The sequence below is a fragment of the Malania oleifera genome, chromosome 13 (assembly GCF_029873635.1).
Source record: "Malania oleifera isolate guangnan ecotype guangnan chromosome 13, ASM2987363v1, whole genome shotgun sequence".
In the NCBI taxonomy this organism is placed as follows: domain Eukaryota; kingdom Viridiplantae; phylum Streptophyta; class Magnoliopsida; order Santalales; family Ximeniaceae; genus Malania; species Malania oleifera.
In genome coordinates, this window is record NC_080429.1 from 629,884 (window position 1) to 774,062 (window position 144,179).

Below are 144,179 nucleotides of genomic sequence, written 5' to 3' on the forward strand. Positions count from 1 at the left end.
CCTCATCCGATTTGAAACCCACTAGCAGTGGAGTTGACCACAGAGACTCTTTTGTGAGGCTCGGCTTTGGCTTGGGGAGCACGGAAGTGCGTATAACTGGATGAGGCCCAAATGATCTGGGCCTACGGCCTGTGGGTCCGTTGTCGTTTTGTCCATTTCTCACCGTCCATTAGTACACTGGTAAAATTTTTATTTACCCGTTTGCTCAAAAACGGGTAGGCCCATTAGCAAGCTTCCTCCCTCTTTCCTCTGCGGGCCCACTTACGACCATCATTCGATCACTCCGCATTTCAACCCACGCGCTCCCACACCACGTCATGCTGGGATTTGGTCCCACTGGGGCAGCAGTGAGGCCATCTTTCCTACGTGGCCACGACCCATTGGCCCAGATACTCCGTCTCCACTACTGTCAATACCCTCCATGTCTAATGTTTTTTATCCCAAATGTACCCCTTCCATGTAGAACTATTTGCGGTACAGGTCTCCATCAAACGTGGGTAAAAATGTGAACAAGGGCCGCGGCTAAGCATTACGCGGTATATACGATGGGACTTTTCTCTCTCGCTCCCCAACTTTAATTTTCTCAGTGACTGCCTTCTCATTCTTCTTCTTCATCTTAACTTCGCTTTCTCTGCAATTTCCTAGAGCCACATCTCGAAATCCTGCTGAGAAGAGATCATCTCTGTTCCTTTCTAAAACAGATTTTAAATTGTTTTAGAGTCTCCTTCTTTGTCATTTTATTTGAGAGAGAGAGAGAGAGAGAGCTGAGATGGGAGTCTTGTCTTTGACGTCTCTGCCGTTGGGCTTCAGATTTCGCCCCACCGACGAAGAACTCATCGACTACTATCTCCGCCTCAAGATCAATGGTAAACATAGGGAAGTCAGAGTCATTGAAGAGGTCGATGTCTGTAAATGTGAACCCTGGGATTTGCCCGGTATGTCATCATAACTAATCACCAATCTTTTTTAGGGCGTTCTCTTACTGCTGCTGTTATGGAATAATTTGCATTTTTATTTTTCTTTAGTTCGGCAAAAAATTGCTTTCTTCTTGGTGGGTGGGTGGGTGGGGGAGGGAGAAATTTGATATGCTATTTTGTTTTTCTTTATTATATGTTCTTTTACCGTTTATTTTTGTCGGATTGGATTTTGTGTCTTTTTGAGACCGAGAAAATAAACTGCTGGATGAACCAGCTGCCATAGGGCTTCTCTTAGCCATCGATCGATTGCCATTGTTACCTAAGGATTTTCATTTTATATTTCTCTTATTTGACCAATTGCTTTGTTTTTCGGGTATGTTCCACTGTAATTTTGTTTTGGTTGAGGAAAAATAAATTAATGAGTGGAAGGACACAAATGGACCGACTGAGGGGTTTCTTTGCTTGCAGGTAAATCAGTGATACAGTCTAATGATCCAGAGTGGTTCTTCTTCTGCCCGCAAGATCGAAAGTACCCGAATGGTCACCGGCTAAACAGAGCAACGGCAGCAGGGTACTGGAAAGCCACTGGCAAGGATCGTAAAATAAAGTCTGGAGTCAATTTGATTGGCATGAAGAAGACTTTGGTCTTCTATACAGGGCGGGCTCCTAGGGGCCAGAGGACTCACTGGGTTATGCATGAGTACCGTGCCACCCTGAAGGAGCTGGATGGCACCAAACCTGGCCAGGTTCAACTCCTGTGCCCTCCCCTTTTTTTAATTATTCATTTTGTTGCTCATGAATTACTCTTGCTCCTTGTAACCTTTCTTTCAAATTTTTTTGGTTAACTCCTCTTTCAAAAGTTGAAATCATCGATCTTCTAGATATCCTTGTATATTAATGTCTCTCAGATTCCTTTGTAAGGTTTATGATTTCAGTGGGAGTAGGTACCACAAGGAGGTTTATGATTTCACTCTGCTTGCCCGTGCATTGAAACACACAAATTGTGTTTGATATGGAGCTAGATTAGTGAAACACCCTAATCACCAAAATTATATGGAGCTATGATTATTTTTAGATAATGAAAAAATCATTTATCACAGAAATGATTATGGAGTAAGGAGGATGAGGCAATCTTCTGAAAAAAAAAAAAATCAGAAAATGTAAGAAAACAGAAATAGAAAAGTAAAAAGGTCGCATCAATGATGCTCTGGTCCCTGTGGATATTAGACAGTGAGACCCTAAAAACCCCGAAAGACTGGGGCCAAAGGGAAGCAAAAAAATGTAACTTTCTCCGCATTAAGTTCAGAGGAGTCTTCTAGTCTTTAAAAATTCTAGCATTCCTTTCAAGTCAATGTTTACACTTGGTAGCAAAATCTGCAATTCAGAAAGTTCTCCTTATTCTATTCTTTCCAAAACCCAAAATTTCACTGCTAAGAACCTCATGAACAGCCTCCAAAGTAGAAGAATAGGTCACCACACAATTTGGAAATAAATGATGATTAATCTTGTTCTTCTCGTGACAGATCACACATACATCTTGCCTAAGAACCTTCTTAGGCCTCCTAGCCTAAAGCAAGGCATTTTTATTAATCCTAGGACCAAAGTCCAAATGAAAGCTTGAATATTAGGAGGAACTTTAGCCTTATGCAACTTTATTCATATGGAATGACTGGGATTTAGAGATTTTGTTAGATGAACCAAAAAAGACTTTGAAGAAAGGACCCTAAAGATTCCCCAATCCAAAGCCTAGCATCTCCCCTCCCATTAGGATCTAAAAGAGTTGAGAACACTCAAAGTGCACGTGAGCTCATCCGCCTCTCTCATTGAGACTTGTGAAGAAATAGAAGCCCCATGACACAAAGCCCCCTCACAAGAATAAAATTATAAAATTGGTGCATTATAGATGGAAGGCATTCTATATAGACATGGCACTAAAAATTCTAATGAAGTCTCACCCATCAAATATCCTCCTAAAAACGAAACCAATTACCAATGCCCACATTCAAATGAATGAGGGGAAAAAATAACCGCTTGGGAAACAAATTTCCTGGGGCTTCCATGGGTAGTGCCACTCCCCTTGGTATTCCGCCCATTCTTGTGAATACCGTACTTGCTCTTAATTTTTGCCGTAAGAAGTTAGACTCTAGGAGTAGCCCCAATAACCATTCGTTTGTTAAGGAGATGTTTTTTAAAAACCACATTACTAAGACCTAGTTCCCCTCTAATTTAGGTCTACTAACCATCCCCCAGCCAGCAAGGTTATCCCTCTTGTCCTCCCTATAATTAGATCACTAGAAATCTCACGTTAACTTCTCCATATATCTCTTATTAACATTTGTCGAAGTTCCCATCCACTTTCTTGTCAATTTTAAAAAAGGAATAAAAACATATATGGGAATATTAGAAAGAGAAGTGCTAATGGGAGTAATCCTACTTCCCTGACAGAGGTAAGTTGTCTTTCACCTCTCTAATATTTTCGCAACCCTTTTTATCTTTGGGTCTTAGAAGGCAATTGACAAAGGCTTACTGCCCAAAGTGAGACCAAGATATGAGATAGGCCAGGCCAAAATAGCACACATGGGTAGAGATCTAAAGCACTCTAGCTTCCTATTACTTAGATTAATACTTGCTAATCCACTTTTGGACAATTTTATCTTCAACCCTGAAATCTTCTCAAAAATGTTGAGCAAGGTAAGAACCTTATGAAATTTCTTAACACTATTCTCTAAGGAAAAAAAAAAGTATTATCATTTGCAAATTGCGAATGAGACACCTCCTCCTTCGTACTGAGCACCACACCCTTGATCACTAAATCCTGGGCACAAAGCACAAGCCTACTCAACTAATGTTGGACAAGAAGCTGGATCATGGGTAATCCCCTCTTTGGAGACTAATTATGAAATCGGTCAAGGAATTGTTGGGTTTAGTTAATAGTTTGTTGTGTTTAGTTCAATTAGAATAGGATTATGTGTATTTGGGGGCTTGTTTGTTATATTTGTGTTCTTTTAGGGTTTTGTTTGTAATTTCTATGTAGTTTTAAGGGTATATGTGTAATTTATTGTGTTATCGGCTTTCTCATAAATAGTGTGTGAATGCCATGTTAGTTATTGTTTAATTTGAATTAAGAATGGATGTGTGTTTCACCCCAAAGTGTATATCCTTCCTCCCCCTCTCTTCCTATTATTCTTCTTCTTTCCCTTCCCTTCTCTCTACAATTTTTTCTAATTTTTTCCTTGGTGATCCTTGATGCTATCCTGCACCATTTGGTATCAGAGCTCAATATCGATCTCCGTTTTTCCTTTTCGATGGAAAGGAAGGGAACTGTTCCTTTCAAATACTCCATTCTATTTTCAGGTCATAAGTGGACAGAAACAAATGCAACCTGACCAAATAAGATAATGATGTGGAGTACACTAATGAGGATAAAATAGGAAACTTTCATATGCCATCTCTCCAAACATCACATGCTCATTTCACCTCATTCCAACATATACTCATTCATTGTCCATTCTTTGTCATTCATTTCCTTTCCATTCCATTCCGTCATTAGCAAGTGATCCAAACATAGTTTCTATGCAAAAGAATCATGTGCTTTCCCCCCCCTCTTTAGATGTTTCTGAACAGCTAGGGGCGGTCATTAATGTTGGCAAGTTACGATAACTGAATGTATGATCCTTCTGTTTTTTTTTTTTTTTTCTATAATTGTCAGAATGAACTTTTATCATCAATTACTCATATTCTGTTTAGTTTCACAATAGATCCATGCATGATGCTTCTATGCTTGTTGCAATTGAGAAATATGATGATTTACAAGAAAATTTTTAGCTGTCAGTGGATAAGAAGCCCCTGTTAAGGATTCTGAATTGTCTTATTTTTTATTTTTATTTAATAAAAAATATTATATGAATATTTATTTTTCTAAGATGGTATGATGTCCATCTCAAATTCGTGTAATTTATTAGTTAATCATGTGCAGGGAGCATTTGTTCTTTGCCGTTTATTTAATAAGCAAAATGAGAGAAATGCAGTTTCAAACTGTGATGAAAATGAAATTGAACCTACCGTTTCGTCTCCTACTACAACAACCAATTCTTTTCCTGAAGAGGAGCAGTCAGAACAGGCATTGGCCGAAGTGACTCCAGTTTTGGAGAGTTTTCTTGAGAAGGACTCCACAAAGGCTGAAGTTTGTGTACCTGAGAATTCTGACAGAATGATACCCGACATTCGGATGCCAGTTCAGTGTCACGGCAGCACCTGTGGTGCTTATGAAGATCTTTTGGTGCAAGCAGTAGTCCCTGTGGTGAGAAAATTAACCTCATTTCAGTTTTAAATATTCTATTTCTGTTTCACTCGTAGAACACTCATTTCATTTCCGATTTTAAGTTTTCCAAATAACTAAATGACTAGATCACCTTGCTTTGCAACTTCCAAAAGTTCTACAGAATTTATAGAAAAATTTAAAAGCCTCAAAAAGTTATTTCCTAGTTTTCAACACAAATATTTGAAAACTTGATAACAAGGTGGTATTGCTGTAAATATTTGTATAAATATTGAAAATATAAAGGCTTGTTCACTTGTGGGAAACAGTTTTATTTTCTGTTTATAATTTTTCTAATAATTACAAACTGTGACCTAGTTTTCCTGTTTTTCAAATTTTTATAAAGAAGTTGGAAAACATCCTTTAATTGTTTTCTAGATTTCCTATATAAATCTTGGAAACAAGGTGACATTTTTGTAGATATTTGAAAATTTTGGGAATGGAAAATGGAAACTGTTTTCCACAACTAATCAGGCCCCAAGGGCCTCATAAGAGTTGGGAAACATTTTTTTTTTAACCATTTGTAGTTTGCTAAAGAATTACAAAAATGCCTTCTTATTTGCTTGTTTTCTGACATCTGTATAAAAAAAGTTAGAAAAATATATATATTTTTTTAAAAAAATTTCTCAAGCTGTCCTAGATAAGTGTTGGAAAAATGGAAAGTAAGGGGCATTTTTGTAATTATATGAACTGGAAACAAAAAATGTAAATGGTTTTCCACAATTGAAAACCCTAAAGTGTGTTCCACAAGGTCAACAGGCCTCGCATGTGTGTGTATGGGGTGGATGGTAAGCATTTTCATTGAACCTTTTTATTTCAGGAGGATCCACAGCTCGAAGAAGACTTGAACATGTTTTTTGCCCCGTTTGAGCCAGAAGATCAAAAAATTTTCTCTCCATTACATTCTCAGATGCATGCAGAACTTGCCTGTTCTTACTTGAATTACCCTGTGATCAGCGACTTCAGCAACTGCCATAATGGGGTGCAGTTTCAGTATGGCACGAATGAGGAGGATGCTTTCCTGGATTCTGTCCTTAATAATGCAGATGAAAACTCTTGTGAAGAGTTTGACAGTGATAAAAATTTGACTGCTGGAAGCAAGACCCCAATGATTTGTTGTATTTCAAAAGAGAGTGGATCATGCAGCGAGTCAGATCCCGAGGTGGTCCAAACGCAGGTAAAATGAAGATCCCATTATACTTGGCAATTGTTGTATGGCGATCTAGGTTCAGTATTTTTTGTTATCGTGGAGCTCAACTGCACTAAATAGTCACATTCCCTTATTTTATCGTATTTTTTATTTTTATTTTGGTTGATTGGGATCATTCACTGTCAATTTTGAGAATTCTCAGCAGCAGAAACTGAACCTGGTGTTACTCTTCTATATTTCAGTTTGAGCTGGACCTTGAAGTTCATGGATTAGCTGAGTTGAATCCTGGCAGAAAGGCTCCTGTACTAATGGAAGCAACTCCAAGGGCCGTTAGTGGGACTCGAGCTTCCGCACAAAGGATCTATGAACTGCAGAGTAATAGTTATTTTTTACACAATTCCCCTGCTGGGTCTGCTGTGGAACAATCCTGTTGTTTGTCTGGTGTTGAAGAATCAAGCAGTCATTCAAATACCGTTCAAAGGGGAACTCATTTTGAAACTGGGATCAGGATAAGGAGTCGCCAACTACAGAATCAGCCATATCCCGAAAATTTTTTAGCTCATGGAACTGCACCAAGAAGATTACATTTACAAAAACAACTTGATTTTGGGTCCCTGTCAGGGGACCTGAGCCACGTATCAGACGATTGTGAATCAAAACAGACCTTAGCTGAGGTGAGCAGTTTGTGGAGCAAACCCAATGTAATATGTACGCCGCGTAAGTTATAATGATTTTGTGATTTATTAATTGCCCTTTGCAGGCAGGAAAAGCTACAGAAAATAGTGACCCAGCCAACAATAGCAAAGAGGAGGTTCCATCTGTGCTCCCGAAGCCGAAGCCGCCTCCTGCGCGCCTTACAACTTTGTTGCCTCATTACATATCTAGGATGATCGTAGTTTTAGTTTTGTTGATAGCTGTTTTAGGCATGTGGAAATTTTGAAGCAGCTAGGGAGCACTTCTTGTTTATATCACTGACCCCTTTCTTTTGGGTTTTGTGGGGGCGGGAGGAAGATGTCTGTGTGCGTGTGTATGTTGGTAATAGGGAATTAGGGATTTTTATTTTTATTTTTATTTTTATTTTTTATGTTTGTTATATATTATTGTGCTGTTATTCTGTGTACCTATGTAGTGGTAAAAATAGTTTAGGTGAAAACTCTGTTAAAATATAGCTTTCGCGTTGGGGCCGTAGTGTTGAGGTATCATATTTTTGCACTGCTTTGACATATGAAAGCTGTGAACTAGACAGAGAGGTGTCTCTGCATCGCGCTTATATAACTATGAGGATGTGTTAGATATGTAATAATATTTTATATGTATATATATATTAACAGAGTTTTCACTGATTAACATCTTTTGTATGGTTGGGGGCTCTGGCCTAAACAGTGAATCGGTAATTATTATCTAACATCTCCTAAGGCGAGTTTGCTAAATAAAATACAAATGTTAATCCCTAAAAATAGGATGATTATAAAATAAGAATTTAATTATTAATGAAAAATATGCTGTCATTGCAAACAAATGAGAATGAATTTTATTATACAATGAGATTGCTCATAACTGTCATGTTGGATGAAATAATGTAATTTTTAAATGCATAATTATTCTATAGTTATTATACTAATATTTTTATTATTTTTTCATCTTAATTTATTTTTTGAGAAGATATTTTATTTTTAAATAGGGCTATTAAGTTATGTTTGGTTCACTAAAATTTCTTTTTGAATAGAGCAACATAATATAAGCCCTCTAAATTATATCTTCTATTATAAATTGACACTTGCATCACTTAAACTATTTTTTATAATTGTGAATTGTGTTTTGTTAACCAAAAAAAAAAAAAAAAAAAAGTTAAATTTGATAGATTATACCATCCATTACAAAAAATGCTTAACACTTCCATCACCTAAATTATTATTTTTTTTATTACAAAAGTATTGTTCTGTTAATAAAAAAAAGTTACATTTGAAAGATTATTATAATGTAAATGATACATGAATTATTAATAATTTGTTAGACAAAATTTTTTTTTTTTTTTTTCCGTTTTTTGTCTTCTGTTTCTCTCCTCCCACACAAGTATGCTATGGGGACATGAAATTACCTACCTTCAAAAATACAAATATAAACCAACCAAACAATATAATGCTAATAGTATTGTTAATATTAACCCTTTAAATCTTGCTATAATTATTAATTATATGTACACATAACAATATATTCATCGTTCTTATCACATAACTTTGAATTAATATTTTTTTTTGAAAATATAGATTCATCGAAAATCCAATTAAAAATGTTAATATTATTGACAAACCAAAAAAAATAAAAAATAAAATGTCCAATAAATACCAACCAATAATTTTCCATCAACACAATTAACAAAAACATAAATTTATATAAAAATATATAAAATATAACTAAAGTTTACAAATGAAAAGTCTCTATGTCACGTACGTCTTTTTAAGTTGTTTAATTTATATCCTGCCTCTTAATTAGACTTGAGTTTTAGATGTGTGTATCTCTCATAATTATTTGATTATTACCGCTAAAGAGTGTCCGTACGATAAAATAGATTGAAATTAAAGTAAAAATCTAACATTATGTTAACATAGTAGAATTAACAAAATAGGAAAGGGTATCAAAATATTTTTATTATTCTAGTTAATAGCCATTAATTCCATTACTCTCTTTTATAATGCAAATGCTTCAAGTGTTATTTTAAAAGGTTGAAGGAGATATTTGTAGTGAATAATATGATTTAAAAGAGGTAAGCTTATATTTTCTCATAAAAGTGTTATCATCTTAAAACAAATAATAAACTATAAATTTTTTTTTTTTTAAAGTTCATAAAAAAGATAGATGAGGAACAATTTTTAAAATTGTTATATTCGTATATAATTTGTAAATTAAAAAATAATTTCATTAAAACAGACATTAGAAAAGGCAAAAATTGGGGTGAGAGAGGCTCGAACTCTCGACCTCAGGATAACTCCATTGCTATGAGACCTACGCGCTAGCCAACTGCGCCACCACCCCGATGGTTCCGTCACATGTAAAACTTTTTAATGAAGCAAATTCTTTTCGAATACGGCAGTTAACTTGGTTTCATTTCGTGCTCAGCACGTGGAGGTGGAGGGAGACTGACTGTTCTACTCTCCTTCGTTCTTGGTCAATGAGCTCCGGACCGTGGTCCATTATCTCCTTCTCCGTCTCCTCCTTCTTCTCCGGCCACTCTTAAATACCTGGCCCCTGCAATCTCGTCGCTGTCGTCGATTGCTCATAAAAATCGTTGAGCAATTTTCTGAGCTATGAAGATGTGTGGTCGTTTCAATATCGATCTTCTGCCCGCACTGCTGCTCTTGGCGACTGCCCTCCCTGCGATAAACAGCAACGGCGACCAAAAAATCTCGGCAATTAGGCCCATTCTAAGCTTGGCCAACAAGGATAAAGATTGGTTGATCTCGATAAGAAGGAAAATTCATGTAAACCCTGAACTCCGATTCCAAGAACACAACACCAGCGCTCTCATTCGCCGAGAACTCGATAGACTCGGCATCTTTTATTCTTTCCCAGTTGCAAAGACTGGCATCGTTGCGCAAATTGGCTCCGGTTCTCCACCTGTCATCGCTCTTCGAGCGGACATGGATGGCCTCCCTCTGCAGGTACATAGCATTCCCGTTAATCCCTTTGCTAGCTGTGTTTGACTGCATCTAATTGGAGGCTTGAATTTGAATTTGTGCGAGTGCTACCAAATCATTCTGCAGTTTGATTATGGATTTTAGGCCTTCAAAATAACGAATTTAGAGGAAACTTAATTTTGTTCATGTCTAAAGTTTAAGACTTAAATTCCCAAACACAGAATTTGTATAGCTGTGCATTGTATTTTGTCAAAATACAACAGCTGTAAATCCAAGTGTCATGGTCTTGCTCTTGTTATCTTGTTTTGCTGTGGAAGTAACTAACGTGCCTTACTTTGGACTTAAAACGGGACTGCTGTACACAAGCACAACCCCAGCTATCTGAGGTTAAGAGCTAAGGCTAACTCAATCCATCAAGGTTTCTCAAACCATTCAACAATTGTGAACTATCAAATGGATGGGATCATAGTACATATTATAGGCCCATTGTGAATCCAGCACATAGTTGTTGCAATGGAAGTAATCCGCAGGGCTGACCTAAGGGGGTCTGTCCATTCATAACACCATCCACAAAGCTTCTTGCATTCATGGGTAGGCTCACTTTAGTTGAGCATGCACCAAGGGATTGTTACCACCAAGTGAACATTTGGTTATACAATTCTTTGGGCTTCAATGCTTCTGAAAGCACGGGCCTGAGGAGAGTCTCACCCAATCAATCGACAAACTCCCACTCTAAGATGCTCATGGCTATTGTGAGACAGACCCAAGGATTATATGCACACACACAACAAATCAAGTAAAACAAGGAAGACATAAGAATTTATGTGGTTTGGTAGTATGCTCACGTCGATGGAGCTTTTGTGAAATCTCCACTATAGTATCAATGGAAACTACCTTAGTGTTTCAACCCCTTCAAGTATATATATGACCCAAATGTGAAAACCCCAAAGATACCCACATATCACAATATAATCACCCCATGCCCTAACTTAAAATATTGTAGCATACCGTACCCCGGGGTTAGCCGGGGGGTGGGGGATGCACCACTAGGCACTAGGTCCTTCCTATTAGGGAGGTTTTGCATGGTCCCCTTGCCCTTTAAGCTAAACCTCCCACTTATTACAAGCTTCAAGTGGATACTCTTTTGGATATGAGTTACAACTCAACATTTACATTGCTTCCTATGCTACATGTAATATCTTCAATGACACTGCCCACTTGTCTGTTGTCTAGTATTCATGCTCCCTTGGGATGGCTCACACATGTCTAGTCTATCACATACTGGAAGTCCATTTGACTTGCCCAATGACAAACAAGCAACATTCATGTGTTTCATGTGAGCTGTTCCATCTCCTGTTGTACCAATCCACACTTGTGATATTTTGTCACTTCACAAACAAAAAGGCAAGTAAACATTCAAGTTGCAAGATGCGGCTCTCAAGTCTAGCATTGTCTAATGGTCCTTGAATAAAATATAATCCTTGTTTGTTGTCCTTGAATTTTCTTTGTGGCTAGGAATTACAAATGTTGCACTAGTAACTCGGATCCATGCCTTCACCCCAGGACAAGTGACACTTCATGACGTAGATCAAGAAGCAAGACCTTGGGAAGATCCTTCTTGGACTTGGAGAATAATTAAGAAGAATTGGATCAAGGGATTGTTGATTTTAGTTTGTAGTTAATTGTTTATTTAGTTTGATTAGTATAGATATGTATTTGGGGGCTTTTTTATAATATTTGTGTATTTTAGGGGTGTGTTTGTAATTGTTGTTTTAGGAGTATGTGTGAATCATAATGTATTAGACTGCTACTTACTTGATAATCGTTTACCTTCTCAAGTCCTACTCATGGAATCTCCTTATTTCCGCTTATTTGCTAAGCAACCTAGTTACAATAACCTCCATACCTTTGGTTGTGTATGTTTTGTTAATTTACCTTCTCATGAGTGACATAAATTATCTACTCAATCTGTTCGATGTGCATTCTTGGGATATAATGTGTGTCAAAAGGGATTGGTTTGCTATAATCCTACATTACATCGTACACGCATTTCTGGGAATGTTATTTCCTTTGAAAATCAACATTTCTTTCTTGTGTCCTCAGATCCTCATCAAGTCAGTTCTCGTTTTAAACCAGGTATTGTGTATACGCGATGCTCCCGCCCACAGTCTCTTCCGATGGCTCATTCGATATTTGATCCTACCACGCTCCAGATTCAGTCAGTTGTAGTACATCCAGAGCCTTTGGTACATCGCTCTTCTCGAGTGTCTGTACCCCCGGATAGGTATGGGTTTCCCTCTTCCAGTTCTGGCAATTCTGTTTCAACTTTCACTGCTGCATTGTTAAATTTGGATATCCCTGCATCCTACTCACACATTGCCACGCATGATTGTTGGCGACAAGCTATGTAGGAAGAAATTGCTTCTCTAGAGGCTAATCACACATGGGACATTGAGCCTTGTCCTCCCGCCATTCTTTTGGGTTGTAAATGGGTTTACTCAGTCAAGGTCTGATCTGATGGAAGTTTGGATCGTTACAAAGCTCACCTTGTTGCACTTGGGAATAATTAGGAATATGGTGTCAATTATGAAGTGACCTTTGCTCCTGTGGCTAAGATAACTACTGTTCGTATGATTCTGGCTATTGCTGCTTCCAGTGATTGATCACTACATCAAATGGATGTCAAGAATGCTTTTCTTCACAGGGATCTTAAAGAGTGTATTTATATGAAGCCACCCTCGGGTTTGTTTCCCTCTCCGACTTCACATGTGTGTAAGGTTCGTCGTTCTCTTTATGATCTCAAACAAGCTTTGAGGGCGTGGTTTGATAAATTCCGCACCACTTTATTACAATTTTCATTCAAGCAGAGCAAGTATGACACTTCATTGTTTCTTCGAAAATCACACATGGGTATTGTTGTTCTTTTTGGTTTATGTTGATGATATTGTGATTACTAGATCTGATTCTGTTTTATTTGCTCAGCTCAAGACTCATCTCTCAGAGTCCTTTCATATGAAAAATCTTGGGTCTCTCATATATTTTCTTGGTCTTGAGGTGAATCGTAGTCCCTCTGGTATTTCACTCAATCAACATAAGTATGCTAGTGACTTGGTGGCTACAACTGGCCTTCAGGAGGGTAGTTTTGTTGATACTCTCATGGAATTAAATGTCAAGCTTCGCAAACAGGAGGGTGACTTACTTGTTGATCCCAGTTTATACCGAAAGTTGGTGGGTAGTCTTGTCTGTCTCACCATTACTAGACTGGACATTTCTTTTGCTGTACAGCAAGTCAGTCAGTTTCTTTAGAGTCCTCGTCATCTTCTTTTGGCTGCAGTTTGTAGGATCATACACTATGTTCAGGGCACTTCTGCCCGTGGTTTATTCTTCCCTGCAGGCAATTCTACTCGCCTTGCTGCTTATATCGTTGCTGATTGGGCTAGTTGTGCGGATACACATTGCTCCATCATTGGTTGATGTGTGTTCTTAGGTGATGCATTGATCTCTTGGAAGAGTAAGAAGCAAGACGGAGTTTCTAAGTCATCGACAAAATCTGAATACCGGGCGATGTGTCTTGCTTGTTTTGAAATTATTTGGCTTTGAGGTTTGCTTGCTGAGTTAGATTTTTCTGAGACCGATCCTACAACTCTACATGCCGATAATACGAGTTCTATCCAAATCACAGCCAATCCTATCTATCATGAGCACACAAAGCATATTGAAGTCGATTGTCACTCTATCCTTGAAGCATTTGAAGCTCGTGTTATCACTCTTCCACATACTTCCACTGAATTACAAATTGCTGATATCTTCACCAAGGCTCTCACTCATCATCGACATTGCTTCCTAAGTAGCAAATTGATGCTTGTTGATCAACCTGCATCAATTTGAGGGGGGCTGTCAACGGAACAGCAAACAGCAAAAGATTTCTTTCCTTATTTAAGCCCACAATTATTTCCTTATTTCTCCATTCATTATTTTGTACCGCTAGCATATATTTAGTTTACATGTATAGGGCTAGAATTATGCTAGAACTTATTTAGTTTCCATATATAGCATTCTTGTAAAGTTTATATATAGTATACAAAACTCAGGGCCAAACCATTCGGCCATTCACACAATACTTTGACAAAAAAACCAGATCCATTATTAGAAGATATTTCAAAAAGACTAAAATAGTTACAATAAGTAATAGTCCCAATCATTCAAACCCCTTCTACATAAAAAATCAATGTACTTTCCAAACCAACAATTTGACAAGAAATAGAAGAGCTTCAAGCCCAATTTGAAGAAAAGGACAATGATGAACAACTAAATATCAATAAAATGTGTAGGCATTATAAGACAAAAAATTATTATCCAAGACCTACTCCACCAGATCTACAACTTGAGAAAAGACATTTAATTAGTCAAGCAAAATATGATGGTGAAAGTAGTTATGAATGGAACATAGATGGGCAAACTGAGCATCAAATTCTCAATAGGCGTCAAGAAATGATTATGGCAGGTACAACATTCAAAGCAAAAAGTAATAATAACCATGCAGTCGCAGTAAGCCTAATTGTAGGATTTACTGGTGAGTTAAAGGGATGGTGGGATAATTATCTCATAGATGACGAAAGAGTATTTATCCTAACAACCGGAGTCAAAACAGATTAAAAAATTCAAAAAAAAAAAAAACAAAAAATATCAACCTCATCAACCTCTCAAGCATATCAAATAATATGTTATAAATGCGGAAGATATGGACACTATAAATCTCAATGTAAAATGAAGAACAGATTCAAGGATTCTATTTAGAAGAAAACTTAAGAAAACAGTCAAGTATACCAATCTAATTCATCGGATGAAGAAGAGTCAAGTGAAGATAAGAAAATTCTCCAAATCAATGAGGATTTTGACAGTTCAAATTATTCATCAGAGTCTAGTCAATCTAGCCAAGATTATGAGTGTCTTGGTCCTTGCATTTGCAATATCAAAACAATAAATGTTATATCAAAAGATAAGAAAAATATGTTAGAACTTATCGATGAAGTAGAAGATTCAAACCTTAAAAGAAAATATTTGGAAAAATTAAAAGATGCAATTATTCAAGAAGAAAATTGAAAACCTTTTGACCCGTATAGTCTCAAAGAGATATTATGTCGAGAAGAAGAAAGACCAGACAACATTCAAGATCTTCAAAAGGAAATTAAAGAAATAAAAATCCAGATAAAAAATGTTCAACTACAAAATAACTTTATTCAATCAAAAGGTCTAGAAATTGATGATGAAATATTAGCAATAAAGGAAAAGTTAAATACCAAACCTAAAGAAGTAGGTAAAGATGATCAAGAAAATAGCCTTAATAAAATTGAAAAAAGTAATATTCGTAAATGGCATACTCAAGTTTGAATTTCCATTAATCAAGAATTTATACTAAAAGCAATTGCTCTTATAGATTCCAAAGCAAATCTCAATTGCATTCAAGAAGGCCTAGTTCCAACTCATTACTTTGAAAAACCCACAGAACAACTTTATTCTTCCAATCACTCAAAATTAGGAGTAAAATATAAACTATCAAGAGCTCATTTCTGTAATAATGATGTATGCATTGAAACTTCTTTTATAATAGTCAAAAATCTTAGTCAAGCCATAATATTAGGAACCCCATTTTTAACTTGAAGCTCAAGGGAGTATATCACCGATTAATTTTTTCAATGATTGAAAGATTTAGAATTTGATTGCTCAATTCCGGTGGAAGAAGATCAGCAAAAAATCAGTTAGAAATTCGTGCACAATATGTGAGCTTGAGTGCCTTTGAATGATGAGAACAGTTGAGTGAGTATTGAGTGCTGAATTTGATTCTTGGTAATTAATTCAATGATCTTGAGGCTTATTTATAGACTTGAAAAAGTATGTAACTTGATCTCCAAGTGACTTGGAGTATTCCTCACGTTTTCATAAAGTTTGAGCCCCAAGCAATCTCATTTAAAAAATTTATCCGTTATAAAAATTTAAAATCTGCCGCGTGGCAGTAGACTGGCACTTTTGGTCAGTCGCTTGTCTAGTTATTTTAAAGGGGCAGTAAGGTGGCAGTCGCCTGGTGGAGCACTGGCAGTCTACTGGTGGGACACAGTAGAGTCAGTCTATTGGTGGAACACAGTCAGGTTGCTATCAGGTTGTTGTCAGCTTCGAGTACCCTTAGGTTTTTTTTGTCATAATTTTTTCTATGTAACTCCAAATTTGACGAGCTTCGTGTCAAAAGAAAGTTAAGAGAAAATCCTACAACTTTCATGTTGAACATTTTTTAAAATAAGGAGTTTTTGATAGAGAAAAATGCACCTCAATGCAGATGTAAAAAAATTAACAGCATTTGGAAAATCCTCTTTTTGGTGTTTTTCATTCCAAAAATGATTCTAACCTTTTTGAAATAATGTTTGACCTTATAAAAATATTTTCCAAGTATGTTAAAAGGTATGTAGGTGCAAGAAATTAACCTAAGAGTTTCATGCATCCATATTGAAATTATTTAAAGTACTTATATGAAATTTCCTATAGACTCTTTCAAATTTTCAATTCTTGAATTCCTTGAGGTCTTTATACTTGCTTCATTTTTCTTTGAGCTTTTATCAAGTTCTCTTTAATCCTCATGCTCTCATGATCTTCAAATTTTATCTTTGAATCCATGCTTTAAGCTTCATATTGATCATCCTTCTTTGAAATATAAGCTTTTATGAATCCTTCTGAACACTTGACCTTGCATTCATCATTGAATCCTGAAATGACATCACTTAACCAAATATGTTAAGTTTCACTTGTTTGTTAGCATCAAAACAGGATGTTAAGCCTTGTAAGGCTAACAATAGTAGGTTTTTCCTAAGGCATTTAGAGAATTTATTATGTGAGTGAACCTAGTGTACATATTAGTTATGGATTCATCCGGGTTCATCCTAAAAGCTTCATATTCGTTTGTAAGCATATCAATCCTATTATCCCTAACATCTATAGTGCCTTTGTAAGTTACTTCTAGCTTGTTCCATATTTCCTTGGCCGATTTGCATGCCATTACTCTATTAAATTCATTCATATCAAAGGCACAATATAAAACATTCATAGCACTAGAATTAACTTGCAGTATTTTGTGATCTACGTCAGCCATATCCTTTTTCTCTTTAGGAACTTGTTTTCCATCTACTAGTTTAAGGAGAATTAGGTCACCGTCCGTGACAAACTCTCAAGCTTTCCAATCCATAGTTTGAAGGTAAATTCTTATACGCTGTTTCCAAAAAGTATAGTTCAAACCACAAAAGATAGGAGACCTAATTGAGGATTATCCCTCTCCAAAGGGAGCTATGCCTATGTGAGCCATTAATATTTTTTTATAGCTACTAATTAAGATTTGCTATAACCTTGCTTTGATACCAATTAAAAATTAAGGTGTAGCCTCAAGAGAGGGGTGAATTGGGTTTAAAAATTTTCTTTTAAATCTTTTTAGGAATTCTTAACTTGTTGATTTTTCAAACTTTCAGCAAAAGCTTATTTCTTATTCAATCCGCAACCACACAATCATTCAATCAAACAAATTAACCAAGCCCATCAATCATAAAACATTCAATCAAGATATACTTTGCAACTTAATGGAAATTCTAAGCTTTTTCAACTTGTGCGCAGTCTTGTTTATATAAATTTGAATCAAGCCCTGTATATATGAAATTTGTCTCTCAATTTGATATCTAATACAACATCCAATCATCCTTTTCAAATACTTAGACCTTAAATAAACTTTAAGTTAAAGAGTCTTGGGGTGTTGAATCAATCAACGCACTACTTTACAGTTTCCACAAAGGATTGATAAACTAATGTACTCCCTTTTGGTTTCCGCAATCCCAAAAACAAATTAATCTTAAGTTTATTTAATATCTAATCCACGTGGTGTATATGATTTAGATATTTAAAAAATTCACGCAGTTTTATATGTGCTGAAAATAAAGAGAGTAAGGGAAAGAGAGAGTGAGACTGAAATTTTTACGAGGTTCGGCTTATACCCAGCCTACGTCCTTGCCTTTGGCAAACCACCAAAGGATTCACTAAACCAGTTCCTTTGTCGGGCGGAACAACACTGTTACACACTCCTTCAGTAGGTTAGAGCCCGCCTCTCTAAGCGATACCTTACGCTTAGCCAACGATCCAAACACCTTAGAACGTCCAAGAACTACAAAAAAACACAAGATACAGGCTGCGTACAATAGCACTCTCAAAATAGAGTAGATTAGTACACTTTCAGCACAATATACTTCAAAATGAATAACAATATGGAATTTTAACTTGAAGCTCAAGGGAGTATATCACCGATTAATTCTTTCAATGATTGAAAGATTTAGAATTTGATTGTTCAATTCCGGTGAAAGAAGATCAGCAAAAACTCAGTTAGAAATTCGTGCACAATATGTGAGCATGAGGGCCTTTGAATGATGAGAACAGTTGAGTGAGTACTGAGTGCTGAATTTGATTCTTGGTAATTAATTCAATGATCTCAAGGCTTATTTATAGACTTGAAAAAATATGTAACTTGATCCCCAAGTGACTTGGAGTATTCCCCAAGTTTTCACAAAGTTTGAGCCCCAAGCAATCTCATTTAAAAAATTTGTCCGTTATAAAAATTTAAAATTTGCCGCGTGGCAGTAGATTGACACTTTTGGTCAATCGCCTGTCCAGTTATTTTAAAGGGGCAGTAGGGTGGCAGTCACCTGGTGGAGCATTGGCAGTCTACTGGTGGGACATAGTCAGTCTATTGGTGGAACACCATTAGGCTGCTATCAGGTTGCTGTCAGCTTCGAGTACCCGTAGGTTTTTTTTGTCATAACTTTTTCTATGTAACTCCAAATTTGATGAGCTTGGTGTCAAAAGAAAGCTAAGAAAAAATCCTACAACTTTCATGTTGAACAAATTTTAAAATAAGGAGTTTTTGATAGAGAAAAATACACCTCAATGCGGATGTAGAAAAATTAACAGCATTTGGAAAATCCTTTTTTTGGTGCTTTTCATTCCAAAAATGATTCTAACCTTTTTGAAATAATTTTTGACCTTATAAAAATATTTTCCAAGTATGTTAAAAGGTATCTAGGCTTAAGAAATTAACCTAAGAGTTTCATGCATCCATATTGAAATTATTTGAAGTACTTACATGAAATTTCTTATAGACTCTTTCAAATTTTTAATTCTTGAATTCCTTGAGGTCTTTATACTTGCTTCATTTTTCTTTGAGCTTTTATCAAGCTCTCTTTAATCCTCATGCTCTTATGATAATTGAGCTTTATCTTTGAATCCATTTTTGAATCTATGTTTTAAGCTTCGTATTGATCATCCTTCTTTGAAATATAAGCTTTCATGAATCCTTCTGAACACTTGACCTTGCATTCATCATTGAATCATGAAATGACATCACTTATTTGATACTAAGTGAGCCATTCGATCTTTAACTTATCTTTCACATACTAAAGCCCAAGATTCTATAGCCTTCAAAGCTTCAAACTATAGTAGTGAAGAAGAAATGGATGAAGATAAATTAGCCTACATATCCAAAAAGTTAGCAAGAATACTAAAAAGGAAAAATAAATTCAAAAGAAAATCCAAATCTGAATCAGATGAAGAAGAAGAAGAAGAAATTAGTAAAAATAAATCAAAAAATAAAACTCCTACATGTTATAATTGCATCAAAGTTGGACATATAAAACCGGAATGTCCACTACTTAAGAAAGAGTCTAAGAAGAAAAAAAAAAGGCCATGAAAACCACTACTTGGGATAATTTGAGCACAAGTAGTTCGGAATGTGAATCAAGTAACCAAGAGGTTGCTTATACTTGCTTTATGACATGGGATGATGATAAAGAACAATGTTCCTCATCCAAATCGGATAATGAATATGATAGTGATTCATCTAATGAATCTGATAATGAGAGCGTGCCATCTTATGAAGAATTTCAAAATGATTTATTCAAGGTGCATAAGATGTTAATTAATGTGACTAAACGATATACTTCATTGAAGAATAAGAATGAAGGTATAATGAAAGAGTTAGAATCCCTTAAAACTGCTGAAAGAAAAAAAGATTCAAGAATCAAGAAAATAGAAAGTAAGAATGAAGTTATGACAAAGGAGTTAGAATCTAAAAATCTTGCTAAAAATGAAAGAGAATTGAAAGTCAAGGAATTAGAAAATAAGAATGAAAAGATGATGAATGAAATAAAAGACCTTCAATCCCTATCCTCTATGGAATATGAGAAAGACATATATTTCTGAATTAAAGGATAAGATCAGAAAAATGTCTCAAGAATTAGAGAAATCTCAAGAGAATGTCGATGACAAAAAATATATTGAGATAAATGATCTCAAAAATCAAATTAAAGATAAATAAAAGATCATTTACAACTTCACAAAAGGAAAGGAAAACTTTGACAAAATGATAGGCTTACAAAGAATGTCGTTGAACAAAGAAGGCATTGGTTTTAATGGAATTGAAAATATAAGGAAAAAGAGTCTTTACATGGGATATTTTTCAAAAGCATCCAAAGATTATGCTAGCACATCTTCTAATGCCTACACTAACACCATATGCTATAAATGTAAGAAAAATGGACATATAAAGTTTGAATGTCCATTTAAAAGAAAGGTTGTGAAGAATAAACAAATATGGAGAGTAAAAGAAACATCCCTTGTGAAACCTACAGGACCCAAAAAGGTATGGGTACCTAGATAAAAAGCCTTGAAAATCTCAAAGTGTTTATTGAAACACATAAAAACACAAATAACATTGTTGACCAAAATCAAAGGATGAGTCTTACAAGCTTAAATAAGAAAGTTTTAAAATCAAAAGAAAATCTGAGCTTACTGCATAAGTTTTTTTTAAGAAAAGATATTTGATAATAAGAAACAACTTGAGCAAAATTGTAGTACAAAGCAAATGATAATGATATGCTCCTGCTTATGTGATGTGCTGATATGCTATATGCTACATGTGTATGACTTGACTTGACTTGACTTATATTGATAATTTATGGCTCACTGTGTTGAAAATTTGAGCTTGAGATTATTAAGCATAAACATGAATTTTGATATGAGATTAATTTTTGACCATGCATGCTATTGATGAATCATATGGATAAACTTACTGCTCTTTATATTGATATCTATAAGTTATGAAAGATATAATAGTTATATTGGTATCCATGAGCTATGCATGATGTGATAATGACTTTGGTATCTATAAAGTACTTTGGTATCCATGAATATTTTAATTGATATCAAAATTTAAAAGCTCACTTGGTATCACAATCTAAAAGTTCAATTTGTTTTTGAACATGACAAGTATGATTATATCTATGAGCATGGTATGACATTGATGATATTGACATGATATTGATATTTGATACATGATCAATGTTTTGAAAGATGGGATGATAAAAGCATAATTGGTAACAAAACTGAATGTATTGAATTCAGGGGGAGTGTTATGACTTATTACTTATATTATGATCGTTTCCCTATTAATCAATTAGTATCATGAATTAATAAAATTTTAAATTGATATCATGAATTAAATTTTAAATTGGTATCACAAAATCAACAATTGGTATCAGAGCGGGGTTATAGCAAATCTTAATTAGTAGCTATAAAAAGATCTTAATGGCTCACATAGGCGTAACTCCCTTTGGAGAGGGACAATCCTCAACTAGGCCTCCTATCTTTTGTGGTTTGAACTATACTTTTTGGAAACAACGTATGAGAATTTACCTTCAAACTATGAATTGGAAAGCTTTGGAGTTTGTCACGGATGGTGACCTAATTCCCCTTAAACTAGTAGATGGAAAACAAATTCCTAATTAGAAAAAGGATATGACTGACTTAGATCACAAAATACTGCAAGTTAATTCTAGTGCTATGAATGCTTTATATTGTGCCCTTGATATGAATGAATTTAATAGAGTAATGACTTGCAAATCGGCCAAGGAAATATGGAACTATGTCCTATTTTCAAGTAATTAACTATAAACCTCTTAATAAGGTTCTTCAATGGATTAGATATACTATTCCTAAAAAAAGGGATTTATTAGGAAGACTCCATAGTGCTTCAATATTTTCCAAATTCGGTATGAAATCGGGATTTTGGCAGATTCAAATAGCAGAAGAAGATAGGTATAAAACAACTTTCAATATCCCCTTCGGGCAATACAAATGGAAAATGTCATGCCCTTTTGATTAAAAAATGCTCCATCATATTTGCAAAACATTATGAATGAAATATTCAATCCATACACCCAATTCACAAGATGATGTCCTAGTTTTCACAGAATCAATAGATCAGCATTTCAAACATTTAAATAAGTTTTTAAAAATTATTTAAAACAATAGACTAGTTGTCATGCCCCGAACCCGGAAATGGAACCCGAGGGTGAATTTAAGTAACCTAACCTGTCTCTGTATCAATTAAAACATACCTGATACAACATACAAAGAAGGTCCGACCCCGTGGGGTGAATGGATGCCCTACATACATACATACAAACGTCCATACTATCCAAAATACGCAGCGAAATACGGTCTTTTATACACAACCAGTATCATACCAGAGTCTATACTATACAAGTTATGATATACATTCCCATATTACAAAACATACCCCAGGTGTCTACAAAGCTATCCTGACAATTTGAATATCAAAACTCGTAACTAGAAGGTACTAGCAGTAGCTACGACACCCTTGCTTCCAGACGTTAGGATGTTACTTACCGCTACCTGAAGGCCCTGAAAAATATTGTACGTACATTCGGGGTGAGACACCTCTCAATAAGAAAGAAAACAGTTTATATCAGTGTGTGACATCCCAGTGTCATTTAACATACTTCATAACACTATACATACGATACAGTTTGAAACAATTCGTATAGTTTCATATAAATACATACAGTTCCAGTATTTTCAGAAAACCATTCCAGTTCATACGATACCCAACATACATACATACATACATACGGTCAGTGTCGTCACACTAGTTCGCAACTACACTAGGTCACCTCGTCTCACAGCGATTACATTGCTACATACGCAACTACGCTGCGACAATTAAGGCCCAATGGTGAATCCATTGCCTTATACGCAACTACACAAGGTCACCTAGTCTCACAGTGATTACATTTTTACACATGCAACTACGAAGATCTACGACTTAGGCCCAATAGTGAATCCATTGCTACAAACGGTGTAGATCACACCCATCGGTGACCAGCCGGAACATACTGGTGATATTTCACACCCCGGATATAGAGCCGGCCACTCTCACCACAGTAACTACCCGATACTTGGCTGTTTTACAAATTCCTGGAATCATTTTGGAATTCACGTTCCTATACATTTCAACGTACGGTAATTAGCCGCCACATAGTTGTTTTACAAATACCTGGAACAATTTCATACAACCATACATACCACACTTATTTGGATTACGGCAAATCATATTATTCACAATTTCAAGTATACAGTTTATGCAAATGTGGATTACGGTCACCTCAATAATACAGTTTAAACAAGAAAAACGGTTTTCCAAACAAAATAGAGATGATACCTGAAATCCCCAATTTTCCCGAAAACTGTAACCCGAAAATCTCGTGTTTTTACCCGATAGATTTCCCCAAATAAGTAGCCAAAACGTACATACGATCGTAGCCTATAGGCTTACCGATCCTGATTTCGAAAATGGACTGATATAAACAGAATCCCCTTACCTTAACCCGAATTCTAATTACGAACTTTACGGTCCTCAAAACTACGAACCGAGACTCCAAAACCTACAAATCATAGTACAAAACATACTTACAATCCGTACTACTATACATATACCGAATTAGAAATGAAAACTGAGCCTTACCTCGATTTTTGGCCCAAAACCCGAAATCCGTCGAAACGAAATTCCGATCCGCTAGAAACGTAGAGAATCTTTCACTGATCCTCGCAACAAATTTGGATTTGTGAATCCGGCGACAAACGGCGAAGGAATCGAAGAGAGAGAGAGAGAGCTTCGAAATCTAGAGAGAGAGAGAGAGATAATCCATAACTTAGCAATGAAGAAACCCAAAATATCCTTTTATAGACCTTTAACCCGAGGGATTTCGTTGACGAAAAGGTGCCTTCGTCGACGAAAAGTCAGGGATTTCGTCGAGCAATCGGAGATTTCGTCGACGAAGCCTGATGTTTCCAATTTCCGTTTCTCAGCTTTTCTTCGTCGACGAACCTCTGAATTTCGTTGACGAAAAACCTTCTACCTTCGTCGACAAATTATGGCTTCGTCGACGAAGCCTGCAAAATTTTCATCTTTACCCCTCTTTTACATAATCAACCCCACATCCCACGGTTCGGGTTCTTACACTAGTTGTTTCTCAAGCTAAAATAAAGCTATTCCAAATTGGAATAAGATTCTTACGACACGAAATTAATCAAGGAATGAATAAACCAATTCAAAGATCTTTAAGCTTCATTAGTAAATTTCCAATTGAAATAAAGAACAAGAATCAACTCCAAAGATTTTTGGGTTGTCTCAACTATGTCTTAGACTTTTATCCAAATCCGAGAAATTTAATTAAGCCACTACTTCAACGTATTAGGAAGGATCCCCCAGCTTGGTCCTCAATACACACAGATACCTTTGATACAAGATATAGAGGAATTCTAAAGCCAATGTGATTGTTGAAACAGATACTTCTGATACAGGATATGGAGGAATTCTCTAACATAATCTAGAATGTCGAGAACGATTAGTTAGATTTCATTTAGTGACATGGTCTGGACCTCAATTAAATTATTCTACTATAAAAAGGAAATTTTGTCAATAGTTTTGTGGGTTCAAAAGTTTTAAGATGATATTTTTAATAGCGAATTTTTACTTCATATTGATTGCAAGTCACCAAAAGAGATTTTACAAAAGAATGTTCAAAATCTGGTTTCAAAACAAATTTTTGCTAGATAGCAGACTATTTTATCAAGTTCTGATTTTCAAATAGAATTTATAAGAAGAGAATCAAACTTTCTTCCATACTTTTTTACGAGGGAAAACCTGTAGGGCAAAGCCTCTGCATCTAGTTTCAAAGAGTGATGAGTGCTAAAGGGAAGGGCCTTGCAAAGGGTCAAGCCTCCCCAAATTCAAGCAACTTTAAAGTTCAATCAGCAGACGATTATGCTATTTAAACACCTTCTTGATCAAAGCCTTTGATTCGATCAAACCCACTTATTGTTTCTAAATCTTGTTTCGAAATCCTCAATAACAAGACAACTACCACGACCACAAGCTCCCCTTCAAACTTTTCCTAGGCAATTCGTATGTCCCAATCTCCAATGAAAGTATCCTCCAATTTTTTTACCACAATATTTTAGCAAAGAATCAATAATTGTCCTATCAGTTGTCGAGCCAAAATTTTCCATTGGTTCAAACTATAAAATTGCTAAAAAAATCTTTCCACCTGATTTCCATTTTTTCCTCGAGTCCTCTCCAAAACTCAACAATTCTATGAGTTTATACTTGTAAACACAGGTTCCATATTGTTGAAAAAAACATTTTGACAAAAATAATGGTAAATGGGTAGCTTATTGCACTGTTGAGATCCAAAAGGTCTTGACTTTGCAAAATTGGAATCAATCTATCCACACAGGAAAAAACTTTTCAAAACCTTATCAACCTTAGGAATACACGTATTTGAATTATAAAAATGCTTGGTATAACACATTTTATCTCCGAAACTTCAACTATTCCTGGTTTTTCAATTTTAAAAAGGATTTTCAAAAGACAGGTCCAAAATGGTTCTATTAAGTGGTGGGTCTACTTTGGTGTAACCGAGCAGATCTTCCCAGATTATGTCAAAGATAGTCTACAGATTTTTCAATAGAAAATGATGATCAAGGATTCAGGTGTGACTCTCTACAAATTTGTCGTTCAATTCAAGGTTCCTTAGATCTTATGCTGGGATTACATTCAAGTGAAAGAATTCAATTTTGCATTTTCCCTCACCAGACAATTCAGAATCAAATGGTGGGCTAATATGCCAAATCCATTTTGCCTTGGTTCAAGCAATATTCAAAAATGGTTTTTGGAAGCAGGAAGTTCTTCAAGTCTTTCGAAGCCGGCCTCTGATGATCATTCAAACTTCCTAAATTCAAAAAGTTTTCTCCAAGCCAAATTAGCAGCAGTATCATCAAAATAAGAATACAAAAGGATTCTCAAAGAGTCTTTTTCCTCCTTTGGAAGTGATGAAGAGATTTTTTCATTTGAAGACAATCTTTAGGACACTCAAAACCTATATGATATCTCCATAGAAGATTTCTTCGGAGTACAATAATTCAAAAGTTTAGATTCCATTCTCCATTATTCAAAAGGAAAAGCTGAAGATTCCAAAGTGAAAGCAAAAGCTGAAGATTCCACTGACATCTCTCCACTCAAGCACTATTCAAGCACGTGTTCCTCTCCACCATTCAAAGAGAAAAAAAACTGAAGATTCCCTTTTCTCAGGGACATTTGTCCATCCGGCACACGTTTCAAGCCCCAACTCAAAAGAAAACTTGTAATAATTTAGATTCTTTCAATTTTTGTAAGACTTTTGTTTCTATAAATAGTCCGGGAGTTCCACTGAGGAGGGCATCTTGTGAAATCTAGTTAAGGGTTAGAGAGTGTTTTGAGAGTTTCCCTCAGAACAATCTTGAAGAAGCAAGTTCTTCTCCTTTTGTAAGTTAATTGTATTTCAATATTTTTATTTAATTTCTTCATTTGTATTTCAACATTTCTATTCTATAATCAATTATCTTTCTCTAGTATTTCGACTTATGATTGAATGGAGTATAGATTCATTCATACCATGTAAAGAAATCAATATTTTGTTGGACCTTATTCATATATGAATTACAAGAAATATGGTATCAATATATGGTATCTTCAATTACCATAGGTTCTTTGTTTTGAATAGGTCTAGGTATATGGAGATGACTCCAATCCCAAGTAGTGGCTTGAGTTAATTGATCCCACTGAAGAAGTTTGGGTACCATAACCGTGGGATGCTCATTATTAGCTTGATATATAACAGTATTTTCTTTTGGATATTGAAGGAGACATCCTATATCTATTGAAGTTGTCATGGCTTTATAATAGAACTTATTTATTATAAGTAATATTTTGGGTCCTTGACTTACATGATAATTTTTGGTTTGGATGTTTAGGATTAAGGACTTGTGAATTGAATCATCAGTATAATCTAACATGTTATCAGGACAACAGTTGAAATAAACTGGACCATTTGCCATGTTGGTCTCTACTAGTCCAAGTAGAGAGGATTGAAAATTATCATGCCTACATCTCGAAGGCAAAGACAGATTGGCCCATCGAGACCTCTTCTATGGAGTGGTTTAACTCCTATTTGGACAGCTCCTACATGGACAAATTTGAAATTCTTTCTTAGATATTGAATATTGGTTTTTGAAAATAGTTCTATGCTTTCTCTATTGTTGACAACTAAGTGAGATCCTTCCACTATTTTTATAATTGATATTGCTTCTGGTTCAAATGAACCTTCTTGGTATATTTTATTGATTTGTATCATGGGGACATTCCAATTTTGAAGATATCTTTCAGGATTATCAACTGATAATGAAAGTTGATTGTTTTGATTTTGAACTTCAAAATTTTCTAATCTTTCTTCTATTTGATCAATGAATTCTCTAGATTGTTGATTATTCATTTGACCCTTACTGTTATTGTTACTACTAGATTTCTTTAATAAAGTCTTGAATAACTTGTTCATCTTATCAAAGGTGTATAACAAACTAATTGGGCTAACATCTTATGAACCTAATGCATCTAATGGGACCACCACGGAGACCACCCTAATACAGTCACTGGGCTCCAACGGATTTCCAAGGTTGACCAAACGTTAGACCCCAACAAAAGATTTAATGCATTAACTCCAATAGTTTGGATACCTCTTTAATTTGATAAATAAATTGTCAACTCTTTATTAAATTCAAAAAGTAGCAACAAAATAAGTGAGTTTTGGCTTTGATACCAAATTAACAAAATATATGAAGAAGGTTCAATTTTCAATTTCAATTTCAATTTGATAACACTAATAAACAAAATTTCAATTTGAATAAAACTAATAAACATGAGGATTTTTATAGGCTTACAAGTTATAGGGGTTGGAGAATTAGAAACTAATTTGAAAAACCTAAGTAAACAAAAGCATTAGTTTTCCTAAAATACCCTATTCCAATTTGATAAAACTAATAAACACAATTCTAATTTGAATAAAACTAATAGACACAAGACTTTTTATAGGCTTACAAGTTATAGGGCTTGGAGAATAAGAAGCTAATTTAAGAAACCTAAATAAAAAAAAAAAACATTAGTTTCCTAAAATACCCTAGAATCTTGCTTCCTAAATAGTAAAAACGAAAATGCAATAACATTAGGAAAGTAAAATAGCTCTTGCTTTCACTCATTCTTGTCATGCAATGGAAGTGACTAGCAAGGCGTTGGAGGGAGAAACTGTGATGCCTCTCATTTTTCTTATAATGGGACTAACCATGCGATATGCCAACTATCTGAGTTGGAGCTAAGCCTAACTCATTCTATAAGAGTAGGGGTGAGCATTTGGCCGGAATTAACCGAATTCACCAAAAAATTTCGGTTAAAAAATCTCATTAACCGAACCGATCGAAATTCCATATTTAACCGAACTCAAAACCGACCGAACTAAATTTCGGTTAAATCAGTTAACTGATTTTAATCGATTTAATATTTTAATATATATAAAATATAGATATTTTAATATATATATATATATAAATAATATATATGAAATTTTAATATATAAAAAATAAATAAAATTTTAGTATGTATATAATATATAATATATATAATTATTTATTATTAATTTATACTATTCGGTCAACTGAATTAATCAAACCCAAAAATTGAACCGAAAACCGAAAATCGAAATTCAACGAAAATGAAAATTGAATCAAACCGAAGAAATTTTTGACCAAATCGAACCGACCGAATTTGCTTGGTTAATTCGGTTTTAACCGAATTATGATCACCCCTATATTTGAGTTTCTCAGATCTTTCGACAATTGTGAACCACTCAAATGAATGGGACAACATACTGTGGGGCCATAATGAATCCAATAGGTTATTTCTACAGTCGAAGTAGCATACGATACTGGCCTAAGGGAGCCTTTCCATTTATAGCATCATCCATGCAGCTTTCGGCATCCATTGAAACTTAGGACTAGAAAGCACTTCATGGGCAATCCGAGCCTTGCCCCCAGGAGATATATATATTTTTATGTATATTTACAACAATGCCACCATGTTTCGTGATATTAGGCAGGCTAGTGTGCACAACATGTGAGCTTGTGACACCAAGTTCCAAACCGCATGCTCCCAGAACACAATGTTAATCTATCCCTCTTTTTTTGTTGTTTTTTTTATTTTACCCATTGTCATCTGCCCCTTTGGCCTTCTTTAGACCTTGCATATGTGGGAGCTTTATGCACCGCGCTGCCCTTTTTATGGGATATATAGCATAATAATTCTTCTTTAAGATATCTAATAGTAGATGATTCTGAATACTCTTTCTTCTTCCCTTTTTATGGGGGGCTGCGGGGGTGGGGGGTGTGGGGTGGGGATTTGATAATATGCAGGAGCTTGTGGAGTGGGAGCACAAGAGCAAAGTTGATGGTAAAATGCATGCCTGCGGACATGATGCTCACACGACGATGCTGCTTGGTGCTGCTAAGCTTCTTAAGGAACGAAAAGAGAATCTCAAGGTCGGTATTCTTCGTTTGCTATCAGCTTTATTAACAATAGACAGTCAGGTCCTGCGGACTAATTTTTGTTTGTAACTGTGTTCTGGAGAGTGATGCCTTGTATTTGTTGAGTAAATTAGCAGCTGAAAACCCCTGAGAGAAAATTCATATACGGATTCAACAAAAAATGAACTTTCCTTAGAAAGTAAGGTTATGTTTTCATGGAATGGAATATGTGAGAATGGAGTGGAAACTGTGTAGGGACATAATAATTTTCAAAAAAAAGTTGTTCATGCAAATTGTGCTATTCCATCCACATTGGAATATGATAGGAATTGTCATTCTTATGGTGAAATCTGGGAATAATATTCCTTCTCTATACCATGGGTTAATAAAAAATTCTGCATTATCATTTGTTTTATGATGACAACACATTTTCATCAGTCTGTTCCTAGGAGTAGACATTTTATGGACTAAGTGTAACAGATGGTTCAAATGATTGCTTTCCAGCCTATTTGGATTAATTTTAGATTCAATTGGAAAAACACTAAGAAAATGCAATTTTACTCTCTGTAAAACAACTTATACTTTCCGACTAGTAGGTTTATAAATGTCTTGTAGCGAAGTTGGAGATGCTGTGTCCCAATTCCTAATGGACTGGTAGGAAGTTATTAGCCCCTTGATATTTTTCTTTAATACATGACAGCCCCTTGATATTTGTTCTTTAATACATGGATGTTGGTTTTTTTGTTGTTGTTATTTTTATATTTCATGAGGAATACAATTGGAAAAGAGACCTCTAAATTTCCTTCTTATTGAACCATCTTTGATTTGGTCAAATGAATTTTAAGAAAATTTAGAGCAGCCACCAAACGGTCTGATGTCTGATTGGTTCACTTATTTAGTGGACCAGTTCAAACATAAGCTCTATTAAGGGGTAATTCGGATTAAACAAATGCCTCTTTATCTTGTAACCATCAATTGACATATTTTAAATTGTGGATGGCCCATAACAAAATGGATAAATCTCATTGGATGACACAATAAAATAGATGACCAGACCATGAGAAAGGAATTGCATGCTAGTGCGATTGTGGCCCAAAATAACATGAGCCCAACCATTGCACATTGCAAATGTGCAAGGTGCTAAGTGCATCACTAAAGCACATAATGCATGACTAGGGCCCTACAACCCTGACCAAGTTGTGGGTGCACGTGAAGTGGTGCTTGCACCACCTTATGGGGGCATAAGTGGACTATCTCAAATTGTGAGAAACATATACTTATAAACACATTTTATTTTTCCTAATTTTCCTATCTGCGACAACTTTCCATATATATATAAATTGTGGTGTGTTGTGTGATTTTGAAAAATCCAATGAAAATACTTGATAATTTTGAAAATTTCTCAACATTTCTCCTTTGATTTTCAAAATGCATCAAAAGAATCTTGTAAAGGCTTAGAAAATTTTATGCATAGGTAATGGTGTCTAATGCGTTGCACTTGTACCACCTGCGTGTAGCAAAAAGTGGGTGAGGGTGGGCTAGGTCATCGCCTCGAAGCGACGCGCCTTGTTAGCGCCCGGGTATGGTGTCAAATATGTGAGGGTTCCTGCATCATTCTAGATGTGGGCAGGTAAAGACGTTAGTCCAGGAAACTAGGATTAGATTAGCAACTTGGAATATAGGGACACTTACAGGTAAAAGCATGAAAATTGTGGATACAATGATTAGAAGAAGAATTAATGTAATTTGCCTTCAAGAAACTAAGTGGGTGGGGGAGAAAGCTAGAGAAATTGATAAATCAAGATTTAAACTTTGGTACACTCGAAAAGAAAAGCATAAGAATGGAGTAGGAATTATTATAGACAAAAACTTAAAAGATAGCGTTTTTGATGTAAAGAGAGTAGGGGATAGAATTATAAAAATCAAGATGGTATTAGGACAAGAGATAATAAATATCATTAGTGCTTATGTTCCTTAAGTCGGCTTAGCAGAAAATCTTAAGTGACAATTTTGGGAAGATATGGATAGTATTATACAAGGCATACCAGGGATTGAGAAAATATTTATAAGAGGAGATCTAAATGTACACGTTAGAAGGGATAATAAAAATTATGAGATGATTCATAGAGGATATGGATATGGAGACAAAAATGAACTAGGGTGATGATTTTAGACTTTGCTATGTCATATGATTTTAGTATAATGAATACTTGATTTAAGAAGAGAGAAGAACACTTAATAACCTTTAAAAGTGGACAAAATAGAAGTCAAATAGTTTTTTTTTATCGTTTATCATGCAAGGATTATGAAGTTATTCTAGGTGAAAGTCTAACCACATAACATAGAGTCTTAGTGTTAGATGTATGTATTAAAAAAATGGAAGAAGGAGGATAAAATAAACTAGTATAAGAGAACTAGGTGGTGGAACCTAAAGAAGAAAATATAATAAAATTTAAAGATAAAATGATCAAACATGGGGATTGGACTATAGAGGATGGGATAGATACAAATACTCCTTGGAGTTGATTAGTTAGCTTTATTAAAAAGATAGCAAAAGAGATTTTAGGTGAATCAAGGGAAAGATTCTCAAATAGCAAAGAAAGTTGGTGGTGAGATAAAGATGTACAAAAAGCCATAAAGACAAAAATAATTTGGTATAAAACGTGGCAAAAATGTAGAAACAGGGATAACTTTGAAAAGTATAAGGAGACAAGAAAAATGCAAAAAAGGCTGTTAGTGAAGCTAAATTCAGATCATTTAATAATTTGTATTATTGATTAGATACAAAAGAAGGGGAAAGAGATATATTTAAATTTGCTAAAGTTAGAGAAAGGAAGAGTAAGGACTTAGGAAATGTAAAATGCATAAAAAGTGAGGATGATATTGTCTTGGTTAAGGACGAAGACATTAAAGAAAGATGGCGAAGTTACTTTAGTAAGTTGTTTAATGAAAACCAAATAGAAGGCTTAAACTTAGAATTGTTAAATGAGGAAAAGACTAAAAATGTGAGATTTATTTGCAAAATTAGAGTTAATGAAGTTAAGCTTGCACTAAAAAAGATGAAAAATGAGGAAGCTATGGGACTAGATAACATCCCAATTGAAGTTTGGAAATGCTTAGGTGATAAAGGAATTATATGGTTAACTAATTTATATAATATAATTATAAAAACTAAGAAAATAGCAGATCAATGGAGGAAAAACACTTTAATACCTATATACAAAAGTAAAGGATATATTCAAAATTATAATAACTATCGTGGAATTAAACTTATGAGTCATACGATGAAACTATGGGAAAGGGTAGTTGAATAAAAAATTAAGTTTAGAAACGAAAGTCTCAGAAAATCAATTTGGTTTTATGCCTGGGAGATCTACCACATAAGCTATATATCTTTTAAGAAAATTAATGGAAAATTTTAGGGAAAAGGAGAGGGACTTGCATATGATATTTATTGACCTTGAGAAAGCTTATGATAGGATACCTAGGGAAGTTCTATGATGGGTTTTAGAAAAAAAGGGTTTATGTAGTACGTATACTGATGTCATTAAGGATATGTATGATTTAGTAATGACTAGTGTAAGGACTATAAAGGGAGAAACTAGAGAATTTCCAATCACCATAGGTGTACATCAAGGATCTTCTTTGAGTCCTTATCTTTTTGCTTTAGTGATGGACCAATTGACTAAGTGTATTTAAAAGGAAGTTCCATGGTGTATGTTGTTTGCAGATGATATTGTATTAATTGATGAAATTAGGGATGAAGTAGAGACTGAGTTAGAACTATGGAGAGAAGCTTTGGAATCTAGAGGCTTTAGGATAAGTAGAAATAAGACAGAATATATGAAATGTAATTTTAGTAATGATAGGAGGAATAGTGTAGACAAAGTTAAACTTGATGATGAAGAAATAAATAGCACTTGTAGATTTCGATACATTGGATCTATTATGCAAGCTAAAGGAGAAATTGAAGATGATGTAATGCATAGAGTTAAAGAAGATTGGGTAAAATGGAGAAGTGCTTCAAGTGTGCTCTGTGATCATCGAATACCCTTAAAATTGAAAGGGAAGTTTTATAGGATAGCTATAAGACCAACTATGCTATATGAATTGGAATGTTGGGCAATGAAGAAACATAATATCCAAAAAGTAAAAGTTGTCGAGATGAGAATGCTCAGATGGATGAGTGGTATAACATTGAAAGATAAATTAAGGAATGAACATATTCGTGGTAAGTTAGGTGTAGCTCTTGTAAAAGATAAGATAAGGGAGGAACGACTCAGATGGTATGGACACTTGCAACGTAGGCCGCATAGTGCACCAGTGAGGAAGAGTAAATTAGTTACTGTTGGGGGTAGTAGAAGGGGTAGGGGTAAACCTAAAATAACTTGGTAGGAGATAGTGAGTAAGGATTTAATATCCCTGAATCTGTCAAAAGAAATGGTCTATGATTGCATAAATTGGCGGAAAATAATTCATATAGTAAACCCCACCTAGTGGGATTTAAGGCTTGGTTTTGTTGTTGTTGTAATGGTGTTTAATGACTTGAATTGCTACTTTTTGAAATCCCATCATATACTTGGTAGATATGTCTTTGAAATAGAGGCTAAATGACATCAAATTATATGCTTCTTTTACTAGGCTTCCATTGTGACCTCCTTGAAATACAATTAGAAAGTGTGGCATGTCTGATTTTGAAGGAGTAATGTCACGCCCCGAACCCGCAAATGGGTCTCAAGTGTGAATTTTGTAACCTAACCTGTCTCTGTATCAAATTGAACATACATGATACTATATTGAATGAGGGTCCAACCCCGTGGGGTACATGTAAACCCTATACACCTTCACATACACATACATAGCGGAAATATCCCTTCTAATACATACAACGTACCATACCAGAGTTTATACATGACTAGAGTCTATGCTCCAAAATATAGTACATACCCCGGGTGTCTACAAAACCCAACAATGACAACCTAGTTACGAAAATCAGTACTTACTCAAGTACTATACGTAGCTAACCGACACTCACGCTCCCGAATGCTAGGATGCTAGTTTTGGCTACTCGAAGGACCTGAAAAACATTTGTATAATCGGGGTGAGACACCTCTCAGTAAGGAAGAAAACATGTTATATCAGTGTGTGGCATACAAGTATTATTTTGACATAAAACATAACACGATACAGTTCCAGTATTTTCACAATCCAGTTCCAGTACATATGATACTAAACATACGGTTAGTGTCGTCACACTCAAGCACCTGATACCCTGCAATAACCAAAACCCCACAGCGATATCGTTGCTAATACGATGTCCACTCACACCCATCGGTGACCAGTTGGAACAAACTGGCGATATTTCACACCCTCGGATATAGAGCCGGAAACTCTCGCCCACGGTATTTAGCCGAGACATGGCGTTTGCCTACGGTAATTAGTCGAGACGTGGCAAATTTCACAAAACCTGGAACAATTTTGGAACTCATGTTCCTATACCCCTCAGCTTACAGTAATTAGCCGTCACAGCTGTTTTACAAAACGTGAAACATTTTACATACAACAGTTCATTCCACACTTATTTGAGTATACAACAAATCATATCGTTTTCAATTCAAGAATACAGTTTAATAGAAATACAGGTACGGTCATCTCAATACTACAGTTTTATACAACATACGATCTTCCAACAGAAATAGAGATGATACCCGAAACCCCCAATTTTCCCCAAAACTGTAATCCGAAAATCCCGTATATTCACCCAATAGATTTTCCCAAATAAGTAGCCAAAACATACATACAATCGTAAACTACATGTTTACCGATTTCGATTTAAAAAATAACTGATATAAATAGAATCCTCTTACCTTAACTCGAAAACCAAAATACGAATTCTACGACTCCAAAACTACAAACCGAGTTCTCAAAATCTAAACAATGAAGAACAATACTTCCTTACAATACTATTCTCTATAGATCTACCGAAACAAAAATGGATTCAGAGCCTTACCTTGGTTTTGGGTCAAAACTCGAAAATCCTTGAAACGAAATTCTGATCCGCTATAAACGTAAACATTCTCCTCCTGATCCACGTGGTAACGTCGGATCGTTGATTTTGACAATTGACGGCCCGAAATCCTAGAGAGAGAGAAAGAGTATTCGAGTTCTAGAGAGAGAGAGAGAGAGATAGATTTTTGGTTTCTTGACCATTAAGCAAAGCCAAGAATATTTATAAACAAGTTGACCCGACCAGACTCGTTGACAAGACGACGTCCTCGTCGACTGGCCGCAGAAGGAAAGTTGTCGACGTCATGTTGAACTCGTTGATGAGCCTGAGATTCCAAGATTTCCCAAAATCCCTCGGCATCTCCTTGTCGACGAACCACTAGGACTCATCGCCGAGCTGTACAAAAGGCTTCGTCGACACCAAGGTGGACTCATTGACAAGCCCGAGATTTCAGGATTTCCTAAAATCTCTCAGTATGTCCTCGTCAACGAACCACTGATCCTTGTCGACGAGCTACACAAGGGACTTCGTCGTCGAGAAGAGAAGCGCCGTTGACGAGCCCTACTGATTTTACCCTTTTTAATTTTCCTTCTCTTTCCTTATTTTAATACACTTATCTCAGGTCGGGTTCTTACAAGTAAATGCCTAAGTTTTAGTTTATTTATGTTATAGCTTGATATACATTGTTAGCCCACAACATACTAGCTTGGTAATCTAACAAGGTATTGGAGCTGGTTACCAGGAGGTGTTTAAAAACTATTGTGTTCCCATTAATGCGTGTTATCTATTGTGTGTGTATCTCTCCACGTGCTGTCTGGCTGCCCATGCGGGGGAGTGTTAATACTTGATATACATTGTTGGCCCACAACCTAATAGCTTAAGCTTTTAGGTAAAATGGTAATCTAACAATTTAATTAAACAAGTATAAATTTATAAAGAATTTCAATAGCGAGCTTCACTTTACATTCATTTGAGTACTCGTTGAATTCAAAACCCTCTTAACAGTTTGAAGCCATTCAATGGGCTCATCAAGTTACATTCTTCAAATTCTAGAATATCCACTTTCACATCGTCAAGATATCTAAGAAATTTTCGATTTCTTTGTCTGCAGTGATGAGAAGAAGATCCATCACTTGAATAATAAATCATAATCTAGAACATGATAGAAAGGACTAAAATTACCGTCATCATTGCTGAATCATTTTCGTAGCTGACATGATTCCCATAATGTTCAAATCGCTGCTAGAGTTTCTAGATTTGCCTTCCCATCTCATCCATTTCAAAATCATGAACAACTCTCTTATGTTCTTGCACATGACGACACGAATAGCCATGAGAACCTTGGCTTTGATGGCGACTGATACTGGGTTGCAAGAAGTTAGGAACTAGCTAATCACGCAAGCACATGCACACACAGCTCACACAAAGTAGGTAGCTTTGTCCACACTTGATGGAATTCACCAAAGCAAGGAAAATTCACCTCTCAAATGATACATGTAGCTCACCACTTTAGAGATATAGAGTTTAAAGGACAAAGTTCACCACTTTAGAGATATAGAGTTTAAAGGACAAAGTTCACCACTCACAAAGGTGATACAAAACTAAAAAGAAGCAGGCAAAGGGCCAAAGTCTTAAATTTTCATCCAAAAATACTCTTTTTCCTTATACGTGGTTGGAGATGCTTCTATACACTTGGAACAGCCCTCCAAGCATAGGAAAATTCTACCTTATGTTTTCCAGGTAGATATATCTTACATTGACTGGAAAGGACTCAAAAGACTCCGTACCACATTTTATTACAAGGGGAATACAAACAGAAGGAAACTTAAACTGGCACAGTGGAGATTTATATTCAAGTGACTATAACTTCTAGTAGATGACTCTGATTAACGCATAATTTAATCTGATGGAAAGATCATTTTTTAAAATTGAAATCCATAGGTGACATATTTTCTAATTCTAGAACCTTCACTAAAGCAGGCTCAAAATTGGGCCAAAAACCTGCTGGTCCACGATTTCAAGAATTGAATCCATTTGCTCCTTCAAAACAAATTCCAGGCTTCCAGAAGACCGGATTCACTAGAACTCTTTGTGAACACTCTTGTGCCACTCCCTTCCAGGTCTTTGTTACATCCAATTTTCATGTTTTTCTTTTGAAGTGCAAGTTTCGGGATGTCATGTTGCAAGTACTTCCTTACCTCTTGTCAACAACGGCAAGTTTAAAATTGAGCCTGTTGCTTTATTGGCATGCAACCCGGTAAAACGTTAGAACTGGATAATAGCTTATGACATTGTTCAACGGTCCAACCTTGGCTATGAAGATGTTACCTTGGAGGGCTGGTCCTCTTTGCGTTCGTAGTTTCCTTCTCACCTTAGGACAAGGTGCGTCAAACAAGTGTAGTAATGCAGAGGAAGGAATGTACTGCACATTGATGAATGTTATTTGAGATATTCCTCTCTGTTTCTTCTTCTTATTATTTAGTAACACGGATTAGTAGAGAAACTAGTTGAGGATTAGTTTGGGAATTGGTTGATCAGGTGGTTAATCTGTTGAACACAATACGTATAAATACAAAGGAGAAGGAATGAGCTGTGCATTGATGGAGTGAGTTGATAAATTTCTATCTGTTTCCTCTTCCTCTCTTGATACTAGCTATGTCAATTATTGCATCTATGGTTTTAAAAACCGGGTCGGATCAGCCAGAGCCTGCCACCTGTCTCATCCAGGTGAAGCTGGAAAACCAGAAATGCAGCAGCCTGGTCCAGAACCGCTGACCCAGACCAAACCGGTTAGAACCGGCCAAACTGGTCAGAACCAGGTTTGCAGCTGGATCAATCCAGTTTAATTTATTTTATTTTTAAAAATATTTATATTTAAAACATTAATGTTAAAAGAGTAAATACAAAAAATACTAAAGGTTAGACTTTGAATTCTAAGGCATCTTCTATTTTCTATTATTTATAATTATGAATTTGCAATAGGGAAATGGTTTTACACTTATATATATACATAATATAAGTACATAATTATATATATGACATCATGCTGCTGTCATCAGATCAACCACCTGTCCAATTGGTTTGACTTACCCAGTGGCCTTACTAGGTTGGTCACCAGTCAGATTTTTAAATCCATGATTGCATCTGTTATGTCTTGAGTCTCCAAAATGGGGTTCGATGTAACATATGAAATATGTTGTGTGTGTTAGATTGCCACTTTACCTAAAAGCTTAAGCTCTTAGGTTGTGTGCTAACATTGTATATCAAGCTTTAACACTCCCTCACACGTGCAGCTTGACAGCACATGGAAAGATAAGGACACAATAATATCACCCATTATAGGGAGTACAATAATTTTTAAATACCACACAATAAATGTGGGCAATAATATTAGAACCCAGGACCTCTTGGTAGCCAGCTTTGATATCATGTTAGATTATCACCTAAAAGCTTAAGCTATTAGGTTGTGGGCCAACAATGTATATCAAGCTTTAACAATGTGTATAGCACTATAGCTAGCCTTTGAGAAAGTTGGGGATGCGATCATGTGTTGCAGCTATTTGCATCTATGCTGTGTAGCCAGGGGAATAGAGGACTGATTAGAGTTTGGAATTTATGATAGGGGTTTAGAATTTATTAGATTTATTGTTATTTTATTATTATGGATTTATAAATTATGATTATAGTTGGGCAAGTCCTTACTTTTTGGTTCTTCATAGTTATTAGGCTTATTGTTACATTTACTTTTGGTTGTTAATAGAAAATTTTCAAACCCTAAATCTTCCCCTTTGTAATGAGCTATCTATTCATAAATTTCTCTCTCCACCCGCAGTCTATTAGTTCTTTCTGTCCTTGTTCTCTCTTTCTTCTCTTCTATCGATTTTTCTTTTTCCCTTCCTCTTTTTTCTCCATTTCCTTTATTTATCATGAAGAAGCAATAAAGATTTTATGGGTTGAGAAATCTTGTTTCTTCAATATTCTTAGATTTTGAATCTTGAATTTAGATTGAAGAATTCTTGCAACCCCTTGTTGTTTAAATATTCTTCAATTGATTTTTGTTAGCAACATCAAATTCCCGCAATGCATACGTACTGTAGTATTTTTCAAGCGGTTGTCATTTCCTTTTTAGTTTTAGTCACCGGTGAGATCTTCTCCTCTCTTGTTATTTCTTTTCTTATTAGTTATTACTATTATTAAAAAATTTTCTAATAGTTGGTTAGTAGTGGAGATTTTGTGTTTATGATTTGTAGGCTTAGTATATGCATTTTTATGTTTTTGTGTTTTTCATTTGCAAGTTTTGGAATATACAAAATTTTGAAAAAGTACCATTGCATGGTTTTTTAATTGTAGTCTAGCTTGATTCACACTCCAAATTGTATGCTTTAAATTTCCTTTAATGCATTTGTATTAAAAATTGTGTGTGGTTTCTACTAGTTGTAGGGTATGATATAGAAAACGTGTACTTCGCTTGAGTAACACATTGTACACACAGCTGGTCCCAAGCCCGGATAAAGGAGTGGGGTCGTGTTAGGTAGCTGACAGTATGTATAAAACTTTGTTAGATCTTATTATCATGAATACTTACCAAATTCACCTAGGTCAAGGGAATAGATCGGGTCAATATAAAAGGGAGAGGATAAATAAGTTAGCACAAGAAACTAAGATTAGATTAGAAACTTAAAATACAGAACTCTTACGGAAAACAGTATGAAAATTATGGAAACAATGTTTCAGAGGAAAATTAACTTAATTTGCGTTCAAGAGACGAAATGGGTAGGAGAGAAAGCTAGAGAAATTGAAAAATCATGATTTAAACTTTGGCACACTGGTATAGAGAAACATAAAAACAGGATGGGTATTATTGTAGACAAAAACCTAAAACATAACGTAATAGATGTTAAAAGAATAGGGGATAGGATCATTAAAATCAGGATAGCTTTAGATTTGGATAATATTTTACAAGGTATACCTATGTCTGAGAAGACATTCATAGGAGCTAATTTGAATGGTTGCATTGGAAAGGATAATATAGGATATGGGAGGTTACTTGGAGGCCACGGATATGGAGATAAAATTAAGGCCAAAGTGACACAATCTTAGATTTTGCCATGTCTTACGATTTGGTTATATTGAATTTTTGCTTTATAAAAAGAATACTTAATAACCTTCAAGAGTGGGTATAATAGAAGCTAACTAGATTTCTTCTTTACTAAGAATGGGGATCGTCTATCTTGTAAGGATTGTAAAGTTATTCTAGGTAAAAGTTTAGCTACACAACATAGAGTCTTTGTAGTAGATATACATATTAAAAAATGGATGAGGAGTAGCATAGATCAACACAAGAGAACTAGATGGTGGAAGTTAAAGGGAGATAATATAGTAAAATTTAAAGATAAATGAACAAAGAGTTTGATTGAACAATAGGGGATAAGGTTGTTGCAAATACTGTTTGGAATAGAATGTCAAATTCTATTGTAAGGATAGTAAAAGAGGTTTTAGGTGAGCCCAAGGGAAGATACTTGGATAGTAAAGAAAGTTGGTGGTGGGATTAAGAAGTTTAGAGCTTATGATACTTTATATACTAAACTAGATATGAAAGAAGGAGAAAAAGATATTTATAAACTTGCTAGAGCTAGAGAAAGAAACGCAAAGAGTTAGGTAATGTTAAATGTATAAAGGACAAGAATGATAATGTCTTAATGAGAGAAGAAGACTTAAAAGAGAGGTGCCGAAGATACTTTGATAAGTTGTCTAATGAAAATCAAAATGAAATACTGAACTTGGAAGTGACAAATGAGGAGAAAACTAAAATAGAAGATTTATCTGCAAAATTAGAGTCTTTGAAGTTGAGATGACATTAAAAAAATGAAAAGTGGGAAATCTTTAGGACTAGATAAAATACCAATTGAAGTTTAGAAATGTTTAGTAGATAAAGGAATTGTTTGGTTAACTAATCTATTCCACACTATTATAAAAACGAATGTTTTAAAAGGCGTTCGTGAGTTGTGCCTTGAGACATTTTGAGCATAAAACGCCCTAAGGAATAATTGGAAAGACGTAAATCCTCAAATGCGTACACCTCAAGGGAGAAGTTGTACGCCTCAGGATAAAAATCACGCCTTTTACACCTCATATGGGAAGGCGTATGCCTTCTGGGAGCACCTGATTTAAAATATATAAAAAAAACAAAAAAAACAAAAAATTAGCTTGATAGGAGCGTCAAAACCCCCTCTCTCAACAAAGCTTCTTTCCTCCAAGATTTTGTATCTTTCTGACGATTCCTCCACCTTCTCATCTCTCTCTGACGAGTCGACGGCTCCTTCCGATGTATCGTCTCTCTCTGACGACCCCTTCGGAGCTCTTGTCTCTTTCCAAGCTTGTGTTTGGATTCGAAGACTCCTCCAGCTTCTTGTCTCTCTCCGACAAGTCGACGACTCCTTTCGACGTATCGTCTCTCTTTGACGACTCCTTTGGAGCTCTTGTCTCTTTCAAAGCTTGCGTCTGGCTTCGAAGACTCTTCCAGCGTCTCGTATCTCTCCGATGAGTTGACGACCCCTTCCAACCTCTGATCTGCCTCTGACGTCCCCTTCCTACATCTCATCTCTTTCCGATGACCCATTCGGACCTCTCGTCTCTCTCTAGCGACCCTACAACATCTTCGCTTCAAGATTTCTTCCTAGTCTAAGGTCTTTGCTTAGACTAATTCGAGTTTTCAGCTCTCGCTCCCTCCGGTGTTGTTTGTAGCCGACTCCCACTAGACTCTCTGCCACTGTCTCTAAAACTCGAGGTAACTGCAATTGCTTTTGATTTGTTTCAATTTTCAATTTTCAATTTTCAATTTTAGTTTCCTACTGGAGCTGCTAATTGTTCCTGTTCAATAAACAAAAACATGTCTAGAGGTGAGTCAAAGGGGTAAAAAAAAGATTTTGTTTGGAAATACATAAAAGAAGTTGATAGAGAGAAGTATTTTAAATGCAAATTTTGACTGTCACAAGATTCAAACATCATTTAGTAGGTACAAGGAAGGGAATGAAACCTTGCCCAAAAGCTCCTCAAAATGTGAGAGATGAGTGCAAGATTGCTCTTGAAAAATTCCAAGAAGAGAAGTGTAAAAGAAATGAACTTCTTGAAGAGATTGGGATGGGTCCAGGAGGAGGGACTCTGAGTGCTATGTCTCCATTAGTTGGAGATATTGAGTAGCAGAATAGTGGGACTAGCCTTAATCCTAGGGCTAGAGGTCCAATGGATAAGTTTTCATCTTCACAGACCAAACAATCCACTCTAAACTCAAAATGGAAGGAGGAAGAAAGAAATAAAGTGTGTAGGAAAGTAGGTCGTTGTGTGTTCAACAATGCTCTGCCATTTAATTTTATGGATGACGTATATGTAGAAATCCCGAGGATTATTAGAAATCCCGAGAATAATGGGTCAATGATACTAGAGATTGTATAGGGATTTCTAGCCTGATAATTCGGAAGTTTTCATGCTCATATTTTAGGCAATTCTTTCCTTGTTAATATACAGTTTGTATTATTTATAGAGAGTTGTGATTGTATAGAATTAATTCAAGAAATACAGAAATCATTCATTCTGATTTCATGGTATCAGAGCTAGGAGATTGAACCTAGCTCTCATCCTTCCAGCTCACGGTGGAGAAGATGAATGGCAAGAATTTCTGAGAATGGGCACAATCGATCAAATATGTGATCGATGGCAAGGGAAAGTTGGGATTTCTTACCAGCGAGACACAGAGACCTGCCCCTTCCGAAGCTGCCACCTTTCATAAATGGAAATCGGAGAACTCTATAGTCACGGCGTGGCTGGTGAACTCCATGAAATCGTCGATCGGGAGGACTTAACTCTTCTTGCCGTCGGCGAAGGAAGTCTTTGATGCCATCCATGAGACCTACTCCAACGCCGAGAACTCCTCCAAAATCTTCGAGCTTAAGACGCGACTATGGCAGATGAAGTAGGGAGAAAGGGATGTTATGGATTACTATATCGAGATGACTACTCTTTGGTAGGAACTCAATCTGAGTTTCGAAGAAGAGTGGGAGTGCTCAAGAGATAGTGTCTAATATAAAAAACGCCTCGAAAATGACCGGGTGTTTTGAGTTTCTTGTTGGTTTAAATCGGGCTCTTGATGATGTCCATGGAAGAATTCTGGGTCGTTGTCCCTTACCATCAACACGCGAAATTTTCTTAGAAGTGAGAGACGAGAAGACGAGAAGAAAGTAGGTGTAAGGTGATGCTGAAGGAGACAGTCTCTACTGATCATACTGGACCAGAAATGTCTGCCTTGGTGTCTCGAGGGACTCTTCTAGGATCTAGTTCAAGACAATAGAAGGGACGCCCCTAGTGTGAACACTGTCGAAAAACTGGCCACACTAAGGAGACGTGTTGGGAGATACACGAGAAACCAGCTGACTGGAAGCCACGACAAGGCAACAAAAATCGGGGCTACCAAGCCATTGTTGATAATCAAGCCAGGAGACCTCAAGGGGAGTAAAGCAGTATTAGTTCCATTTCAAGTGGTGCATTTAACTCGGAGCAGTTGGAACAACTCTACAAGATGTTCTCTACCTTTCAGACTTTGGGTCAGTCTTCCACAAATATTTCTTCGGGTTCTTTAGCCCAAAGAGGTAATTTTTTGCAAGCCTTGAGTAAAACCTCTAGATCCAAAACTCCTTGGATTATTGATTCTGGTGCCTCTGACCACATGACTGATGCCTATCATCTTTTCTCATCATATTCACCTTGTGCTTGAAATTTGAAAGTTAAAATTGCAGATGGATCGCTCTCGTCTGTTGCAGGCAAAGGGAATATCCGAGTCTTTGACTCCATCATGCTGGAGTTCATTCTTCATGTTCCTAATTTATCCTGCAACTTACTATCCATTAGCCAATTAACTAAGAATTCCAATTGTTCTGTTAAATTTCTTCCCTCTCATTGTGTTTTTAGGACCTATCATCGGGGAAGACGATTGGCAGTGCGAAGGAGTGTGAGAGACTCTACTACTTTGAGGAGGCAAATGTGAGTGAACAATGTCAAATTGCTATATGTGATTCTACATCTGTTCCTAAGGATAGTGATATTTTGTTATGGCATTTTAGAATAGGTTATCCCAATTTCCAGTATTTGAGACAGTTATTTCCTTCCATTTGTTCGAATGAAACATCATTTGATTTTCAATGTGAGATTTGTGAAATTGCAAAACACCAACGTACTTCTTTCCCAAAATCCAAATACAAACCAACCTCACCGTTTACTATGATTCATAGTGATGTATGGGGCTTGTCTAGCACTCTCAATCGTACCCACATAAAATGGTTTGTTACTTTTATTGATGACCACACTCGTATTTGTTGGGTATACTTGTTGGAAGAAAAAACTGAAGTGCGTTTTGTGTTTTTCAATTTTCATTCCATGATTCAAACACAATTTCATACGAAAATTCAAATTATGCGTACAGATAATGGCACAAAATATTTTAATCGTATTCTGGGAAATTATCTCAAGGACATGGAATAATTCATCAAAGTTCCTGTGTTGACACCCCCCAACAAAATGGGGTTGCCGAACGAAAAAACAGACATATCCTTGAAGTAGCTCGTGCATTGTTGTTTACTACCAATATGCCAAAAATGTTTTGGGGTGATGCCATTCTCACAGCTACATATCTCATTAATAGAATGCCTAGTCAAGTTCTCTCTTTTGCCTCACCTCTTCAAAAATTCTAGGCATTTTTTCCAAACTCTCGTCTCGGCTCAAATCTCTCTCTCAAAGTGTTTGGTTGTACTGGTTTTGTCCATATACATCATCAACATAAACTGGATCCACGTGCCTTCAAATGTGTCTTTCTTGGCTATTCTCTTACCCAAAAAGGGTACAAATGTTATAATCCTGCAACAAAAAGGGTATTTGTTGGTCTTGATGTTACTTTTTTTGAAACTAGTCCTTACTTCCAAAAGCCCTTGCTTCAGGGGAAGACTTTGAGTAGTCAAGAAGCTCAAGTTTGGGACTTCAATACCTTTATTACTGAACCTGAGCATGTCCCAAACATTGAAGTTGTCCTAGACACTGAGCCTGTCTTGAAAAGTGCTCCTAATCTACCAAATACAGAAAAAAACTTGAATTCAGGGGGAGATGTAGGAAAACAATATAACAAGGAGATACTTGTCTACTCAAGAAAGCCAAAATTAAAGGACATAAAGAATCTCATACCTGAGGCACCAAAAAAGTCAGAACAGGTGATAGATCCAAGCAACCATGAGTTTTTATCCACTCCTGATCAGGTAATGTCTTCAAGTAATCTTGAGTCCTTTGATAAACTTGCACAGGTTGATCTCAATTTACCCATTGCTCTCAGAAAACAAACTCGGTCATGTACTCTCCATCCCATTTCCAAATTCATGTCTTACAATACTTTGTTTATAGGGTGTCGTGCTTTTACCTCTAATCTTGACAGGATAAAAATTCCAAAGAATATTTAGAAAGCCTTTGAGATCCTTGAATGGAGAGAGGCAGTTATGGAGGAAATGCAGGCTTTGGAAAAAAAATGGAACGTGGGATGAGATGAATCTACCACGAGGGAAGAAACCAGTGGGCTGCAAATGGGTGTTTACTGTGAAATACAAAGCTGATGGGACAGTGGAATGGTACAAAGCCCGCCTTGTTGCAAAAGGGTTTACTCAAAACTATGGCATTGACTACACAGAGACTTTTGCACCCGTGGAAAAACTGAATACCGTCCAAGTTCTCCTAGCCTTGTCAGCCAACCTGGATTGGCCACTCCAGCAACTTGACATCAAGAATGCTTTTCTAAATTGCGAACTAGAAGAAGAAGTCTTCATGACGATACCACTAGACTTTTGTAAAAGGGGTGAAAAAAACAAAGTATGCAAACTCAAAAAGTCCCTGTATGGACTCAAACAGTCTCCAAGAGCCTAGTTAGATAGATTTACAAAGGTGATTAGGAGCTAAGGATATCAGCAAGGACAATCAGACCATACCATGTTCTTCGGACAGTATAAAGATGGGATGAATACAATTCTGATTGTATATGTTGATGACATCATCCTAATTGGAGACAACATAGCAGAGATGGACATGTTGAAGAAAGTCTTGGCCACTGAGTTTGAGGTAAAAGATTTGGGTCAAATGCGGTATGTTTTGGGGATGGAAATTGCTAGATCAAAGAAGGGAATCAGTGTTTCTCAGAGGAAGTATGTCCTAGACCTCCTAACTAAAACTGGCATGCTTGGGTGCAAACCAAGCGATAACCCCATTGAAGTAGGAAAAAGAAGAGAAGACATCGAAAAACTTGTTGAATCAGAAAGGTATCAGAGATTAGTTGGCAAACTAATTTACTTATCACACACTAGACCCAACATCGCATTTGCAGTTAGTGTGGTGAGTCAACACATGCATTCACCAAGGGAAAGTCACCTAGAAGCAGTGTACAAGGTTCTTAGATATCTCAAGGGATCTCTTGGCAAAGGACTATTCTTCAAAAAATGTGAAAGCAAAGAAATAGAAGTCTTCACAGATTCTGATTGGGCAGGATCGGTAGAAGATAGAAAGTCCACTTCCGGGTACTGCACCTTTGTATGGGGAAACTTGGTGACTTGGAGAAGCAAAAAACAAAATGTTGTGGCCAGAAGTAGTGCTGAAGTAGAGTTTAGAGCAATGGCGCAAGGGATATGTGAAGGACTGTGGTTACGAAAACTCTTGGAGGAGTTGCAGGTCACGGTAAAGTTCCCTATCAAACTTTACAGTGATAACAAAACAACCATTAACATCTCTCTCAATCCAGTTCGACACAACAGGACCAAACATGTAGAATTGGACAGACACTTTATCAAGGAAAAGGTTGAAGAAGGAACCATTTGCATGACTTATGTTCCTACCAAAGAACAAACAACCAACATCTTCACCAAAGGACTACCTCGACAAAATTTTGATGATTTCACATACAAGTTGGATATGGTCAACATTTATGATCCAACTTGAGGGGGAGTGTAGAAATCCTAAGGATTATTAGAAATCCCGAGAATAATGGGTCAATGATACTAGAGATTGTATAGGGATTTCTAGCCTAATACTTGGGCATATTTCATGCTCCTATTTTAGGCAATTCTTTCCTTGTTGATATACAGTTTGTATTATTTATAGAGAGTTGTTATTGTACATAATTGATTCAAGAAATGTAGAAATCATTCATTCTAATTTTAGTATATTGGCGTGTTATGTTGGATGGTATTGCTAATTATGGGCCAGGTTTCAAGCCTCCATCTATGCAATAGATGAGGGCATGGATCCTTAAAGATGAAGTGAAAGACATCGATGGCATGCTGAAAGAGCATAAAAAATGTTGGAAGGAATATGGATGTCCTATCATGGTTGATGGATGGACTGATGGGTGTTCAAGGGTTTTGGTTAATTCCCTTGTGAATAGTCCTATTGGTACATGGTTTTTAAAATCCATTGATGCTTCTGATTCTATAAAAAATGGTGATTTGATGTTTAAGTATATGGATGAGGTGGTTGAGGAAGTTGGTGAGGAGAATGTTGTGCAGGTGATAACTGATAATGCAAAGAACATGATAAATGGTGGAAAGAAGCTTATGGAAAAGAGGGAGAAACTCTATTGGGCTCCATGTGCTGCACATTGTTTGGATCTCATGTTGGAGAATATTGCAAAATTGAAGATCCATGCAACCACAATTCTAAAGGCTAAGCAAGTTGTGAAATTTATTTATAATCATCCTATGTACTTGCAATGTTGAGAAAGCATTTCACCAACAATAAAGAACTCATCCGCCCTGTAGTGATGCGTTTTTCTATCGCATTTTTGTCACTTCATAGCACTTACAAACAAAAGCAAGGCCTTCAATCTATGTTCTTTTTAGAGATGTGGTGCACTTCTACATATGAAAAAATGCATGAAGGTATAAGGACTCGCTCAATAGTTTTATTTGACCAACATTTTTGGCCTCACGTGGCTTATGTTATCAAGAGTGTTGTTCCTCTTGTGTGTGTTCTAATGGAAGTTGATTATGAGAAAAGACCAACCATGGGGTTTCTCTATGAGTTGATGGATTCGACAAAGGAAAAATTTGCTGCAATTTTTTCTAGAAATGCCAAGAAGTATGGACCATTTGGAGAAAAATAGATGATAGATGGACTCCACAACTTCATCACCCTTTACATGTTGCAAGATATTATCTAAATCCCCAATTGTGTTATAAGGAGAACTTCTTTGATTGTGAAGAAGTGAAGAAAGAACTATTTGAATGCATGGATAGAATGTTGAGATATGAGGAGAGGCTAGCTGCAGACATCCAATTGGATTTGTTTGATAATGCATGAGGGGATTTTGGGACTCGAGTGGCTATTGACTCTTGAATGTTGAGAAATCTAGGTCAAAATAATACTTCAGTAAAATTTAGTTAATTAGTAGTACTCTATCCTTATTTCTTCTTATAACTTGGAACCTAAACATATATCTATATATATTTGGTAGCTGATTGGTGGAAGCATTTTGGGACGAAGACCCCAAAATTGACGAAGTTTGCTATTTGTGCTCTTAGCCTGACATGTAGTGCTAGTAGATGTGAGAGGAATTGGAGCACATTTGAGCAAGTTCTTAGTTTTTACAAATGCCATGTTATTATCGTTTCACTCAAATATGAAAATATCTTCTAATATCTAAAAATTTAAATGGCTTAAACTCAATTGTAGATTCATACGAAAAATAGGAATAGATTAAAGCACAAGAGATTGAATGCTCTAGTTTACGTGAAGTACAACACCAAACTGAGAGAGAGAGCTCTAAGAAGAAGACAATTATGATCCAATATTGGCGGCGGAAGTAGTTTCAGATGATGAATGGATCACTGAGAAGGAAGAACCTATCCTCTCAAAAGGTACTTCTTGGTTTGATGATGAAAATCTCCTAGAAGTTGATGCTATTAGAGCTTTGCCCATGGTAGCTTTTGAAGGAGATGATGCTTAAGCAACATAAGCTTCTGGTAGCTCATATTCTATACTTCCTAGCAAAAAGAAGGTTAGTGATTATTGTGAGAACTTGAGTACATACATATCAATAGTCATTTTTGTATGTACTAATTTATAATTCTCCATTTGTCCTAAATCCTAACCTATAGCTTTATTGAATATCTAGGCACTCGGGACAAAGGCAAGAGGCCAACATTGGTCACAATTGAGGAAGACGATGATGTTGAAGAGGGAGAGGGGGAATTTATAAGTGGAAGAACTCCTATTATAGATGAGTTTGATGAAGATGAGGACTTTGATGAAGATCTTGATAGTTCCCTCTAAACTTTGTTGATTTAGATTAGATTCTTAGAAATTAGAATCTTGGATGATGAGACATTGTGATGCTTTAATTTGGCTTTTTCTCTTCTTTTTGTAATGTTATGGTTCATGCTTATTTTTTAACATGTATTTTTTTTTTTTTTTGTGTTTGTTAGCTAAAATTGGCCTATATGATATTTACAAATTATGTTTTTATTTTTTTCTCCACAACAACTACAACAAAACCTAGCCTTAGTCCCACTAAGTGGGGTTGGCTATATGAATCCTTTTCTGCCAATTTATGCGATCATGGACCATTTCTTTTGATAGATTCAAGGATATTAAATCTTTACTCACTATCTCCTCCCAAGTTATTTTAGGTCTACCCCTACCCTTTCTACTACCCCCCACAGTAATTAAGTCACTCTTCCTTAGAGGTGTACTATGTGGCCTACGTTGCAAGTGTCTATACCATTTGAGTCGTCTCTCCCTTATCTTATCTTCTATAGGAGTTACACCTAACTTACCACGAATATGTTCATTTCTTAATTTATCTTTCAATGTTATACCACTCATCCATCTAAGCATTCTCATCTCGATAACTTTTACTTTTTGGATATTATGTTTCTTCGTCGCCCAACATTCCGATCCATATAGCATAGTTGGTCTTATAGCTGTCCTATAAAACTTCCCTTTCAATTTTAAGGGTATTCTACGATCACATAGCACACTTGAAGTACTTCTCCATTTTACATAATTTTTTACTATATATAAATTAATTAATTAATTAATTATTTTAAAAAATACAGTCCCAAAATGCTTACGCCTTAAGGCTGATGCCTTGTCTCGCCTCGCCTCGCCTCGCCTTGCCTTACGCCTTTGCCTTTTAATAATTGATAAAAACTAAGAAAATACCAGAAGAATGATGGAAAAGTACATTAGTACCTGTGTACAAAAACAAAGACGATATTCAAGACTGTAATAATTATCGTGGAATTAAGATTATGAGTCATATGATGAAATTATAGGAAAGGGTAATTGAAAAATAGAATAAGATTAGAAACGAAGATTTCAGAAAATCAATTTGATTTTATTCCTGGGAGATCAACAGTAGAAGCTATTTATCTTTTAAGAAGTTTAATGGACAAGTTTAGGAAAAAGAAGAGGGACTCGCATATGGTTTTTATTGACCTAGAGAAAGCTTATGGTGGAGTACCTAGGGAAGTTCTTCGGTAGGTCTTATAAAAGAAGGGAGTTTGTAGTAGATATACAAAGGTCATTAAAGATATGTATGATAGAGTAGTGACTAGCGCTAGGATTGTTAAAGGTGAATCTAGAGATTTTCCAATCATAATAGGTGTACATCAAGGTTCTACTTTGAGTTCTTATTTTTATTTTAGTAATTGTTGAATTAATTAATAATATCCAAAATGTGATCCCTTGGCATATGTTGTTTGCAGATGATATCGTGTTGATTGATATTAGTAGGAGTGGAGTGGAATCTAAGTTAGAAGTTTGGAGAGCTACATTAGAGTCTAAAGGGTTTAGGATAAGTAGGAATAAGACAGAATATATGAAATGTAATTTCAATAATGTAAGGAGTAGCAATAGAGAGAAGATTGAACTTGATAATCAAGAGATTAATAGCACTAATAGATTTAGATATCTTGGATCTATTTTGCAACTTGAAGGGGAAATTGAAGAAGATGCAGTACATACAATTAAAACAGGCTAGGTAAAATGGAGGAGTGCGTCATGTGTGTTGCGTGCTTGCAGAATACTCTTAAAATTAGAAGGAAAGTTTTATAAGACGACTATTAGTCCAGCTATGTTTTATGGTTTAGAATGTTGGGCAACTAAGAAACATGTACAAAAAATAAAAGTTGATAAGATGTGAATGTTAAGGTGGATGAGTGGTTTAATATTAAAAGATAAAATAAGAAATGAACATATACGTAATAATTTAGGCATAACACCGGTTGAAAACACGATAGGAGAGGGGCAGTTTGGATGGTTTGGGCATTTGAAACGCAGGCCTGGTAGACCACTTGTAAGGAGGAGTTAGTTATTGTGTCTAGCATGAAAATGGATAGGGGTAGATCCAAAATAACTTGGAATGAGGTAGTGAGGAAAGATTTATTAGTGCCCTTTATCTAATAAAGGAAAACGCTCTTGATTGGGTAAATTGGCGAAAAAGGATTCATGTAGTCGAACCGCCTAATGGGACTTGAGGCTTGTTGTTGTTGTCTTATATCACTGAAGTTGCAAAAAGTGAATAAAATAAATATATGAAGGATGTCATATCTCTCCATCAAATCTATTAACTAGCAAGTAAATTGTTTACTACTATAGCGCTAGTTATATTTAGTGGGTGTAAGGCCTAGTGCAACTTCGCCTGTGATGCACCTAATATCCTAATTTTTTCACACATAGCCGGTCCCAAGCCCGAGTAAAAGTGGGTTATGTGAGATAACTGATAGCCAATGTAAAATTTGTCAGATCACACTATGATATGAATCCTTACTGAATATTTACTGGGGCGTCCCCTATGATCGTCGCATTGCACTTGTGTCACCCGGTTGTAGTAAAAATGGAGTAGGAATTATTGTAGATAAAAACTTAAAAGATAGCGTTATTGATGTAAACAAAATAAGGGATAAAATTATAAAAATCAAGATGGTATTGGGCCAAGAGATAATAAATAACATTAGTACTTATGCTCTTCAAGTATGCTAAGCAGAAAATCTTCAAAGATTATTTTGGGAAGATATGGATAGTATACATGGCATGCCGGGCATAGAAAATATTCATAGGAGGAGATCTAAATGGACACGTTGGAAGGGATAATAAAGGTTATGTGAGGATACATAGAGGAAATGGATATGGAGACAAAAATAAGCTTGGGGAGATGATCTTAGACTTTGCTATGTCATATGATTTTATTACAATGAATACTTGCTTTAAGAAGAGAGAAGAACGCTTAATAACTTTTAAAAGTGGACAAAATAGAAGTCAAATAAATTTTTTTTTAACTAGGAGGGTAGATTGTTTATCATGCAAGGATTATATAATTATTCCAGATGAAAGCCTAACCACACAACATAGAGTCTTAGTGTTAGATATATGTATTAAAAAATAGAAGAAAAATGATAAAATAAACTAGTGTAATAGAACTAGGTGGTGGAACCTAAAGGGAGAAAATATAATAAAATTTAAAGATAAAATGATCAAAGATAGGGATTGGATTATAGAGGATGTGAGAGATACAAATACTCTTTGGAATAGATTAGCTAGTTCTATTAAAAAATAGCAAAAGAGATTTTAAGTGAATCAAGGGAAAGATTCTCGAATAGCAAAAAAAGTTGATGGTGGAATAAAGATGTCCAAGACTCCAAAAAGCCGTAAAGACAAAAAGAATTTGATATAAAATGTGGCAAAAATGTAGAAACATGGATACCTTTGAAAGTATAAAAAAGCGAGAAAAATGTAAAAAAGGCCGTTAGTGAAGCTAAACATAAATCATTTAATAGTTTGTATGATAGATTAGGTACAAAAGAAGAGGTAAAAGATATATTTAAACTTGCTAAAGCTAGAGAAAGGAAGAGTAAGGACATAAGAAATGTAATATGTATAAAAAGTGAGGATGATATTGTCTTGGTTAAGGACGAAGACATAAAAGAAAGACTAAAAAGGCTAAAAATATGAGATCTATTCGCAAAATTAGAGTTAACGAAGATAAGTTTGCACTAAAAAAGATGAAAAATGGAAAAACTATAGGACCGGATAACATCCCAATTGTAGTTTGGAAATGCTTTGGTGATAACAAAATTATATGGTTGACTAATTTATTTAACACAATATAAAAACTTAGAAAATGCCAAATGAATGGAGGAAAAACACTTCAATGCTTATACACAAAAATAAAGGAGATATTCAAAATTGTAACAACTATCGTGGAATTAAACTTATGAGTCATATGATGAAACTGTGGGAAAGGGTAGTTGAACAAAGATTAAGGCTAGAAACAAAGGTCTCAAAATATCATTTTAATTTTATGCTTAGGAGATCTACAACATAAGCTATATACCTTTTAAGAAGATTAATGGAAAAGTTTAAGGAAAAGAGGAGTGTCTTGCATATGGTATTTTTTAACTTAGAGAAAGCATATGATAGGGTACCAAGGGAAGTTTTATGGCGGGTTTTAGGAAAAAAAAGGTGTATTTAGTAGGTATACTGATGTCATTAAGGATATGTACGATGAAGTAATGACTAGTGTAAGGACTATAGATGGAGAAACTAGAGAATTTCCAATCATCGTACGTGTACATCAAGGATCTGCTTTGAGTCCTTATTGTTTTGCTTTAGTGATGGACTAACTGACTAAAAGTATTCAAAATAAGGTTCCATGGTGTATGTTGTTCGTGGATGATATTGTATTGATTGATGAAATGAGGGGTGGAGTAAATGATAAGTTAGAATTATGGAGAGAAGTTTTGGAATTTAGAGACTTTAGGATAAGTAGAAATAAGATAGAATATATGAAATGTAATTTTAGTAACGGTAGGAGGAATATTTGGAGACAAAGTTAAACTTGATGAAGAAATAAATAATTGTAATGCCCCGAACCCTTATACCCGGTCAGGTGTGTTATACCTAATTAATTCCTGATATCCATAAATAAATACATACATACGCAGCGGAAAACATAACTATGATCCTCAATCATATAAATAAATACCAGAGTTTACTAATTCTATCCATATTCCATAGCCAATCATAACCTGTATCCCCATCTATACACACATCTCCAACAATATTCAGTATGTTCCACGACCATCCATAAAATCCAGAAAACTTAAGACGTAAAACATAAAACATAACTTATTTACATCCCAAATATCATTAAAAATATTTATACCCTTTTCTTTATCTAGGACTCCAAAAATGTTATCAACCTCGAGCTTCTCTAAGCTCGTTTACGTGGTGGTCCTGAAAAAATAAATTCATATTCGGGTAAGACACATCTTAGTAAGGAAAATAAATAATATATATTAAAACAGCGTGTGATCCACATGAGATTCATGAACAACATTTTAATAACATTTGCAAGCCATTAACATAAATTCTGAAAACATTTTGTGATCCTATTCAAACACATGCAGAATATTTACCCACGAGACTACCCAAGGATATGGGTGATTACCCGCCCATACATGTAGCACCTCTCTGCCCTGATATATTAGGCAACCCAAAGGTCACAACTGAAGCATACTAGGACACTCACTTTACTTAGTAAGCCCTCAAGTGATAAATTAATCTCGTACTCGCACAATTCATACAAAGTTTATCAGCGAAGACTCCCAAGAATAAGGAAATCTACCCGCCCATACAGGTAGTTTTCCTCTGTCCTAGTGCGTTATGCAGCCTACTGCTACATCTGATACTACTAGTGCACTCGTCTTTCTCAGCAAGCCTTCAGGCGAAGAGTTTGCCTTGCCCTAGCATAACATGTTCTACTAACATAAATACTTGATAATACCATAATATTCTGTCTGTCGTTATTTAATCATCCATATCTGTTCATGTTCATAACTTTAGCATTTCTTCGCATTTCACTTTACGTAACCTTTAACATTTTACATCGTTCACATTTCACGTTTCATATTCATATCATTCACGTTTCCATTTCATTCATTTTTATTTTATTCATTAGTACTAGAGCTCCTTTTAGATGTACATCAGTTAGTCCACATAGATATGGGCTAGAATCTGCTAACACAACTCCTTTTAGCTGTCATCAATTAGTCTACAGGTCCTTTTAGCTGTCATTGTACACATGGTTGCATTATCAAACACAAACAACGTAGTCCTTATACATTTCATTATCATTGCATTTCTTACATAACCTGCATCTCATACATATGGCATATGTTCAAATAGCATTATTATCCACTTATGCCACACATTTTAGCAGAAAAGTTCATACATTGCCTGTAAAATAAGCCAACCAACAATTAACGTTTATATACTAAAAATCTACCTTCATTTCTTACATAATTATCCTGAAAATGTTTTCCACTTTTCTTAGTTCATTTTCACATATACGTAACTAAATAAGCAGCCCTAAGCTCAGAAAAACATTATTTACATGGTTGGTATTTTATACTCACTTGAACACATATACATATATAACATAATCCATTTTCATTTCATATATGAAAACCTTATTTAACATATAAAATTTCCTCCTTACCTGAATCCTTGAACTACACCAATAGGTATCCCAATCTGATGCCTGTGATGCTCATCCGAATTCTGGTTCAAAAACCTTAGTTTAATGAGATAAACTCCAAATAACCTACTATTTCAGCAATTTCTCAATTTATAAACCTTAAATAAACTTATAAAAATCCAAAACTAAGAATCTAGGCCCTTACCTCAACTTAGGAGCATTTCCTGAAATGCCCATTTTAAAAAACTGATCCGCTAGATGTGTAGAGAATCTTCCCTAGAACACTGTAGTAACTTCCGTTTAGCGATTCGGGCTGAATCCGGGCCGGATTCTTAGAGAGAAGGGAGAGGAATCGTTTAGAGAGAGAAAAACTGAAGGAAAATAAGTTTCCTTCGCAGAGAAGCTTCCCCAAACCTTCTTATACTCGACTTTGCCACGTGGACTTGTCGACGAGAAGATAAAACTCGTCGACGAACCACTGAAGAATACTCGTCGACAAGACCATGAGCTCGTTTGATGAGTTTCAGAACAGCCAAAACCCTCTCGATTAATCCTCGTTGACGAGACATACTTACTCGGCGACGAGGCACACAACATCACTCGTCGACGAGAAAATCCTGCTCGTCGACGTGCACCTGCTTATTATCCCTTTTTAAATTTCTTTTCCCTTTCTTCTTTTTTCCTCTTTTCCTTTATTCCTTATTTATTATTTTCATCTATTATTTTTCCTAATTATTTTATCATTAAAATTTTTCGGGTCATTACAATAGTACTTGTAGATTTTGATACCTTGGATCTATTATGCAAGTTAAAGGAGAAATCGAAGATGATGTAATGCATAGAGTTAAATCAGGTTGGGTAAAATGGATAAGTGCTTCAAGTGTGTTTTGTGATCGTAGAATACCCTTAAAATTAAAAGGGAAGTTTTATAGGATAGCTATAAGACCAATTATGCTATATGGATCGGAATGTTAGGCGAAGAAGAAACAAAATATCCAAAAAGTAAAAGTTATCGAAATGAGAATGCTTAGATGGATGAGTGGTATAACACTAAAAGATAAATTAAGGAATGAATATATTTGCAGTAAGTTAGATGTAGCTCTTATAAAAGATAAGATAAGGGAGGGACGACTCAGATGGTTTGGGCACTTGCAACGTAAGCCACATAGTGCACTAGTGAGGCAGAGTGAGTTAGTTGTTGTGGGGGATAGTAGAAGGAGTAGGGGGTAGACCTAAAATAACTTGGAATGAGATAGTAAGGATTTAATAGTCCTAAATTTGTAAAAAAAAAAGGGTTCATGATTGCATAAATTGGCGGAAAAGGATTCATATAGCCGATCCCACCTAGTGGGACTTAAGATTTGGTTTTGTTGTTGTTGTTGTGTTGTAAGGCCACGTGTCTGCTGCTGATGGCGAGAGTGAAGGTGCTACTCAAATCCCTTATGCTGTCCCACTCCCAACTGTCGTAATTCGATTGTGACTTGACCCATACCCTAGAATTTTGCTATGCATGCAGATTGTTACGACAACCCAGCCAACAATCCCCACCCCTCCGTCAATAGCCATGGGGAATCACACCAGTGAACTTGGCTTAGATACTACCATTTGTAAGAATGAGCGTCTCTGGTTCCACCAAAATGTAAAGCTGTTTGTGAGAGTACTAATCAAATCCTTACCTTACAGTCCATATGCAACAGTTCAGCTGTGCCTTGACCCACAGTCCAGTCCTTCACTCCACAAGAAGATTGGTCCCACAGCCTTGTTTGGGCGGGGGGGGGGGGGGGTGGGTGGGTTTCTTGGAAATCATATCTCTAAACCATATTTGGCAATTGAGATGCTGTTTCTTTGCTAGACTGATCTTGACACTATGAGGCAAAGTTGCTCAGAGAATAAGTAAAATGAAAGATTGGTTAGTTAATGAGTTACACCAAAAAGATTTAAAGATGTGCTTCCAATACTAATCAGATCTAATATGAAATAGATTATAAATCACTATGATTGTTAGTGATGATCCCGCTTTTGAACATCGCATGAGTCCATTTTTTTCGGTCGTAACATTCGCATGAGTCTGCTTTTCTATATATTTGTTTTCAGTCTTTATGTGAATCTCTGTGGTCCTGGTAACATTTGTTATCAATGTGGTTATTTTGGTAACACAAAAAGTTACATTAAGTGACTGATCTTGATACAATGAGGCAAAGTTGCTCAGAGAATAAGTAAAATGAAAGATTGGTTAGTTAATGAGTTAAACCAAAAAGATTTAAAGATGTGCTTCCAATACTAATCAAATCTAATATGAAATAGATTATAAATCACTATGATTGTTAGTGATGATCCCGCTTTTGAACATCGCATGAGTCCATTTTTTTCGGTCGTAACATTCGCATGAGTCTGCTTTTCTATATATTTGTTTTCAGTCTTTATGTGAATCTCTGTGGTCCTGGTAACATTTGTTATCAATGTGGTTATTTTGGTAACACAAAAAGTTACATTAAGTGAATCCATTCTTGATTTGATGATTTTATTTCATATGACCTACTTGTGGTTTCAAATGACATATGTCAATCCAAATTGAATGGTGGCTTATTGGATTCTTTGGACCAGCAATTTTATTTGCTATTTGGTTCTCTAGTGGTAATCGAACATCTGTTTGCCTTTCTGTTTGTCTCTCACCCTCTCTCTGTCTCTCTTAAACATTGTTCAGGCACTTTTTATATTTAAGGTTGGATTCTTCTATCCTTTTTGCTTTGTTTTTAAATGCCTCAATGCTTGTTCATATAGGCTTTTAATCTTGAAGTGTTCTAGTCTGAACTTGCAGATATTCCTTATCATTTAACATTCTTAACTTGGCTCAATTTGTTATCGAAGGGAACTGTGAGACTTCTTTTCCAACCTGCTGAAGAGGGAGGTGCAGGTGCATCCCACATGATAAAAGAAGGGGCTCTTGGTGATGCTGGAGCGATATTTGGAATGCACATTGATTATAAAAACCCCACAGGAAGCATATCATCTAGTTCAGGACCAACCTTAGCTGCTGTGTGCTTCTTTGAAGCAAAAATTGAAGGAAAAGGAGGGCATGCTGCAGAACCGCACAAAAATGTGGATCCGATACTGGCTGCATCGTTCATCATTTTGGGATTGCAACAGCTTATCTCCAGAGAAGTAGATCCCCTCCAGAGTCAAGTATTTCCCTTTTAATGATTTTTTCTAGTTAGTGCACTGGCTTTCATATTGTTTTATTGTTTTTGAACTTCTGTGCCAGTGCCTGTGAGTATAGCTGATGAGTTTTTGATCAATTTCAAAGAATCCATGCACAATGACCTCTTACAAGGGTAATAACACACCTGTTTGATTCTTTTGCCCATGTGTAATGACACGCAGCATGTGCACACATACCATGCATTGCCCCTTCATGACTGCCTCAGTTTGAAATGTCACCAGACTCATGAGATTACTAATTTTATCTGAACCAACAACTTCAAAGGGAATTTTTCATGCTTACGCATCAATCCAATATCTTTTAGCAGTTATAAATGCTGTAGAGACTTCTTAGCATATAGAATACTGAAACTTGGTCTTAATATAGGTAGTTTTTTTTTTTTCATGAAGGTCTTATCTGTTACCTATGTAAGAGGTGGAATGGCATTAAATTTAACTCCCTTATGTGTTGAACTTGGGGGTACTTTAAGGAGTCTGACTACTGAAGGATTGCATCAACTCCGGCGAAGGGTCAAAGAGGTATTTAGCAATGCTGGCTTTTATTGAAAGAATTGCAGAAAAAAAAAAATCATATCTATTGTCATTAAATGGTTCAAGCACCTGTTTGAACTATTGCCAACTCAAGAGATTGAACTTTGAAGCATCAATACACTTATTCAATGTATGGCTAGTTTTATTTGTATATATTTCCATGTTCTTTGCCACAGTTTATTGGTATTTGTGTCTTTCTGATCTTTGTCTGGTGATGTCCATATGATTGAATTTAGATGGGTTTTACAAGCATTTAGAGGATCTTTTGCTGTTTTTCGTTCATTTGGTGCACTCTTCTATGGTTTTTGGCTGTTGTAACTATCGAAAGTCTTTTGCCATCAATTTCCACTAAATGAATTGAAAACACCTTTCTGTTGATTGAGGAAAGAACATTTAAGCATATTTTTTAGCTAGTTGCTAGTAAAATCTGTTTCTATTGAATCATATGTACACAACCTTTAGAAACTGCTATGCATGGTGGTAGAATGCACTATTAGGAGTTCATGATGAAGTGTGGGTTTGTTAGACGTCGGTGGAGGAGCTCTCAACTATTTCTTCTGTTGGTTATGGGAAGGCTAAGGATGTTAGGAGACTGTAGAGCATGCCCTTTGTGCTATATTATGGAGAATTTGATTGGAAACAAATTCTGGAATTTTTCTGGAAAGAGATTGTCGATGGATCTTTGTTTACTTCTCTTTGGGCTTATAGTGCAATCTGCTTTATGGGCTGCTGACTGTCAACCAAGACTGGGAGGCATTATTAAGTTGATGCTAGTTTTTCTTTTCTCGTTTTTTCACAGTTGACTTCTTGTTCTCCCTATTGTATCTGATTCTCATTGCTAGTTTCAATAAAGCTTCTTTAAAAAAAAAATTGTTTCGTTGAGTTTTTTTTTTTTTTGGTAAAAGAGGGCGGCACCTCCTAAATTTTATTAGAAAACTTCTCATTTATGGCGGAAGAAAACCATTGTTACAATTTTGAGACTTTGGGACAACAAAAGCAAATTCCAAGACCCTAAAACTGACTTAATCAACATAAACCAAACCAAAAAACCAAACACCAGCAACCAAAAAAACAAAAAATTGTTTCGTTGAGTTGTTTTCCTACTTTGTAGAATTTATTTATATTATTAGTGACCCCTTAATTATCTTCGATATTATTGAATAGAGGAAATAGAACCTAGAAAATACCATATACACTTTCTTCATCTGTTTGATTTTCAAATGAAGCTTCATCCTTTTGTTACTTAAGTAGCCCATAGTCATTTCTCTTGACTTGAAGCCATTGGATGGAATAATTGAGCAATTATGTGATCTTGGGGGACTATGTTCCACACTTTCTCCTGCATGCTCGACTACTTTGTTCTCGAGCAAACGCTACCAGCCACATGCTTCTCTGTTGGTACGTTGTTGGCCTCAGAGAGGCTTTAACATGTTTCAGCATGATTTTTGACTGTTCCATACAGAACAGATTGTGCAAGCATTTTCTCATAACCAAATTCTTCAAGTTTTCAGTGAATTGCTAAATTGTTTCTAGCAGTTAATGAAGTAGCTGGTTCATGTAATAATTGCTGGTGTGGAGCTTGTTGTAGGTTATTGAAGGCCTGGCAGTCGTACACAGATGCAATGCGTATATTGACATGAGAGAAGAAGATTACCCTGCATATCCAGCAGTTGTGAATGATGAAAGATTGCACCAGCATGTGCAGAGGGTTGGCAGATTTCTGCTCGGTCCTGAGAATGTTAAGGCAGGTACAAAGGTGATGGCTGGTGAGGACTTTGCTTTCTATCAGGAAGTGATTCCTGGAGTCATGTTTAGCATTGGCATTAGAAATGAGGAACTGGGCTCGGTTCACTCCCCGCATTCCCCTCACTTTTTTCTGGACGAGGATGTGCTTCCAATTGGGGCATCACTGCACACTGCTCTTGCAGAGACATATCTGAATGAGCACCAACATTCTGGTGTACTTTAACTCTTATGTTTAATATGTAGGAATAAAATGGGATTGGTCATTTTAAAATTTGCGTTTCATTAAATTATTTTAATCCCTATTTTATTGTGTATGACGAGGTCTTTAGATAGGATCCCCTGCAGTTGCAAAGAGAGAGAGAGAGCTGTGCAAGAGGGGGGGAGGCTAGTGGGACTCATGAACTGACGAGGGACGGCCCCTAGCTTGATATTAACGTGAGGTGGATGGCATGCACCAGGGGGCGCCGCCCTATCTTCGCGACTCTCACTTGCACAAATGTACGTTGTGGAGAATTAATTCAGAAAGTGCTGGCCCCACCGTTTGTTTTTGAGCCTTAGGTATGTGCATATATATTATACATAAAACCGAAAAAAAAATGACTAGTTGTTGTAATTAAACAAGTCTTTTGAGTTACTCTTGTTTAATGACATTATAATATATCTGATCGATCAATGATCTCCAGCTGAATTGAATTTGTTTTGGCAATATTAAATGTTGTTACAGTAGTGTGTATATATAATTTGATATGGAGTTGATATTCCATGCATGAACATATAATAGAAGTATGTTTGAAAGAGTTTGATGAAGAAAGTGCAGGCCGAGACAGCAAGGCCTCTGGCTGCCATGAGACGATCATTAATTTATTATGTAAGCTATGGCTAGGGTGGGTGGGTGCCCCACCTCAACCTCCTATCCCAACCTGCTGTGATAATAAAGATGAATTGAAGAGAACACAAAGGGATGGGGGCGTTGGTTGCATGTTTGTTTTCGAGTGGGAAGTATGCGTGGGGCAACTCAATCCCTTGTGGCTGAATGCCTAAGTCTCTCTCTCTCTCTCTCTCTCTCAGCAGCAGCGCCATAACTGATGATTTAACGCGCACACAAAAGCAGAGCATCACACATGCTGGGGGAGAGGGTCATATATAGTATGTGTGGAAGTGATGAATGGCACGCCAGTACCTCCCTTGTTTTAATCAGCTATCCCAATTCAAGAACAAAAGGAAGGGGGCCACCCCACAGGATGGATGTTCGTTGGGGTGTGGAGACCCACTCATCACAAATTATAACTAATTATATATATATATACATACACTGCACCTGCATATGTAACTGATAAATCCACCAGTGAGTGAGTGAGTCAGCATTCCTTAGGAGGTAGACGAATGCGATGGATCCGGTTATATCTCTTCCATACCTAGGCCCTTTAATTGTCATGTTGAAGATTCCTCAGGACCATGCATGCATAAATTTATAAGGAGAGAGATCTCACCTTAATACCTCAGTGCTGTGTTGTTTTGGTGTCAAGGAGATTTATGGATAGCCAGTAAATCCTTTGTAAACACTCTATAAACCGACTTTCCATAAGTGACGGTATTACACTTTTAGTGACGGTCAGTCTCCGTCACTAATAGTACGTTGAGACGGCCGTTATAGTCATCCATCTGTAAGTGATACTAAACCGTCATTAATAATTAATATCGACGATTTTCTACTATTAGTGACTGTTTAAAACTGTAAAGTCATCATCTATTTTTTAGTGATTCTCTTCTCATATTTTGCTTCCTTAGCTTTCTAACTTTAAAAAACACCTACACCCACTCTCTCTCTCTCTCAAACACACACAGACACAAAATAAAATAAAATAAAATAACATGCACATACACACCGACACATACATTGCTAGCCTCTTTCTCAAAGCTTACGATCATTTCATAATAAAGAATATTCTATATGTACCGATGGATCGCAAACTAAATAAAGAATGTATGATTGATAACTAAGCAAGTGAAATTCAGATTTTAAATTTAGATTTGTGTGATTTTGAATAAATACAGTCTAAATTTGTATCAAGCTTCTTCTAAATGTACATAAATTCATATTAACATCTCAAAATTCATATTTTCAAGTACAGTCTTAACAATGATGATTATGTGTTTATGCATGATTCTTTTATTTCCTTATTTGAAATATAGGATTCTTTTATTTATGCCTAAAACATGAATGCATGCTATGTTATCTAAGCAATTTCTTTTTTTAAAAAAAAGGCATTCTCATGTTACGAGTTCCCTTAAACTCAAACTCATTAACAACAATTGTATGGTCACCGGCCGGCCCAGCTTTTCTAAAAGCAAAAATAAAAGTGTAGGACTGATTAAGAATTAATGTTTACAATATATGATATATGTGTGCAAATGGAATTTTATTGACGCCCACCGCATTAATAATTAATTAAAGACTCCTACCTTAGTGGTTTTTCCCATTAAAAAAAACTGAGAAGAAGACACCTGCCACAGGGGAGAAGAATATACCAACACACAATATGAACTGCGCGCAGTCTCTCTCTCTCTCTCTCTGCCCTAAATGTATGTGTACGTAGTGTGCTCTGTGCATGTGTTTGTGTGAGTGTGTGTCTATACATATTTGTTTGCAAACCAATGCAATAATTTATTAATGTAGATGATGACCTGGAAGCTAAGAGTAGAAATATATAAGATATTATGTAAATGATGAAGCCATTATTTTTGTTTCATAACGTATTATATATAATTTTTTTCTTGGAACAAGGATTAAAAAAATGAAAATTTATTGGTAAACGCTCAAAAAAAGAATAATTTTAAAAATTTATTTAGACAAATAATTGTTAAAAATATGACTTAGCCATGTCATATTTTGAACAATCAATTAAAACTTTCGATTTTGAATGATGTATAATCATTATTATCTTTTAAGAAACTCTACATGAAAAAAATATTCTATGCAAAAAAAATGACGGCCAAAGTGACATACAGAGTTATATATACGAACTTTAATTATATATTAAATTCAAGAATTTTAATATATTATGGTTCATTTGGATCAAAGATTTTAATTGAAAAAAATGAAAGAAAAGAAAAATAAGAAAGAAACTCAATTTCCCATATATTTTCCTTTTCCATTTAATAATGTAAAAAATAAAAAATTATATTGACATGACTAAAATTTAAGAAAATATTAATGATGTATAATATTAAAATATTCCTCATAAATTTGATATATATATATATATATATATATATATATATTCGATAATCAAATATAAAAATGTAAATTTTTTGATATTTTTTTTCGTTAATATTTTCCTAGTTCAAAAGTCTGTGATGAGGAAATGGAAAGAGATGAAGGGCCATCAACTAACTTACTGCGCAAGTCTAGGAGTGGAGAGGTGTGTGAAGATGAGTCAGCAAATTAAAAGATGGCATGTATCCCAACTGCATCCACCACCTTCCTACTTTCCACTTACTCCATATATATATATAGAGGGCCGGCTTGGGCCATAAGCGAATGATTTAATTGGGAATCTTTAATATTTTGTTTAACTTTTATTTTTATTTAAAATTAATTTTTTAAACTTTTTGAGATGCAAAATCACTAATTAAAGTTTTATATTCAAGATTTTCAAATATTTCTTTTTCTATTGATAACATAGTCAATCCATTTAATATTTCTTGTGATATAATTGATCGCAAATAATTTTTTATAAGTTTAAGTTTTGAAAAAAATTTCTTTCCATAAAAGCTATTGTTTCAAGTATTGTTAATAAAATTCTATAAACAATAAATGCATTTAGAAAATAATCTATCTTTTTTATAAAATTCAATGTTTCAATTAGTTTACTCGTTCCTTCCAAACTTTCTTTTAAAATTTTCAATTTTGAAAATAAATCAAATTCATTAATATTTGAATGTGTTCCACACTTTAAAATATTCTCAAGTTTCAAATATTTTTGAAACCAAAAAATATTCTCATATGTTTGAAATTGTTCAAATCTACTCTCAAGTGAAATAATAGTTTGATCTATTATATATAATAAAAAATTAATCTTAAAAGATTCCGCAGTTGAGTGAGTTGTATCATCATTAACATTTTCATCAAATTATTTTTTCCTACTAATTACACGTTTTTTTTTTATACAAAATACAGGTTCAATATTCATTTCAAGTGCAATCTCTTTTGTTGAAATCATAGAAGATATAAATTCATTTTTCCTAAAATTTTTTAGAAAAATAATAAGACCTTTTAATTGATTAATGACGACATTAATACACATCTTTTGATTGTAAATTTTTACTAACACAATTAACAGCAAATAGTATGTCATACCAAATAATCATTCATAGTAAGAATTAAAAATTTTCCATCTCATAAGTTGCTATACAATAAGATTCACTCTTTGTTTTTGGATCATCGTTAGTTTTTTCTAATTGAAGTCAAGCATCTCTAATTTGAGAAGCTTGAAACCATATTACCTTAACACCCTCTATTCGACTTTCCTAATGTGTTTGTGATAATGATCATAGTTAAATTTGGTACATATTCGGTTAAAATTTTTCATCGTTTCGTAGAAGAAGAAAATAATGTATATATTCGTTGTACTACTCCAAAAAAAAGTTATAACTTTATAAAAATGATTAGTCATATCACAAAGTACTAGATTAAGACTATGACAACCACACGGAGTGTAAAATGCTCTAAGATTTATATCTAATAGTTTCTTTTGTACAAGTTGTTTTTCTTTCATCTTAGATCCATTATCATATCCTTACCCTCTTAAATTCTCAATACCAAGTTCAAATTTTTGTATGACATTTATTATTCATTAAAAAGTCCTTCTCTTGACGTACCATCTACTTTTAGAAATTCTATAAAATATTCTTCTATTTTAATTGGAATTGCAGAAAAATTCAAATATCGTATTATTAAAGACATTTGTTTTTGATGACAGACATCCGAAGTACAATCGAGTATGATTGAATAATATTTTACTTCATTGATTTGCTTCATAATTTTCTTTTTAATATTAAGAGTTAACAAATTTATCAATTCATTTTACATATTATGACCAAGATAATGATTATAAATTTCACTATGTTGAAAACATCGAATATGTTATTTCATTATTTGATCAAATTCTACTATCATTTCAATCAAACTTTAAAAAATCTCATTATTTTCTTGATAAATTCGTTCATTTTTCCCACAAAATGCCAAATTATTTTTAACAAGAGTTTTCACAACAGAAATAATTCTCAATAATATTTTTTTCCAATGTTTTTTTCTTTGTTAATTTATTCTTCCATATTTTTATCAATTGTTGTATTTTTTAATAATCTTAACTCTAAATCAACCCATTTACTCATATTGAAAATATGTTCTTCACTAATTTCGTGACTTTTAAGCTTAGTACCAAGATTTTCCAATCTTTACACTCTTTATTAGTTAGTTGTTGGTTATTTAATTTTTGGCCAAATAAGTTACAACAAAAACAAAATACTCTATCTAAATCTTTAGAATATATAAGCCATTTTTTATTATGTTTCTCTCCATTTGATAATTTTTGAATATAGTATATGTTTGAAAAATGTCTTGAATTTTTATCTTTTGGAAAAATTAAATCATTATCTATAATAGGACCTTTTTCAACTAGTAAATTTCGTAATTTGGTATCTATATTTTCCCAATAGTTTGGATCATAAATATTATCATAAATATTATCATCATTATTTATTGTTTTTCTTCTATATTTTTAAAATGTCTTTCAAAATAAACATCATTAGTTTACATTTCTTGTATATTATTATTATTATTATTATTATTATTATTATTATATTAGATTCTAATTCCATCTCCGGAATTGATTGCTTGTCTCCTGGAGGATTCTCATCTTACTCATTTATATTTTATTTAGAACTAGTAATAAATTTATCAAGAGCTCTCTTTTGAGATGACACTAATTCTTCTATTTTCTTTTTCTTTCCTTGTTTTTCATATCCGGATTCATATTTTCTCTTTGAAATAATTAAATTTCAAAGTTAACACTAACTATAAATTGACAAATTATGTAAACAAATAAAAATAAATTTAATAAATTTATAAAAATAATAGATTGAAATAATATAACCCGATTATTATTATTATTATTATTATTATTATTATTATTATTATTATTTCAAATCGATCAGTGAGTGAGACATTAGAGATATCAGATTCTTGTCAGATACAATGCTATAGCCTCAAAACTTCCAAAATCTAAGAAAAAATAGAAAAAAATTCAAAGTGAAAACAATAGAAAAATAATACACAAATATTCAAATCAAAATTAGGGTTGATGAAAATTATAGAGAGTCAGAGGCCCGGAGACAATGAACACAAGAGTCAGAGTAAAAATCACAGAGAGACCGAGAGATGAGAGTGAGAGAGAGCGTGAGAGATGGAGAGATTTTTTGAGAGATGGAAAGGCAGAGAAAGTGAGATGCAGTGGGAATTATTGAGATTTTTATTTCATTTGAGAGAGAGAGAGAGAGAGAGAGAGAGAGAGAGAGAGAGAGAGGTGAGAAATGCCGTTATATAATTGGAAATTGTGGAAATTAATGAGAAAGAGTCAAAGAGAGAATAGAGAAAATGCATGGGGAATAGGAGAGAATAAAGAGGGCATGGGTTGGGTGCGTTGGGAATTAAATGTAAGAGAGAAAATTGTTGTGAAGTTTTTGTGGGATGTTTTTGAAAATTAAATAACTAAGAGATTTGGTATCATTTAAGATTTACAAAATATATTAAATAATCCAAACCTACTTAATATAAACTATATATAATTATGGGGCCCCCAAAATTTTGGGACCCTAGGTAAGATATTCAATGGCTTATACAGTGAGCCGACCCTATATATATTAAAAATAGTAGATTTTTTAATTAATATTTTTTAATGTAATATATATATATATATATAGATGGTTGTCCAAAGGCCAAACAATTACTACTGTTATGCAAAGTCCAATTGGTATTTAAAAATAGATGGAGAGAAATTAATTAACTACAAAATTTGAAACATTTTTCTAATTTTAATTTAAAAATGATCTTGCAATATATATGAATTATTTGTATCACTTATCACTCATGGTTGAATTTTCAATTTTTTTTTATTTTAAAATTAAGTGATTTTTTTACCATATGTTGTATAAAGGAATGCCTACAATTATTTGAGCCAAGGAGAAATGTTTTTTTTTTTTTTTTTGGTTTTTTCAATAGTCAGCTGACAGTCATTAATTGATTGTTTAATATCTAAGAGTAGACTAAATATTAATTTGCTATCTTGAATGGTTAGAAATAAATAAATGTGAACATGATTTTGTTATTGCCATTTTTTATTTCTTAATTTTTTTTAAAGAATTTTAAAACTTTCAGCTTATTTTTTGGCTTTCTAAGATTCATAATTAATACATAGAAAATAAATAATTTATTTAGTCATGCAAAATAATTTTCATTTTTTATTTTTAGAATCCAAGGAAATTATGAAAATGATAAATTATTAGTTTAGAATCCGAGGAAATACTTTTTTTTATTTTCGCTTAAATATTTGTCTTATAATAATATGACATTAACTCATTTTGTTTAACAATTTAATTTTTCAAGCTGAGTAGAGACCAAACTTCGTTCATCAAATAAGTTTAAATTTCAAGTGTGAATCTACACTTTTCTTCCTTATGATTAAATTCAAATAGGTTTTCATGTGAATTAGTTAATCTTATTAAGTTATTTTTAAACCTTCAAAAACTTATTAGTGATGGTTGAAGAGATATAAAAACAATGAATATAAATAATGTGATGGAAAGAGAAAAAAAGCTAGTGCAGATGATTGGTATGTGAGAGCTCAATTAATTATTTAAAATTAAACCAGTATTAAAATTTTAATTTCAATGATCTCGGTACACCAAAAATAAAATAAAATGTTTATGACCCTAATATGTTTTACAAAGATTTTATAATCTATGATAGAAAATTTTAATAAACCATAATTAAGTAAAAATAAAGAAATAAATTTCAAATATATCTTACGATTTTTCATTAATGCAATGCAATTAGTTTTGTTTTTTAGTTTTTCTTCTATTGCTATTGATGAAATCTATATTATGCGGAAAACTAGTGAATTTGGGGTATATAATTGAATGGCAAAACCAAAGAAAGAGGGAATATGCAGAGGAGCCGGTGCACAGCGCATCCTCAGAGAAAATCAAAAGGTCGGTGGGATTAAAGAAAAGGATCTCTCTTTTTCTTTCTCTGCTTTCTAAACTTTCTTGGCTTCTTTCTTACCACCCTCACCACCACCCCTCTCTTCTCTCTATAAAAGTGCTTCTCCTCCTCCCTTGAATTTCCCCCCTCTCCTCTCTTCTCTCATCTCTCTTCATTTCTTCATTAGGCAGCTCCATGAATCGTAATTGATTGATTAGTTAATTAATCAAAGAAAGAGAAGCAGGATGCAGAGTTAGTGGGTGTGTGACATGTGCTCTGCAATTCCCGCAGAGGTTGCTTTATTCGATGCTAGTTTCCAACACTCCCCCACCATCCTCCCATTTCACTCTCATCTCACATGTTTCTGACTACTGTGTATATAAACAACCTCCTTTTCATCTGGTGTTGTGAAATTATCAAGCTAGCTACCTAGCTGTGAAATCATCTAGCGAATTCCTGGTGGTTGATACATAGATATAGCAGAGCAAATGGCCGAAGAAGCTAAACAGGTGACTATATTTACGCACGCACGCACACCCACATGTTTTGTTTTTTTGTTTTGGTTGCTAATTTCAGATTTCTATTTGTTTGTTTATGTTAATTATGATTTCAAATTAAAGAATTTCTGGTTAACTAATTTAGTTGGGTACTCTGGATTTCTTTGCGAAAATTAAGAATATATATATATATATATCTAATGGTTAACTTTAATTGTGGGGATGGGAGGACAGCAGGAACAAGGTCCTCCGGCGGAGGAGAAGAAAGAAGAGAAGGGAGAGGAGAAGAAAGAAGAAAAAGCAGAGGAGAAGAAAGAAGAGGGTGGTGAGAAGAAACAAGAGGAAGAGGCAAAGCCGCCATCTCCATTCGTACTGTACGTGGACTTGCATTGTGTGGGGTGCGCTAAGAAGATCGAGAGGTCCATCATGAAGCTCAGAGGTACTGCACCACTGCGTCTGCATCCTCCCCTATAGTCTCTCATCTCATCTCTATTTCGTCGCCTGATTAAATTTCTCCATCTCTGGATGCAGAAATTTCTTAATTTTAACTTCGGTTCCGTTGTTAATTAATTGTTAATGGACATATAGAATTAATTAGTTAGTTAGTTAATTAAATGATGAGAATGGGATTGCGGGGATGAATCAAGCAGGGGTAGAGGAGGTGGTGATGGATATGGTACAGAACCAAGTGACGATAAAAGGGGTGGTGGAACCGCAAGCGGTGTGCATGAGAATAAGAAAGAAAACCAAGAGAACCGCCAAGGTCTTATCTCCGTTGCCGGCGACCGAGGGAGAACCCATGCCAGATGTCATTTCTTCCCAGGTTCATAATTAAATTAATGAACTTGTTTAGCTAATTATTCCTTGTTTATATCATCGATTATACAATTAAATTAAAAGAATATATAAAATTTTTCTAACTAATTAATTAATACAATGGTGCAGGTAAGTGGATTGGCGACGGTGGAGCTGAATGTAAACATGCACTGTGAGGCTTGCGCTGCCCAACTTAAGAGAAAGATACTCAAAATGAGAGGTAGGCAGCCGGGTTTATTCTTTTATTTTTCTGCGCACTGCACGGAATAAACTGTCAAATAGATGGGATGGGCAATGGACAACGCGCACTGCATGCCATTCCATTCCATTCCATTCCCATGATTGGGGCTCTATTTAGATCCTAGAAAGTAATTAGCACCGGCTGCAGCTAGGATTACTAAAAGAAATTCTTTAGTTGTGCGTATTATTTTTAACTCTAATCCTCCTTTGCCTTTGGGTTGTAGAGATTAAGGCCTATGGGACTGTCCAAATAACGTGAACTTGATTGGGATCTATAAAGTATCTTTTTCTATCTTTATTTTCAACTACCTTTATAATTAAATTATTTTTTATTTTACTTTATTTTACTATATTAGGAATTGATCAATTTTATATTCAACTACTTTAACTATTTTTGAACACCTCATTTTCTTATAAATTTTTTTATTAGAGTTCATGGGTGGGCTTAACACACATGAGTGAGTATCAACTTGACGATAGAAATTCTCAACAATTTGAACCTTAAAAGAAATTTTCATGATTTAAATTTTCTTTTAATATATTTTTATATTAATTTTTATTCAAATTTGTATATACCTAAATTTACATCTTTAAATTCACACACACACACACACAAACACACGCATATATATATATATATATACAAGAACTGGTTTGCAATGATGTTATCTACGAAATGAGAAACAATGTCATCTAAAAAAACATCTTTTACCACGTTCTTTGAAAGGTATTCAAGAAATAGAAAAAAATATCATCTATAAAAAATAACATCTTTTACCACGTTCTCTGAAAGATATCATTTGAATGGATAAGTTGGGTCTCATTCCCTTTCATCATTAATTAAATCTCTCGATTATTTTATTATAGGCTTCTTTAGATTTGTTTTTTATTTAATATTGTTTGAATTTGTAGTACTGTTTTGATTGGTTGTTGGTATTGTTTTTGAGAGGATTTTAATTTTTTTATCAGTAAGAAATGGCCTGCAATATTTTTGAATCCTTTTTACAAATTAAATTTTTATAAGTTAAGTTTTTTTATTTAGACTTAGAGTAACGGTATAATACAACTTTTACAAAACAGGCACACCATCAAAGGGGTGGTGGCGCAGTTGGCTAGCGCGTAGGTCTCATAGCTGTAGAGTAATCCTGAGGTCGAGAGTTCGAGCCTCTCTCACCCCATTCCAATTTTGCACAATTTTATCTATTTTTTATTCGTCGCAACAATCTCGTAGGCTATGTATATTAATTCTGAAGTGGAGTGGCAGGGGTGCGAACGGCGGAGACAGAATTGAGCAGCGGAAAAGTGACGGTGACGGGAACCATGAACGCAGAGAGGCTGGTAGACTATGTGTACAGACGCACCAAGAAGCAGGCCAGAATCGTTCCGCAGCCGGAACCAGCTGTAGCACCACCGGAGACTAAGGATAATAATGACGAGGATCAGAATAAGCCTGCCCCCAAAGAAGCAGCTGCAGCGGAAGCAAATAAGCCGCCGCCGGAAGAGAAGAAAGAAGAAAACGCTCCGGCAGCGGCAGAAGCAGAGAAGAAGGAAGAGAACAAAGAAGGCGGCGGCGGGGGTGGTGACGAAGCTAAAAAAGAACAGAAGAAAGAAGGAGGTGGCGACGAAGGCAAAGCAGGAGGGGATAATGAAGAGCAGAAGCAGGAGGCGAAGGGAGGAGATAACGGGGAGCAAATGAACATTGTAAATGTGGAGGCGGAGGAAAGCATGAAGATGATGATGTATAATTACTATCCACCGCTCTACGTCATGGAGCGAATCCCACCTCCTCAGCTCTTCAGCGACGAGAACCCCAATGCCTGCTCCATCTCTTAATTTAATTGATATAAATATATTTATAATTTAGAGCGAATCTCCCCCTGCTGGATCCATCGATGCATGCATGAGAATTTAGAGAACTCCGCCGGAATGATTATATATATTGGAAACCTGCGAGATGAGATTGATGGATCCAAGTTGATGCATCGATGATATATATAATAAAAAGTATTCTACATATGCATATACATGTAGAGTGCTCATATTGTATCATATTGTTATTCGTTATAGTTAAATGTGACACCTGCGTATGATATTTGATCCATCCATCATTCGTGTAATGCAATTTGTATCCTCACATCCCTCTTTGCTTGTGTTTGTTAGAGAGCATGCCCTGCATGCTTTATTATTATTATTATTATTATTATTATTATTATTATTATTATTATTGACAAGATAAAAGAATATATCATAAGGTTGAAACCAAACAAAATTTATAAGCTCAAGTCAGAAATTTGACAAATAAAGCGGAAAATGATCATCACAAGTGATTTAAACAACCGAACAAAACACAAACAAACAATACCAACACGCAAAAAATAGCCAACCAAGGAACAATCGTGACGAAACAGTTGACAAATTGATCACCTAAAGCAGACAAATTAACCACCTAAATTAGTTCAAATGTAATGAAATCCTTCCCAGTCCAACTTCGAAAAAATGGGATTAGACCTCAACCACTAGAATAGGCCAGAGATGCACCTAGAAAGAACTCCACCAGACAAATTAATGCATTTTATTTGTTATTGTAAGCCACCCAAACAGAACTTGCTAATTAACATGCACAAAAACATTTAAAAATAAATAAATAAATAAATAAATAATACAACAAGTTTACTTGCATTAACTAATACCTCAACTCAACTATACACAATTTATACCCAATACAATATTGAGTCTTTCATTTCTTTATATATATATATATATATATGAGAGATTTCATGTATGGAACATTCATAGCGCCTTTTAAGTCTTTCATCTTTCATGTAAGACCTTTCACTTGTTTATATTCTCCAAATAACACTACAAAAAATAAAGTTATTAGTGACAGATCAAAACCGTCACTAATAGCCAAAAAATCATCACTAATAGTATTAGTGACGGTTTTATAAGTATTAGTGCAAGTTTAAAATTAGTTGCCAAATCTGCGATAACTAAAACTTATTAGTGACAAATTTATAAATCATCACTAAAAGCCCAGTATTAGTGACGGTTTTATGCCGTAACTAAAAGCATACGACTTTCACTATAAAAGATACATGTTCTTCATTCAATAATCGTCACTAATATGACGATATTAGTGACGGTAAACAAAACCGTCACGAATATTACGATTTTAGTGACGAAATTCAAAATCGTCACTAGTAATGTCCTATTAGTAACAAATATAAAATCATTACTAATACATGACATTTAATGACGAATTAGAGCCGAGAAAATGTTCATTCTATAGTGACGGCATTTGACTTTTAGTGTCGGTTTAGAAACCGCCATTAATACTTCATCAAGCTATTATTAGTGACGATTTTTTCAACCGTGATTACTACATTTAAATAATTAATTTTTTTTAAAAAAAATTCATGTAAAAACCTATAATTACATGTTAGCATACATAATATTAAACCAGAATTATTAAAACATTCATAAATTATTAAATTTTAAAATACAAATTGTTCAAAAATCAAATACATACAAATATACAAATTCAAATTAAAAGATATAAATTAATTCTATTCAGATAACAAAAAATACAGGAAAAGTCAAAAGTTGAGCGCATCTGACTCGATTGTGCTGCCTGACATCATCGTAGTGTTCTAATAGCCGCAAACCTTACAAAATAATGATCATATACAACAAATTAGCTAGTATACAATGTTTGAACATATATGTATGTAGTATAATTAAAAATGATTTAATAGCAAAATGATTGGACATTCGGACATATTGTAAAAATATTATACAAATGTAACTAACTAAATTTGATTAGTCAGAATTCACCTCACTCGATTCAGACCTCGTATGCCCGAAATGTAAGTTAAGTGCTTAAACTGAACTAAGTTTATTAAGTTTGTTTTTATTCTATATTTGCTTTCAAGTGGGGAAAAAGCTCTCGGGAAGGAGTTTTTGAGCACCGTCAGCTCCAACACTTCCAGGTTAATGTGACGGACGTGTTGGAACCGACCACACTCGGTTTGGATCTCGTATACACGACTTGGACACCTGGGTGCTTTAACTGAACTAAGTTTACTAAATTTATTTGTATTCTAAGTTTGCTTCTAAGTTCGGAAAAAACTCCCAATGTCGAGTTTTTGGGCACCGTTGGATCCGATACATCCACGTCAATGTGACGGACATGTCGGGACTAACCACACTTGGTTTGGACCTCATATGCCCGAATTGGACACTTGGGTTGTTAAATTCAACTAAGTATACTTAGTTCGCATCTAAGCACATAATTTTCAATTGGCATGGAGTTTTTATGCTTCGTTAGCTTTGGCATGTCCAATTCAATGTGATGGATGTGTCAGGACTGATCACACTCGGTTTGGATCTCGTATGCGTGACTTAGACACCTCAGTGCTTAAAATAAACTAAGTTTACTAAGTTTTTTTTGTATTCTAAGTTTCCTTCTAAGTGGGGAAAAAAGATCCTAAGGAGGAGTTTTTGGGAACCGTCAGCTCTGACACGTCTAGGTCAATGTAACGAATGTGTCGCGACTAATCACACTTGGTTTGGACCTTATATGCGCGACTTGGACACCTGGGTACTTTAACTGAACTAAGTTTAATTACTAAGTTTGTTTGTATTCTATGTTTGCTTTTAAGTGGGGAAAAAGATCCCAAGGAGAAGTTTTTGGACACCGTCAACTTCGGAACGTCTAGGTCAATGTGACAGACGTTTTGGGATGAACCACACTCAGTTTGGACCTCGTATGCGCGACTTGGACACTTGGGTATTTTAACTGAACTAAGTTTATTAAGTTTGTTTATATTCTAAGTTTGCTTCTAAGTGGGGAAAAAGCTCTCGTGGAGGATTTTTTGGGCACCATTAGCTCTAGCACATCTATGTCAATGTGACGGACGTATCAGGATTGACCACACTCAGTTTGGACCTCGTATGCGCAACTTGGACACCTGGGTGCTTTAACTGAACTAAGTTAATTTACTAAGTTTGTTTGTATTCTAAGTTTGTTTCTAAGTGGGGAAAAAGCTCCTGGGGAGGAGTTTTTTGGCATCGTCAACTTTGGCACGTCCAGGTCAATGTGACGGACGTGTCGGGACTAACCACACTCGGTTTGGACAACGTATGTGCGACTTGGACCCTTGGGTGCATAAAAACTAAACTAAGTTTACTAAGTTTGTTTGTATTGTATGTTTGCTTCTAAGTGGGAAAAAAGCTCCCGAGGAGGAGTTTCTGAGTACCATCATATTCAGCACGTACAAGTCAATGTGACGGACGTTTCAAGACTAACCACACTCGGTTTGGACCTCGTATGCCCGAATTGGACAATTGGGTGGTTAAATTTAATTAAGTGTACTTAGTTTGCCTCTAAGCGTATAATTTTCAATTAGCATGGAGTTTTTAGGCACTGTCAGCTCCGGCACGTCCAAGTCAATATGACGGATGTGTCGGGACTGACCATACTCGGTTTGGACCTTGTATATGCGATTTGGACACCTAGGTGCTTTAACTAAACTAAGTTAAATAAGTTTGTTTGTATTCTAAGTTTGCTTCTAAGTGGGGAAAATGCTTATAGGGAGGAATTTTTGGGCATCGTCAGCTCCGGAACGTTCAAGTCAATGTGACGGACGTGTCGGGACTAACCACACTTGGTTTGGACCTCGTATGCGCGACTTGGACACCTGAGTTCTTTAACTGAACTATGTTTACTAAGTTTGTTTGTATTCTAAATTTTGTTTCTAAATGGGGAAAAGGCTCCCAAGGAGGAGTTTTTGGGCACCGTCAGCTCCGCCACATCTAGGTTAATGTGATGGATGTATCAAAACTAACCACACTTGGTTTGGATCTCATATGCGCGACTTGGACACCTGGGTGCTTTAACTAAAATAATTTTACTAAGTTTTTAGTATTCTAAGCTTGCTTCTAAGTGGGGAAAAAACTCTCGGGGAGGAGTTTTTGGGCATCGTCAAATCTGACACGTCCAGGTCAATGTGATGGACATGTCTGGACTGACCACACTCGGTTTGCAAAAATGGAACACAAAGGTTTATAACATGTATAAGAATATTGAACTTGTTGAATATATAGATAATTATATAATATCTAGTTACATAGACCCAAGTGTGGAGAATCAACCAGTCGAGAAGGTGTCCAAGCTTGGACTGTATTTGTAGTAACCCGAATTTTATATAGCAACGAAAGATCTTAAATATATTTACCTGAGTACTAAAAACCTTTATTACAACAATATCTCTAATATCAAATATTATCTTCCGTAAGATTCTAAAACATTAAAAAATACAACTAATCTTAGATCTATTCTAAATAACTCTTACTATTCCACCTACGCTTCCGCTATGCTACTCTGATTTCGGTTAGGCTCCTCAGGATATCTGAAATGTATGAAAATAACTGGGTGAGATTTCTCTCAGTAAGTATGGACTAGATTATTATCAACGTATGGCTAAAATGAGCTATAGTATACAAATACATTCAATAATTCTATTCTAATAAAAATCGCATTTGTAAATATTTAATTTAATAATTTAACTTTTAAACCCGCATTTGCAAAATAGTGGACCACATATAAACAAATATACGTAATTTCCTTCAAATCATAATTTAAGGCTATCATATGACCATAATCACATAAATACACAAATATGTATAAAGAACTTCTTTTTGGCCATTTTATGTTTAACCCTCATGATTGAGTTGTGCGGTCCAAAAACTGGATTTAGTTGGTTGGCCACCAACCAATCAGATTAAATCAAAAGTTTATGTCTGTAAGATCAGTTTTTCTGTCACATCCTCATACTTAGGTCAAACTGACTATCCACCGCCAATACTTCTAGAACAATGTGACTGCACTTATAAGAACCCGAAATATGAAAAATGGGTTTAAATATTAATAGAGGGGCAAAATTGGAAATTAATGGGTCAAAGGGCTATAAAAGGAAATTTCCTTTGCTTCCTCATTAAGAAATCTCAAATATATATATATATATATATATATATCTCTCTCTCTCTCTCTCTCTCTCTCTCTCTAAACCTCTCCCTACTCCTCTCTAGAATTCTTCGCCGATCGTTGACGGAATCAGAAAAAGAAAGCTACCACGAGGATCGTGGAAGGATTCTCTACAACTTCAATGGATCAGAATCTTGTTTCAAAGATTTTCGGGTTTCGGTGTAAAATCGAGGTAAGGCTCGATTTTCAATTCTGATCCTGTAGGTTTGTAGGTAACTGTCTTGTGAACATATTATGTACTGTGATTTGTAAGTTTTGGAACTCGGTTCACTGTTTAAGGACCTTGGAGTTTGGGATTTTCTTACGGGGTTAAGGTAAGGGGAACTATGTTTATATTAGTTATTTTTGAAATCGGACTCGGTGGAACTGTGGTCCATGGTCCTATGTGTGTTTTGGCTACTTATTGGGGGGGGGATCTAACGAGAAAAACTATAGGTTTTTCATTATTACAGTTTTGGAAAAAAGGGGGCGACGGGTTGAATCCCGAGTTTTGTTGAAAATCGAGTATATGTGCCTTGACTTTGTTTAAATTGTATTTTTTTGAAAAATCATGATTTAGATTACCAAATGAGTGTGATTTGTTTGATTATATAAGCATGCATGTGTGTGTGATATGTTGAAATGCTAGTAGGAATGCGGTTCCGAAATTGTCCCAAGTGTTGAGAGTGTCCGACTCTATATCTGAGGGCGTGTTATCACCTACCATGTAGGCAAGAGTGTCTAGCTCTATAACTGAGGGCGTGAGCCTATTCCAGCAGATCAGGTCGAAGGGTGTGGATCCACTAGTTTAGTGCCGGTACGATGCCATGGGAGTTGGGGACTAGCCATATGCCGGTGGCGCCGTGTTCGCGGGTTGGCTACGGGCCAACGTCCTATGTCGCGGGGCGGCTTTGGGCCGAAGAGTGTGACGACACTAAGGATTACTGATCATGTGTATGTATTGTGACGGGGCTACGTATAAATGGCCGCCGTATGTGTGCGTGTATGCACTATGTAAATTAGTACTGGAATGCATTTAACTGCGTGTATGTTGTATCATGATAACACTTAAATGCCACACACCGATATAACCTGTGTTCTTCCTTACTGAGCGGTGTCTCACCCCTACTATACGTACATTTTTACAGGTCCTTCTAGTAACTGGAACTAGCGTCCTGGTGTAGGGAGCGTAGTGGCCGGTGTACTGCGTTAGCGCTTGGGTAAGTACTAGGACTGTAGTTTTGTTGAGTTGCCATTTTGAGTTGTATTTGGGCAACCAATTTGTACGTTTTGTTATAACCATGTTCTGCTCTTGTATAGACTCTGGTATGGTATTGCATATGTTGATATAGAATGACTTTTTTCATTGCGTATATGATTGTGGTTGGTTGTGTTTAGGGTGCCTGGGAACTCCATGGGGTCGGACCCTCATCCATTGTACTGTATCTATGATGATTTGTATGATATAGGGACATGTTAGGTTACATTTTCACCCCTGGGTTCCATTACGGGGTTCGGGGCGTGATAGCTTGGTATTAGAGCTAACCAGGTTACTAGATCTTATAGACTTGCTTAGGCTTAGTTATGAGTACATACCATAGTATAGGATGTGGATATAGGTAGAGTTGGTTGAGAGTTGTTCGGTTGCTAGACCGGGAATTGTCGATGGTATTCCGTGTTTTTCCTAGGATGACGATTCTAGTAAAAGCAGGGCAGATCATTGATGACTTTCGTGTCGGTGTGATAGGACAGACCTAGACCTGGCAGGAAGTAGTTAACACGATTAGTGTAGATTATTGCGTTAACTGTATCTGTTATAGGGATACTGATAGATTCCTATTGTATTGCAGAATGGAGCCCAAGGATAATAACTTGGGAAGTGACTCCGAGGAGACTGGGAGTGATGAGTCTCCTTCTATGCCTCGGGGTTTGACGAGGCAAGTATTGGGGGAGATCAGGCAGAGTGTGAGGAGACGTGAGCGCTCTCCTACTGCTGCGAGGTGCACCATTAAGAGGTTCACACGCATGCATCCTCCGATGTTCTCTGGAGGACCAAACTCGATGAAAGCAGAGGACTGGATAGAAAAGACTGAGAGGATCTTGGAGATCCTGCACTGCACGGATAGGCAGCGAGTTCTTTATGCTACCTTCCAGCTGTCTGGGGAAGCAGGTTGATGGTGGACTGCGGTGAATCTGTTGGAGAAGCAGAGAGCTGGTCCTGAGGAGATGACGTGGAGCCAAAGAGGTGTTCTTTGACAGATACTTCTCGGCTTTCGTACGAGATGCGAAGGCAGATAAGTTTTCTGCGCTGACTCAAGAGAGTTTGATGGTGCAGGGGTATATGGCTCGATACATAGAGTTGTCCCTCTTTGCACCATGTATGATCTCGAGCGAGTATGAGAAGACTCGGAGGTTCGAGAAGGGTTTGAGGAAGGATATCTGCAGACTAGTGGGTATGCTTCAGATCCTCGAGTTCTCGGTATTGGTAGATAAAGCCATGGTGATCGAGACTGGTATCCGAGAGGATGAGGTGGATTAGGAATCGAGGAAGAGGACGGTACCTTCTGGTTCTCAGACAGGATCTCGTCAGGGATCGTGGAAGAAAAGAAGCAAGGGCTCGGTTTACCGCCAGAATACCGAGTGCTAGGACTCTCAGATGAGCCAGACCGGTGGTCATTGTACTAGATGACAAAGGTGGCATGAGGGAGAGTGCTGGTCATTTGGGGGTAGTTGCTACAACAGTGGCTAGCCAGACCACATGTCTCGTGATTGTTGAGCACCGAGGTGAGACTTTCCTGTTGTTAGTGAGGACCGAGGGAGTAATCAGATACCTCGGGGAACTGCTCAGACAAATACAGCTCCGGACAGAGTATACTCTCTTACTCCAGCGGACGCTGAGCATGCAGGTAACGTGGTGACAGGTAACTTATTATTGCTTTCGAATAAAGCTTCTGTTCTGTTTGATTCGGGTGCAACCCATTCTTTTGTATTTGTAAATTTTGTGGGATGGTGTGGGATTGAGACTCGAGACATGAATGAGGTATTAGCTGTTACTACACCATCTGGGAGTATATCTTTCTGTAGGAAGATGTTGATAGACTGGCCAGTGGAAATTCAGGGAAAGATGTTACCAGTGAATCTTGTGGTATACGACATATCAGGGTTCGACGTCATTCTGGGGATGGACCGGTTGTTCTCCAGTTATGCCATGATCGACTGTCGTAGAAAGGTGGTAGTTTTTAGACCTCCTGGGGAGCAGAAGTACCAGTTCGTCGGATCGTGTGTGCGTTCAGTGCGATAGATTCTGTCGGCACTACAGGCGAGGAGACTACTCTTGGACGAATGTCAGGGGTACTTAGCTTGTGTGGAGGAACTGCAGCGGGATGAGTTGAGACTCGAGGATATTCGGGTAGTCAGCAAATTCCCGGATGTGTTCCTAGATGATTTACCCGGTTTACCTTTAGATCGTGAGGTGGAGTTTGCGATAGAGTTGTTGCCTAGTAAGGCGCCGATCTCTAAAACTCCGTATCGGATGGCTCCAACAGAACTTTGGGAGTTAAAGGAGCAGCTGCAGGAATTACTAGACAGAGGATTCATTCGACCTAGTGTTTCACCCTAGGGAGCTCCAGCACTGTTTGTGAAGAAGAAGGACGGGTAGATGCGGATGTGCATTGATTACCATGAGATTAACAAGGTAACTATGAAGAATCGTTATCGTTTACCTCGTATAGATGATCTCTTTGACCAGTTCTAGGAGACGCAGGTCTTTTCGAAGATCGATTTGCGGTCAGGATATCATCAGGTGAGGGTTAGAGTAGAGGATGTAGCAAAGACGGCTTTCCGAACCAGATATGGCCACTATGAGTTTTTAGTCATGCCTTTTGGGTTGATGAATGCTCCGGCAGTGTTCATGGATCTGATGAACAGGGTTTTCCATGAGTACCTAGATCGGTTCGTGGTGGTATTCATTGATGACATTCTGGTATACTCGAGGAGTACGAAAGAACACGTGGAACATTTGAGGTTAGTGATATAGATTCTGCGAGAGAAGAAACTGTATGCTAAGTTGAAGAAATGTGAATTCTGGTTAAGTCAGATTGTGTTCTTAGGCCATGTGGTTACTGGGGAAGGAATATTAGTTGATCCTAGCAAGATTGAAGCTGTGGTCGACTGGGTAAGGCCGAAGAATGTGCAGGAGGTTCAGAGTTTTCTAGGACTGGTAGGATACTATCGTCGGTTTGTAGATGGTTTCTTTAAATTGTCTGGACCTCTGACTCGATTAACCAGGAAGGGAGTCCAGTTTGAGTGGACTAATGATTGCGAGCAGTGCTTTCAGGAGTTGAAGCACCGGCTGGTTACTGCTCCAGTGTTGACCATTCCTTCGAGGGATGATGGATTTGTGATTTATAGCGACGCGTCTCTAAAGGGCTTTGGATGTGTGCTTATGCAGTAGGGTAAGGTTGTGGCGTATGCTTCTCAGCAACTGAAGGAGTGTGAGAATAATTACCCTACGCATGATCTGGAGTTGGCTGCTGTTGTGTATGCACTAAAGATCTGGCGACACTATTTTTACGGGGTGCAGTGTGAGATCTTCACTGACCATAAGAGCCTTAAGTATTTCTTCACGCAGAAGGAGTTGAATATGAGGCAGAGGTGATGGTTAGAGTTAATCAAGGACTATGATTGCATGATCAGTTATCACTCGGGGAAGGAAAATGTGGTGGCTGATGCGTTGAGTCGGAAGTCAGGACCTACAACTGTATCTGCGGTCGTAACTTAGTGTCACATTAGACAGGATTTGGAGAGCTCAGGTATAGAGTTAGTGGTTGGTGATCATCAGGCTTATTTTGCTGGTTTGGTGGTCTAACGGACCCTATTTGAGCGTATAAAAGCCGCGCAGGCTAGTGATGTAGAGTTGGCAGAGGCTATTGAAAATGTACAACAAGGATTGACTACAAAGTTTAACATCTCTGAAGGAGGTGTGTTGAAGTTTGGGACCAGACTGTGTGTTCCGAACGATGATGAGATCAGAAGGACCATTCTAGAGGAGGCGCAAAGTTCTATGTATACAGTACATCCTGGCAGTACAAAGATGTATCGGGACTTGCACGAGACCTTCTGGTGGTCTGGTATGAAGAGGCAGATTGCTCAGTTCATGGAGCAGTGTCTGACGTGTTAGTAGGTGAAAACTGAACATCAGAGGCCGGCAGGGCCTTTGTAGCCTTTGCCTATTCTGGTGTGGAAATGGGAGCATATTTCCATGGATTTTGTGACCGGTTTGCCACCAGCGCTTCACGGGCAAAATGCTATATGGGTGATCGTGGATAGATTAACGAAATCTGCTCATTTCATACCGATGAAAGTTAACTATCCTTTGAGTAGGCTAGAAGATTTGTATGTGCATGAGATTGTGAGAATGCATCAGATACTGGTGTCCATAGTATCAGATCGGGGACTCGAGGTTTACTTCCCGATTCTGGATGAGCTTGCAGGAGGCATTGGGGACGAAGCTTACTTTCAATACAGCGTTCCACCCCTAGATTGATGGACAGTCGGAGAGGACGATATAAATATTGGAAGATATGTTGCGAGCTTGTGTGTTAGACTTCGATGGTAGCTGGATACAGTTTATGCCACTTGTGGAGTTTGCTTATAACAACAGCTTCCAATCTAGTATCGGGATGACACCGTTTGAGGCTTTGTATGGTCGGAGGTGTCGATCTCCTTTGTGTTGGGGTGAGGTTGGTGAACGTTAGGTGTTAGGGCCTCAACTTGTGCAGAAGGCGTCTGAGAAGGTGGGTTTGGTCCGGGAGAGGATTAAATCGGCTCAAAGTCGACAAAAGAGTTATGCAGATGTTCGCCACCGTGAGTTAGAGTTTGAAGTGGGAGGTAAGGTATTTCTACGTATTGCTCCGATGAAAGGAGTAATGAGATTCGGCAGGAAGGGCAAGCTGAGCCCGAGGTATATCGGACCATTTGAGGTACTTTAGCGAGTGTGTCCGGTAGCCTACAGAGTTGCATTACCTCCAGCACTTTCGAGGGTCCATGATGTGTTTCACGTCTCCATGTTGAGGAGGTACGTGTTGGATCCTTTACATGTGATTAGTTATGATGAGTTAGAAATTGGGGATACTTTAGCGTATAAGGAGATACCTATTCAGGTCCTAGACCGTAAAGTTCAGAAGCTTTATACCAGAGAGATACCGTTAGTGAAGGTATTGTGGCGAAACCATGAGGTTGAGGAAGCTTCTTGGGAATTGGAAACGGAAATACGCCGGAAGTATCCACAGTTATTTTGAGCACTTGTACATGATCCTACTTTGGGTTGGGATAGGTGGTTAGTCGTCGGGAGTGTAAGTATTGTGAACTCCTGAGACTGTTGTATATGTAACCATGATATTCTTCTGCCATAAGTGAGGGTATGTATGTGTATGTATATGATGGGACTGTGCTGTGATGATCGCCAGTTTGCTCTTGGGTTGTGTCTATGTGTATGTGTATGATAGGACTGCACTGTGGTGATCGCCAGTTCGCTCTTGAGTTGTGTCTATGTGTATGTGTATGATGGGACTGCGCTGTGATGATCGCCAGTTCGCTCTTGAGTTGTGTCTATGTATTTGATTGTATGTATGAATCTGGGAATGAGAGATGACAAATTTCGAGGACGAAATTTTTGTAAGGAGGGGAGATTGTAAGAACCCGAAATATGAAAAATGGGTTTAAATATTAAGAGAGGGGCAAAATTGGAAATTTCCAAGTCAAAGGGCTATAAAAGGAAATTTCTTTTGCTTTCTCATTAAGAAATCTCAAATCTCTCTCTCTCTCTCTCTCTCTCTCTAAACCTCTCCCTACTCCTTCTCTCTAGAATTCTTCGCCGATCGTTGACAGAATTGGAAAATGGAAGCTACCACGAGGATCGTGGAAGGATTCTCTACAACTTCTACAGATCAGAATCTCATTTCAGAGATTTTCGGGTTTCGACGTAAAATCGAGGTAAGGCTCGGTTTTCAATTCTGATCCGGTAGGTTTGTAGGTAATTGTCTTGTGAACATATTTTGTACTGTGATTTGTAGGTTTTGGAACTCAGTTCACTATTTAGGGACCTTGGAGTTCGGGATTTGCTTATGGGGTTAAGGTAAAGGGAACTATGTTTATATTGATTATTTTTGAAATCGGACTCGGTGGAACTGTGGTCCATGGTCCTGTGTGTGTTTTGCCTACTCATTTGTGGGGATCTAATGGGGAAAACTATGGGTTTTTCATTATTACAGTTTTGGGAAAAAGGGGGTGATGGGCTGAATTACGGGTTTTGTTGAAAATCGAGTATATGTGTGATTTATACTGTGATATTGGGATGACCGTGCCTTGACTTTGTTTAAACTGTATTTGTTTAGAAAACCATGATTTAAATTACCAAATGAGTGTGATTTTTTTGGTTATATGAGCATGCATGTGTGTGTGATATGTTGAAATGCTAGTAGGAACGCGGTTCCGAAATTGTCCCAGGTACTGAGAGTGTCCAGCTCTATATCCGAGGGCGTGAGCCTATTCTGGCAGATTAGGTCGAACGGTGTGGATCCAATAGTTTTGCGCCGTTACGATGCCATGGGAGTCAGGGACTAGCCATGTGTCGGTGGCACCGTGTTCGCGAGTTGGCTACGGGCCTATGCCGTATGTCGCGGGCCGGCCTTGGGCCGAAGAGTGTGACGACACTGAGGATTACTGATAATGTGTATGTATTATGATGGGGCTGCGTATAAATGACCGCCGTATGTGTGCGTGTATGCATTATGTAAATTAGTACTGGAATGCATTTAACTGCGTGTATGTTGTATCATGATAACACTCAAATGCCACACACCGATATAACCTGTGTTCTTCCTTACTGAGAGGTGTCTCATCCCTACTATACGTACATTTTTATAGGTCCTTCGAATAACCGGAACTAGCGTCCTGGTGTAGGGAGCGTAGTGGCCGGTGTACTACGTTAGCGCTTGGGTAAGTGCTAGGACTGTAGTTTTGTTGAGTTGCCATTTTGAGTTGTATTTGGGCACCCAGTTTGTATATTTTGTTAGAGTCATGTTCTGCTCTTGTATAGACTCTAGTATGGTACTGCATATGTTGATATAGAATGACTTTTTCCGCTGCGTATATGATTGTGGTTGGTTATGTTTAGGGTGCCTAAGAACCCCACGGGGTCGGACCCTCATCCATTGTACTATATCTATGATGATTTGTATGATACAGGGACATGTTAGGTTACATTTTCACTCTTGGGTTCCTTTACGGGGTTCGGGGCGTGACAGCACTAATATTCATTTGTAACTACGGCCATCAGGGTTCTTAAAACATATAATACAATTTATGCAATTAAACAGTATTATAACTTGATCATTTTCCCAGCATAAAATTTGTAATAAAGTCTCAGCATTATTCGCAATAATTCAGGTAATAAATCATGTATATGCATATTTAGAACATCGTCTAGCTTAAAAACTTCATAACTAATGCCATCACTACCCCATGGCCCGGGTTGTGCGATTTACTATAGTCCGACTGAATCCACATGGTCCGTTATTTCACCAGTGGCACACACCTACTCAATTGACTATCTTGATACCCACACTGAAAATCAGATGTGTGGTTGCACTGCATCCAGAATATAGTAACGGAACTGCGCTTTAAGCTTTTTAAGGCTTCATATAACGTTGAGTTTTTTAAAGCTCTCATATAACATTGAGCTTTTTAAGGCTCTCATATTAACAAGTTGTGGTTCCAATAATATATATACAATTTATAATAAAACGAATTAACTTGTTTCAAATTCACAAATCACCTGTACAGTTCCAGTATTTTCATAAACTCATTCATTCATACAGTGGTATAAACCGACACACACACTCTTTGTAACAACCCGAATAAAAATGGAATTTGAATAATTAAGAGGGAGAGAAATAGAAACAGAAATAGAAGAAGGCCGTAGCATTCATCGACGACATTGCATTTGAGGGATAAAAATAATTTCAAAAGATTGCCTGGATTCGTTGACGAATACAGGAGTTCGTTGACGAGTGCAGAAGAAAATTCGTCGACGAATACAGGGATTCATCGACGATAAAATACCAAGCGAGGTTTTTGGCTGCTCTGAATTTCATCGACGAATACAGGGTCTCGTCGACGAGGTGACGTGTCTCGTCGACAAATTTTGGCTCTATAAATAGCTAAAAATCCAATTTTTAACTTCATTTTTAAGCAATCTTCGCCCTCTCTGTCTCCTCTTCGGCTCTCTCTCTCTCTCTCTCATCATTTTTGCACCAAATTTACGTCGGATTGACAATTCGAAGTTACCACGACGCTCCTGGGGAAGTTCTCTCCAAATCTTCGGGAACGGATCGTTGGTGAAAGCGAGTTGGAAATCATCCCTGAGTTAAGGTAAGACTTATTAAGTCGAATTTGGTCCTACGATAGTTATAGGAAATGATGTACGCATAAAAATACTAAAGTTTAATACTGGGAGTTTTAAGGTTTAGGGTATTGATCAGGAAATCTTTCGGGGGTCAGGTTAGGATAATTTAGGGGCTTTCTCAGTAGTCAGGTAAGGGAATAAACTAAAGTAGTTATTTTCCATGCAAATTATTATTAATTATGAGTAAATCTATTTTCATAAAAGCATATGTCATATTTATTTATTACGAATGAAATATACGATTGAGAAAATACTGCTATGATGATTAAAATGTATATGTATGTATGAGATGTCAAAAAACCACAATTTTAGAATATGAAGTATGACTTTAACAGCACATGTGTGACATGAATATTATTTTACGTGAAATGTATTATGATATGAAAGATTTTACGAGTAAAGCATGTTTTCAGGTATTATGAAAAGATGAGTTATGTTGTGATGATTTTGATGAATATATGATAAATGATTTATTTTCAGAATGTATATACCTGAAACGATTCTAGCGCGAGGCTATGTATTTTTGTTATCGGCATGATGTCGTATTTATGTTATGGGCACGAGGCCGTATTTATGATTTCGGCACGAGGTAGCTATTATATCATGTATTATATGTTATCTAAACCCGAATGTTAGTTTACTTCAGTTTAGGGGCTCGGTACCGTAGCTTATAGATCAGATGTTTATGATCAGATTAGTGCTAACCACCCCATGAGGGGGTGGGAGATGGATAGTCGATGTGGCTTTTAGTAGAGTGTGGACGTCCACTTGCAAGTCTGGACCAGGGTGTGGCGGGCCCATCATACTTACAGACATATTTGACTCGGCAGTGGTCGACCAGCCATTGTCAGGTCTCGCCTCCGGACTGCACAACCCGTCATGGGGGGTAATACATGACACCAGCTAGCTATTCATCATGGGTATATTTTCAGTATTACAGTTATAACAGATGTTTTATGTTTGTTATGATTTATTAACAAATATGAAATTATATGATTATCCAGCATGATATGATGAATGTTTACAGAGTTATGAAATGTACTGTATACGTATAAGTGCCTTAAATATTCATGTTGTCACATAACTGTATTTAGTTTATTTTCCCTTACTGAGAAGTGTCTCACCCCCGAATATTAAATGATTTTTAGGAAACCTAGAGGGACTGGCGGGTCAAGGCCGCCGTTAAGTGGGTTTAGCTTCCCTACTAGAAGGGTAAGTGTTTAACTAGGATCATGAGATTTTTGTTGTACGATCCTAGTGTTATTTTGACTTTTTGGAAAATTGTAAATAAATACAGTATTTTGGGAATGTAAATAACTCTGGTATTATGTTTCATGGTTGAATGATTGAGATTTTATTTTACTGCTGCTTAGGTTTCCACTGTGATTAACAGGTGTCCCCATTACCCACGGGTTCGGGTCGACTTATCCATTTATTATGTTACATTTCATGTTAAGAAATTAGGGTCGCTACACTCTTGGTTTAACCCTTTTTACATATAAAACTCTGTATATAACCGACACCTATTTTCCACAATTTCATATAGCAAAATGGAACTCCAGTTCCCATAGTCCATATACGTATTTAAATAGATTCAGTATTTTTCATTTCTTATCATATGTCATGCTTATTTGATCAAAAATCCGCTATATACAGTATATAACTCAAAAAGTAATATTTAAATGGAAAACAAGGGGTTCAAGCATTTCCTACATTAAGATTAATGCAAATAAAGAAGTTTTGAAAAGTTCAGAGATCATATGCTAAAATCCTCATTTTTACCAAAATCGTAAAATCGTAAAACTGACATTTTTATTCGGTGAAACTTTGCAAATAAGCAGTCAATACGTGCATATAAATAAAAGCTAACTTTTTAGCGGTTTAGTTTTTCTAAAATGACTGATGTAAACAAATCTCCTTCCCTTTTCCCGAACTCCGAAACACGAACTATACGGCTCCCAAAACAGCGAACCGAGTTCTCAGAACCTATAAAATACTTTAGTACAACCCTATTTACTACAAATCTACCGAATCAAAAACGAACTTAGACCCTTACCTCGATTTCAGGATAAAACCCGGTAATCCTCAAAATGAAGATTAGATCCGCTATAATCGTAGAGGTTTTTCCCTTGATCCACGTAGTTACGTCGGATCGTGGATTTAGGTGACGAACAACGGAGGATCGAAGAGAAAGAGAGACAGTTCACCGATTCTAGAGAGAGAGATTTGAGTTTCTTAACCATTAAGCAACTAAAATGATATTTATAGACTCTTTGACCGATCAAATTCATCGATGAATTGTGCCCTCATTGACGAGCCACAAAAGGCTCTTCATTGCCGAGGCTCTAAATTTCGGCGACGAACCTTATAAGGGCATTCGTTGACGAGAACTTTGGCTTCGTTAACAAAGCCTACCAAAATTACCTTTTTACCCTTTTCTGATTTATTTCCTTATTTTATGGATTTGGGTCTTTACAATTATATTATATTATATTATTTAATAATAATTATTAATTAATTATTTATTTTTATTTATTTTTTTATTTTTAGGATTGTTACACTAATCCTATATAAATATTTTTGGGATCGTTACAGTATTTCATAGCAATATTTGCTAAGAAGATAATTGTGCATGTTATAAACCTAAAATCCATGTACAACATGCAATTTAATTGTTAGTAGATTTTCATAATTAATATTTAAATTAAGTTGCACACTTTTTCCCTTTAGCAACATCCATATATAAAAGTAACTATTAGTATTAGTTTAACGTGTAATTTAATTGTTAGTAGCATAAGTTGTCAAATCTTGGAAACTAAATATTGGGCACTTGCTGCATTTGTAGAGATGACATTTTTTTTGTTTTAGGACAAGAAGTTGTTATGCTTCAACCTACAATTTAATTGTTAGTAGCATAAATTATCAAACATTGGAGACTAAATATGGAGCACTTGCTGCATTTGTAGGGATGACAAATTTTGTTTTAGGACAACAAATTGTTGTGCTTCAACCTTCAATTCTTGTAACTATGAATTACAATTTTATTTTTCTTGTATTTATATTTTTAAGTTTTTTTTTTTTGTTTTTGTTTTTGGCAATCAAGGTATCTGAGATCCTTTGTATATTCAACTAATTCACGGGATAATTGGCCCGTCCCTCTACCTTTGTGCACTTAAATACCAAGTTATGATATCAAAATAAAAGTTGATCGTAGCCCTCAAGACTCGAATCTTAATTAACATTTTAATCAAAACAATCTTGAGTTAATCATATGAACCATAAAACAAATAATAAAAAATAACATACCCTTTTGGCTAAAATAATTATGAGAGAAAATTTGAGTTAGACTTGGATTCAAAATTTAGCAATTATTAAACCCTAAGTTTGGCTCATATCTCTTGTTAAGTGTGTATATTGTATTATATCATATGGAAGCTAGCAAGGTAGCCATGGACCTCTGAAATTTATTTATATTGAGTGCTTGCCGTGTTAAAATTTATATGTAGGTCCTTGCCGTGTCAAATGAAAATTTATAATATGTTCACGTCCAATATAATCACATCATTTATATATATATATATCAAATAGAAATCAAGAAAAAAAAAATAATTGGGTGAGTAGGACATATATCATATTTGTAGATCATTATCCTGTCCTACTCACCCAATTTTTTTTTCTTGATTTCTATTTGATATATATATTGCTTAACTAGGAATTTTATTTTATTTTATTTTTGAGATAATTACACGAAATATCAATTTAATTTCTAATTTCTAAATACTTTTAAATTTTAAAAAAAATTACAAACATATCACTTTTATTCTTTATTTTAAAAAAAAATATTCTATAAAAATGAGCATGTTGGTGTTATTTTATACAAATATTATTGAAAAACAAGATGAAAATTTAAATTTTTATTAATTTTTCTAAATAATTAAAAATAATAATTTCTTTAAAGTATGTTCATTGGACTTGAGCTGTACAATAGGAAACCTACCTAAATCTCAAATGTATTTATTTTTTTTGGTGTCATTCTTAAATAGAACTTAATACATAAATAGTCAACATAACTATTAGAATGTCTTTTTTCTTTTCTTAGTCTATTGCAATCTATAAAAAATTTGAGTTACATTATAGGATGTAATCTATCCTTCATCTTCGCTTCTTTTTCTACTCTTCTTAGAATTTGAACTCAAAACCTTCAATTAGAAGTTTGAAACTTTATTTTATAAAACATCCCCGGAAGACCATATTTTTCTATCTTATAATTAACCAAGCATTTTAGAAGTATTTAATGCTTGCTATATATGCTATTGGCATACAAAAAATACTTCTAACACTATTTCTCTGTTTTTTCACATGATGAAAACCCCCAATCACCAATTTCACCAATTATCATTTAATATATTAACAATAAATGTGCAATATCAATTAGGGTTGCAAATGAGCCAAGTTGCCGAATTGTGATCAGCTTAAGCTTGGCTTGTTTATTAAAAGGTGAGCTCGAGTTCGACCAAGCTTAAAGTTTTCTGTGTGAGTTAAGGTACGTTTAGCATATATATATATAGAGTTAAGGTGCATTTAGCTGAGTTCAACTCAAGTTCGACTTAACTAAATCTTGTTTCACATTAGTAAACGAGTTGAGTTTCAATATAACTTGAAAATTCAAAATCAAGATCAAACTCAACTTGACTAAAGTTGGTTTCAAACTAGTAAACAAACCAAGCCATTAAACTAATTAAAATAATTTATAATTATAAAAATATTAAATGAGATTAATACCGAGTTAGTTCAAGAGTCTAATATCTAGTAAGTTCACGAGCTAATAACAAACTAGTAAAAACAAGCCAACTCCATCAGGAGCTAACTCAACGAGCTGCTAAATGAGTCAACTCATGATCGAGTCCAACAAGCCAAGTATGACTCAACTCGAATTCTACTCGTGTAGTTAAGGAGTTTGAAATTTGAGTTTGAGAATGCTTTATTTAACTGAATAAACGAATTTGGTATTATCGAGTTGAGTATCGAGTAATTTACAAGCGACTCAACTCATATATAGTCCTAGTGTCAACGACAATCTTGATTCCTACATGTGCGTACTTTGATAGAGATTAATGTTGACAAAATTAATTAAGGGCAGCGTGGGATGGAGAATTAAAGGTTAATGTGCTTTAATTAATAATTTAGTTGGGTGAAGATTAAGATTCTTGAGACAGGGCCCCACCATCCAAGGTGGCAGTGACGTAGTGGCGGTGGCGATATATAATAAAGGCATGGGGAGTTAGGCTTAGCCGTGTCTGTTTTGTCACATCTGCCGCCACTTCACCGTCGCCTTCTGGTGGCGGTGGGCGACGGCGCCTTCCCATGCACGCAGACGACAGGATGAGGTGTTAAAGCTATTGTGTGACTATGAAAATGAGGACTGAGGTCTCTCTCTCTCTCTCTCTCTCAGAAAAGAAATCAACGTGCATGCGGATTAATAATTAAAATGCAGGTATATAATTTGAGTAGCTGGCTACGTTTGAAAATTTTGTCACCAATCCGGCCCTAACTAATGAGGCTCTTAATTAGCACGCGTAATTATATGACTTATGGCAATGGAGCTGGGCAATAAAAGTATGTACCTATTTGTCTATTGAAATTATTAATGTGTATTAATGTTCACAATTTAAAAATAATTATGAACTTTACTGCACATTAATTGTCTGTAAATTTTTATCTAGCTCAAATTCTATTAATTCATTTGTTTAATAACAAATTTATTCTTAATTTATTACGTCTTTGGTTTGGGATCGTATACTTAAAAATGTAAAGTTTACGAATAAAATGCAAGGGTTCTAACTCATACTTTCAAGAACTAATCTTTAAAAATGTTTCAAACCAATTATTAAATAACTAATTAGCATAAAATTAATATTTTTCCTCACATTTGTTCCCATTTTTTTATATTTTCTATTGCTACTAGCAAATAAAGGTGGAATTAAATAGTTTTTTCACTGGTTAGCTTTTTATAAAATTTATTTTCGGTGTCCATAAAAAAATGTTGAAGGTATAATGTAAAAGTTAAGTGATGTGCAACAAATTATCAAATGTTTGTCTTAGTAATGAAATTAAATTATTAAACTAGAGAGCTTAAGGATATGGTGTATATATACACACATGCAAATGCAACTACAAATTTTAGAAGTTTGACTACAAAACTTCAATTCGTAATGCTCGAAATTCTAGGCGCTGGAGCACAATTCATAAGAAGAAAGATGCTCTTGATCGACTATCCTTTTTGTTAATGCATGTGTAACATTGAAGTAACAATTTTTTTTAGGTAAATTGATTTATCTTATGTTTGGAGTTAAGCCATCGGTTTGTCCACTGATCGATTATGCAGACTGTACCAGTTACCTAATAACCCAATCCATTCACTAGACTGACACCCAAAATTGGGTTTTATCATTGCACTATTCATATCTTAATTAATTGATAATAATAATAAAAATAATAATAATAATATATTTTAATAAAAAAATAAAAGGGTATGCAAAAAGTTCACTTTATTAATAATATAGACATATTTTCTCAACATGAAGTAATCATTATCCAATCGAAAGGGTATTTCTGTTAGTAAAGTTATAAAAGAGGATAGATGGTGCAAGATAGTTGTCAAAATTAAACTTGTAAAGTATACTATCTTTTTCAAAAAAAAACTCGTGAACAATGATAAATTTTGCCCTAATTTTCTATGATGAATATGTATGTGTGTACTTGAAAATCGATCTATATTTATTGACCTTTATATATACCTATCCAAAGTTGTACGAGGTTGAATAATATTGTGAGTGTATATTTTATTATTTATAGTATAGATTATAACTCTAATCTCCATGACCCCCCATGTACAGAAGATCTGAATCCAACTACAAAACTGTCAAAAAGGAGTAGCTGCTGCTGGGCTATAATAAAATTAAATAGGGCGGAAAAACCTATCTACTACTTAACTATATAAGACCTAAATGGATCTTTCCTAGCTACCAAATTTACAAAGATATGATCCACATTTCTTGACTATTTTTGTAACCTCTTCTTAATTATTTCAACATATCACAATTATATATGGAAGTTAAAAAGTCTACCTCCTACTACCTAATCATCTATATTATATGCGTAGGTGTCATGCTTTTTTTTTTTTTTGGGTAGAATATTTTTTTTTCTCTCTTTTTTTATTTTTTATTTTATGACATGATCGAGATATTTATATTATTTTATTGAGAGATTTGAGAAATAAAAGAAAAATCCCGACAGCTTATTATCGTAAATTAATTTGTTTATAAAAATATATAATAAAAATTAAAGTTTCTTTCCCTAACCCTAACCCAATGCATGCTTGGAAGACGAGTGTGTGTGTATATATATATTTGAATTCTGTTGTTAGTCTAATGCATTGAATTAAAGCAAAGGACTAGATTATCGTAAGCCAAATGCATTGAATTAATTAATAGGAAATCTATATGGTAAGTTCAAGGCCCATAAGTTTCATGCCCACTGCTGACTAGAGGTTCACATACACATGCTGCCTGCACGGTCACCAAAGAATTCCCGACAATACTAATACGTTGAACTAAAATTAAATATATCTTTCCTATATGATATATAAATATAATATTTATGTATATATAATTATATAGACTACATAGTTCGGATTTAGTTTATGTGAGGGACAGTAGACGTAATTTGTTGTTATCATTTTATATATATATATATATATGCATCTATAATAAAACCACTTATTAACATTAATCTAGCAGTCAAAACACGTTATGTTAATAAATAAGTAAATAAAATAAAATAAACATGTCTTCTTTTATATAGTAAAGTTTTATCTTTCTTTGATTTCTCTTTCAAGTCAATTGATAAAGAAAAAAAAGGCCATTTCAAAATCGCTTTACTCAAAGTGGGTGAAGAAGTTGATCCTGCAATGCGAATTGAAGATAATAAATGATTAGGTTATAATTAGCGAATATGGTGGTCCTCGGAGTTTAAGCAATGAAGGTAAAGGGTCATGGAGGCTGGGAGCCACCAAAGTTAAAGATAAGGCTACGGATGAATCGTGAATGATGAATGGGAAGCAGCTGTGGCTTTTGTGAAGTTGATGGTTGGTACAATCCAGATGACTAAAAAGCATGGCATGCGTGCATGCACCTCTGCCCATCTAACAATTTATATAATTTTTAATTATTATTTTTCATTTTTCTTTTAAATAGTTTTATTCTTATATACACATGATATTAACATCAAATGCTCAATTAATAGGGAGACTATTAGTGGATTAATATTCTTTTTAAAAATAGTACTCCTAATTTTCAATATTATTTAAAAATAGTTTTTTTTTTTGGGGGGGGGGGGGGGGGTTGAAGACAAGGATTTACCCTACCTCGACCCCATGATCTGCCCTTCCTTCAAAGACCGAGAAGAAATGTTATCCTACGAGATTGACCAAGTCATGGACCTCTCTACAAGGAGTTGAGTAATGAACTACCAGACTTGAAAACCAGATTCAAAAAATAGTAAATTTTGACGCGCATTTAGAGTACATCAATAATTGTGTATTTTAAATTTTAAATAAAAATAAATAAATAAATAAGGTGCACACATAATTAAAGAAGTAAATTATGGTGTATTTGACAGTCGTCCTTGATTTTGGACTAAAGAATATAAAGAAAGAAGGCTTGGAAAATTAGAAGTTAAAAAAAAAAAAAGGGAGGGGGGGGGGATAAAATACACTAATCAATCTCCCTTGAGATTTAATAAAAAGATAATGAACTCTTTTGATATTTCAAAAATTCAACAGATATATCCTAATATTTCAAAAATTCCACAAATGATCTTCCCTAACATTTTCATTTTGGACGCTTATACTACTCAAAAAATAAAATAAAATTAAAGAGAGATAATTATCTTTTTATCAAACCTCACAAAAGGTGACTTTCTTTTACTATGTGTATAAACATGCCAAATGCAGATATGGTTAAGGCAAAAGTGTCAAAGGCAGATATAGTAAGGCAAAAGAAGTTGGGCCTTCCCCTAGCAGGCCTCCGAAAACTATAATGGGCTTTAAAGAGTGTACTTTCAATAAATAGTGTGTACATGGGCCTTTGTAGGCCTAATAGTTAAATTTAATCTCTTAGGTGGGTTACACACTAGCCAGCAAACCCAAATAAATAAATAAAAATAAGAGTGTACATGGGCCTTCCTAGGCCTAATAATTAAATTACTCTCCTAGGTGGGTTACACACTAGCTAGCAAGCCCAAATAAATAAATAAGAACAAGAGTGTACTTGGGCCTTTGTAGGCCAAATAATTAAATTACTCTCCTAGGTGGGTTACTCCTAGCTAGCAAACCCAAATAAATAAATAAGAATTGGGAAGCTTGAATATATACGTATGACTAAAACCTTGATTTCCAGTACGCACATATGCACTATGACACGTACTTGTACATTCTTGATTAACCCTCTTAACGGGCGCTTAATTGTGATTAGTGCATGGGATCTACGTAATTAAGAAAACTTAATTGCACCCAAATTAAACATCCAAAATAATTAAAAAGCGATGGGATCAAATGTTGGAGCCCAAGAGCACAGCATCGCAAATATATATATATATATATATATATATATATATATATATGCAAGCATGCATGCCATAAAGTACGTACAAAATAAAGAATTAATAGTAAGGAATAAATGTTTCTTAGTTTCGATCATCTGATCATCGCCCAATACTCACTCTGTGATGGAAAAAAAGAAAAAGAAAAAGAACGAAGTTAGGGAAAGCTAGCTAGATTGATCAGATTAGTACAAGGAACATTACGATGGAAATTATGAACATGAAATCGATCTGTGCAATTAATTAATTAAATGCGAAATACTATGTGTCCGTTGATCAACATTCAATTAGTTAAATTGATTCCACTAACCTTCACGGACTTAATTAACTTTTCACCGTCGTGACATGCTTGACAAGCAGGTCCACCACAGTTGATGAAATTCCTGAGGCCGTCTCCCTCAAGTTTTGAATCCTCTGCTCTGTCTCTTCTTCGAGCCGTTTTACGTTCGACCCAGAGCTCCCACTTGTCTAATAATATATGCATGCGTCCCATCCAAAAAAGAAAAATTTTGAAATGTACGTGAAATCTTCATCTCTCTCTATTTAATTCAGAAGAAAAAGAAGAGAGACATCCACAATATTAATGATGATTACAACAGTGGTTTGAAAAACTAAACATGAAAGTTACCTCAGAAATTTTATTTTGGTGGTCAGCTTCCAACTGAGAGCGGTAAACTCCCACTTCTCTCTCAGCTTCTTCTTTAGCTTGCTTCAGCCTTGTTGTTTTTACTGTATATATATATATATATATGTGTGTGAAAGTCTTGTGAGACATGCAAATGTACAGAGGCATATATAAAATTACAAATGATAACAGAGTTATATATGTATGCGTACAACCAACGTGAAATTGCATCCTTAATTAGAAAACACAAAAATGATAAGTTGAGGTTTTACAATTTTTGGCATTGGAGATGATCTTTTGGGCGTCTTGTTCTGCAGTCAGCAGCAACTGAATGCCTCCTTGCCCTCTCATGGAATCCATCGCAACTAAACCGTAAACAAAAGTCAGCGAGAGTAATTAAAGAGGCACGACTGCATGTTGTCCATGGACATTCATGCGCCCTAGAACAATAATTAAATTCTATGACTAGAGAAAAATCATACAATTCAATTCTATGAGCTAAGATTTATGACGGACAATGAAGGAATTTGGATAATACGTGGGATTTCCTACCAATGTAAACTATATTTCTCATAGAAACAATTGAAAAAAAAGAAGATGATAAATTTAGTTACAAATCTCAGATTCAAAGTAGAATTTTTGGTGAAATTTTGGAGAATAATTTATGGAAGCCTTAACTTACAGTGACAATACATTTTATAGTTAGTGCAAAAGTTTGAATAACTCAAATTGGAGTTTAATTTCTAACGATAGAATATTAGAATCATGCAATACTAGTTGCACTTTCCTATTATATGTGCAATTCTTGTGATGTTTATGGATAACTGTCAACAACAAACTGAATTAGCATGATTGTTATAGTAATGCGACCATAATTTTTGAGAGATCAAGTTCCATGCGAAGATTTAATTGGTCATCATAGAACACAAAGCCTTTGAGAAACAGAGTTAATGGTGAGCAGCAATATTTACCGAGATCACACCTAAGCGAAAATTATTTTTTAATTTTTTTTAAAAAAATAAAATCATTTAATTGCCTTTCAAGGGAAAAAAAAAAAGGTGCGACATACCGTTATGCAATAGTTGGGAAACATGGGATGAATTTTCTTCAAATTTTATACCATTTGAAATCCAAAGATTTTGTGAGTTTTGCGCAACTTCTAAATGAAACCCCAATTCTATGTTCCAAGAGGCTCATATGCAACCTTAATTCCAAGATTTAATAATCTCAAATCCTATATCAAAATTAAGCAATAAGCTTACTTTAAATGTTATTTAACACTTCCATGCTTTTGCTTTTTTTTTTTTTTTCTGTGCATAACAAAAGTTGGATTGAGATACCAGGGTTGTCCAAAATTTCCCCTATATGTTATTTCTCATTATTTTACCAGAATTGAGAACGCGTACAACTAAAAAACTAAAAGAAAGAGACACTTAAGAGCATTGATTGTATATTGTTATATGGTCGTCTATCTAGTATTATTCATCATTCTTTCATATGTCAAATGCAATGTGAAACATAACAACATAAATTGGTTGTACAATGAAATCAATTTTAAAATAAAAATGATGCCTTTTGTAAACACACATACACTTCCCAAGTCATAATCAAGAGGAGAAATCATCTACAAAACATGAAGAAGGAATGACAAAAACCAAAAACCTTACAAGAAATATATGATTTTGTACCTGTTTGATAATTGTTGTAAGAGTTGTAATTCCTTGGAATCAAGAAGAACAAGTTCTGGAAAAAAATGTGTAGAGAGAGAGAGAGTCACCTAAAGATAAGGACTTCACCTTATAGTTTGCGGAATTAGTTATTCTATTTGTTTTGACTTCTTCTAATAACAGATGCCTAGTATATTTAGCTTTTACTTGAAATGTATATTGAATAAGTTGTGTTAGAATTTTGAACAATTGAGTAATGAAGTGTGATTATAAGAATTGTATTGTTATTGTTACTTGATACACATAGATTGCATGCCATCTTCATATGTGTCAATATGTTACAACTCTAATTTTTTATGCAATAATGTAACGTAACCTATGCTACTTACTTAAGATTAAAACCCAAGCTCTCTTAGAAACATGTAATTCTCAAATAATCTAAATTTATTATATAGAAAAGGTGAAAAGGAAAAAAAAAATTCTAAACTCGATCCCTCAATTTTTCTAAGAAATGGACCGGTCTAAATTGATTATGTACATCTATACATAACTAGAAAAGTCTGAAGATTTAAGTGTTTGTGTACGTCACATGATTTCACATTAAATTATAAAATTTTAACATTTTGTGATGTTCTTTACCGACAAAGAAAACCATGAGACTTGATGAGTTGCAACAAATAATAAATTTCTAATTAGAATTAAATTAAAGTATAATGAATTTTGATTATATCTGGCTATGTTAAAATGAGATTGTGTTTTAAATTTAGCTTGATCAAAAATCTAAAAATGGTATAAAACAGTACTACTTCTTCGATAAGGAATGTGCAAGCCCACGTTAGGTCGAACAAACAGTAAGGATTAAACTACAACTTTATGATGGGAACCCAACTCCCATCATCCCCATGAAAAGAATGAAGATACAGATAAATCAATTGACTAGTTAATTAAGGAAGTGGATACCTTTTTGGAAAACCAATTAACATATAAATGGGCAGAGATGGAGAGACATGCTGATGCATCTTTCCACTCTCATGAGTCATCATTAATTAAAGTCCGTCATGTGCATGTAGGATGGATGGACCTATTTATGACAGGAAAAAGAAGAAAAGAAAAAGAAAAGAAGGTTGCTTTTGCAGGGATATTGCAGCTTTTTGGTCGTCACTCCACTCCACACACACACACACACATAATAGATTACTTAACAAGCCTAGTTATATATAAAATATGTAAGTGTACATGGGCACATGCACGCACATTGCATGGATAAGAATAAGATCGACTTGGCCCTCGATCATATCACCAGCTTTGTCGGGTTGACGCATGCAGTAGCACTTAAGCCTTATAAATACCAATATGGCCTGCAGCTGATATGGATATATGCGCTTGTGGGTGAGTGTGTGTGTGTGTTCTGTACGTGCTGGTTGGTAGTTGGCTAGAGGGATCGATCGAGGCAGATAGATAGACAGATATGGCGAACCTGCAGATAGTTGCTGCAGCCGGCAGCGGCAAGGTTGTGGAAGCTCAGTACGTGGAAATGATGGTGCCTTTGTACTCCTACGGTTGCGAGAGGAAAGTCAAGAAGGCCTTGTCCCATCTCAGAGGTACTCTGCATATTTACCTTCATTCATTCATTCATTCACTTATGCATAATTACACATATTCATCCAGTACTCATTCATTCATTTCATTGTACTACTAATCATTCGTTAGAAGAAGGTGGAGTATAACAATACATAACAATATTACAGGGATATACTCGGTGAATGTGGAGTATAAGGAGCAGAAGGTGACTGTGTGGGGGATATGCAACAAATACGATGTTCTGGCCACCATCAAGAGCAAGAGAAAGGACGCTCGTTTCTGGAATCCTCAAGATAATGATGAAATCCTGTCTATGTCCGAGTTCACACAACCACCTACATCTCCCGCTCATGGTCATTATCATCCCTCTCGCAAGACTACCCACACCAAACTCCCTTTGACCCTGTCTTTAAAGTTTCGATCCCTGAGTCTTAGCAGGAGCAACATGATTAATAGCAGTTGGAATTGGAGGTCGTTGAAGAAGTCCTTCATCAGATCTTACTCCTTCTAAATTATATATTATGCATATGTAAATTAATACATTAGGTGTTTGATTTAATAAACTACTTCCTTGAAATTGATATAACTAGATTTATATAATTAACAGTTTGATCACTTATAACGTGTTTGGGAGCATGCATGAATTAAACATATTTCAAACTTCTAATTTGAATTTTTATGAATATATATCTTAGTAAAATTGCCCAGCTCAAGTGTTAAGGGGCATTCTTGTAATTTTGATGATTTCAAGATCACGGATTCGATTCCCCACTTATACATTGTCCAGTGAATTATTCGAGTTACGTCAATGTGCAAGTGGCAACATTTCCACCCTCGTGGAGTTGATACTGCACCGGAGGGTCCAAAAAGGGTTCGTCAGTGGCTAGAGTTCCCGCATTAATTTAAAAAAATAAAAAATCTTAGCACAATTAAATAACATTAATGCAATATTATTTTACACCTTACATAACTAAATTCGCACAATTTGGAAGTGTGAACATCCAAGAATTTTTCTCTCAATTATATATATGTTTATAGCTTGTTTAAGTGTGGAAAATAGATTTTTTTTTTATTTTAAATTTTTAAAAAATATAAAAATGTAACAACCTGAATAATAATGGAATTTAAATAATAAAAAGAGAGAGAAACAGAAACAAAAATAGAAGAAGGCTATAAACTTTGTTGAAGAACGCTTCGCGTTCGTCGACGACATTGCATTTGGGGGGATAAAAATAATTTAAGCAAATTGCCTGGATTTGTCGACGAACATAGAGTTTCGTCGACGAAGGCTTTAAGGATTTCGTCGACCAACACAGAGTTTCATCAACGAAGAAATATCGAGAGGGGTTTTGGTGCCGACTGAATTTCGTCGACGAAAACTAAATTTCGTCAACGAAGGATGCGGCTCGTTGACGAAATTCTCTGTCTATATATACAAAAAATCCGATTTTTAACTTCACTTTTAAGCTTCCTCTCCACTCTCTCTCTCCCCTTCGGCTCTCTCTCTCTCTCTCTCTCTCTCTCTCTCTCTCTCTCTCTCTCTCTCTCTCTCTCTCTCTCTCGATTTTGGGCTAGTTTTACGCCGGATTGAAGATTTGAGGCTACCACGATGCTCCTGGCGAAGTTCTCTACGAATCTACCAGAGTGGATCATTGGGAAAACGAAATTGGAAATCATCCCTGAGTTGAGGTAAGACTTTTTAAGTCAAATTAGGCTTTATGGTAGTTATAGGAAATGATGTACGCATGAAAATACTAATGTTTAATACTGGAAGTTTTGAGTTTCAAGGTATTGATCAGGAAGTCATACGGGGGGTTAGCCTAAGATATTTTGGGGGCTTTTTCAGTAGTCAGGTAAGGGAATAAATTAAAGCAATTATTTTGCATGCAAATTATTATTAATCATGAATAAATTTATTTTCAGAAAATCATATGCTACATTTGTATATCACATATAAAATGTATGTTTGGAAAATACTACTATTACGATTAAAATGTATATGTATGTATGAGATGTCAGAAATGATGATTTTAGAATATGAAGTACGACTTTAACAGCACACGTGTGGTATGAACATTATTTTTATGTGAAGTGAATCATGATGTGAATGATTTTACGAGTAAATCATATTTTCAGGTATTTTGAAAAGACGAGTTATGCTATATCGAGTTGATGAATATATGATAAATAAGTTATTTTCAGAATGTAAATACCTGAAACGATTCTGGCGCGAGGCCATATTTATGTTATCGGCACAAGGTCGTATTTATGTTATCAGCGCGAGGCCGTATTTACTATGATTTCGGAACGAGGCCGTATTTACCATGATTTTGGCACAAGGCCATATGTATGATTTCGACGCGAGACCATATTTATAAAATGTTCAGCACGAGACCGTATTTATGAAATTATGTACTATATGTTATCAGAACCCGGATGTTAGTTTAGTTCAGTTCAGGAGCTCGGTACCGTAGCTATATTGTAGATAAGATATCTACGTCAGATTAGTGCTAACCATCCCACGAGGGGATGAGAGATGGATAGTCGATGTAGCTTTCAGTAGAGTGTGAACGTCCACCTAGCAGTCCGGACCAGGGTGTGGTGGGCTCATCGTACTTACAGACATATTTGATTCGGTAATGGTCGGCCAGCCATTGTCGAGTCCCACCTTCGGGCTGCACAACCTATCATGGGAGGTAATACATGATATCAGCTAACTATTCATCTTGGGTATATTTTCAGTATTACAGTTATAGTAAATGTTTTATGTATGTCATAAGTTATTAACAAATATGAAAAATGTATGATTATTCAGTATGATATGATGAACGTTTTTTCGATTTATGAAATGTAATGTATATGTATAAATGCATTAAATGTTCATGTTGTCATACATGTGATGACCCAAAAATATATATTATATATATATATATATAATTAAAGTACAATAATAATAAAATAATAAAAATAGTCATTAAGTTAATATCAATACAGAAGTGTTTTTCTGTAGGATCCTTGATTCCATGTTTGATGCCTAAGAAAGACCTTGTCTTAGCGAGTGCTCAGAGACCATTGCGGCTCAGTCGCTCCTTGGAGGTCGGCCTGATCAAAATGGAATTTCATAAGATAAACAGGATAGACACTGTTTGTACACGTAAATAAGTATATATACATAAAATAGTGTTTTGACAGACATAATTTGTAGAAATACATAATAAGATGATAATAATATAGGTATCATATGTGGGGCCCACAAGACTATGTGGGGTCCACATGAGTCCCGGAGCCACAAGACACTGTTTATATACGTAAATGAGTACATAAAATAATGTTTTAATTAATATAATTTGAAGAAATATATGATAAAATAATAATAATATAGGTATCCTATGCGGGGCCCACATGAGTCCTGAAGCCTTATGGAGGTTTACACAAGTCTCAAAGCTATGTAGGATGCATAAAATCGTATAAGAGTTATTCGAGTTACGTAGGATCCATTCGGGTCTCGAAGTTATGTAGGGCCCACAAGACCATGTGGGGCCCACAAGACCATGTGGGGCCCACATGAGTTTTCAAAATTCAAATTTAATTCTTATTCAAAAATAAATAATAAAATAAATAAATACTAAAAATGGTTCAAAATTAATAACAATGATAATAATAATGATAATAATGATTAAGAAAAATAATAAAATAATAAAATAATTAATTAACTAATTAATTAATTAATTTGGTAAGTGATTAATTAAAAATTTGTTTAATGGGAATGGTGGCAAGCACTCTCACATGGCCTCCATCCCCATCCCATACTCAACCCATCCCTTGCCCATTCTTTAATTTTTAAAAATTATAATTTCACCCATCTCCCCACACTTTTATAAATTTCATTTCTTCCCCAAAATTTTCCTATAAATAGGGAGCTCTCAACCTTAATTTTTCACAACAATTTTCCAAGGAAGAGAAGGATTAGTGAGTGAAAGAATTTGTGGTGGAGAGAGAATTTTGAGTAAGTTCTCACTCACCCACTCTTTCCGATCTCATTGCTTAAAGATAGTTTTTGTGTTCGTAGTACACGGTAAAAGAAGAAAGTAAGTAAATTTTGATTATGTTAGTTTTTTTTTTAAATTCATACCCGAGTTTATTTTATAAGTAAATTTCAATTATGTTAATTAGTTCCACAAAATTTCCATGAATTTATTTTTACGCGTATTTAATTATACCAATTCTATCTTTAATATACTTGGATCTATTTTTGGGTTAAGAAATGTTCTAATCCCCTCGGGTAAATTTTCAGCATTTCTTTCTATTCAAAAATAAAATTATATATATTTTTAACACAAAAATTGTGTGGCATGAGTTTATTTCTACATTACAATTTTATGTAAATATGAGAAAAGATGAGATTTTTACAATATTATTTTAAATTGCATAAATTATAATAAGATGATTTTAAAACCCCTTATGGCAACGAAAGTTCAAAGTTACAGATGCTCGGTACCGCAGTTTAAAGTTTATACGGATCAGAGTGCACCCACAATATTTACAGAGTGGTTATTTATGTTAGTGGATTTCTCCTGAGTGCACACCTGGTTCCGGACCAGGACTTAATAAGGAAAATCTCACTTAAAGTTTACGTACGTTGATTTAGTTTGTTCGGGCAGTCAGCTAAGTCCAGTCTTCGGACCGCACAACCCAGTCATGGGGGTAAACATGACTTACGGCAAACAGGCCTAAGGGTGGTCTTTATAATATATGTTTATACATATTTAATTACGTGTACAAAGTTACTGATGATTTGAAGGAAAAGTATAAGTTTACGTGAAAAAGATCATTTTAGTGCTTAAATGACGATCTAAGGAAAACGTATAAGGAAAAGTATATGTATGTTTATCATAAAATATTTTTACAGTTTTAAAGTTAAAAGCTTAATTTACCAGTTATAGTATATGATTATAAAAAATTTACTGTTGAAATTGATGACAAATGTTTTATGCAGAAATTTTTAAATTTATATTTATTCTAAAAGTAGTATTGAAGTTATAGTATTAAATATTGTTTAACGAAATTCTTTAAAAACCTCATTTTGGCCACACACTAATAATAATCTTATTTACTTACTGAGCGCCGTCTCACCCCAATCGTATTTTATTTCAGATAACTCTGAGGGACATGTCGGAAATCAAGCTTAGCAAGCATGCGGGTGGGGATTAGAAAATTAAAGATTGATTAGAAATATTAGTATGGTTTCAGATATTTATGTTTGTGTAATTTTTCTTCGTTTGAAATAAATGATTGTAATATGGATGATTAGCGCTCTGGTTTAATAAAAATTGAGTTTATTTTGCTTCCGCTGTAAATTAGTAGTAAAAAGTTAATATCCCAGGCCCCTCGGGGTCGGGGTGTTACAATACAACTGTATTTAGTTTATTTTCCCTTACTGAGAAGTGTCTCACCCCCAAACTTAATTAATTTTTTAGGAGCCCCAGAGAAACCGGCGGGTCAAGGCCGCCGTTGAGCTAGTGAGATTACCCTGTGAGGAAGGTAAGATTTTTGTAATAGGATCAGAGTTATTTTGTGTTTGACCCTATAGATATTTTGATGTATATGAGGATGTATAGAAGTACAGTTTTATAATGTTATAGAAAGCTCTGGTATTATGCTTTATGGATGAATGTTTTGATTTTATGTTTACTGTTGCGTAGATTTCCGCTGTGTTTGACAGGTGTCCCCATTACCCACGGGTTCGGGTTGACCATCTTTATTTATTATATCTTATTTTATTGAGGATCGTTACATAAAAAAATTTAATTTTTTGTTTTAAAAATATTTGTATAAAATAAATACCAACAATATACAATTTTAGCACTTTTGTTTGTGTAAGTAGTTTTATTTTTTATTTTAAAATTTTTAAAAAGTTACAAAAATATCATCTCATTTTCTAATTTTTCAAATTTATATCTAAAGGTAAAAAAATATTTTTTAATTATTTTTCTATATTTCTAACTCTTAATTTTTGTATGGGGCATGGAATTTAGATCTTGGACTTTAATTTTTATGAAATATGTATAAAATTTCTTCTAAATCGATAAAAAAGAATTCAAATTCAAGCATCAAAATCCATGATTTTAAATATTACCTTAAATAAATTTTAAAAAATTAAAAAACAAGTTCTCTTTTCTACCTTTTTTTCATATAAATCTTAAAAAATAAAAAAAAAAAAGTTAAAATAGCTATTAAGGTAATGGTAAGATGTTCTGCTATGACAGTTAATGAATATTTTGTATTACAAATTTTTATTTATAATATACAGAAAGAAAATATAGTAGAAAATGAATGTCAATATTTTTTTCTCATATAAAATTCTTGATTCAAACCAATGTAGAATAAGTTTCTAGAAAAAAAAGATCAAATCTCTTATGAATAGATTGATGTGCATGGCTTTGAAATTATGAGCCTTACCCTAATGTAGTGACAAATTGCTTAGGAAAAATGGGATGCATTATTTCGTAAGAACAATTTGAGACTTTCATTTCAGAGGTCCTTAATTTAAATATTGCAAAGGGTGGAAAGGTGTGTAGGATAGAAAATGTCTTAATTAATTAATTGGTCTATATAGGCCAAAGCAAAAGGCACAACGCACGCCTTTGAACTTGGAAGCCGCCATATTTATATATAAAAAAATAATAATGAGAAACCAAAACAATCAACAGCTTGTCAAAGCGAGGTGCATGTGCGTGAGAGAAGAGATAAGAGAGAAGAGACGTGGGTACTGGGTATTATTCATCCATTTGGAAACTGCCACGTCACCTAAATACATCAACGTGCGGCCCGTAACCACTTGTAATTATTAGAAACCGCGAGGTCAGAAAAATGATTGCGATCAATTAATTAAATAATAATTCCTTAATTACAAACTTTAACTACCTCTGCGGTTTACTAATTTCGCACGCTTCCTACTTCACATTGTCAACATAATATTTTAAAGAAATCAAAAGGGGAAGACGATCTTTTATTTATTAATAGTATTTAATGTAGAACAAAAATATAAGAAAAAATGAATATTTTATATAAGGAAAAATAATTTTTTTTTTTTCTCAATAAAAATTCTTAATCCAAATAGACCCTAAATGAATAAGATATAATCTTCAATTTGTATCTTCTCCCCTCATTGTTTTAAAATTTTTTTATACAAAAAAAAAACAAATCACTCATATAAGTATCGTTATAACCATCTTATTATTTTTTTCTAAAAAATCTTAGGCTTTGGGTTGTGAAGCACATACATATTGTGAGTCTAAGTTAACTAATATTAATCCATGAAGGAGGATACATGCAAGAATAAGTAACAGATAAACTTCATTCTCAAAGGCTGTAGCTATTAAAATCAGTGCATGTATGTTAAGCTAAATGAAAATTTTAATCTAATTGATTAATTATTTTTAGAACACTAAATTTTTTAGGCTATGGATCGCTGAGCAACCATTGATTCTAAAAAGGGTTGAATTGATTGTAGAAATTAAACAGTTAAATAATGCAATAAATAAACAAAATCTAAAAACTGGCCACTTTCATGTGATACCCCGCGATGGCGTGGTTAGAATTTGGTACAATCATGATTCACAATTTTTAAATTGTAATGTTGTGTAAAAGCACTGCACATCAGAATATATAATTGTGTAAAGAATTAAACATAAATACTGCACCAATCTAAATGATGAATGCATAATAATTTTACAACCACAGCAAGTAAATAAAGTAATAGTAAAAACAATAACACCAGGAATTACATGGTTTGATAAAGCCTACATCCACGGGAGCAAACGGTAAAAATTCACCATCTCCTTATCCAAATTACATGAACAGTATATAAATCCTCTCAAGAATATTCTCAATCAACCATTGGCACTCTCGTCACACCAAAGGCACCAAAAGCACACCATATACAAAATATTCTATGTATATATAAGCCTCATCAGAAGTTTTCCCTCAAGACACAACCAAAATAACGTCCAAATATTCAAAATTCAAAATCTGCGCAGGCTGTTCTAAGCCAAACCGTTGACTAATTGGGCCAATCAATCGACGGTTTCAGACAGAAAGTTAATTATCTGAATTCTGGCACAAACCGTTGACAGATTCAGGCAATCAGTCGACTGTTTGCTGCTGCTCTACAACACAAGTGACTTTCAACTATGCGAATCAATCAACGGTTTGTTACTGCTCCTCAGCTCAAGTGACTTTCAACTATGTTTTATTCCTTATTTATGCACTCCATTAGGTATATGAGCCACAAAAACACAACAATCTCCATCTTGGTGAGTGTACGCCCCTTAGGAGAACATGAAAACATATCTTGTTGTTCCACCTTGACTTTGGGACGTTAGGTTGGGACCGTCTCCCGTCTAGCAATTGGAAACAAACATCAAGTCCAAACAACGCCGCTTGAACTTGCCGATGACAGCTTCAACTTCTACCATCAACCCCGACAAAATTGTAGATGCAACACCCGAAAACTTCACCTTAGGCTTGCAACAAGACCTTCCCACAACAGTAAACGCAAAAGCTGCTGCAAGCCTTATATCACCAAAGCCCCCTACATAGTTTTCAACAATACTAACAACTAATGGTCTACTATGTTGCTTGCCGAAACACCACATTACACCATCATAAGGGACCTTTGACATATCTCGGACATCACAACCTGTCCTTGGGTACCAAGTTGTAGATATTCCATGTCAATTCTCCATAGAACCCTTTTGAGACGACAAATAAAGTCTCCTAACGGTTCCATTCATAAAGCCACCCTGAGATAACACCAATCTCTTTATAGCCTTGTTCATGCGAATCATTAAACCAAGACCCTTCTTGGTTGTACCCAACACATTCATGTTAAAAAATTTCAACAGAGTTCCCAACTGATCAGCCTTAGTCAAAGCCTCCCCAGCCAATAACATGTCATTCACACACAACAGATACATCACTCCCTTGCATCCTATCACACCCTCTTCCTAACTAAAAGCCTCACCAACTCACACATCTAGTACATATGCAATACTTCCATTTCCTCCATTATAGCACTTATCCACCTATTTTTCCATTTGCCATGCATTGCAACTTGAAAAATAATAGGAACCTTACTGCTAGTAGTAATGAATGCATAAAATTTTAGAATGCCATGAGTGATGGCCTGATAATGCATATGGGCCCATCGTGATCCTGTTGTTTCTCAAGCTGAAACTCTATGCATTATGAACAATGTCATCTCTATGTACCCTGAGTCTGTTGCTCCACCTACCTCACATGCACATTCATACCGTGATACTGTTGACCCGAGATAGAACTCCCTGTATTTTTGCTTTGAATATCTTACTCCACCTAAATTACATGTTCGCTGTTACAACAATTTTCTGGTATTTGTTCTCTTCCTTTACCTGAGTATGCTGTCTTAAGATTGTTGACCTTATCAAGCTTGTGTGTAGGTTCATATTAGCAAGTTCATTTGATGGCATATGAAAACTTGAAGAATAAAGACCTAGACGATTCATTCATTGTAATTTATATTATGTTCAATTCGGGCCTGTGATAGTAAAATAAGAAAGGTATGTAATAATTAAATGCATATCATGCATATAAGAACTAATAAGCTCAAAGACCTTAGAATGACCCTAGGTCCTTGCACTTACATATAAGATTATCCCCAAAATCACATATAATATCAAGGGAATCAATTGAATTAAAACAAGACTTAAAGGGCTAAAAGAATAGGGTTTGAACCTTGGTGTTTAAAACACCTCGGTCGACCGAACCATTGAATGGTCAAAAAGTTGGCTTGATTTCGAGCGACCGAACTTAGAATGAACTAAGTGTCCACGACCAACGGAACTCAAGTGCATACTTTTTCCACCTACTTGTGGGCAACACTTCAAGTTCAAATTACCCCCGGGCGACCAAAGGTTCAAGTTCGGTAGACCGAACTTAAGACCAGCAGACCTCGGACAGATTGGAAAATCACCTAGGTTAGCCAGTTGAACCCTTTTTTTTAGGCACCCAAACGTTGAAAAGTTGCTTTTACTGTTGTGTCTATTTGAGCAACCGAACCAAGGGTCAGGCGCCTGAAACTCTCGGGTTGTCCTAATTTTTACTATGGTTATTTTGAGTTAAATAGGGTTAATTTTCCTAAATATTTTTTAAATAAATTTAATAATACCCTATGTATCCCCAACAGTTATAAAATCCGGCAAGTCTATATATAGGGGTTCATTTGCTTGGATTAGCACCTAATTAGAAAATTGATTAATTAAAAAATCCTCTGAAATTTTCTAAGCTCTATTTCTTCATACAAACCCTATACACTCATATATTACCATTCTTTTAAGAAATCAAGCTTTATGAGTGTTTATTCATTGTTCTAGTGTGCTAGAAACCCTCATTTTTTTATTGCATATTTGATTTTCAGATTAAGGGTTTAGCTAGGATTTTCTCCTGATTTTATTTAATAAATCTGTGTGTGGGAAAAATCTTATAGCTAAGTGAGTCTTTACATTATTATTGCAAGACTCATTGAGCTTGTATTTTTGTGTGTGCAAAAATATTTTCACAAGCTTATTTTTTAATATCTCATTTGTGCTTTGATATTAAGAAAATATTTTTGAGATATTCTGATTACTTTTGGTACAAATCTTTGAAACCCTAAACTGTGATTGAAATTTTCATCGTTACATAGTTTCAAAGATTAGCTTGTTGATACTCTCTTGTGCTTGAATTGAGATAGGCATTACTTTGAATGTTGATTGCACATAAACACCATTGAGCTTATTGTTCTTACATTACTGGTGTGTTTTGATTATTACTTGTGCAAATCTGCTTAATTGAGAAGCATAATATTTGTACGCATCTTGTATTGAAAGTTCTGTTGTAATCTAAGTATGACCTGAGGGGGTGTTAATCCAATTCGGAAGGATTGGTTGTAAAGGTTGAGGTTAGCCCTATGCTAATTGACTTGGTTGTATTTGTAACGACCCGAATTTTAAATGAAATTTAAATAATAAAGAAAGGGGAATAGGAAAAAGAAACAGAAGGAAGCTGCCAAGCTTCGTCGACGAACACAAGGTTTCGTCAATGAAGGCTTTAAGAATTTCGTCGACGAACACAGGGTTTCGTCGACTAGAAAATACCAAGAGGGGGAAATGAATCGACTGAATTTCATCGATGAAGGACTAAGTTTTGTCGACGAAATTAATGAGAATTCGTCGATGAAGGTCGGGCTCGTCAACAAATCCTACTGTTCTATAAATATGAGAAATTCGAAATTTAAGCTTCTTAAGGAAGCTAACACACACACACACTCTCTCTCTCCCCCTTCGGTCCTCTCTCCTTCTTTCGTCGATTTTGGGCCAGATCTTCACCGGATCGACAATCTGAAGTCACCACGACACTCTTGGCGGAGTTCTCTTTGAATCTACTGGAGCGAATCATTAGTGAAAGTAAGGTGGAAACCATCCCAAATCCAGGGTAAGGCTTAATACTCAATTTTTGGATTTGTGTCATTTGAGAAAAGTGTTTTATGCGTTAAAATATTAAAGTTTAATATTAGGAGTTTTCGTTTCCAGAGGTGTTGATTGGAAACGTTGGGAATCATCCCTAAGTTGAGGTGAGGCTTTTAAGCCGAATTTGACTTAATGATAGTTAAAAGAAATGTTATATACATTGAAATACTAAAGTTTAATTCTGTGAGTTTTCATTTTTAGGGTGTTGAGTTAGGAACCCTGCGGGTGAGGGGAGGATTTTCTTATGGGTTGTTCAGGAACCAGGTGAGGGGATAAACTAAGCTAGTACTATTTTGGAAAATGCTTATATATATAGCATTTGATTTATGGAAAATGTATATGTTTATATATATATATATATATATATATATATGTTTTATATTTGCAAAATACTGTGAAAATGATCGTATGTTGAATATGTGGAAAATCTACTGTGTGGCATGAGTAAAAATGTTGTGAAATGTTGTTTTCTGGGAATGTGGATGATATGATGGAAAACCGGTGTACAGGACGAGATGTTTATATATATATATATATATATATATATATATGTGGATATGTTTTTCGGCGTATGGGTCGTGTTATGTGAGTTGCCGGCGTACGGGCCGTGCTATGTGATTTGCTAGCGTACGGGCTGTGCTATGTGATTTGCCAATGTACGGGCCGTGTTATATGGTTTGCCAGCGTACGGGCTGTGCTATGTGATTTGCCGGTGTACGGGCCGTGCTATGATAAAATGTGTAATACCGGCGTACGGGCTGATGATGTTCATGTTACACGTATATATGTGAAATAATATGATTGATGTGAAAATAAATGATATGAGATATCTATGTATCATGATTTTAGTATATATATAATATCAGAACCTGGTTAGCTTGGTTTAGGCTAGCACTTGCACGGTACCATTGCTATGTGTCCATGGTCTTCGTGATCATGATATCTGTGTTAACGCCGCTGTATGGAGTGGTGTGAGATTGGATGGTCGATGTGGTTATTTTCAAGAAGTGTACTGTTATCGCCCCTGGTGTACGGACCAGTCTGGGTAGACCCATCGGACCTACAAACTATACTATTGACTTGGCAGTGGTCGGCCAACCATTGTTAGGTCCCGCTTTCGGGCCACACAACCCAGTCATGTGGGGGTAATACATGACAACATCCAGCAAACCTACCAGGATGGTTTTTATGTTATTATTATGATATGAGATGAGATATGATATAAAAATGCAATATGTTCCGCCATGTTTTGATATATATATGTTTTCCCAGATTTAATAAACAGTACTGAATATGTTGTATATGGTATATGGAGAACGCTGAATACTCATGTTGCCACACACTAGTATTAGTTTATTTCCCCTACTGAGAGGTGTCTCACACTTAAATCTTATACATTTTTCAGGAGCCCTTGATAGGAGAGCGGAAAAGCCCTACTGATATAGAGCAGTTATCTGCCTTTGTTCGAAGGGTAAGTCTTAGTTGGGACAGTTAGATTTTTGGGGGAATTGTCCCTAGATTTATTTTTGAGTTGTATATACTGAGAGATAGTGTTTGTAGTACTCTGGTATATGTTATACACATTATGATGAGATGTATATGATTTTATACTTTCTACTGCGTAGGCTTTTGCTGTATGTTCTGTTATATCCCTGGTACCCACGAGTCCAGGTGGATGGTGACCTGCTGAGCTGGAATGTGAGATGTGTGTTGTTGATTTTTATTAATAGAAAAAAAAAAGTGAAAATGAGCAGGTCGTGACAGCTGAAAATGAGCAAGTTGTGATAGTATTTGGGTGCCACTCCACCCGTTAAGTAAGCCTTAGTGTAATCCTTGTGCTTGTGAGCCAAGGTAGGGACGTAGGCAGTTTGCTGAATCTCAATAACATATCTGGTGTCATCTCTCTTTACTGCCTTATTGTGCTGAATATACATTAATTTATTTTATCCACACTATATTGACCTTAGGTTTGTGTAATACTACTGCTAGTTGATTGACCCAAGGGATTAATTTTTAAAATACCAATTCACCCCCTCTTGGGATAACAGTATAACTAAGAATGACTTTATCACCAAAAGTCATATCATCGATCACCCTTTTGTTTGCCACAGGATCACCCAACTTGCACCCACCTTTCTTATACCCCAGAAAGATGTACTATCTAGACATACTACCAATCTTAGATCCTCCATCACTAGAATAGTGCACTAGTGGACATCCACTCACAACTGAGTAGTCTACCGCAAAACCTGTCCACAATTCACCTACAACTCTCCCATCTAGCGATACCATTTGGCGATCAGTCACACGAGAAACGTGTCATATTCACTGAATTCACCAAGAAGTAACTTGCAAGCTCTACATATAACCTACCCTGCTCACAAAACTTCTTGAACAAAACCAACATTCTCAGCCCCAATGTTTGACCTGAGGATTAAGAACTCGAACCGTGATATATGTGTTTAAATAAATAAGAGAGGGACAAATTGGGAATTTGGCAGATTTTATCAACTAAACCAAGATTCGTTGACGAAGTCCATGTAAGTCTCGTCGACGAAGTTCAGAGGCTCATCGACGAGGAGAAGCTGAGAGATTTTGGGAAACCGGTGATATCAAGATTCGTCAACGAATCCATCATCTCATCGACGAGCTATCTATATGACCTCATCAACGAGGACACCATTTCTTCGACGAGGACGCTCGAATCAAAGGGCTATAAATATCAATTCTCTTTACTTCCAAGCTAAGAAATCTAAAAATATTCTCTCTCTCTCTCTCTCTCTAGAACTCTCCCTACACTTCCTCCCTCTAGATGTCACGCCCTGAACCCGGAAATGGGACCCGAGGGTGATTTTGAGTAACCTAACCTGTCTCTGTATCAATTTAAATGTACATGATACAATACAAATAAAGGGTCCGACCCCGTGGGGTGAACGGATGCCCACATACATACATACAACCATCCATACTTATCCATAATATGTAGAGGAATACGATCTTTTATACATAGACATTATCATACTAGAGTCTATACAAGTTAGGATATACATTCCCATAATACAAAACATCCCCCCCAGGTGTCTACAAAAGCCATCCCGACAACCTAGTTACAAAAACCCGTACCTAGTAGGTACTAGCAGTAGCTATGACACCCTTGCTCCCAGATGCTAGAATGCTACTTACGGCTACTTGAGGGACCTGAAAAACATTTATATATATTCGGGGTGAGACACCTCTTAGTAAGAGAGAAAGTTGGTTATATCAGTGTGTGGCATACCGGTGTTATTTTATATACTTCATAACACTATAAAAGATACGATACAGTTGAAACATTTCCATACAGTTTCATACATATACATATAGTTCCATACAGTTTCATAAAGTTCCAGTATTTTCAAAAAAACCATTCCAGTACATACGATACCCAAAACATACGGTTAGTGTCGTCATACTAGCTCGCAACTACACAAGGTCACCTCGTTTCACAGCGATTACATTGCTACATACACAACTACGCTGCGACGACTGAGGCCCAATAGTGATTACATTGCTCCATACGCAACTACACAAGGTCACCTAGTCTCACATCGATTACATTGCTACATACGCAACTATAAGGCGACGACTCAGGCCCAATAATGATTACATTTCTACATACGTAATTACACAAGGTCACCTAGTCTCACAGCGATTACATTGCTACACACATAACTATGAAGCGACGACCTAGGCCCACAGTGACTACATTGCCACATACGCGACTACACAAGGTCACCTAGTCTCACCACAATTACATTGCCACATGCACAACTACGCTGTGACAACTCAGGCCCACAGTGATTACATTGCTACATACGGTGTAGAACACATCCTTTGGTGACCATCCGGAACATACTGGTGATATTTCACACCCTGGATATAGAGCCAGCCACTCTCACCCACGGTAGTTAACCGATACATGGCTGTTTTACAAATCCCTGGAATCATTCTAGAACTCACGTCCCTATACATTTTAGCGTACGGTAATTAGCCGCCACATAGCTGTTTTACAAATACTTGGAACAAATACGTACATCCATACATACCACACTTATTTGGATTACGGCAAATCATATCATTTACAATTTCGAGTATACAGTTTATGCAAATATGGATTACGGTCACCTCAATAATACAGTTTTGGCATAACCAACAGTTTTCCAAACAAAGTAGAGATGATACCCGAAATTCCCAATTTTTCCTAAAAACTGTAACCCTAAAATCTCGCATTTTTACCAGATAGATTTTCCCAAATAAGTAGCCAAAACATACATACAATCGTAGCCTATAAGCTTACCGATTTCGAAAATGGACTGATATAAATTGAATCCCCTTACCTTAACCGGAATTCCAACTACGAACTCTACGGTCCTCAAAACTATGAATCGAGACTCCGAAACCTACAAACCACAGTACAATACATACTTACAATCCGTACCACTGCACATATACCGAATTAGAAATGAAAATAGAGCCTTACCTTGATTTTAGTCCCGAAACCCGAAATCCTCCAAAATGAGATTCCGATCTGTTAGAAAAGTAGAGAATCCTTTCCTGATCCTCACAGTATCGTTGGATTTACGAACTGGGTGACAATCGGAAAATAAAACTAGAGAGAGAGAGTGTGTAGGGAGTGTTATAGAGAGAGAGTGAGTGTGTGTGTGTGTGTGTGTGTGTGTTTGGGAAGCTTAGCCCCAAAGCAACCCCAAAATATCCTTATAAAGTCCTTTGACCTGGGGGATTTTTTTGACAAAATGGTATTTCTCATCGACAAAGTCTTTAGGCATTTCGTCGACGAGACAAAAATTTCATCGACGAATCCTAATATTTCCAACTTCCGCCTCTCGACTTTTCCTCATCGACGAACCTCTGAATTTCGTCGATGAGAAGCCTTCTACCTTCATCGACGAATTATGGTCTCGTTGACGAAATCTACAGAATTCCATTTTTTTACCCCTCTTTTACGTAATAAACCCACATCTCCTGGTTCGGGTTCTTACACTAAATTTCTTCGTTGTTCATCGCGAGAATCGTTAATCTGAAGTTACCACGAGGATCGTGGAAAGATTCTCTATAAAACCTACGGATCGAAATCCTGTTTCGGAGATTTTTGGGTTTCGGTTTAAAATCGAGGTCAGGCTCGGTTTTCTTTTCTAATCCAGTAGTTTGGTAAAGGATGGAGTCGTGAGTATCTTCTATGCTGTGATTTGTAAGTTTTGGAATTCGGTTCGCTATTTAGGGGCCTTAGAGTTTGGGATTTGCTATTTGGGGAAAAGGTAAGGAGAATTATGTTTATATCGGTTATTTTTGAAATTGGACTCAGTGGAACTGTGATTCATGATCCTGCGTATGTTTTGGCTACTCATTTGGGGGGATCAAACAGGAAAAACTATGGGTTTTTCATGATTATAGTTTTGAGATAAAGGGGGTGACAGGCTGCATCTCTGGTTTTGTTGAAAACCAAATGTATATGTTGATTTATACATGTATATGTTGATTTATACTGTGTTATAGGGATGACCATGCCTTAACTTGTTTTAAACTGTATGTGTTTGGAAAACCATGATTTAGATTACAAAATGGGTGTGGTTTGTTTGGTTATATGAGCATGCATGTGTGTTTAATTGGTTTAAATGCTAGTAGGAACGTGGTTCCGAATTTGTTCTAGGTACTGAGAGTGTCCGGTTCTATATCTGAGGGCGTATGAAATAGCTGGCCATTAATAACAGAGTGTCCGGCTCTATATCTAAGGGCGTGAGTGTAATAACCTAAGAAAAAAAAATGAATGAATAATAGTTAGTATTAAAAAAAGAAAGTGTTTCTCTATTAGGATCCTTGATTCCATGTTTGATGCCTAAGAAAGACCTTGTCTAAGCGAGTGCTCAGAGACCATTGCGGCTCAGTCGCTCCCTCGAGGTCGGCCTGGTCAAAATGGAATTTCATAGGATAAAATAGGGTAGACACTGTTTATATACGTAAATAAGTACATAAAATAATGTTTTGACTGAAATAATTTGTAGAAATATATGATAAAATAATAATAATGAGTATCATATGCGGGGCCCACAAGACTGTGTGGGGCCCACATGAGTCCCGAAACTGTATGGAGGTTTACACGAGTCTCAAAGTTATGTAGGATGCATAAAATCGTATGAGAGTTATTCGAGTTACGTAGGATCCATTTGGGTCTCGAAGTTGTGTGGGGCCCACAAGACCATATGGGGCCCACATAAGTTTTCAAAATTTAAATTTAATTCTTATTAAAAAAATAAAATAAATAAATACTAAAAATAGTTTAAAAGTAATAATAATGATAATAATGATTAAGAAAAATAATGAAATAATAAAATAATTAATTAACTAATTGATTAATTAGATAAGTAATTAATTAAAAATTTATTTAATGGGAATGGTGGCAAGCACTCCCACATGGCCTCCATCCCCATCCCATACTCAACCCATACCTTGCCCATTCTTTAATTTTAAAAAAATTATAATTTCACACATCTCCCCACACTTTTACAAATTCCATTTCTTCCCCAAAATTTTCCTATAAATAGGGAGCTCTCAACCTTCATTTTTCACAATCATTTTCTAACGAAAAGAAGGATTAGTGAGTGAAAGAAATTGTGGTGGAGAGAGAATTTTTGAGTAAGTTCTCAATCACCCACTTTTTCCGATCTCATTGCTTAAAGATAGTTTTTGTGTTCGTAGCACACGGTAAAAGAAGAAGGTAAGTAAATTTTGATTATGTTAGTTTCTTTTTTATTTAAAATTCATACCCGAGTTTATTTTATAAGTAAATTTCAATTATGTTAATTAGTTCCATAAAATTTCCATGAGTTTATTTTTACGCGTATTTGATTATACCAGTTCTATCTTTAATATACTTGCATCTATTTTTGGGTTAAGAAATGTTCTAATCCCCTCGGGTAAATTTTCAGCATTTCTTTCTATTCAAAAATAAAATTATATATATTTTTAACACAAAAAAAAAATTGTGTGGCATGAGTTTATTTTTACGTTACATTTTTATGTAAATATGAGAAAAGATGAGATTTTTACAATAGTATTTTAAATTGCATAAATTATAATAAGATGATTTTAAAATCTCTTATGGCAATGAAAGTTCAAAGTTACAGATGTTCGGTACCGCAGCTTAAAGTTTATATGGATCAGAGTACACGCACACTATTTACAGAGTGGTTATTTATGTTAGCGGATTTCTCCTGAATGCATACCTGGTTCCGGACCAGGACTTAATAAGGAAAATCTCACTTAAAGTTTACGTACGTTGATTTAGTTTGGTCGGCCAACCAGTTAAGTCCAGTCTTCGGACCGCACAACCCAGTCATGGGGGTAAACATGACTTACGGCAAAAAGGCCTAAGGGTGATTTTTTTTGTATAATATATGTTTATACATATTTAATTACGTGTACAAAGTTACTGATGATTTGAAGGAAAAGTGTAAGTTTACGTGAAAAGGATCATTCTGGTGCTTAAATGACGATCTAAGGAAAACGTATAAGGAAAAGTATATGTATGTTTATCATTAAATATTTTTACAGTTTTAAAGTTAAAAGTTTAATTTAGCAGTTATAGTATATGATTATAAAAGTTTACTGTTGAAATTGATGACAAAAGTTTTATGTAGAAATTTTTAAATTTATATTTATTCTAAAAGCAGTATTGAAGTTATAGTATTAAATATTATTTTACGAAATTCTTTAAAAGCTCATTTTGGCCACACACTAATAATAATCTTATTTACTTACTGAGCGTCGTCTCATCCCAATCATATTTTATTTCAGATAACTCTGAAGGACATGTCGGAAATCAAGCTTAGCAAGTATGCGGGTGGGGATTATAAAAAATAAAAATTGATTAGAAATATTAGTATGGTTTTAGATATTTATGTTTGTGTAATTTTTCTTCTTTTGAAATAAATGATTGTAATATGGATGATTAGCGCTCTAGTGTAATAAAAATTGAGTTTATTTTGCTTCCGCTGTAAATTAGTAGTAAAAAGTTAATATCCCAGGCCCCTCGGGGTCGGGGTGTTACTGTGAGTCTATTCCAGCAGATCAGGGCGAAGGATGTGGATCCACCAGTTTAGCGCCGGTACGATGCCATGGGAGTTGGGGACTACCAATGTGCCGATGGCACCGTGTTACGCGGGTTGGCTACGGGCCAATGCCGTATGTCGCTGGTCGGCTTTGGGTGGATGGGTGTGATAACACTGGGATTGCTGATCATGTGTGTGCATGCGTGTATGCACTATTATGAAATTAGTACTGGAACTGCATTTAGCTGCGTGTATGTTGCATCATGATAACACTCAAATGCCACACACCGATATGACATGTGTTCTTCCTTATTGAGAGGTGTCTCACCCTTACTGTACGTACATATTTTTACAAGTCCCTTGAGTAACCAGAACTAGCGTCCTTGTATCGGGAGCATAGTGGTCGGTGTACTACAGGTAGTGCTCGGGTAAGTGCTAGGACTTGTACTTTGTGGGTTGTCATTTTGAGATATGTTGGGCACCCGGTTGTACGTTGTTTGATGGAACCTTGATTCTGCCCTTGTATAGACTCTGGTATGGTACTATATGTATATAGTATGACCTATTTTCGCTGCGTATATTCTATTGTGTTTGGATGAGTATAGGGTGCCTAGGAACCCCACGGGATCGGACCCTCATCCTTCCTCTGTATCTTGGATGTTTTGTATGATACAAGAACTGGTTGGTTTACATTTTCACCCTTGGGTTCCATTTCCGGGTTTGGGGCGTGACATGAGGATCTCTCTCCTAGTTTGGTTCTTCACCTCAAACATAAGTTAAACATGGAAATGCATCAGGCTAATGCCACATGAGATAAACCACGACCTTTCGTGCTACACCCACGAAAAACATATGTCTACCTCGTGATGCTATTCTCACTTGTTCCCAACATTTGAATACATGCAATCACCCATATGCTTTAACTGCATATGCCACAGAATATCTGACTCAAATTCTACAGCTGCAACTTCACCTACAACCTTAACACCCTACAGTGCATAGATATTTTCCGCTACCTTTTCTCCTTTCATCATTATCGAATTGCTTTCACACACTTTCATTTCTCCATTTTTAGACTTGTAGCTATACCCATTACAGTCTCAAGTGCCCAATGAAATAACATCCTTAGACCCGATACATGCCTTACATCACATATGCTTCTTATAGCACCATCACACATTTTGATTTTGACATTTCCACTACCAAGTATTTTGTATGAAATATCATTTCTCATCAAAATACAACCAGTATTAACTCACCTGTAGGTGTCGAACCATTTTCTGTTTGTTGTCATGTGATAATACCATCCAGTATCTAGGATCCAAGAATCATCCGTGAGGCACTCCGAGCCCAATGAAACACATAGCATATCTCCATTACTACATTCTAAATCTTTCTCCACTATACTTGCAGATTTTGATGAACCCTTAGACATATATCGACTTTTCAGTTTACACCAAACTAATGCCAAAGAATCCTCATCCATGACGTGATATAATACGTCATTAGCCAAGTAAAGTTGGATGGTTGATACCTCTATTGCCTCTAAGTCATTCCAAGTCGCTGCATCTATGCTATTCAGCTGAATTCTGTATAAAACTTTTACCATGTCTTGCTACACCAAAAGATCTTTTATCCTTCTCTACCACAAACCGAAATTCTCGGTTCCATCAAACTTGACAACGTCAAATTTTGCAGACGAAGATGTAGAGGCAATTACAACAATGCTTTGTTCCCAATTGTTGTGTAAAAGCTCTCAAACAATGCACAGCGAAATATATAATTATGTAAAAGATCAAACATAAACACTACAACAATCTAAATGATGAATATTGAATAATAATTCCATAACCACAGCAAGTAAATAAAGCAATAACAAGGACAATGACACCAGGAATTACGTGGTTCGGTAAAGCCTACATCCACAGAAGTATTCTATGTATATATAAGCCTCCTCTGAAGTTCCCCCCCCCCCCCCGAGACCCAACCAAAATAACATCTAAATATTCAAAATTCAAAATCTGCACAGACTGTTTTGAGCCAAACCTCGACTAAATAGGCCAATCCGTCGATGGTTTCGAATAGAAAGTTAATTGTCTAAATTTTGAAGCAAACTGTCGACTGATTCAGCCAATCAGTCGAATGTTTGCTGCTGCTCCTTAGTATAAGTGACTTTTAACTATGTTTTCTTCCTTGTTTATGCACTTCATCAAGTATATAAGCCACAAAAATACATGTAATTTTTTTTTAAAAAAAAAAGTTGGACATGTGCACAAGAAGATTTGGGACATTTTCAAAGAAATCTAAAAAATTTTAAGAGATGTTTAGTATTAGGGTAAAAAATTATGAAAATAAAAATTTAAAATTATTTATAGATTTGGATATTAGTTGTTAATGAGTTGATATATATGTTGACTTTATAGGTCACACCCAATTTTGATAATGACATATACTGGTAATTGATGACTATTAGTTTGTGTGCAGGTCTATTTTAGCAGATCAATTAATGACATATGAGGACTCAATGTCTAAAGACCCTGAAACTTTCCCTTTGTTGTAATTTAAATTATTGCTTTATTCAGTTTAGTAATAGTAAATAGGAAATGGTTTGTAATAATTAATGCATTGCATGCATGATATGGATAAAAGCTCAGTGATGATGGTAGACTGGCCATAGGGGCCCACAGAACCTTAGGGATCACCCTTCGGTCGAACAACGCCAGATTTTTTAGAGTATATGCTCAAAAGACCTAGACTGACCTTAGGACTCCCTATACTTCATAAAAATATGCTCTATTGTCTTAAAATTAATCATCATATGTATAGGGACATTCTCATAAGAAGAAAAGGACCAAAATGACCAAATTGGGATGTTCGGTCGACCGAACTTCTACACGCAGAACTCTTCGGTCGACCGAGCGGTCAACTTGTTGACCAAATATATACAGGCAAGTCCTGGTCGACCAAACCTCCCTGGGTCAACAAGTTGGCCGCTTGGTCAACCGACTAGAAATATATGGGCAATATCCTAGTCGACCGAACCCCCACATGAGAAATGCCAACCGCCTGATCGACTGAACCTCGTAGTTCAAATTGACCCGGTTGACCGAACCACGCAGATTTGGAAAATTGCCCTTGAACCCTGCATGTCCAGTTGACCATCCTTCTAGTTCAAATTTCTCCCGGTCGACCGAACCTAGCCACTTGGTCAACCGAACCTTAAGTTCGATGGACCAGTGCTCTCGGGTTGGCGAGAATTATCAAGTTTAAAACACAGTTAAAATTTATTAACCTCAGTTAAAATTTTTCAAAAATGACTAATATGTCCTGAACGATTATAATTTTAGAGAATTCTATATATACCCCCTCATTTTCAAAAATTAGTCAACGATTAGCAATCTTAATTAGCAAAAATCCTCTGAAATTTCATAAAATCCTACTTCCATTTTTAAGTTTCTTACACTCATTCTTACTCACTTTTATTACTTAAATCTCTTTGTAAGTGTGCTTGAGTGTTCTTCTCAAAGGCTTAAGCTCTCTTTTATCTTGATTGATTGAGATTATTTTATTAGAGAGCAAAACTTCAAATTTCCTTAAGAGACTTTGTTAATAAGTCTTCCTTAAGAATACTTCATTGAGCCCTTAAGTTTTGTATTATCATTGCAATACTCAAGGAGTTCACATTGAATTTTGATTGTTAAAAATATTTTACAAACCATTTGCAAAATATCTTTTGTGCTTATTTTAAGAAATATATTTTGAGATATTTACTTGAGTACTAAAGATCTTTATTGTTATACTTTTTGATTGAGATTGTCATTTTAATACAAAGATAAAATAAAGTTTTGTACAACTTATTTTTGAATATCTCTTGTGGTTTATTTTGAGAAAAACATTTGTTGAGATATTTGAAGTATACTTGTGATCTTTGTTGCTGCATTGTGATTGAGAATATTATTTTGACACAAAGATCCTATCAATTATACTCTCATGTACTGATTGCATTATTGACATTAATCTTGAGAGTAGACATTAAGGCTACACTGAGTTTATCTTATCATATCATTTGGTAGTGTATTGATTACATTGGTACATAATCTGCTTAGTTGAGAAGCATATTTGTTGTACGCCTGGTTATAAAGGTTAAGATTAGCCCTGTGCTAATTGATCTGATTGTTTAGGTGCCGCTCCACCCATTAAGTGAACTTATAGTGATAATCTTTGTACTTGTTAGTCAAAGTGGGGACGTAGGCAATTTATCAAACCTCGATAACATTTCTGGTATCATCTCTTTTACTACTTTATTGTGCATGTTTGGTTAAATTTCTATTACAGTTTAAATTCCGCAGTGTATTTACATTAATTTATTTTATATGCACTAAATTGACCTTAAATTTGTGTAATACTGCTGTTAGTGGATTGACTTAAGGGATAAAATTTTTAAATAACAATTTACCCATTTCTTGGAATTGTACCAAAATTAACAATATATTTATTAAATAAAATATAGAATCTGCCAATCAACTCTTTAGGAACGAATAAAAAAATTAAATTATATTTGACTTACTTTATAAGCAAATCAATTATAAATTAATTTAACGAATTCGATTTGAATTAATAGATTTTTATCTGTTCTAGCGATCCAGCGTTCCATAAGGCCCATTGAAAAAGAATATAAATTTAATTGGGCAATTTGTGAAACGTCACCCGTTCTCCAATCTCCTCCTACCTTTTGCCGAACTCATCGCCTCATAAGTCGTAAGTACAAACCAAACCCATCATTTCTGACTGTCTCTTCCGCACCGCCCCTACCTTCTCCAATCCTTTTCCTTCTATGTTGTTTTCACCAATCGCATTTTCCTATTAATTTCCACTTTACATCGATCGCTTCTTCGTCTTGTTCGTGAGCTTTGAATATTGATGCTAAAAGCAGGTTCGTTGAAGCCAGCTATCCCTTCTGCATATACATACCTTATATAGTTGCCTTTGATTTGAAGAAAGGTCGCGGCATTTAAAATACTATAAAATAAAAGATATATCGAGATCGAGATGATAAGGGTGGCTACAGTGGCGGAGCTCTTGGAGGATTACACGGCGGCGGTGGCCAGGGTTGCGGAGCGGCTCTTCCCGGCGGGTGCCCCCACCATGCGTTTTCCGATTTTCAATCATATCTGCGGCTCTCTTCGTTCGGCTTCTGCCAATTCTTCAAATTCCGCCAATTCTTCTTTTCTCCTCTACTTCTAATTCAACTCTCTTTGTTTAATTTTCTTCATTTTTGGCCCTGAACGAATTCCTGGCCGGGTGGGTTCATGCGCTTTTTGTTGTTCATTTCTTTGTGGGCTACCATTTGGAAGAAGATCCATGAAATTCTTCCAGTGCAAATTAATTGTTCAGTAAATTTAGCAGAGCTCTGCAACTGTATTCATCAGTATCTCTCTCTCTCTCTCTCTCTCTCTCTCTATATATATATATATATATATATATATATATATCTACACACACACACATTTGCTCATCTGTTGTTCACTGAAAAAATAATTTAACAAAAATTCATACATTGCTGTTCTGCAGAGCATATTATGTCAAATATTAATTGGTTAAAAATAAGGTAAAATTATTATTATTATTATTATTATTTATTATTCAGATCCAGATAGGTAGATGCAGTCTCTGGAGGGAACCCAAATAGATAAAAAGCCGAAGTGCAGTGAACGTGAAAGTGAACATGATAAGAGCTGAGACAGAAATTAAAGCAACAGCCAATCTTTCTTTATTCTCATTATTATCACTAGTCGGGCAACAAGACAAATTTTCGAGGCCCGCTTCTTGTCTCACTGCATGTGATCTACTTCATTTCTTCTGCATGCTTCTTTGATTTTGAAAATTCTTTCCCTTTCCTTGTTTTTTAATTTTTACTGTCCTCCCTCTCCCCTTTTCTTTTAAGTGAAAATAAGAATTTTATTGCAGAATGTCAAAACTAAAAGAGTAGTGCTATACGATGCCGGCTCGTATCATTACGGGCCTGCATAACTAAATATTTGTGAAACTAAAATTATCAAGAATTAATCTCCAATATTAGAAAACTTGTTAAATTGAAAATGCTTTAGTGACTCAAATCGGTAGTTATAACTTGTGACTTGACTCAAGTCAAGGTAAATAACAATATGAGATTCAATAAGGTTGAAAAATTGTGCACAGCTAGTTCCATAGTCTTGTAATTGAACATGAGTTTATGTACAAGTCATTTGGGCTTGTTTATAAGGTTCAATGAGGGCTCATTTAGAAATTTGTCATCACATTCATTAATATGATTGAATATGAATAGGATTTGTCGCATCGTCTCGGCAAAGGGTTTGGAATGACGAGAAATAATAATAATATAAGTTGATAGAGTCGTCACTAACCTCTTATTTTTCTAAATACAGTTAGTTCGCTTAATTATTACTCGTTGATTGGTTTTCTAGACTAATCTTAGGCCCAAGAACCAGTAGTCTCAATCTGCATTTATCAGAGTTGGGATCGAGAGTTTCATTATGCAAGGGAACGGTACTAACACCCCCTACACACTTATTCTACAAACAGTACCTAATTAATCATGAATTATCCCTAAATTAAATCTAATGGTCATTGATTAACTCTTTTAAAATAAACAAGTAAATAAATAAATAAAAATTTAAATGAAAAATAAAAAATGAAGTTTGTTTTAGGAATGTCTAATAAAACCTACAAAAGAGGAGATCTTGTCAGATAAACCTTCCTTAGAACTAATACAGGTGAGGTCTAAAATACCTCTTTACCTTTTGTTAAATCATTGGAGCGCGCGCGCACACACACACACACAAAAATCATGTAAAATTGTCAAATTTAAGCAAAAAGAGTCTCTAAAATATTCCCTAATTTTTTATATAAATTATTGAAATTTTCCAACATTTTTCTAAAATTTTCTAGGATTTTTAAAGACTTTTTCTCGTTTTTTTGGTATTTTTTCTATTTTTTTATTATTATTTGATTCAAAATAACTCAAATATTTTCATTTATTTTTCCTGATTTTTAAAAATATATTTTCTAATTTTTTCTAAAATTTACTTGATTTTTAAAATTAAAATTAATTTAAAACAAAAATAAATAAACTAACATTTCACAAATCAAACTAGTTCAACCGATCTTAACCAAGTCTAACCCGGTTGGAACAAGTGGGCCATGTGTCTGCCATAGTGGTGACATGTGGCCCACTTGTTTAAAAACAAGGTATCATTTTTCTAATCATTTAAAATTTGGAAATGGAAAAAGAACTATTTTCCACAAGTGAAAATAATTAATAGTTTTACTAGTAAACATATATATATAATTATGAGTATCTTACATTCTTACAATCATCCTATTTTTTAGAATATTATTTTTCTAAGCGAGACATTAAGTTCCCTACACTTTATTTATTATCTAGCAATTCTCATAATGTCAAAAATAAAAAGTTATAAAAAATAGAAGAAACAATATTAAACATGTTGCAATAACATTTAAATTATATTTTAGTAAATTGGATTATTAGCTATACATTTCTTTGTTATCACACTCATAAAATAGTAGAAAAATGTACATTATCTTATAATGTACTAATATTAATTTAAAATATATATAATCCTTTATTATATTACACTAATTAATATTATTATTTTTTGAATAGTAATTTAATATTACTATTTTAAAACAAGACAACTAACACAATTTTATACAATACATAATTATTCTTTATATATTATTACATTTACATGTTCAATTTGGATATCCTTTTCTGTAAGTAGGCATGTAGTTCCTTTGTCATGTATTCTTTTTAAATACTACTTCAAAACCGTCCATACTACACATTAAGCTCCAATCACCTATCAACCCCACCTCATGTTATATTATCTTACCAATGAAACATATCTTATTAAACCCAATGTGTGTGTAACGATCCTAAAAATAAATGCATGCAAATATATATATATATATATATATATATATTACTAATTATTAAATTAATTAATTAGTTAATGAATTAATTAAATAAATTAATAAAATAGATTAACTAATAATAATAATAAATAAATAAATAAAATGAGTAGTATTAAAATGAAAAAAAGTAATTAAGTGGGAATAAAGATTTATATATATATATAGAATAAATAATATATATATATATATATATAAAATATTATAATAGTAATAAATGATTCCTTCAGGATCCGGAAGGAAATCAAATTTCCTTCCTTTTTGAAGATGCAGGGAGAGTTGTGCTCTCTCTCCTTCTCCCTCTCACGTTTCTCTCTTCGTTCCTCCTTCCCTCTCACCTCAATTTCTTCTCTAATATTTAGCCAATCGAAAAATAAAAAATACCACTGGAATTCTATCTCTGCATCGACATTTTCACTGGAGTGGACTTGTCATAGGAGCGAAGTAGGCACCACTCCTGGGGTATGGGAACATCTCTCTCCTCAATTTTTCCTTAAATCTCCAGCCAAATCGATGATCGGACACCACCACAGGGTCCTAGCTCCGATCATCATCATATTAGCCGAAGCAAATTTTTAATTTGAGTTTCCTAAACACCACTCCAAGGTTAGGATAGGATAGTGGAAATATATCCGTAAATTATTGTTAAAGTTTAATTTGCTATTGGGAGTGTGTGGACCTATAAAATATTAAAATAATTATTATTCTAAGAGTTGAGTTGATTAATCTAGAGAAAATGTGAATTTCAAGGTTTTAAGTGTTGAATGCCGCAGGCGTAGAATTTAGGTATTTTAGTAAGATTTCAGTAAGTTAGGTAAGGGGAATAAATTATTGTAGTTATTTTTTAAATTACTAGTTGGAGAAATGTGTGAAAATGAAACTATGATATTTTGTTTGAAATTATTATGTTACGAATATCAAATAAAATTGTATGGCATATGATTTATACTGAGTTGTAATGTTTTGGGATTTGAAATTTGGAAATGATGAAAAGTGATCAATATTAAGAATATTTTTTAAGAAATAATGAAATGTGAAACATAGATATGTTTACTAGAAAATGATGGAATGGGGTATATATATATGGAAATGTTTTCTATGATAAATGAGGAAATATGAAATGATGGTATGTGTTATTGAAAAATGATGAGAATATTGAAATGTAATATATACTATTATGAGATGAGATATGAATACTGAAAATATGAATATTGGAATGAGAATATTGAAAGGCAAATTCTAAAATGTGAATATTGAATTGTGAATATTAAAATGTGAATATGGAAATGTGAATAATACAATGTGAATAATGCAATGTGAATATTGAAATGTGAAAATGAGAACCCTGATGGACAGATGTATTGTTGAAAGCACGATATCGTTGCTAGTGAGGTGTTAGTGCAACCACACGGTCTCGTGGTGAGTATGGTGTTGACAGTCGATTAAGCTAGTGAGAAGGGTAGTTTTGTCCCCTGGGTCCAGACCAGGATTATGGCGGGCCAATCATACTATAGACGCATGGGTGGATTTCCTATTTTGATCTAAAGGGGTAGGTCAGCCGCGATTTAGATCTAACTTTCGGGTCGCACGACTTCGACCATGAGGGGAAGCATGACGTGGAGAATATCCTTAGAGCAGCCATGAGTTACAGACGCGAATGTATTGGATACTGAGGACACTCATGTGTTAGATGATGAAATGGAAATGAAAGAGAAAAAAAGAGTGTGAGTATAATAACATAAATAAATAAGGCGAAGTAAAACTTTTTACCTGAGGGCTTACTGAATAAGGTGAGTGTCCTGATAAGTATTAGTTGTTGTCGTACCTGAGTTGATCGGGTAAGGTTACAAATGATATCAGAGCAGAGGGGAGCTATATGTATGTGCGTGTAACCTCCCTATGCTTGAGAACTTCCACTAATAAACATGGGTTGCATGTAAATGAGTTTGAAAAATGGAAATAAAACTTTTAAAATCTTATGTTTTATATCTATATGATTATGAGTATAATTGGTATATTATTTTTATCAGATGGTATTATCACTGAAACGAATATATTATGATAGTCTCACCCAAATATCTAAATATTTTAGGGAATCGTAAAAGACCAGGAGATGAAGCTCTGAGATAGAGGGGAGATGGTACCCTGATAGACAAAGTGAGTGTTTTGTGTTAGGGATAGATGATTCCTCTAGAGTTTTGATTGATTTTTTGGGAATGTGTTAGATATGCATGTGTATGGATGTTTAGTACTCTGGTTATTTGTATTTTAGATGATTTGTATATATTGACTTCCGCTTATAGGGTTGTTTATATAAATTTGACTAATTACCCGATATCCCACTTTGGGTCGGGTTATGTTTAAATGGTATGTTGGAATTTGTGTGATCCCAAGAGGGGGGGTGAATTGGACATTAAAACTTTTTTTCTAATAAACAATTACACCGATTCACCACAGTTCATATCTCTTTCATAATACAAACGTGTATATAAATTTTTCCCTGTATCTGTTTGGGTGATCGACCCTATGGACCAAGCGACTGAACCTCTCGGGTTGCAAATTTTTTACCAGGGTAATTAAGGTTAAAACTTAATTAAAATATTTTTAAAATTCCCAATAGGTCCCCAACGATCATATTTTTCGTAAAAATTATAAATACCCCTTCATTTGGTTTAATTAGCAACTTTGATTAGCAAATATCTTCTCTCTAATATTTTTAATCCCTTGTTAATCAAAGTTCCCCCAACTTATTTTTTACTGCAAAAACTATTTCTTGAGGCAAATCTTTTACTCTTCAAAACTCTCTTTCATTTATTATTGTAAATCTTTTTTATAAGGGAGTATTTTAATTTAGGCTTTTATTTTATTCAAGTGTTTTTAACTCTTAGCTTGCATTTTTGAAAAATATTTTTGAGAGCAAAGCATTGAATTTCTCCTAACTATTCCTTTGATAAATATTGTTGGAGAAATTTTTTATAGGGTTAAATCTTTGAAGTGTTTTATAATATATATCATCTTTTAGAGATCAAAAATCTATTTTAAGAAAAATACTCTTACTCTATTGAGCACATATTTTATATCATATTAGAGTGTGCATTTTATGAGCTTAAATGTGTGCATCCCAGCTTATTATTTGAAGCATGTAATATGTTGACTTTCTGAGTCATATCTCGTTTTTTATAATGACAAACACATGGTATTTAACGTTTGCCTTGAGTTTGTGTGCAAGATCATTCTTACTTAAATGGGTAAGATCATATGGTGTATATGGTGACTCGAAAAAAAGATGAAGACAAAGTGTTTAAATTGTTGTAATTTATATTTCATTCTTCCGGGTCAGTAATGAAATTAGGATAGCTTCCCAAGAGGGGGGTGAATTGGGAATTTAAAAACTTTCTTTTTAATTCCTTTTAAGAATACTTAACTTCTTTTATTGTTTATCTAATTCTTTTACTTGTTTGTTTAATTTGTCAAACACACAATAACTTGGTTTCTTTTATACAATCAACAACACAAGCACTTAAACAACTAAATCATCAATCAACCTTTCAATTAACCACACTATCCAAACTAACCAAACACAATTTGAAGGCAAACAACTAAACCAAAATTAAGATATAGAGTAGTAAGAAATTAGGATGGTTGTTTGTTTATGTATGCCTTATAAATATGAATCAAGCCTTGTAGTTGAATGATATGCTTGTTAAAATAAATTTTCTTCTTTTATATGATTTACAACCACACATCCATACTCTTCCCAAAATTCAGAATTCAAATAAACTCTTAGTTAATTTTCTTTAGGTGTTTTAACCAAGTAACGTACTCCCGTATGGTTTCCGCAAAGTATGGTTTAACCAACGTACTCCCTTTCGGTTTCCACAACCCAAATCAAAATTGAACTTTAAGTTTGTTTGATTTCCAAATAAACGTAGTGTATATGATTTCAAATTTAAATCATCCACGCAATATAAATATGCTGAAAATAAAGAGTAAGGGAAAGAGAGAGTGAGACACAGGATTTTACGAGGTTCGGCTTCAACACAGCCTACGTCCTCGCCTTTGACAAAACCACCAAAGGATTCACTAAACCTGTTCCTTTACCGGGTGGAACAATACCTTTATACACTCCTTCAGAAGGCTAGAGCAACACCTCTCTAAGCGATAATCCCTCGCCTAGCCAACGATCCAGCAAACCTGGAATCGTCACAATCTACAAGAATATAATATAAGTTCTGCGTACAAAAAATACTCCCAAAATTTAGAGCAGGTTGTACAAATTGAAATGTAAATTGTACTTCAAAAAAACCAAAGCAAAATAGAATATATGAAGCTCTAAAGTTTTTAGAAGTCACCAATGGTTCGTTTAAAAGAGAAATGGAATTGCAACCTGGAACCGAACTTTGATATTTTCAATCTACCAGAATTGTAGAATTCTTCTCCAGCAAAAGATGTGAGCAAAGAAGAACTTCAGAAGAATTTCAGCACAAGATGAATTTCAAATTTTGTCTGATTTCTCTCTTTTCTTGTGTTTTCAAGTCTTTTATTTTTTCATTACCCAAAGAGGTATTTATAGGCAATTTAAAAGATCAACTTCCACATCAAATTAGGTAAACTTTGAAAAAACATTTAATTTTGAATTTCAAAATTTTGAAAGATCAACATTCACATCAAATTAGGTAAACTTTGAAAAAACATTAAAATTGTTGACTAAATTTTGAAATTCAAAAGTTTGAAAGATGTTGTCCATATCAAATTAGGTAAACTTTGAAAAAAACATTAAATTGTTGATTAAATTTTGAAATTCAAAACTTTGAAAGATGTTGTCCATATCAAATTAGGTAAACTTTGAAAAAAATATTAAATTGTTGATTAAATTTTGAAATTCAAAATTTTAAAAGAAGCTTCCCTTTGAGATTTAAAATTTGCTCCACGTGGCAGTCGTCTGCCATGACATGGCAGCCATCTGTCATAGTTAAAATTTAAACCCAAAATACTTTTATTGACATGACAGTCAGCTGTCATAGTTAAAATTTAAACCCAAAATACTTTTATTAAACCCTTTAACTTGCCAGTCGTCTGTCCATAGACAGACAGTCAGGTGCACTGCTTATCAGAAATTCAATTTTTATTTTGAACACTTTCCTTCCTTTAAGACCTTTGTTACTTTAATTTCAAAAACATGTTTTAAGCTCTTTAAAACAAAGTGTTTCTTAGTTTCTTTTGTTTTTATAAGAGCTTCACATATCTAAATGACATTTGGTTTTGAAGTACTTACAACAGTTCTTCTAATTATGGTCTTCTTAAATCCTTCAGCCTCCTTCAGCCTTTTGAGGTTCACTTTTGACTTTGAGTTTGCTTGCCCTTAAGCTTCTTCATTTGTTATTTATTGCCTTCAATATTCTGAGGCGCTTTCACTAGATTAACATTGAGCTTCAATTTATCAACCTTGAGAGTTCTTTTACCTAAAACGCATCACTTAACATTATATGTTAAAGTGCTCTTCATTTTGTTATCATCAAAACAGGATTGAAAAGTCCAATTAAGTCAACAAGTAATTATATTTCCAAGGTCTGTAATAATATGCATATCATGCATATAAGAACTATAAGCTCAATGGCCTTAGAATAACCCTAGGTACCTACACATCTCTTGGAAATCGAGAGACCTTAGACAAGACCTTAGAAAAGACTCTAGGTCCTTGCACTTACACGTAAAATAGTCTCCAAGATCATATATAATATTAGGGGAATTAACTGAATTAAATCAAGACTTAAAAGGCTAAATCACAAGGGCTTCGGGCGACCGAACTAGGCAAGTTAAATTGCCTCTAGTGACCAAACCATTGAAAGGTCAAATAGTTAACCAAACTTCAGGCGACCGAACCGAAAAGGGCACCACCATCCTCGGTCAACCGAACATCCATTCTTACTTTTTCTACCAACTCGACCACCTGAACTCTCACGTTCAAAATTGTCTCGGGCTACTGAATGTTCAAGTTCGATAAATCGAACTTGATACTGGGTGACCGAACTGCGGTCTTTAGGAAAATCGCCTCGGCTCAGCAAACAGAACCCTTACTCAAGCACCCGAACCTTGAAAAGTCACTTTTCGTATTGTGTTTGTTCGGGCGACCGAATCGAGGGTCAGGTGCCCGAAACTCTCGGGTTGTTCTAATTTTTAGCATGGTTATTTTAAGTTAAATAGGGTTAAATTTCTTAAACGTTTTTAAAATAAATTTAATAATTCCCTGTGTATCCCCAACGATTATAATTTTAACCTTCTCTATATATAGGGGTTCATTTGTTCGGATTAACACCTAATTAGCACATCGATTAAGCAAAAAATCCTCTAAAATTTCCTAAACCCTATTTCTTCATACAAACCCTATACACTCGTATACAACCATTCTTTTGAGAAATCAAACCTTGTGAGTGTTTATTAATTCTTCTAGTGTGCTAAAAACCCTCGTTGGTTTATTGCATATTTGATTTTCGGATTGAGGGTTTAGCTAGGTTTTTCCCTCAATTTTATTTGATAACTCTTTGTGTGGGAAAAATCTTATATGTAACGCCCCAACCCACTACGTGGGCCCGGAGTGCTACTAATCCATTCATTTACCTGATAATCTACATTCTAATATCATATAGACAGCAAAAACATAAATATAATCTCCACAAATATAATACCAGAGTTTACTATCGCTATCAACCAACCATAATAAATTAATCATCCACCTGTATTCAATATATATAAATATCCCCAAAAACATCCAGTATTCACAACCATTCCTATCTCAAAAAACTGAAACATAAATTTATACATCTCAAAATTAACATAAAAGTATACCATTTTCTCTTTCTATTTCCCAAAAATACTATAAAACCTCGAACTCTCTTAGTTCAATCTCAAGGAGGTTCTGAAAAAGATAAATTCATATTCGGGTGAGACACATCTCAGTAAGAGAAGAAACAATATATTAAAACAGTGTGTGGCTAACATGAGTTTATATAACAAAATAATATTTAACATTTGAAAATTGTTAACACAATTTCTGAAATCATTCTTTGATTCTAATCAAGCACATGTAAAAGATTTAACCCACGAGATTATCGGAGGATAGGGGTGATTACCCGCCCATACAAGTACCATCCCTCTGCTCTGATACTTAGGTAACCCAAAGGTTGGAGTTAAAACATATCAGGACACTCACCTTACTCAATAAGCCCTCAAGTGATAAATTGATTTCGTACTCACACAGTTCATACAAAAGTTTAACGGCGAAGGCTCCCAAGAATAGGGAAATCTACCCACCCATACAAGTAGCTTCCCTCTGCCCTAGTACGTTATGCAACATACTGCTGCACCTGATACAACCAAGGCACTCACCTTTCTCAGCAAGCCCTCGGGTGAAGAGTTTGCATCGCCCAAACGTAACGTGTTCTACTAGCATAAGTACTACTAATACCATAATACATCATTTTATTTGCTATTATTCTGCATCTCTCAACTGTTCATGTTTTCATCTTTTACTTTTCATTTCATTTCACTTTGCGTGGCTCTTTCCCATTTTACATTGTTCACGTTTCACATTTCATTTTTATTTCATTCATTTTCATTTTTATTTCATTTCATTTCATACCCAGTATCTTTCAGCTGTTTTACCCAACATCTTTCAATTGTTTTACCCAACATTTTTCAGCTATCATACATTTACCCAACATCTTTCAACTGTTTTACTCAACATCTTTCAGCTATTTTACCCAACATTTTTCAACTATTTTATTCGGCATATGTCAACTGTTTACATGATTGCATTAACACACACAAGCAATATAGTTCATATCATATTTCATTCTCAATGTGTTACTTAATCTGCATCTCATACATTTAACATATATTTGCACAGAACTTACATTTACTCATGCCACACAATTTAGTAATAAAATTTATACACTGCCTGTAAAATAAGCCAACCAACTTTTAATGTTTATATACTGAAAATACATTTCATTTCTTAGATAATTATCCTGAAAATATTTTTCACTTTCATCAATTCATTTTCGCATATGCGTATCTAATAAACAAACCTAAACTTAGAAAAATATAATTTAAATAGTTGACATTTTAAACCCATACTGAACATATACACGTATGTAATAACCCGGAAAAAAAATTAAAAAAATTATTAATTAATTAATTGGTTAAACACTATTAAATTAATGTATTAAATAAACAAATAAAAATAAATAGTATGAAAAAAATAATTATTAATTAATTAATGAATTAATTAAATGTTATTAAATAAATAAATAAATAGTAAAAAAAAATGGAATAAAGATATATATATGTAAGCTTAACATATATATATATATATATAAAAGTTAAGTTAAGTAGGTTAAAAAAAAAAAAGATAAAAGAAGAAGAAGAAGTCTGCAGAAAGCAAAATGCTGCGCCAGCATCTCTCTGCGTCTCTCTGTACTCTCTCCTGCGCCTCTCCACTCCTCCGTCTCCGCCTCTCTCTCTCCCCTCATTTCTTGATAAATATTTGACCGATCGGAAAACGGATGGTGTCATTGGGTTCCTAACTCCGCCACCAACATTTCTACTGGGGCAGATTTGTCGTGGGAACGACTTAGGCCCTATTCCTGGGGAAAGGTATATTTTTCCTAATTTCTTAATTTCTGGTAAAATCTGCTGTTGAATCGATGATTAGGCACCACCAAGGGGTCCTAATCGTCGTTGTCATCATTTTGACGTAGGTAAATTTTCAATTGGGGTTTTCTAGGCCTTACTCCAAAATGAGAGTGGGATTTGGAAAATTTGGCAATTTGGCTAATTTTAAGGGTATATTTATTTATTTAGGAATTATGGCCCTAGAAAATATTTAAATAATATTTTATTCAGGAATAATTTATTGGAATTAGGAATTTTTGATTCAGGGTTCGGGTGAGTGCCGCAGGTATTTTTCGGAGTCCTTATTGGCGTAGTTCAAGAAACCAGGTAAGGGAAAAATATATATTAAATCAGAATTTTTATGAATTTAATGAAAAAATAAATTGTCTTATATGTACGTGTATATGTTTCAGTATGGGTAAAATGCCAACTGTGTAAATTATATTTTTTCGAGTTTAGAACTGTTTATTAGATATGTATGTGTGAAAATGAACTGATGAAAGTGGAAAAATATTTTCAGGATAATTAAGTAAGAAATGAAAGGCATTTTCAGTATATAAACATTAAATGTTGGTTGACTTATTTTATAGGCAGTGTATGAATTTTATTACTAAATTGTGTGGCATGAGAATCTATGTAAATATATATTAAATGTATGAGATGCAGGATAAGTAAGTAAAACAATGAGAATAAAATATGATATGGACAATGTTGCCTATGTATATTAAATGCAACCGTGTAAATGTAAGATAGCTGAAAGAGAGCCATGTTAGCAGATCTAGCACATTTCTGTGTAGACTAACTGATAACAGCTAAAAGGAGTTGTGTTAGCAGATCTAGCACGTTTCTACGTAGACTAACTGATGATGGCTAAAGACCAGCTATAGTACGAAATAATGAAATGAAATGTTATGCAATGAAATGATGATGAAATGGCAATGAAATGTAATGAAAAAGGTAAATGATGTAAATGGGAAAGAGTCACTTAAAGTGAAACGAAATGCAAAGTTAAGTTATGAACATGAATGAAATGTGAATGATTGAATAACAATGGAAATAATGATATATTATGATATTAAAAGTATGTATGTACGTAGAACAAGTTACGATTGGGCGAGGCGTACCTTTCGCCTGAGGGCTTGCTGAGTAAGGCGAGTGCACTAATAGCTTCAGATGTGGCAGTAGCTGCATAACGCACTAAGGCAAAGGGAATCTACTTGTATGGGTGGGTAGAATTCCCTATCCTTAGGGTCTTTGCCAGTAAACTATTGTTGAATGCGTGAGTACGGGATTAATTTAACACTTGAGGGCTTACTGAGTAAGGTGAGTGCCCTAGTATGCTTTAGCTGCACCCTTTGGGTTGCCCAGGTATTAGAGCAGAGGGGTGCTACTTGTATGGGCGGGTAATCACCCATATCCTCGGGTAATCTCGTGAGTTAAACATTTGCATGTGTTTGTTTAGGATCAGAAAATGACTTTCAGTATTATGTTAATGATTTGCAAATATTATAAAATGATATGTATAATCTCATGATGGCCACATGCTGAGTTTAATATATTGTTTCTTCCCTTACTGAGATGTGTCTCACCCGAATATGAATTCATTTTTTTTTTTTTCAGGATTTCTCAGGATCGAGCTTTGAGAGCTCGAGATTTTATAACATTTTTAGAAGATATAAGAAAAAGGGTATATTTTAATGTTAATTCTGATATGCATATTTTATATTTTATATCTTTATGTTTTAACTCAGTTATGAAAGGATAGTTGTGAAACATACTGGTATTAGTGAATAATGTTTTGGAGACATGTATATATTTGAATACTGGTGGATAAGTAATTTATTATGGTTGGTAATTAGAATTAGTAAACTCTGGTATTATGTTATATGGAGATTATGGTTATGTTTTCCGCTGCATATATTATGGATTATAGATTATCAAGGATTTTATCAGGTATAATGCGCTGGACCCGGGTTTGAGGGTTCGGGGCATTACAACGTATATATAACACAATTTATTTTCCATTAAATTCATAAAAATTCTGATTTAATATATATTTTTCCTCTTACCTAGTTTCTTAAACTACGCCAACAAGGATTTCGAAAAATACCTATAGCGCTCACCCGGATCCTGAATAAAAAAATCCTAATTCTATTAAATCAATCATAAATAAAATACTATTTTAATATTTCCTAGGCCCTTAAATACCAAATAAATGGTTATACCCTCAAATATAACCAATTTACCAAAATTTTTAAATCTCACTCTCGCTTTGGAGTAGAGTCTAGAAAACCCCAATTGGAAATTTACTTACGCCAAGATGACGACGATCGCGACTAGGACCCCATGGTGGTGCCTGATTGTCGATTTGACTGAAGATCTAACGAGAAATTGAGAAATTAGAAAAAAATTGCCTTACCCCAAGAATGGTGCCAATGCCGCTCTCACGACAAATCTGCTCCAATAGAAATGTTGGTAGCGGAGTTAGGAATCTAACGACACCTTCTGTTTTTCGATCGGCACTCGTTAGGCCGACGAAATTGAGGAGAGAGAGGAGGAAGACGGAGGAGTGAGATGTGACAGAGAAAAGGGAAAGTAACGGACGCAAAAGATAGAGATTGAGAGAGATGCAGAGAGGCTGAAGATGGAATTAGATTTCAAAATGAAATCTAATCCATCTTATTACATTTAATATATATTATTTTAATTATATATATATATATATATCTTTATTTCATTTTTTTCTTTTCTACACTATTCCTTTTATTTATTTATTCATTTTATTAATTCAATAATGTTTAATTAATTATTTAATTAATAGTTAGTCTTAATTTTTTTTAATACTATTTCTTTTTATTTGTTTATTTAATACATTAATTTAATAGTGTTTAACTAATTAATTAATTAATCTTTTTAATTTTTTTCGGGTTATTACATTATAGCTAAGTAGGTCTTTGCATTATGATTGCAAGACACATTGTGCTTGTATTTTTATGTGATCAAAAATATTTTTACAAGCCCATTTTTGAATATCTCTTTGTGCTTTAATATTGAGAAATTATTTTTGAGATATTCTAATTATCCTTGGTACAAATCTTTGAAATTCTAAACTGTGATTGAGATTTTCATCTTTATATAGTTTCAAAGATTAGTTTGTTGATACACTCTTGTACTTAATTTGAGATAGTTATTACCTTGAGTGTTGATTGCACACATATAGTACTGAGCATATAGTTCTTACATTATTTGTGTGCTTTGATTAATACTGGTACAAATCTGCTTGGTTGAGAAGCATATATTTTGTATATATCTTGTATTGTAATTGATTGTATTCCAAGCGTGAACTTGAAGGGGGAGACTTGTCTTGTAAAAAGTCCCAGATTGGCTTCGACCCAGTTAGAAAAGTTAGGTGCATCATCCTAGTAAGGTATAGTTGTAGGTTGAGGTTGAGGTCAGCCCCGTTAATTGACCTAGTTGTAACCGGTGCCGCTCCACCCGTTAAATAAGCAATAGTGGTAATCCTCGGGCTTGCGAGCTGAGGCGGGGATGTAGGCAATATTAGCCGAACCCCGATAACATATCATGTGTGCACTTCACATTTTTGAAATTTATTTACTGCACGTGTATGTTATATTATGAATTTTGTGCATGATTTTATTTCCGCATCTTATATTTATCCGCGCATTTGGGTTTATGTGTATATAGACAGACCCTAGGTTGAGTATTACTGCTGTTGATTTGGATATACCTAGGAATAAATATTAAATACCCAATTCACCCCCCTCTTGAAAATACACCAATTCCAACATAATATGTACAAAAATGTTTTATTGTTCCGGTTGGGTTCATCCCATTAATTGAACGGGGGAGTCTCAGCCTCGTAAATGAGACTAGTTCAGTTCATCCCGAAAATTGAACTGGAGTTTTCCTCACCCTGTAAGGAGAGGATGTAAACGGCTTCTGCTCCACCTATTTAAGTGAGCAGGGATAGTGTAATCCTTGGGGGGTATGCCTAAGGTGGGGATGTAGACTGATTTGGCCGAACCTCAATAACAAATATCGTGTGTGTGTGTGTGTCTCTATCTCATTTACTTTCTGCACTTGAATTTTTGTATGTGTATGCTTGTTCATGTTTTTTTATAACCATCTTTCATGCATACAAAATTAATTTAAATAAGATATATTGCATACGTGTATGTCTACATTGATAGTTTAATCATTTTACATTCACATTTGTATTATGAATGGGATATGAACTATGGTGAATTGGTGTAATTGTTTATTAGCGAAAAAGTTTTAAATTTCCAATTCACCCCGCCCCCCCCCCCTTCCTGGGATCATACCAATTCCAACAATTGGTATTATAGTCCGATTACAATAAACTTAACCGTTATTTGCATAAAGATTGTAATGACTTATTTTTGGTGTATCCCTGTTTTGAGGGTCAGTGCCTTGCAAATCCTCCACTGGTTATATTGCGTAGATTCTATAGTTTGAAATTTGAAAATGCCTTTATAAAATCAAATGATTGGAGGATTTGGAAAGTGTTTGTCAAAGGAAATCATATCCCATAGTAAAATAATTTTAAAATGCATAATTTTCCCAAAACCTAAAATGATTTAAAAGTGCATGACATGTTTCTTAATGCATATCATTTGAGTGTCATGCATATGTTTATCTTGTCCCTTAGTTACTAATGCTCTTGAAAAGAATTATGTTTTATAGTAATACTAAGGGATATTTGGTAACCAAAAGAGGTATGAAAAATCCGAGAGAGAGGAAGACACCATGTCGAGCTCAAATGTTTAAGAAGGAGTAAAATGGAAAGGTATATATCTTCCTCCTTCTATTTTATTTGATATTTGATTCACATGTTGTATGTTTCGTGTTTATTTTTGCCGTGTGAATCATGTGATATTTGTATGCCATCTTATGAGAAGCTAAATAGGAACATTTTCAATACTCATAAGATGTTAGGATTAATTATATAAGGGGTCAAAATGCTTTAAATGATTAAATAGTGTTTGTGTTTAAAATTTTAAATTTTAGTATACACTATTATCATATTGAGAACCCTAAGAAGATCAAGCCAATATGTAAGTCTCAATGATCATATCCAATCTAGCTTAACACATAGACATTTTTGTGATTGGTGAATTTATGATTATATTGGCTATCTCCTGTTTACTGGATAAAATTATATTTATTTGCTGAATTTTTAATGTTATATATGTTTTAGTATAAATATCTTAAATATAGTATATCTTTGTCCAACACATGAAATTTAGCTTTACGGAATTATTCTAGTACTGCATATTTTTTACCTTAAACTCATTTTGAAGCTTAACAGTTTAATAATCTTAAATTGGCTACATAATTGAGGGGGAGCAGCCTTGTTTTTCAAAATTCATTCGATAAGCAATATATTATCTTGTTTTGTTTATTAGATGATTTGTTTGAGCTAAATGCAAATGTCCATTGTTTGCAAAGTGATTATATCTTCGTATGGATAGTTTATATTTTATTTGATATATTGGTTGAACTACTGAATGCATGCATGTACTATAGTAACCCGAAGAATAATAATATTTAAATAATAAAGAGGGAGAGAAATAGAAACAGCAACTGAAGGAGGCAGCGTTCGTCGACAAAATTGCATTTTTGGAGGTAAAAATTTTCAAGAAAATTTCCCAGGCCTTGTCAGCGTACACAAGGGTTTCGTTGACGAGGGTACTTTAGAATCTCATCGAGAGAGGATTTTTGAGAAGTCTAAAATTAATCGACGAAGGGGCAGGTTCGTCGATGAACTTGCTACAGGACTCGTCGACGAGGTGACGTGACTCGTCGATGAATCCCGTAGTATAAATAGTGCGAAACTTCAGATTAACTCAGAAATGCAGTGCCGCTTTCTCTCCTCTCTCTCTCCTACGGCCATTTTCTATCTCTCTTCGATTTTAGTCCCGTTAGTCGTCGAATCGACGATCTGGGGCTACCATGGCACTCCTAGCGGAGTTCTCTTCAAGTCTGCCGGAGCGGATCGTTGGTGGAACGAAGTCGGAATTCATCTCAAATCTAGGGTAAGGTCTTTTATTCGGAATTTGGGTTTTCAGAAGTTGTAAGAAATGT

The 144,179-nt window shown here is 35.1% G+C and overlaps 5 protein-coding genes, 1 long non-coding RNA gene and 2 other non-coding genes across 15 annotated transcripts; 6 read left to right on the forward strand and 2 right to left on the reverse strand.

The window, feature by feature from the left end:
* Positions 1-513: 513 nt before the first annotated feature.
* On the forward strand, positions 514-7,732 carry LOC131146022 (NAC domain-containing protein 91-like). The gene is made up of 6 exons (XM_058095275.1): positions 514-935; positions 1,386-1,663; positions 4,894-5,217; positions 6,056-6,412; positions 6,628-7,059; positions 7,146-7,732. The coding sequence occupies exons 1-6, from the start codon at positions 770-772 to the stop codon at positions 7,323-7,325; spliced, it is 1,737 nt and encodes a 578-aa protein (XP_057951258.1). The 5' UTR covers positions 514-769; the 3' UTR covers positions 7,326-7,732.
* Positions 7,733-9,333: 1,601 nt separating this feature from the next.
* On the reverse strand, positions 9,334-9,418 carry TRNAM-CAU (transfer RNA methionine (anticodon CAU)). Its single transcript is given in 2 exon segments — positions 9,334-9,369; positions 9,381-9,418. It is a non-coding gene; the product is annotated as a tRNA-Met (tRNA).
* Positions 9,419-9,505: 87 nt separating this feature from the next.
* LOC131146023 (IAA-amino acid hydrolase ILR1-like 5) lies at positions 9,506-62,631 on the forward strand. Of its 7 annotated transcripts, none has more exons than XM_058095279.1 (6): positions 9,506-10,044; positions 29,734-29,859; positions 59,271-59,585; positions 60,012-60,140; positions 61,741-61,918; positions 62,228-62,631. In XM_058095279.1, the coding sequence occupies exons 1-6, from the start codon at positions 9,691-9,693 to the stop codon at positions 62,302-62,304; spliced, it is 1,179 nt and encodes a 392-aa protein (XP_057951262.1). In that variant the 5' UTR covers positions 9,506-9,690; the 3' UTR covers positions 62,305-62,631. The 7 variants fall into 7 exon arrangements, with proteins under 7 accessions (XP_057951262.1, XP_057951264.1, XP_057951260.1 ...); XM_058095281.1 differs by having other exon boundaries at positions 61,741-61,900; XM_058095283.1 differs by having other exon boundaries at positions 9,523-10,044; positions 59,271-59,564; positions 61,741-61,900.
* Positions 12,157-14,138, forward strand: LOC131146024 (uncharacterized). The gene is made up of 2 exons (XR_009134210.1): positions 12,157-12,304; positions 12,424-14,138. It is a non-coding gene; the product is annotated as an uncharacterized LOC131146024 (long non-coding RNA).
* Positions 62,632-70,107: 7,476 nt separating the features above from the next.
* On the forward strand, positions 70,108-73,819 carry LOC131146025 (heavy metal-associated isoprenylated plant protein 9). 2 transcript variants are annotated; one of them, XM_058095284.1, is made up of 5 exons: positions 70,108-70,670; positions 70,893-71,097; positions 71,309-71,481; positions 71,604-71,694; positions 72,979-73,819. In XM_058095284.1, exons 1-5 carry the CDS (start codon positions 70,650-70,652, stop codon positions 73,545-73,547), a joined length of 1,059 nt encoding a protein of 352 aa, XP_057951267.1. In that variant the 5' UTR covers positions 70,108-70,649; the 3' UTR covers positions 73,548-73,819. The 2 variants fall into 2 exon arrangements, with proteins under 2 accessions (XP_057951267.1, XP_057951268.1); XM_058095285.1 differs by having other exon boundaries at positions 70,896-71,097.
* On the forward strand, positions 72,808-72,892 carry TRNAM-CAU (transfer RNA methionine (anticodon CAU)). The gene is given in 2 exon segments: positions 72,808-72,845; positions 72,857-72,892. It is a non-coding gene; the product is annotated as a tRNA-Met (tRNA).
* Positions 73,820-98,188: 24,369 nt separating the features above from the next.
* On the reverse strand, positions 98,189-98,849 carry LOC131146027 (V-type proton ATPase subunit G1-like). Its single transcript, XM_058095286.1, has 3 exons — positions 98,762-98,849; positions 98,493-98,593; positions 98,189-98,332 (listed from the first exon to the last, which is right to left on the reverse strand). The coding sequence occupies exons 1-3, from the start codon at positions 98,847-98,849 to the stop codon at positions 98,189-98,191; spliced, it is 333 nt and encodes a 110-aa protein (XP_057951269.1).
* Positions 98,850-101,410: 2,561 nt separating this feature from the next.
* On the forward strand, positions 101,411-102,323 carry LOC131146028 (heavy metal-associated isoprenylated plant protein 36). Its single transcript, XM_058095287.1, has 2 exons — positions 101,411-101,757; positions 101,905-102,323. Exons 1-2 carry the CDS (start codon positions 101,625-101,627, stop codon positions 102,246-102,248), a joined length of 477 nt encoding a protein of 158 aa, XP_057951270.1. The 5' UTR covers positions 101,411-101,624; the 3' UTR covers positions 102,249-102,323.
* The last annotated feature ends 41,856 nt before the right edge of the window (positions 102,324-144,179 follow it).

What these genes read in the sequence shown, in the direction of transcription:
- LOC131146028 (XM_058095287.1), top strand. Translation starts at nt 101,625, where the DNA reads ATGGCGAACCTGCAGATAGTTGCTGCAGCCGGCAGCGGCAAGGTTGTG. An exon ending in GGCCTTGTCCCATCTCAGAG is followed by an intron (nt 101,758 to 101,904) that starts GTACTCTGCATA and finishes ACAATATTACAG; the next exon opens with GGATATACTCGGTGAATGTG.
- LOC131146025 (XM_058095284.1), top strand. Translation starts at nt 70,650, where the DNA reads ATGGCCGAAGAAGCTAAACAG. An exon ending in TGGCCGAAGAAGCTAAACAG is followed by an intron (nt 70,671 to 70,892) that starts GTGACTATATTT and finishes ATGGGAGGACAG; the next exon opens with CAGGAACAAGGTCCTCCGGC. An exon ending in GTCCATCATGAAGCTCAGAG is followed by an intron (nt 71,098 to 71,308) that starts GTACTGCACCAC and finishes TGAATCAAGCAG; the next exon opens with GGGTAGAGGAGGTGGTGATG.
- LOC131146022 (XM_058095275.1), top strand. Translation starts at nt 770, where the DNA reads ATGGGAGTCTTGTCTTTGACGTCTCTGCCGTTGGGCTTCAGATTTCGC. An exon ending in TGAACCCTGGGATTTGCCCG is followed by an intron (nt 936 to 1,385) that starts GTATGTCATCAT and finishes CTTTGCTTGCAG; the next exon opens with GTAAATCAGTGATACAGTCT. An exon ending in ATGGCACCAAACCTGGCCAG is followed by an intron (nt 1,664 to 4,893) that starts GTTCAACTCCTG and finishes AATCATGTGCAG; the next exon opens with GGAGCATTTGTTCTTTGCCG.
- LOC131146023 (XM_058095277.1), top strand. Translation starts at nt 9,691, where the DNA reads ATGAAGATGTGTGGTCGTTTCAATATCGATCTTCTGCCCGCACTGCTG. An exon ending in TGGATGGCCTCCCTCTGCAG is followed by an intron (nt 10,045 to 29,733) that starts GTACATAGCATT and finishes GATAATATGCAG; the next exon opens with GAGCTTGTGGAGTGGGAGCA. An exon ending in TCCGGCGAAGGGTCAAAGAG is followed by an intron (nt 60,141 to 61,740) that starts GTATTTAGCAAT and finishes AGCTTGTTGTAG; the next exon opens with GTTATTGAAGGCCTGGCAGT.
- LOC131146027 (XM_058095286.1), bottom strand. Translation starts at nt 98,849, where the DNA reads ATGGATTCCATGAGAGGGCAAGGAGGCATTCAGTTGCTGCTGACTGCA. An exon ending in CATCTCCAATGCCAAAAATT is followed by an intron (nt 98,594 to 98,761) that starts GTAAAACCTCAA and finishes ATATATATACAG; the next exon opens with TAAAAACAACAAGGCTGAAG. An exon ending in ACCAAAATAAAATTTCTGAG is followed by an intron (nt 98,333 to 98,492) that starts GTAACTTTCATG and finishes ATATATTATTAG; the next exon opens with ACAAGTGGGAGCTCTGGGTC.